The sequence below is a fragment of the Rhinoraja longicauda genome, chromosome 1 (genome assembly GCF_053455715.1).
Source record: "Rhinoraja longicauda isolate Sanriku21f chromosome 1, sRhiLon1.1, whole genome shotgun sequence".
Taxonomy (NCBI): Eukaryota; Metazoa; Chordata; class Chondrichthyes; order Rajiformes; family Arhynchobatidae; genus Rhinoraja; species Rhinoraja longicauda.
In genome coordinates this window covers 109,424,978-109,557,052 of record NC_135953.1, presented here as the reverse complement: position 1 = coordinate 109,557,052, position 132,075 = coordinate 109,424,978, and the positions used below count along the sequence as shown (strand labels likewise).

Genomic DNA, 132,075 nt, shown 5'->3' with positions numbered 1-132,075 from the left:
ACCCACTGAGTTACTCCAGCATTTTGTGTCTATCTTCTGTGTAAACCAGCATCTGCAGTTCTTTCCTACAGTAGCTTTCTTGCCTAGTTGCCATTGTTAGTAAGATAAAGCATGAGTTTCAGATCTAATGTATAAAGAAAAACCATGGGAAACTGACAAAACTCAGTTTTTCGGCCTCTTCACCTTATATTTTGGAATAAAACCTCTCGCCAATACACTTCTACTTAATTTTGTTTTAATGTAGTTTTAAGATTAGAGTGGGCTACTTGTTTGTGAGAATCTCATAAACCTCATACGTAATCGAGTAAAAGGGAGTCACCTTTTGAACCTTGTGACTTTGATCTGTTCAAGGTAGCTTCTTACAAAGACATTAGCCCGTATGTTCTACACTTGGCTACACCATCTGCACTGTATTTTGCTTCAGTCTGGTTTTGTGTGTAACCTCTGCATGCAACCTGTAACCTCACAGCAATGATATATACTGCCCTCCACCACTACTCTCTAGCAAGGAGATCATTAAGTGCAGAAGAGTTGGCTGGAAACACCACATCTAAAAATGATGATGTGCCAGCCTAGTAAAGCTGCTAGGCAGTACCACCTGCATGCAAACGAACAAATCCAGCATGAAATAGATGAAGCTAACATGATCTTACAACCAAACAGATCAGATTGAATCTTTGCAGTGCTACCACATACAGTTATGAATGGTAACAATTAAACTGTTAACAAGAGAAGGAGGCTCCAAGAACGTCCCCATTCTCAATAATAGCAAGTCCCAGTGTCAGAGTGCTAAAGAAAAGGTTGAAGCAACCACAATCACAACCACAACCTCATGCCAAATAAATTATCCATCTTGGCTATTTCCTTCTGGACCTTCAGGAGGGTGGTGAATCTGTAGAACTCATTGCCACAGAAGGCTGTGGAGGCCAATTCAATGGATATTTTTAAGGCAGAGATAGATTCTTAACTCAGCAGGACAGGCAGCATCTCTGGAGAGAAGGAATGGGTGACGTTTCGGGTCAAGACCCAGTTCAATTTCATTATTAATGCCTTAACCTATGACCCAACTCATTCCTGCATTCAGGCACGGGTTGCTAAATGGGAAGTAACGCTTGTGCACAAAAGTGCCACATACAAAAGAATATCCAATCACCTATATTTAACGGCATTACTATCACTCAGTCTCCTACTCTTGACCAGAAACTCAGTTGCACCTGCCACTCTTTAAACGTTGCCGTTAGTTATCGATGCTGGGTCATGCACCCAGTCATGCTTTTTCTCAAGCCAGCCATTCTTTCTCAGCCAAGTACAGGAAAACTCCAAGTAATTTGTCAAGCTCCTGATTGCTTTTCTCTCTAGGTGGGCCAGGTTTAAGATTTGCCGAGTAATTCAAGAAGATTTATCTGGACAAACTTGGGAACCATCCATCAGGAACTAACTCAATTTGTCTCACTACATGACAACAAATTGGAGGAAAAACACAAAATATCTGTCCCTGCAATCAACTGAAGAAGGGTCCCATCTCTAAACGTCACCTATCCATGTTTCCCAGGAATGCTGCCTGATCCACTGAGTTATTGAATTTTGTCTTGTTCCTCCAATTAAGCTTTTGGTGTTCTGTAGTGGGATAAAAATTGAGTTAATTCCTGATCGTTGAAACTTGGTTCACCTTCCCAATCTTTTTGAAATACTTGCGTCCCGGGTTATTCAGGTCCCGACCCGAAACATCACCTTTCCATGTTCCCCAGCTTTACTGCCTGACCCACTGAGTTACTCAGCATTTTATGTCTTCCCTGAATAAACCAGCATCTTGCAGTTCCTTGTTTCTACAAAAGATTAGTCTGCATCATTTATACCGTTCAACATAATTACCGATTAAGAACAAACACTAATATGGCATTCAACATTGATAGGAGGAGAATTGACTTTGTAAGGCGGTGTAATATGGATAAAGCACCTTGGCAGCCATCAGTTTTTATTTCCATTGACTTTAATGGAATTCAAGATCCATCCCAATAACTTCTATCAAACTGAGAGGCCAAATAGAAATAGTAAGTTGCTGCCATAGTTTGTTTGAACATATTGCCACTGCATGGCAGTAACGTATATTGCATTGATTTATAGCACTGCTGCCCTGCTACCATGGAGCTGGTAATTCATAAAACAGTACAGCAGAGAAGCAGGCCATTTGCCCCATCCTGCTCATACTGATTCTATCATGGAACTATCTAATCAATTCCAATCTCCATCTGGTTGCCAATGACCTTGTATTTTTATTTTGCTATCAAACATTTATTCAATTCTATTTTTAATTTACTGTTAAAATTAATAATGCTGTAATTTCAGGCAATATGCTATCAATCATGAAAAAATGGCTTACTAATTTTGACAATCATTCTAAAGTTGTCTCTTCCAGTTAATGATCCTTCTACTATTTAAACACCTTCACCTTAATTACTTTATTGAAACTTTTATTTGAATAATCTGCACCCAACCATTAATATTCCAAGGAGGACAACATTTTTACCAAAGGTTGACGGGTGTATGGAACGAGCTGCCAGAGGAGGTAGTTGAGGCAGGGACTATTGCAATGTTTAAGAAACAATTAGACAAGTACATGGATAGGATAGGTTTAGAAGGATATTGGTCAAATGCAGGCAGGTGGAACTAGTGTGGGTGGGACATGTTGGTCGATCTGGGTAGGTTGGGCTGAAGGGCCTGTTTCCATGTTGCATGACTCTATGAAGCTTTGACACAGCTTCTCCAGTCTCCTCCTATGGTTGAATTGCTTCATCCCTTTCCAAAGGTATTGTACCCACAATTGCACAGAATATCTCCATCTGAGATGTCATAACTTCCTTGTGTTTGTGCTCTATTGTTTACAACAATGCCTTTGATCCTATTTGCATATTTAACAGCATGCACAACTTGTCCTACTTTTTTTCATATGTGTACATATATCCCTAGATTTGATCGATTCTACACTGCCTTCAAAATTTAGTTCACATGGATAATCTTTATTCTTATTTCCAAGGTGTTTCATTGCACCTTTCAGTGCATTTTCTTTTTCATCAATTTGCCTTTGTTATCCCAAAGTCTCTTACTTTCCTTGCACTTCCTATTTAAATGTTGTATCATCAGCAAGCTTTAAAATTATCCAATGTACATCCAATGGCAGATCAAAAATATATTACAATGTACAATGCTCCCAATGCAGACAGTTGGAAAGTGAAATAAAAATCATATACTGCCTTTAATGTAATGAAACCTCCAAAGGTGCTTCCCTGCTTTATGGTTTACTCCAGTCTCTGAAGCAACCTTCATATTCTGAATTTTTAAATGCTGGAAACACTCAACAGGTCAGTCAGCATCTTTAGACTTTTCTCTGAAAGAAAGCCAGTTCACATTTTAGGTTCAACATCCTTCCTCAAAACTTTTCTTTCACAATGACTCTCTGCTTTTTAACTTAGAAATTTTGCATCCACTCATCCTGATCACCATTGGTTTTAGTTTTGCTACTTGGACAATTACAAAGCATATTGGCAAATATATTTTTAAAGTCCATATTTGCAGCATAATTTAATACTCTCATTAATTCTTTCCACTACTATGTCATAAAATTGTTACTGACTTTCAATTATTGACTGGAATTTCTCAATTCCAACTTGGATTATTGTCTCTAAACGTTTCCTTATGACCAACAATAAACTTCCGCTACCCATTTCAGTCTGACAGTGAAGAACTGGCTCAGCCCACAATGGTTTCAGCGGTAACTCTTCATTATACAGGATTTACGATAGATGCTGACTGCAGAGCTGTTTTATGTGATGTAATAAAATGCTTCATTCTACCTTCATGCTTATTCAGTGCAAAGGACTTGAATAGATGCAGTCTGCCATAGAATCATGGATTGCTGTAATAAAGATGAAGGCCATTCAACCCACTGTATCTGTGTTAGCTTTTAAGAGCTACTAGCTGGGTGTGGACCCATTGGGTCCAAATCTCTCCTGCGGGCCCGGCAACCCTCCCCCAACTGACGACACTCACCCACTCCATCCCCCCTCAACCCCCCCTAAAACTCCTCCGGGGCCAGGGGCGGGCGAGAGAGGAGGGGGAAAGGGGAGAGGGAGCCACTCACTCTCCGGGCCCAGTGCGCAGGAGAGCTCTCCTCCCCCCTCCCCTCATTGGCCACCACTTGCATCACACAGGCGGGTCCTGCCACCCCTCCGAGCAGCAAGCCTCCCCCAACTGCGCATGCGCGGATGCGGCGGCCATCTTACGTACATATTAGATCAACGGGCTCTAACTGCGCATGCACAGACCCATTGGGTTCCCATTGTGATGTCAAATACGGAGGTAGCCAATCAGGACGCACTGGACCCCACGTTGGGGGGGGGGGGGGGGAGGTGGTAGAGGCAATCAAATTTATTAGTTTAAAAAGTGTTTTTTTTAGTTTAAAAAGTGAAATTAAAAAAATTATAACAACCATTTGAACCGCAGGCCAATGGTGATTAAGGTGGGCTTAAAATGGTTGCGCTATCGTGTACCGTTTTGGCTGTACTTTGGGAACAAATATATATTGTACGATATATACGATATATATATATATCTTTAGTAAGATATATATATCTTACTAAATACTGGACTTAACAGTGCCCGGTGCAGCTCGGCTGCGGGGCTTAACATCGCCCGGTGCAGCTCGGCTGCGGGGCTTTTCATCGCTGGTGCGGCTCGGCTGCGGACTTGACATCGCCCGGTGCGGCTCGACCACGGGACTTAGCTGCGCAAGGCTTGGTCGCGGGACTTTCATCGCCCGGTTCGGCCGCGGGACGTTTCAGTGCCCGGTGCGGGGACTGTGCGGGTCGGTCGGGGACGAGCTGTCTGTCCGTGGGCGTGGGGAAGAGAGTGGAAGTTTTGTTGCCTCCATCACAGTGAGGGGGTGTTTGGAGTCACTGTGATGGACGTTTGTGTTGGGGTTATGTGTCTTGTGTTCTTTTTTTTTTCTATGACTGCTATGTAGTTTCGTTCGGTACTTCGGTACCGAACGACAAATAAAGCTCTGTTATACCTGTTATATATATATATATATATATATAGATAGATTCAATTATTCCAATTCACTTGTCATTCCTCCATAAATCTAAATGTTTCTGATTCATGTATCTATTGAATTCAGCTTCTGAGGTGCGAATGAATTGGTTTTCATCTCCTATTCTGGGTGTGCGCTTCAGATCATATGTTCTCAAAAATAAAATTGAGAAACTGCTTTTATACTCGAACTATTGGGTGATTTTTCAAAACAATAACTGGCTGCAATGCTTTTGATTTTTGGAAGAAACAGTCCTGGGGGGGAAACAAGCTGGAGACTGGGTCTTACAGTATGACATTGGAGATGATGGAGGCGGGCAAGAGGGAGGAGCAAAAATAGTCCAGCTTTTCTTACAGATTTATGTTGGCAAGGTTGCTTTTTGATTCATTTGCAGCTCATTTTGTAGCTTTCTCACCATGTTGGATGGCCATCGATTTTAGTCCCATTTCAGAAAAAGTTGTACTAACTGTTCATAATAAGGTTGAGGGAGGGCAGACAATCCAAACTACAGATGCTGAAAATCGAACACTAAAGCACAATACTTGCCGGGACGGATGAAGAAGGATCTCCGACGTGAAACGTTGGCACTGTTTCTCTTCGCACAGGGCACCCGTTGAGTATTTCCATCAGGTTCTGTTTTTGTTGAGGGTTTGCTGCACTGTCGGTGGTGCCATTTGTGTGTACGGTATTTATACAAGACATGAGATCACTCAAGTGGATACCAGACATTCCACAGCACCATTTCACAGAAGAACAGAGGATTTATCCTCCTGAAAAATAGTTATTCCTCAACGAACATTTTTTTAATTGATCCTTCTCACTTTGCTCTTTGTGGAAGCTTGCTGTCGGCATCTTCGTTCTCCTTTTTCCCCAATCACAACAGCAACTACACCTTAAAGGTACTTCATTGGCTGTGAAGTACCTTGGGATATCCTGTAAGAAATATGAAAAGAGACATTTAAATGCAGTTTTCTTTTCTTTACTCATAACTTTATCAAGGTATAAGGCCATCTTCTGAATGTTTTTGGATGTGAATAGATATCTAAGGAAATTGCACAGAGTGTTTCTAGTTTTAGTTTAGTTTCGTTTATTATTGTCACACGCACCGACATACAGTGAAAAGCTTTTTGTTGTGTAATACCCAATCAAAGAAAAGACTATACATGGTTACTATCAAGCCATCCACAGTGTGCAGGTAAATGATAAAGGGTACAACATTTAGTGCGAGATAAAGTCCGATAAAGTCTGATAAAAGATAGTTCAAAGGTCACCAATGAGGTAAATAGGTCAGGGCTGCACTCAAGCTCGCTCTGGACATCACTCAAGATGGTTCAGTTGCCTTATAACAGCCAGGAAGAAACCTTCTCTGAACCTGGAGGTGTGTGTTTTCCAACTTCTGTACCTCTCGCCCGATGGGGAGGAGAGAAGTGAGAGTGAGGCTAGTCCTTGATTATGCTGGTGGCCCCACCCAGGCAGCATGAATGTTTTATTTCCTTGGAGCAATTAGTCTATTTTTGGCCAAATCCCACAATGATTAGGGCGTTGAAATGTGATGAAGACTGATCATATTGCTCAGGAAAGTTGAAAGGCAATGATGTTCTACTACTGATGAAACAGAGGAAGTCACAATTAAGATAACCAAAAAGGTAACTATGTGGCCAAGGGCAAGGCCATGATCTGTTGGCCATAAACTAAAAAAATTCAACCATTGTTAGCTCCACAGACAGATCCTCTTGGACTTTTAACAGATGGTGTCTGCATATGGATTTGAAATCATTTGGAAAAAGATGTAGAATTGTTGGCAGTCATCAGTGCATCACCTGTCATTTTTACAACAACAGTAAACAGATGAATAATGCAACAAAGATCCACATTGGCAAGCGATATGAAATCTCATATTGTCTGTCCTAAGGTATGGAAATATTTTGACTTGTTAGAATCAAGCTTTTTTTCTTTCCAGTGAACGTACGGATGTAAATTAAATTTCACAGCTTTAGCTGGGACTCTATAGCCTTACAACATATGTTGTATGTGCTTCATTCACCATGTGCTTGGTTCACACAAACATTGACATGCAGAACCCACTGCCTTCAGAAGGCACGGGATTCACACCTTTGTGCATACTGAATAAGATGATCACTTCCCCATAGAAGTGGCAACATTAACATCCTTAGACAAAATGGTTCAATGCTTCTTTATTACCACATATGCACAGCACAGTGAAATTCTTTTGCACAACCAACAAATGAACAGTCGCCATATTTTGGCGCCATTTACAAAGAAAAAGTCCAAGTCTGGTCCACATGTTGGAAGTACTGGAGGTACTTCCAGGTATCCAGGTAAGACCAGGCTGCTACAGACCCGTGACCCGCATCCCTCTCCTCGCCCAACTGCCTCTGAGTCCCAGGGGATGCCTTCTGCAGCCGACCTGAAGGCGCTGGAGGCAATATCCCGATTCCCCTCCAACCGGCCCACTCTTCACATCCATCATTGCCACTGGCTCCCTTCTCGACTCTCCTCTTCTCCTGTAAAAGAGTAGGGAGCGATGAGAAATCCACCAGGATGCATGCTCCCAAACTGGACAACAAACAGTAATGAAGCAAAGGAGAGAATATCAGTGAGTTAAAACATGTGATGCTCACCTGTAGTGTACACTAACTAACAACACACAAGAAAAGAAAAAGATTTCATCTTTTCTCCGTCTTCTTCCTATAATTGCATATGACAAAAAACGTAATCATGGAATTGGAGCAATGCTTCTTGTACTGTGTTGCCAATCATATTTATAAACATATTGTTAATCACTGTTGAAATACATAGAATTATAGAATCGGACAGCACAGAAAAGGGCCTTTTAGTCCACTTTGTTCATGCTTATCTGTGTTAATCCCATTTGCCTGCGTTTGGCCCATATTAACATCTCTAAACATGTCTTATCCATGTGCCTTACAAAGTTTTTTTCTAATGCTGCTATAGTACCCCCCTTTCCCCTCTCAACTTGATTCAGATTCCTGATTCCTCTACACTGGGTAAAAGACTCTACATTCTGCTATCTATTGGCCTCATGGTTTTATACACCTCTGTAAAATCACCCCTCAGTCTCCTGCACTGAGGAATAAAGTCCTAGTCTGCCTAACCTTTTCCTATAGTTCATATTTAGTCTAATCACAGAGGAGATTACATCTTAATTTGTTACCAAATTGGCTCTATTTGGTCAACAATAAAACTAGTAGCGTGACTAATGGCAGTGCTAATGTTGACCTCTGGCTATCAGGTCCTGCTCTCATTTGGGAAGTAAGATATGGACTGTTATGTTGAAACTGAGACTGGGGAGGAAGTGGGTAATTTTCCTCACTGCTAACCTCATGACCTTCTGACTAACATTGGTTCACTCCTCAAATCAACAGATATAATGCAGTCATATCTTGCAACATTTTGAATTGCATCTGTTACTCATCTCACATTTAATTCCCACCACATGATTCAAGTCATAAAGACAAGAAATGTTTTTAGTTTTTATTTTTTGTTCATAAGTCATATGTTCCTCAGTCATAGGAACAGAATGAGGCCATTCAGCCCATTGAGTCTAATCTCCCACTCAATCATGGCTGATTTATCTTTCCATTTAACCCCATACTCCTGCCTACTCCCCATAACCTTTGACACCCGTACTAATCGTATCTGTCAATCTCTGCTTTAAAAATACCCAAAGATTTGGACTCAACAGCCATCTGCGGCAATGAATTCCACCGGTTCATTATCCTCTGGCTAAAGAAATTCCTCCTTATCTCCTTTCTAAAGGTACTTCCTTTTATTCTGAGGCTGTGCCCTCTGGTCTTAGACTCTTCCACTGGTGGAAACATCTACTCCACATCCACTCTATCCAGGCCTTTCATTATTCAGTAAGTTTCAATGAGGTCCCCCTCATTCTTCTAATCTCCAGTGAGTACAGGACCAGAGGCATCAAACACTCATCGTATGTTAACCCAATCATCCCCAGGATCATTCTCATAAACCTCCTTTGGACCCTCTCCAAAGACAGAACATCCCTCTTCAGATATGAGGCCCAAAACTGCTCACATACCTAAAATATGGTCTGACCAGTGCCTCAGAAAGCCTCAGTATTAGACCCCTGCTTTATATTCTAGTCTTCTCGAAATGAATGCTAACATTGCATTTGCCTTCCTTACTACCGATTCAACTTGCAAATTAACCTTTTGAGAATCCTGCACCAGCACTCCTATGCCCCTTTGCACCTCTGATTTCTGAATCCTCATCGTATTTAGAAAATAGTCTATGTCTTTATTTCCACTACAAAATTGCCTGGCCGCACAATGTGCTCTGCTATATTCCATCTGTCACTCCTTTGTCCACTCTCCCAAACTGTCCAAATCCTTCTGTAGACTCCCTCTTCCCTCTGCATTTCCTGTCCCTCCACCTATCTTCATATCATCCGCAAACATGGCCACAAAGCCATCAATTCCATCATCCAAATCATTAATGCACAACATGAAAAGTAGGGGATCCAAGATCGACCCATGCGGGATACCACTAGTCACTGGCAGTAACTAAAAAATTCCCTCTTTATTCCCACTCTTTGCCTCCTGCTATTTAGCCAATCCTCTATCCATGCTAGTATCTTCCCTCTAATACCATGGGCTCTCATCTTGTTTAGCAGCCTCACATGTGGCATTTTATCAAAGGCTTTCTGAAAATTCAAGTAAACATCTTCCACTGGCTCCTTTGTCTATCCTGCTATTTACTTGCTCAAAGAATTCCAACAGATTTGTCAAGCAAGATCTCCCCTTTACAAAACCATGTTGACTTTGGCCTATTTTATTATGTGCTTCTAACCACTCAGAAACCTCATAAAAATGGACTCTAAAATCTTACCAACCACTCAAGTCAGCCTATCCAGACTATACTTTCCTCTCTCTTGTCTCACTCCCTTCTTGAACAATGGAGTAACATTGCAATTTTCCAGTCCTCTGAGATCACTCCTGACTCTAATGCTGCCTGAGACCCCAATCTCTAATGCTGCCTCTTTCAGAGCTCTGAGGTGTAGTCCATCTGACTTATCCACCAGACCTTTCAGCATCCCAAGCATCGTCTCCTTAGTAATAGCAACACCAATAACCTCTGTCCCCACCCCACCCCGACTCTCTTGAATTTCTGGCACGTTGCTGGTGTCTTCCACTGAGAAGACTGATACAAAAAAATGTATTCAATTCATCTGCCATTTTTTTTATTCGAGTGGTACATAAAAATCCAGTATTGAATCACGGAAACATCATTGCATACAGATCTTCAGTGGGCAAAACGGCTATCGATTATTACTGGTTACATACTGCCAAATTTTCATCCAACTTGTCCCTTTGCCTTGAATCCCATGGACTTTTACTTTCCCAACCAACCTGCCACACCCATCAATCTGCTAATTCATCTTGCCAGGGGGAAAACAAAGCAGAAAGTACAGAGAAAGGAAGAAGCCAACCAGAAAACAAATGTTTATGAAGATGTGCAATACAAACAAGAAAGGACTACTGTAATCTGCAAATAACATAGGTTACGAGTATTCATCACGATTTAACGTATGCATCTTTATATGGTATTAATCACCCCTTTCTTCTCTACCTACAGTAGCCACAGTTTTTAACATTCCAATGAGCAAACCTTTGTGGAACAAGAACCTTCTGATCACATTTGTCGCCATTAATTCCGATCGGGGCATGTACTTTCTGGAGTCAATAACTAGCACCTTCATGTTGCTGACATTGAGGGAGAGGTTGTTGTTCTGACACCATGTTACCAAATTCTCTTCACCTTTCCTGAACACTATCACTTCATTGTTGGGCATATCCTGGAGAATTGAAACGGACACACAACAGCAAGCTTTTCTCTTTATCTCTCACCCTCCCGCAAGTCAAAGACAATCAGGCAAGTTTGGGGACAGAACCGGGATTGAAGAGTTTGCATGAGAAAGAGGCCTTGTGTGGGGGAAGGGTAAGATATTAATCAATTGGTTTAAAAATTGGGTCAAGAATTAGATGCAGGGGATCAATGGAGGGAATTGGTAAAATTGGCTTTTGGGCTATTTTCTTGATAGTCTCTGACTGCAGCTGGTGGCTTCTTTTTGTTAAGAGATACAGCAAGGAAACAGGCCCTCTGGTCCACTGTCCATGCCATCCTGTTCACACTGATGCCATGTTATCCCATTAATACATTGGACTATGCTAAGTATAAATGCAAATGCCGAGTATAATGGTACGGCAATGTACACTCACACCTTAATCTTCTACATCCTTATGTTATCCAAGGCAAAGCTCCTTTCAAAATATAAATGCACCCTGCACATTCTTTTCTTTTAACTTCATGAACACTAAACAGTCGAGTTTACACCAAAGAAAACTTTGCAGCAATGGAGCGCACAACAAACAAATCTCCAAAAATGGCCACGATTTGTCTTTCACCCCACGATTTCCCAGGGAATTAATTCTCCTTGTGATTGGCAATCCTCACCGACATTGCTGGCAAGTAATTAACATTAATTTATACTGTCACGTATGAGTGCCACCCCCAGGAGCTCTCGTTTATTAGATGAGGATTATGTACACAAGTGCCTCACAACCTTACCTCTGCCATACAGTGCCAGTGAACTTTCATTTGCTACCAATCATCCCTGGTGATCAATCGGTTGGACGTTCCTTTGTAAAGATGCAGCTGTTCACAACTCACACGAGGTTAAAGAGGATGGTCCTTTAACTAAGAATGCCATTTCAGATTATGTGTAGAAAATAGGGACAATCTTTAGCAACTGCAAGTGTATCAAATCATACAGTGCTTATTAACCCTAGACTTTTCTAAACTTGGAATTCAATGTGTTGTGAACTTGGACCAGTAATAAATATTCTTTTAAGCCACCTTGTTTGTCACTTACCCTTACAACAGTGACATTTATCTGACAATGGGGTAAATTGCCCAGTACATACTGTTCACAAAAGAGAAAGGGCCAATGAAGTCTGGCTTATGACCCCAGAATCAGTTCAGTTTCAATCATTGGCAATGCGACGGAAGGCGTCATCAAAAGTGCTATCAAGCAACATTTACTCACAAATAATCTCTTCACCAACGGTCTATTTATTGTCACATGTACAGACATACAGTGTGTCTCGTTCTGCATGGTATCCAGTTAAATCATACTATACACGACCAACAATAGATTCTCTTCTGGAACAGCACGCAGAGAGTTATCATGTTCTGGTGCTATCTTGCAACTATCAAGTCTTTGAAATGTGCAGTTTCTTCTATTCTCACTTTAAGACCGGGTATTCTGGAGGCACTGGATCGATGGGGCCGACCTGAACCAGCGCAGTCTTAATTTCCCCAACACTGGTGAGGTGCCTCCAGGTTTATTTCTGCATCGAGCGGTGGGCCCATGTCAATCCTTTGTTGCTGGATCCATTCTCCAATGTTGGTGAAATGGAGGTGAAAATACTCCAGTGGCTGGAGACACGCCTTGCCCAAAGCACAAGACCGCAAGAGATTCTGCTCGGCGGGGGCTTCAATGTCGGGAGCCACGACCGCCCCGACGTGCAGCGGCAGCGGCAGCGTCTTCACCCGCCCCGGTTCACGGGGCTTGGGTCGGCCCGCTGCGGACCTTTCACCGTCCGGCGCGGCCTGGAATGTGGCAACTTCAACAACCTGACCGCGGGAGAAGACGGCAGGGGAAGAGAAAAGACATTCTGGCCTTCCATAACAGTGAGGAGGTGACTGGAGGAGACTCACTGTGATGGATGTTTCTTTTTTTTTGTTTTGTGTTGGTTTATGATTGTGTGTGTAATTGCTTATTTTATTGCTCTTACTGTTGGACCATCGTCAAGGCACATATCAGAAGCATGACTCCATTTACTTGGATAACTGCACTTCCAACAGCAACAACAACTATCAAGAAGCTTAACACCATCCAAGGTAAAGCTCTCTGACTAAGCTCCCAATCAAGTACCCTAAGCATTCCTTCCTCCCATCACCGGTCCAATGGCTCCTGTGTAGAGTGTCTACAAAATGCGCTGCATTGACTCAACTTGGCTACTGCAATCGCTCGTCCTAAACACATAATTGCTACCACCTCAAAGAAAAAGGCAGTAGGAGCATGGGAACACCATCACTGACAGATACCCTCATCAAGTAGCACATCACCCTTGGAAACGCCATCCGTTATCATCACCGGGTCTCTATCCTGGATCTCCCTGCCCAAGGCACTGTCAGAGTGCCACTGCCAATGGGGTGACAGCAGTTCAGGAGGACAATTTACTCCCACTTTCTGAAGGGCAATTAAGGATGGTAATGAATTCTGGCCATCTATGATTTCCAGTTTGGTATAAATAAAAATAATAATATGTTTCCAATTGGAGACACAAGAAACTGCAGATGCTGGAATCTTGATCAAAACACAAAGAGCTGGAGGAATTCAGTGGACAAGGCAGCATTAGTGGAGGTAGACACAAAATGCTGGGGTAACTCAGCGGCACAGGCAGCATCTCTGGGGAGAAGGAATGGGTGACCTTTCGGGTTCAGACTGACGTTTCTGATTAATGTGCCTGCAGGTTGCAGGTTTGATGCTATCTTATTATAAGTTGTGTTTACCTATTATCTCCCTGACATTCATTGCTTCATTGCTAAATAATTGCAGTGCTTCACTAACCTGCCATGTCATCGTATGCAATTTGAGATCCTGGATGGCTTATTGAATTTTAATTTTCTAAAATAAGCCTTCAACTGAAGGATTGAGGCCTACTTTCATTTTTGTTGGAAGGGGTCCAATTTTATCTGATCCACATCCAGGAAATAGGTTCATTGGCAAGGAGAGCATTTTTTACCCATGCTTGAATGCCCTTGAGAAATTAATGGTAGCGAGCTGCCTTTTGTGAATGCTGCAGCCCTTTTGGTGAAAATACTCTCACAATCACGTTACTGAGGCAATTCCAGGATTGGAACGCAATAATGATGGAACGGTAATCTATTTTCAAGTCAGGATGTTATAGTATTCGGGGAGGTCCAAATTCAGTGTCTCGGTCAATGTTGCATGCTCCACCCTTATTATGTTTTAAAGTTACATTAATGATGCCACTGTTGGTTATTTTACAGGGCAGTTAAAGGTCAACTGCGTCGCTGTGAGTGTGGCCCCTCGTGAAGCAGATTGTTTCGCTCAACAATATTTCCCTCCATCCTCAATACCTGCCATTTCCTCCTTGCCTGGCCCCACCCCTCGATTTCCTCTCGATGTGATTAAATTAAAGGGGACTGGGGGCAACCTTTTCACACAGTTGGTTGGTGAGTACGTGGAACAAGTTACCAGACGGTGTGGTGGAGACGGGTGCAATTACCGTTAGAAGACATTTGCACAGGTACATGGATAGGAATGGTTTAGAGAAATAGGGCCCCAAACGCAGACAAATGGGACTAGCTCAGTTTGGTAACTTGGCCAGTGTGGATGAGTTGAGCCGAAGGGCCTGTTTCCATTCTGTATGACTCCATGATCCCATGGGTCCACATTGTACATTTCCAAGCTTCAGTTGTGTAATGGCACGACATTCAATAATGCACCAAAAGTGGCGGCGCTGCGTGTGTAAATATGCAGAAAGCATTTCACTGTGCAGCTGCATATGTGACAAATAAAGCAGCATTGGACCAGTTTGCACACAAGGTCCTTGAAGACCCTGGGTCACTATGGCCTTCCATTGGAACCCCAAGTCCTCCTCCCTCTTTCAGCAGAATATTGTGCTCTCCTCATCCCCGCAGTCAAATTATACTCCAACGGCAATGCCTGCTAATGCGCCCATGGTGAGGAATAACTGATCTACACATAGATCCAGTAGACGATCTTCAGCTCTTGCCGCACCACTTCCCACCTATCAGTCCAATTTTAAACAATGATGGAAAACTAAATAACACAGGTACAATCACAGAAACAGCCAGAAGAATCAACTGGCAGCCAGTCTGTATGCAACGGGTGATACAATGGTGGTGTGGAGCTTCTTCCGGCTGCTGAAAGCATGTTTGTTCGTGCGAGACTAATAGAGGGCATTATTGACTGATCTCATGGTCTGCACACTCCACATACACAGTAATGTATGCTGCACACAATCTAATGTCATCGCCAATATAATCTTTGGTGCAAAAGGATCTGTCATGGTGCAGATGCCATTTTAGCAGCCTTGGGGAAATCAATACATGGGAGGGCAGTTCTCAATTGAAAACACAACCATTTAATATTGGCATAAGAAAGCGCAAACATTACAAGAGCATAAATCCAGTGATTAGCAAGAATGATCATTTAACTAACCATGTGTGTAGCAATTGAGTTCAGTAATCTCAAAGAAACTTTATTGACTACAGCGTTGTTTTCTGCAGTCACGTCACCCAGTGATAGTTTAGATTACAGAAGGACTATGGGTAATTAGACAAGATCATTGCAAAATGCTTCTTCAGCAGTAACAACACTTTTATATACTTTTTGATTTATTACATCTGTCACTGGAACATCTGAAGCACAGCAGGCAAGTTCTGCCAAGGAATCCTAATTGATTTTTGTCCAGAAATTCCAGACAAGAATATATTGTTAGTAGATAAGCAATAATATTTCACAGAGTGCTGGAGTAACTCAATGGGTCAGGCAGCATCCACGAAGGGAATGGATGATGGATGTTTCAGGTTGGGACCCTTCTTCAAACTAAAGAAATGGGCTGACCCAAAATGTCACCTATCCACTCCCTCCTACAGATGCTGCCTTCTGACTGAGTTACTCCAGCACTTAGTGTTTTACTCAAGATTCCAGCACCTACAGTTCCACAAATATTATATTCATGCACAATAAATAGTTCAATCAGCTTGTAATCATTCTATTCAATTTCCTCCCTTTAATAGCTCTAGTCTGCAATACAAAGTTGGAATTTCTATGCTTGTTACAGAGTGAATCTTTTGACAACATCTTGTCTGCATAGAAATTATGCAGAAGGAAATCCCTGTTGTAAAAAATATTAAATTACTCCTTGGCCTGTTGGACAGACATCCTCTTGGTTAGTGTATCCCTTGATTGCATGTTTCGATGTTTGAATTGTCTACACACATCACCTGAACATAACAGTGGGAAGAACAGATGTGAAGTGTTATTTTTAACCTCATCTGGACGCCCCCTAGAGGGAAACACAAGTATGATTGTCAGCTGAGGATGGAGAATCTGAAACCTTGTAAGGACTGTGATGTTAAACCAGGATGATTCATATAGTGAGCATGGTTTGGTTGTTTTCTTTTAATCCATTAGATAACAAAAGTTTTTTTTTTACAACAGCTTAAGTATGATGAATGTGACTCTGCTGGAAAGAAATGTAAGAAAGGATTGCATTTAAACTGCAGTTTTAATTCAAGCACAAGTTTATTGTAATATGCACGAGTATGGTGTAGTGCAAGTACAATGAATAAACCTTAGTTATGTTTCTAATGCAGCTCATAAGCTGTAAAGCACTTTAAAATGGCTATAAGATCCCACTTATTGAAGGTGCACTGTAATGAAAGTCATGCTAGAAACGCAAGCTTTAATTCACAAAGGGACAGCAGGAGTAGGCCTCTCGGCCCCTCGAGCCAGCTTCAACACTTAATATGAAGATGGATGATTTAGATTTAGAGATACAGCGCAGAAACAGGCCCTTCGGCCAACCGGGTCCGCGCCGCCCAGCGATCCCCGCCTCAATAACACTATCCTACACACACTAGGGACAATTTAAAAAAAAACATTTGCCCAGCCAATTAACCTACAAACCTGTACGTCTTTGGAGTGTGGGAGGAAACCGAAGATCTCGGAGAAAACCCACGCAGGTCACGGGGAGAACGTACAAACTCCGTACAGACGGCGCCCGTAGTCAGGATCGAACCTGAGTCTCCGGCGCTGCATTCGCTGTAAGGCAGCAACTCTACCACTGCGCCACCGTGCCGCTCTCTTCTCTTCACCGATCCAGGCCTCTTCTCTTCTTCTGTGCCAGTTCCCCATAGCTCTCAGTTCCCTGCTTCAACATTTTATATACTTCCTTTTCAAATATCCCCAATTATCTAGACATTTCTAATTCTTTTGACACCCTTGCACCCTCACAGTTTTGCACAGAAAGGCTTTTCCTGACCTATTTCCCCACTATATCCTCTCTCCTTTGTCCATGGTCTCCGATTATTCCAGTTCAAACTTACCAATCCTATAAAACTGCTGTTGGCACAAATCCTCACCTCCGGTGTCCTGATGCCAAGCACCTGATTATCAGCCGCTCGCAGAGTTTGTTTCCTTCCTTCCTAATCCTTCAGGTCAACCAGCTCAGCAAACACAAGGTCCAACCTGGGAGATTCTATCAAACCAATAGCCCATTGCAGAGGTAAGTGTTAAATACTCAAAATTTCTTATTGAGAACTATATTCCGCATTCTGTATATTCCCCTTTGCTCTGTCTATTGTACTTTTTTTTTAGAGATACAGCGCAGAAACAGGCCATTCGGCCTACCAAGTCTGCACCTACCAGCGATCCCCACACATTAACACAATCCACACACACTAGGGGCAATTTACACTTATACCACGCCAATTTACCTACATACCTTTTACATCTTCGGAGTGTGGGAGGAAAGCGAAGATACACACATAGATACAGATACATAGACAATAGGTGCAGGAGTAGGCCATTCGGCCCTTTGAGCCAGCACCGCCATTCAATGTGATCAGGGCTGATCTCCACAATCAGTACCCCGTTGCTGCCTTCTCCCATATCCCTTGATTCCGCTAGGCCTAAGAGCTCTATCTTATTCTCTTTCGAATGCATCCAGTAAATCGGCCTCCACTGCCTTCTGAGGCAGAGAATTCCACAAATTCACAACTCTCTGGGTGAAAAAGCTTTTCCTCATCTCAGTTCTAAATGGCCTACCCCTTATTCTTAAACTGTGGCCCCTGGTTCTGGACTCCCCAAACATCGGGAACATGTTTCCTGCTTCCAGCGTGTCCAATCCCTTAATAATTGTACATGTTTCTATAAGACACCCTCTCATCCTTCTAAATTCCAGTGAATACAAGCCCAGTCGCTCCATTCTTTCATCATATGACAGTCCCGCCATCCCGGGAGATCTCGGAGGAAACCCAAGCAGGTCACGGGGGAACGTACAAATTCCGTACAGAGAGCACCCGTAGTCGGGATCGAACCGGGGTCTCCGGTGCTGCCAGAGCTGTAAGGCAGCAACTCTACCGCTGCGCCAATGTGGCACCGCCGAGTTTGGAGTTTGATGTGATTGTAATTATGTCTGATATTATCTGATCTTGTGTGGATAGCACGCAAAATAAAGCTGTTCACCGTTCCTAGGTAATAGGTGATAATAATAAACCTTGACCTAGTACGTATTAAGAGTAAAACTTTGTATCAAAAATTTTAAGGCATTTTCAAATAATTAAATCAAGGATTGTAATTAAGGATATCTTACGTAAAGAACAGAACACAAAAGATTGACAAAACTTGTATTAATGTAACAGATTTCAGCAATCATTCACCAGGTGACGTGATATCACAGATAATAGAACACCCACCTCCTCACCAGATGGTCATGTACTTGAGCCCTTGGGATGGTTGTCCATATTTATCAGTCAACTTACTAGATGGAGCATTCCACTGCAGCTGAAAACTACAAACTGAAGTGAAGGATAGGAAGTAACTACAGGCATTACCCAAATTTGCACTTGCAGAATTTACAAATCATTACCAAAAACGAGGTACAGAAGAAAATTCACTCTCACAGTATTTATGTGGAAATAAATAAATCAACTTAATTCAATTTAGGGGTGGCACAGTGGCACAACGGTAGAGCTGCTGCCTAACAGCACCAGAGACCCGGGTTCGATCCTGACTGTCTGTCCGGATTTTGTAAGTTCTCCCCGTGACCTGTGTGGGTTTTCTCCGGGAGCTCCAGTTTCCACCCACGCTCCAAAGATGTACAGGTTTGTAGGTTAATCGGCTTCGTTAAAATTGTAAATTGTCCCTAATGTGTGTAGGATAGTGTTAGTGTGTGGGGATCACTGGTCAGCGCGGACTCGGTGGGCTGAAGGGCTTGTTTCTGCACTGTATCTCGAAACAAAACAACTAAACACAACAATGTTTTTTCCAACTTGCATTTCCTGACATACAAGCAAATGACACCGATTCACTTTACAGTGAATCACGATACGTCCTGAGTTCTAGGAACACAATGCCCCTGTTAATATGGGGGTCGTCTGCAGTGTGATTGTTTAAAGCAAGCATGGTACTTATCATTCCTTCCTTTTGTGACACTGGGATCGATTGCAGGGATGTCAGTTGTACTGCTTGTAATCAGCTACCACTAGTGACAAAGCCTATATATTGCCAATGGAATCCTGCACGAGAGTATCATCCAAACTGATCGGTAAAATGGTTGCAGCAGGGCAGAAGAATGACAAACCTACCAATTTCAATATACTTTGAGTTAGATACGATGGTGGGAATGTCAACATCAATAGAGATACAAATTGACTGGGACTTATAATGGACACCTCACTTTGCCCATTTTACACAAAGTATCCTGTAATATTTCTGCTGTGGGCACAATGTGGGAACAAGTACAGAGTGAGATTGCACCCTCTGAATGCTGGCTGAATATTTACCAGAATGTTGCCTGTATTAGAGAGTATTAGGTATAAGGTGAGGTTAGATAAACTTGGATTATTTTCTCTGAAGCAATTGAGATTGAGGGGAGAGCTGATAGAAGTATATAAAATTATGAGAGGCATAAATAGGGTAGACAATCAGAACCCTTTATCCCAGGATGGAAATGTCAAAGACTGGAGGACATAGCTTTAAGGTGAGAGGGGCAAAGTTTAAAGGAGATGTGCGGAACAAGTTTTTTTTTACACAGAGAGTGGACGCGCTGTCAGGGGTGGAGATAGAAACTGGTACAATCGTGGTATTTAAGAGGCTTTTAGAAAGGCAGATGGACATGGGGGGATAGGGGGGATCGGGATCACATGCAGGCAGAGGAGATGAACTTGGCATCATTTCAGGAACATACACTGTGGGTCGAAGGGCCTGCTCCTGTGTTGTATTGATCTGTGTTCTAAGCACAGAAAGTACTTCATGCCCTCTGGTTAAGGCACTGTGAACTGTGTCTCCTTGTTTTTGGACAAGGACCAGGACTGGTACCTTGCTCTGCCAAGTCTGTCTGGAAGCTAGAGTAAAACAAAAACACAAAATGCTGGAGTAACTCAACGGGTCAGGCAGTATCTTTGGAGAACATGGGTAGGTGACGTTTCAAGTCGGGACAATTTCTTCAAAGTGTTCTGAGAGGATCAAGAAGAGTCCTGAGCCAAAACATCACTTATCCATTTCCCCCGGAGATGCTGCCTCACCCGCTAAGTTACTCCAGCAATTTGTGTAATTTCTTTGCAAAACCAGCATCTGTAGTTCCTTGTTTCTACATTTTGATTGGTAGTTAGAGTAACTCAGTGGGTCAGGCAGCATCTGTACATCCAGCATCCAATGTTTCACTTCTACAGATGCTGCCTGACCCACTGAGTCACTCCAGCACTTCATGTTCTGCTCATGATTCCAGCATCTGCAGTTCCTTGTGTCAAGTAGCTGGTGTGGAACAGACACCCTACACAAGTGTTCATTCAGACATCCAGAATTGGAGGGAAAGCAAGCCATCCTCAGACGCAAGGGAATGCCAATGAAGAAGACAAACTTTCTGAAACACTAGATGATAGACACAAAATGCTGGAGTAACTCAACGGGACAGGCAGCATCTCTGGAGAGAAGGAATGGATGGCATTTCAGGTCGAGACCCTCTTCAGACTGATGAATGAATGAATGAATGAATGAATGAATGAATGAATAAGTTTATTGGCCAAGTATGTGCATATACAAGGAATGTGCCTTGGTGCTCCGCTCACAAATGACAACACAAACATACAGTTAACAATTAAGTATAAAGCATAACCACATCAAAACAATAAGGATACAACATTACGGTCTAAACATGTGGGTGAAAATAAACCAGAGCAAAAAAGAGACTACAGACTTTGGTTATTGAGTAGAACTATCACTCGTGGGAAAAAAGCAGTTTTTATGTCTGGCTGTGGCTGCTTTGACAGTCCGGAGTCACCTTCCAGAGGGAAGTGCTTCGAAGTGTTTGTGGTCAGGGTGAGAGGGGTCAGAGATGATCTTGCCCGCTCGCTTCCTGGCCCTTGCAGTGTACAGTTCGTCAATGGGGGGAAGGTTGCAGCCAACAACCTTCTCAGCTGTGCGAACGATCCGATGCAACCTCCGGATGTTGTGCTTGGTGGCTGAGCCAAACCAGACCATGATGGAGAAGGTGAGGACGGACTCAATGATAGCAGTATAGAATTGGACCATCATTGCCTGTCGCAGATTGTGTTTCTTCAGTTGTCGCAGGAAGTACATCCTCTGTTGGGCCTTTTTGACTGTGGAGTCGATGGTGGCCCCCCATTTAAGGTCCCTGGAGATGATGGTTCCAAGGAACTTAAATGACTCCACTGATGTGACTATGGTGTTGTTGATGGTGGGTGGTGGGAGGGGAGGGGGATCTCTTCGAAAGTCTACTGATGTCTGAAACACAAGTTGTTGCTGTGCTGCCACTGCATTCTGTACCAATGCTAAAGTTGCCTTTATCTTAGTTTAGTTTAGTTTGGAAATGCAGCGTGTGAACAGGCCTTTCAACTCACCGAGTCTGTGCCGACCAACGATCACTCGTACACTAGTTGCATGTTGGAACCATTTTCACATCCTACACACTTGGGACAATTTACAGAAGCCAAATAACCTACAAACCTGCACGTCTTTGGGATGTGGGAGGAAACCGGAGCACCCGGAGAAAACCCACAGTCACAGCGAGAATGTGCAAACTCCGCAAAGACAGCACCCATAGTCAGGGTTCAACCCAGGTCTCTGGCACAGTGAGGCACAGAACTCAAGTGCTGCACCACATTATCCTGCTATGGATTCAAATTAATGTCTGTTCTTTCCTGCCTGACAAAGCCAGCAGCTCTCAGCTAGTTAATGACCAGGTGAACGTTGATAGACTTTGAAAAAATGAAGCCTATCCTTATCTCAACCATTCCTAATCCACAAATATACATCCTGTCCAGCATGAGCTGTTGGATATTTATTAGCAAAGGGAATGTTATTGATTCTCCCCTTCCGACACCGAGACATGGTAGCGCAGCGGTAGAGTTGCTGCTTTACAGCGAATGCAGCGCCGGAGACTCAGGTTCGATCCTGACTACGGGTGCTGCACTGTAAGGAGTTTGTACGTTCTCCCCGTGACCTGCGTGGGTTTTCTCCGAGATCTTCGGTTTCCTCCCACACTCCAAAGACGTACAGGTATGTAGGTTAATTGGCTGGGTAAATGTAAAAATTGCCCCTAGTGGGTGTAGGATAGTGTTAATGTACGGGGATCGCTGGGCAGCACGGACTTGGTGGGCCGAAAAGGCCTGTTTCCGGCTGTATATATATGATATGATAATTACTGCTCCAGGTTTGTATGGCTAACTAGTAATCTATACGATGAACTTACTTATAAACCAATGGCTTAGTCAAATGTTCTTACCTTTACGGTGAAGCTGTGAAATTAATGGCTGGAGGATTGGAAGATTGAACGCAGGCCAGAGCTAAATTTATACTGGCTTACTTCTAGCAAATGGGTCTTCTCCCTGACAGGAGCACAAATTCATCTCCATGAGTAATTTCATTTGGAATTTGTATGGCCTTGTTCTTCCATAATACCAATGCAACCAAGAATCACAGACACTGTGGTGTTCACACTGATGTGATCTTGTTATAAGAGGCGGGAGTGTTTTATCATCATATGTCCCATACAGAACAATTAAATTGGAAAGGTGGAGCCCACAATGGTCCATTGTTGGCTGTGGGGAAGACGACAACGAGTTAAACAGCCAGTGAAACTCAACAGGACGATAGTGAAACTAGCCTCGATTGACTGGGGTGACTGGGGTGAGGGAGGGACGGGGAGAGAGAGGGGATGCAAGGTTTGCATCCGTACCTCTGTCTCCGTTCTCCATCCCTCCTCCACCCGAGTCGGCATACTAATTTCAATGTCGTCCAGTTGAGTTTCTGTATAACTCGTTGCCACCTCCACCTTTCCTTGATCATTGTTGCTTTTTGCATATCTTTAACTTTTGTTCTATATCTCTTCATATCACTGTCTATGTCTCTCGGTTCCATTTCCTGACTCTCAGTATGAAGCAGGGTCTCGACCCGAACTGCCAACCATTCCTTTTCTTCAGAGGTGCTGCCTGACCCATTGAGTTATTTTTGTGTCTATCTTCAGTTTAAACCAGCATCTACAGTTCCTTCCTACACAGAACAATGAAATTCTTACTTGAAGCAGCACAACAGAAAATGTGAACATGGTACTCCGTTAACTATATAATAAATGAAAATAAAATTATATATATATATATATATATATACACACATACAAACAAACAATAATGGTGCAAGAAGAGAAAACCAATGTCCCCAATTCTATGTAGCACAGAACTTATTTAGAGGTTGTAGTGAGCCTGTAGTGATGAGGCTGTTCTGAACCTGGACATCACAGTTTAAGCCCCTATAATCTTCTTCCAGATGGTGGGAGTGAAGAGTATGTGGCCAGGGTGCTGTGGGTCTCCGATGATGCTGGCTGCCTTTTTGAGGCAGCGACTCCTGTAAATAAGAATGTCATATTTTTATTATAGGGTCCAAGGGGTTGAGCTGCCTGTTGTTGAAGGGAGCCAGATGAATCATTTATTGGACAGGCTGCTGATGCTTATTTTTTTTAATTTGGGAAGGGAGAGAGCAGAACAGTGGAGCAGAATATCTGGGAAGGTTTCCCCGATCACATTAACCCAACCAGCTGCACCTGCTTGGCTAAGGATTGGTGAGGTTCGGAGCAAGTCTGCCACCTTCTCACCTGAATCCTTTCAAACTTATGAGAGTAGCTTACGCAGCTGATATTTTGCTCGTTGCAATGGAAGGCACTTTAGCGGGGCTGTTGTTTTATATCTAGTACATGCACGGTGCAGCAAACGCATTTCACCGACACTCAGCAGAGGCACAGCAAGCTGGAACATAATGTTGGCGTCACACTGTGAATAATCACGAGAATCAGTCCTTGTTCAGGTCGATTCTGGCATTCATCAGTACACTCCTTGTGTGCGGTTGGGAAAAGGCTGCAACAGTGCCTCATCTGGATTTGAATTCCATTTCATCATGATAATGAGAAGGCTGAGAAACAAATTATCCATCAAAAGTGATTTATAATGAACCTAGTTCTTAAACCAAGCATTTGATCACCTGCATTTATATCTCGATGTTGCTAGGTATCGTATTAACTTTGAAAATACTCTCATAAATTGCTTTGGGATATTTTACTACATTAAAGGTAAAGTATACATGTTTAGTTTAGTTTAATTTAGTACTGTCACGTGTACCGAGGTACAGTGAAAAGCTTTTGTTTCTTTTGGTTACAATCAAGTCATCCACAGTTTACAGATAAAGTGCAAAATAAAATCAGATTAAGGCCGATTAAAGATAGTTCAAAGGTCTCCAGTGAGGTAGATGGGAGATCAAGACAGCACTCCAGGTGGTGAGAGGATGGTTCAGTTGCCTGATAACAGCTGGGTAGAAACTGTCCCTGAAGCTGCAGGTGTGCGTTTTCAAACTTCTGTACCTCTAGCCTGATGGAAAAGGGGAGAAGAGGGAGTGACAGAGGCGAGACTGGTCCTTGATTACACTGGCGGCCTTGCCAAGGCAGTGTGAAATGTCGATGGAGTCAATGGAAAGGAGGGTTGGTTTGCATGACCTGTTCCCAAACCATGCTGTGATGCATCGTGATAAAATGCTTTCTGCGGTGCATCTGTAGAAGTTGGTGAGGGTTGTTGGCGACATGGCGAACATCCTGAGCTTTCTAGGGAAGTAGAGGAGTCGGTGTACTTTCTTGGCCGTAATTTCAATATGGCTGCTCTAGGACAAATTGCTGGTGATAATTAAACTTGAAGCTTTCAATGCTTCTATACCAGGGTGTATGCACTGAAGAAGGGTCTCGACCTGAAACATCACCCTTTCCTTCTCAATAGACAATAGACAATAGGTGCAGGAGGAACCCATTCGGCCCTTTGAGCCAGCACCGCCATTCAATGTGATCATGGCTGATCATTCTCAATCAGTACCCCGTTCCTGCCTTCTCCCCATACCCCCTGACTCCGCTATCCTTAAGAGCTCTATCTAGCTCTCTCTTGAATGCATTCAGAGAATTGGCCTCCACTGCCTTCTGAGGCAGAGAATTCCACAGATTCACAACTCTCTGACTGAAAACGTTTTTCCTCATCTCCGTTCTAAATGGCCTAATCCTTATTCTTAAACTGTGGCCCCTTGTTCTGGACTCCCCCAACATTGGGAACATGTTTCCTGCCTCTAACATGTCCAACCCCTTAATAATCTTATACCTTTCGATAAGATCCCCTCTCATCCTTCTAAATTCCAGTGTATACAAGCCTAGTCGCTCCAGTCTTTCAACATACTGGAATGTCCCGCCATTTCAGGAATTAACCTAGTAAACCTATGCTGCACGCCCTCAATAGCAAGAATATCCTTCCTCAAATTTGGAGACCAAAACTGCACACAGTACTCCATGTGCGGTCTCACTAGGGCCCTGTACAACTGCAGAAGGACCTCTTTGCTCCTATACTCAACTCCTCTTGTTATGAAGGCCAACATTCCATTGGCTTTCTTCACTGCCTGCTGTACCTGCATGCTTCCTTTCAGTGACTGATGCACTACGACACCCAGATCTCGTTGTACGTCCCCTTTTCCTAACTTGACACCATTCAGATAATACTCTGCCTTCCTATTCTTACCACCAAAGTGGATAACCTCACACTTATCCACATTAAACTGCATCTGCCATGCATCCGCCCACTCACACAACCTGTCCAAGTCACCCTGCAACCTCATAGCATCTTCCTCACAGTTCACACTACCACCCAGCTTTGTATCATCTGCAAATTTGCTAATGGTACTTTTAAAACCGTTATCCAAGCCATTAATATATATTGTAAATAGCTGCGGTCCCAGCACCGAGCCTTGTGGTACCCCACAAGTTACTGCCTGCCATTCAGAAAGGGACCCATTTATCCCCACTCTTTGCTTTCTGTCTGTCAACCAATTTTCTATCCATGTCAGTACCCTACCTCCAATACCATGTGCTCTAATTTTGCCCACTAATCTCCTATGTGGGACCTTGTCGAAGGCTTTCTGAAAGTCGAGGTACACCACATCCACCGGCTCTCCCCTGCCAATTTCCCAGTTACATCCTCAAAGAATTCCAGAAGATTAGTCAAGCATGATTTCCCCTTCGTAAATCCATGCTGACTCGGAACGATCCTGTTACTACTATCCAAATGCTCTGCAATTTCGCCTTTTATAATTGACTCCAGCATCTTCCCCACCACTGATGTAAGACTAACTGGTCTATAATTTCCCATTTTCTCTCTCCCTCCTTTCTTTAAAAGTGGGACAACATTAGCTGCCCTCCAATCCACAGGAACATCTCCACAGATGCTGCCTGTCCCACTGAGTTACTCCAGCACTTTGTGTTTATTTCGGTGTAAACCAGTTCCTTCCTACTGACAAGTAAAGTGGAAGGCAACAGGAAGCTCACGGTCGCCCCCTGCAGACTGAACACAAGTACTTTGCAAGGCGATCACACAATCTGCAAATGGTTTTGCTATTTTAATTTTGCATGTAAGTGACAACGTGGCCCAGTTGGTGGCTCTCATCCGTGGGTCAGGAAGCAAAGGGCTCAGAACCCTTGGATGTGTTAATGAGTTAAATAACAAGTCTATTTTTCTATCCCTTTCCCCTACGGTTTTGAATTGGTGTCAGGAACCATAATGTGAGCTCTCCTAAGGAGGTTGCATGGTAAATTTGGAATTATAAAACATAAAGTGAATTTATTCAGGCCAGAAAGAAGCAAATCTGTCAGAAATAGGACACACCAAAGCCTGATGAGAAATGTCTGCCCCGCTTCATCCTGTCTGACCAACTCTCATATCCTCATCCGTCCCCCTCTGTAATTTTCCAGAAAAAAAGAACGATTGAACCTTTATTTGACTTTATCACATATCTTTTAAAATAAAATTAATGCAATGAAATGTTTTAGTGTGCAGTCAAACACAGCAGCTTCTCTGCACAGACCAAGATCTGACCCTCAGAGGTAACAATAATCAGCATTTCAATTACACTTCCATGCTGGTAGAAAGTGGAGGGGAAAAGAGCAATTCATCCATTTTGGGAAATGTTGAATGTTGTTTAAAATAGTAATAGATCTGCACTTAAAAAAATAATATCATGAGACCTTTATTGTCTGCCTGATCATCAGGACAGATGGATGAGTTCTTAATTTAACACGTAACCCAAGTGCAGTCTGACAAGGCAGCACACTCAGTGTGTTAAAGTCTATGTTAAGGCCTGATGTCCAACAGTGAGTTTGATCCTTCGATCTATTCACCTAGGGACGAGTGCAAATACCAAACATACCAAGCAGACAGAAGGAAGTAAATGCATGAAAAGGCTGGGTCAATTCCTTTTCAGTTTTCTTTCCCTTTTTTGGGAAAGCACCTCCGCAGTTTGTGAATACAAGGAAGTGCAGATGCTTGAATTTTGTGCAAAATACAAAATGCTGAAGGAACATACTAAGTCAGGCCATATCTATGGAGGGAAAGAACAAGGGGGTGTTTCAGGTCAGCTGCCTTCTTCAGACTCGTTGCAGTGGGAAGGGAGAAAGGGAGAGAGGGAGAGAAAGCTGGAAAAGAGGTGGGGGTGTGAGAAAGCCTGGCAAGTGCTCGGTGGATACAGATGTCGAAGGATTGATTCGCAGATGGATGAAGTGACAACGGCTGGAGGTGAAAAGGAGACAAAAGGGCGTCAGAGAACACCCTTCACAAAGGGTACATGGATCGGACAGATTTAGAGAGAGGGCAGCACGGTGGCGCAACGGTAGAGTTGCTGCTTTACAGCGAATGCAGCGCCGGAGACTCAGGTTCGATCCTGACTACGGAGTTTGTACGTTCTCCCCGTGACCTGCGTGGGTTTTCTCCGAGATCTTCGGTTTCCTCCCACACTCCAAAGACGTGCAGGTTTGTAGGTTAATTGACTGGGTAAATGTAAAAATTGTCCCTGGTGTGTGTAGGATAGTGTTGATGTGCGGGGATCGCTGGGCGGCGCGGACTTGGTGGGCCGAAAAGGCCTGTTTTGCGCGCTGTATCTGAAATATGAAATATGAAATATGGGCCAAATGCAGGCAGGTGGGACTAGTGTAGATGGGATATGTTGGGCTGAAGTGCCTGTTTCCACGCCCTATGACTCCATGACTCTTAGACTCGATGAGAAGTGAAGAGGAGTGAAATGTAAAGGCAGTGGGAGGGATATGTGTGGAACAGGGCAGCCATAAAATATTGAAAATTCTTATGTATTGAGAACTAAACTTGCTTGCATTTGCATTAATTTAGAGCTTTAGTTTTAGTTTTTAGTTTGAGATACAGCACACCAAATCCGCACCAACCATCAATCACCCATACATAGTTCTATCCTGCAGACAAGGGACAATTTACAGAAGCCAATTAACCTAGAAACCTGCACGTCTTTGGAATGTGGCAGGAAACCCTCATGGTCACAGGGAGAACGTACAAACTCTGTGCGGACAACACCCGTAGTCAGGATCGAACCTGGGTCACTGGCGCTGTAAGGCACTACTGTGCTTCTTAATGCAAATATGTACTGTCCAAAAAAATTTCTGATAACTGCAACTCATTCTAAAGAATGGTGATCATTATTTTACCCAAAATATGGAACAATACAAAAACATGGACAAATAAATGAGATGACATTTACTGCTGTTTCCCCAGGTTAACTGATCACTTAACAAAGCAGGCGAAAGGAACTAGCGTGTTAGTTATTATGATTTTTATATCTTAGACAGTAGGGTTAATATTAAACATTTGAATGCAAATAAGGACACCCAGATTACCAAAACTCTGATAAGGTAATGGAATGAAAACAGAATGATTGAATAACTTTCCATATTTGGCTATTTGTAGCTCCTGTTGCATAGTCAACACTGAATTCCTTCTGGCAAGCAATGGACCGCTAGGCTGATGTGGCAAACTCAGCAGAGTAACTGCTCCGTTATGATTGCCCTGTGATTTTATATAGCCGTCTGCATGTACTTGTGTTAGTTTCTACACTAGAAAACATGTTAAATGTGTTACTTCAACAAAACAATGCAATGTACACAAAAAGTCCTCCCAAATAACACAGTTGCAGTAACCTTCATGTCGAGTCTCAATTTCTACCAACAAGGAACATGCTTATTTAAAAGATCTGCGAGATATCAAGTCACCCGCAGAGTAACTCAGTGTGACATCCACTGGCACTTGTTGTGGTTTAAATGTTGAGCTTCTCGTGCTGGATGCACAGTGATCCTGAACAGCTAGTACTCAATGCTGGCTGACTGATACCGATCCAAGGAAAATTTTAACCCCAAAGTGAAAGATATTTAAATTAAATTCTCAAACCTTATCCCTTCTCTGAAGAAGGGTCTCAACCCAAAAGGTCACCTATTTCTTTTCTCCAGAGTCCAGAACCAGGGGCCAGTCTTAGAATAAAGGGGAGACCATTTAAAACTGAGGTGAGAAGGAACTTTTTCACCCAGAGAGTTGTGAATTTGTGGAATTCTCTGCCACAGAGGGCAGTGGAGGCCAAATCACTGGATGGATTTAAGAGAGAGTTAGATAGAGCTCTAGGGGCTAGTGGGAATCAAGGGGTATGGGGACAAGGCAGGCACGGGTTACTGATTGGGGACGATCAGCCATGATCACAATGAATGGTGGTGCTGGTTCGAAGGGCCGAAAGGTCTCCTCCTGCACCTATTTTCTATGTTTCTATGTTTCTAAACATGTTAAATAGACCCAAAGTGCTGGAGTAACTCAGCGGGGCAGCATTTCTGGAGAAAAGGAATGGGTGACTTTTTGGGTCGAGTTCAAACGTTGGTCTGAAGAAGGGTCTCGACCCAAAACGTCACCCATTCCTTCTCCCCAGAGATGCTGCCTGTCCCGCTGAGCTACTCTAGCATTTTGTGTCTATCTTCAGTGTAAAACAACATCTGCAGTACCTTCTAAAACTAAACATGTATATTGTACCTTTAACACAGTAAAATATCCCAAAGCAATTCATGGGAGCAGTTCTGTGAATTGCTTGCACATTGGAGACATCTACTATATTTGCACTGAACTAGCTTGCCCTCTGTTCAGATCTTGCCACTCCTCTTTCACACCACATGTACAGTGCAAAGTCAGTCCCTCCAACTCAAGACAGACTTGAGTAAACCAGTAAACTGCAAGGAGTCTACAACTGATGGCACAAACAAGAATAATAGCCACAACAACTCACTAATGGGTCCTCTTTAATGGAGTAAAGTATTTCAACACGCTTCCCTGGAGCATTATCTGGCCAAAAAAATGAAATATTTGTTATGCTTCATTCACAGAAAATAGCAGATAAAGACAAAGTTCTTAGCTTGGTTGTACTGGTTAACTCATTGAATTTTATATTAAGCAGCTACTTTTGTGTAATTGCAGAGACGCTGCTTGATTAGAGATGGCGAGTTTGCAGGCTATGCAAAGCAAGACGGTTTACTTTCCTTCTTTTGGTCTGGAGAAGGGTCCTGACCGAAACATCACCTATCCTGTCTCTCTGCCAGGTGCTACCCAACCCGCTGAGGCACTCCAAAACTTTGTGTCCATCTCGGACGGTTTACTACTTCAATAACTTTTCCTCTTTCCTCACTTGCACAGACCTGACCACATCCTGGATTTACTCCGTGCCGTCGCATGTTTGCAGGTGATTACTCCTTGTACGCCATGCCCAATGTGGATCCTATTCTTGCATTCAATGTCATAACATTTGGATGAGACGGCTAGGCCTTCCAGAAGATGCGGCAACATTTGTAATTAGCTTGCCAAGAATCAGTACCCAAATTCAGTGCAGAAACCCAGGAGTAACAGAGAGTTGGGGAGGGCATTCATAGTGTGCAGGTGAATTGGATTTGATGAATGGAAAGGATTTTCAAAGGAGAATTCCACTCAGGTCTGAATCTGCCCAAGAAATTGCAAATGTACACTTAAGGTACAAGCTTTGAAAGAGAGATCACTCAGTTCTGAGGCAAGAATGGGTTGACTGGGCTTGTATGATGAAAGAATGGGTCGACTGGGCTTGTATTCACTGCAATTTAGAAGGATGAGAGGGGACCAAATAGAAACATATAAAATTCTTAAGAGATTGGACAGGCTATATGCAGGAAAAATGCAAAGGTGTTGAGTAAACGCAGGCTCGGAGTTCGTTTCGCTCAACACCTTCGCTCAGTCCGCCTTAACCAACCTGATCTCCCGGCGGCTGAGCACTTCAACTCCCCCTCCCACTCTGACCTTTCTGTCATGGGCCTCCTCCAGTGTCATAGTGAGGCCCACCGCAAATTGGAGGAACAACATCTCATTGGAGGAACACCTCATACAGCCCAGCGGTATGAACATTGACTTCTCTAACTTTAGATAGCACCTCTGTCCTTCTCTTCCTCTCCCCCTTCCCAGTTCTCCCACTATCTTCCTGTCTCCACCTATATCCTTTCTTAGTCCCGCCCCTCCTGACATCAATCTGAAGGGTCTCGACCCGAAACGTCACATTCCTGCTCTCCAGAGATGCTGTCTGACCTGCTGAGTTACTCCAGCATTTTGTGATGCCTTTTCATTTTTACATATCTGAAGCTTTTAGTCAGTTTTTGTATTCCAGCAAGTTTTCTTTCATACTCTTTTCCCCCCCTCTTAATTAACCCCTTTGTCCTCCTGAGGACTTGTGGTGTATTTATCAGGTGTGACTTGATGGCATGGGACTTGTTCCCAAACACTTGCTGCTCTGGTTCTTCCCATTAATATAGGTCAATTGCTGGTGAGGGGTTCCAAAGTAACATAGGCAGGTGTTGGATTGGTGCGAAATTAAGCAGTTGTGTTATCAAGCTTCTTGTTAATGCTTTGGAGCCTAAAGTGGTGTGTCACTTGCAGCAAGATGCCCAGCCTCCAACCTGCTCCTGAAACCATTGTATTTACATCGGGTTAACTTATGGTGAAGATATCAGGCCCTTGGACAAATATCAAATAAATTGTAGGTCTCTGCCAACAAAAGTCTCTGCTTTTGTTGTCAGTCTGAAGAAGGTCCCTGACTTGCAAGGTCACCTATCCATGTTCTCTAGTTACTGCCTGACCCTGTTACTTCAGCACTTTGTGCCCTTTTTAAAAGTCCCTGCTCCCTTTTTTCAACCAGCTAATGACTCTAATCAAGGGAATCGTGTTCACGTCTGACTCTTGCACCAATTTTACCATTCCGAAAAGTAAAAACAAAATCAACTCCACTGTTACTGCAAAATCTTTTCTCGAACAGGAACAGGAACCACTATGCTATCAATTCACTGAATCTCCCTTTCTTATCTGTAGATGGCAGTGTTTAACTATATCGTGATCTTAATATGAACTTTGACCAGAATATACGTAATACAATATGTCAGTTCCATATCTCCCCGCTCAACATTTGGAATGGTGCTAATAGACCAAATATGTTTACAGAAGCCAGATTTTTAATTTAACAGGAAGGAAAATAAATTACTTGTGATGCAATGAGTAAATGACAAAATAATAGATTATTCTGATATTCATGACTCATAGGAAGAGATTTTGCTACATTGTACAAGTGTGATGATGCAAATCCTCATTTGGCAGTGTGCCATCCTGGAGCCAACAATCCTGGAGCAACCCAGCACATTCTTGCAAAGCAATGATTTGCTTAAAATTGGCAGGCCACAGGTGCTTGAACAAACTAGTTAATGGGACAGATGCAGCCACAATGGGGTTTCCAATATTCACGTTGGTGCGAAGGTAAAGAAAAAGGCATAGAAATAGAACAATAGTTTTCTGCTTTCTGCTTCAAAAATATTCTTTTGCATTGGCAAATCATTTACATAATTATCTGAACGGTCCATCGAGCTCATCCATTAGGTTTTGAATCCAATGCTAGGTCCGACTAGTTGTTGTAGGAAGGAACTGCAGATGCTGGTTTAAACCAAAGATAGACACAAAATGCTGGAGTAACTCAGCAGCCTCTCTGGATCCGAAACGTCACCCATTCCTTCTATCCACAGATGGTGCCTGTGCTGAGTTACTCCAGCATTTTGTGTCTATTTCGGTCAGACAATGGTAGGAACAGAGATGATTTTCCAGCGCATTCCTTAACGTTTCCCGACAAACCTAACCCCGTCACAGTTGACTGACAGTTCCAAAAGTGGAGCTCCAAATACATCTCTGGTCCCTGAATCTTTCAGCGTGCTTTAAATTCACGATTTTTATTTTGTCCCCAATGGCTGACATGTGATGGAATGGACACCAAGAAATAACCACATTGCAGGCTTCAGAATTTGTGGGTCCATGACAAGAATAGTATCAGGCTGCAATAGGTCATGTCTTCATATGTAGCATGATAACAGCACAGATAAAGAATCTCAATTGGTAAGTGGGGACAGGAAGGTTGTGATTAAAATCATCAAACCATTTCAACTCATCACACACAACACACAGGTTGACAGTGAAATAGATCAATGATTGAATAAAAATCATATTTGTGCTCGCTTGGTTAAAAACACCCAAGTTAAACTCCTGACAGGGTAGGTCACTTAATTAGTTTGGGGTCTCAGCGATTCCTAGGTACATTTAGCAGTCCTGCGACCAGAGGCATCTATTACGTTAAGGATATTTGCTGTTTACTTTTAACTTCTAGCTAAGTTATTTCAGTAACATTAGAACCTCACAAACCCCAGTAATTTTCTCTCCCATTTGCAAGAGTGTCCCTCTACCCCAGACTGGGAACCACAGTAATTAACTGCATTTTTCTTTGGTCTTCAGATTTATCTGAAGAAACTGATGGTATTATTGTGCTTGACCTTTTAATTAGCAGTAAAAGTTGGTTATTACGAAAGTACAAGAGATGGATATCAAAGACTTTATTGCACTTTTACCGTACCTTCTGAGAAGACACAGGAGGTTCCAGAAAGCACAGACATCCAGATCTAAGAATAGCTTCTTCCTCCTCTGCTGTCAGACTCTTGAGCCAATCGCCTTTCTCACAAGATCTCCCCAGAAGTGTGGCCACTTACTCTTTACCTCACTCGGTTTTCCAGTTATTGCTCATTTGTATTTTCTTTACACTTCAGATTGCACTGCAATCTTTGCACCATTTTACACCTGTGCATTTGTCGCTGTATTTATTGCTGCATCTATCATTGCCATATATTATTGCACCCTGGTTATATGATAATAAACTAATTTAATCTAAATAAAATTAAACCAATACATTTTTAAAAGGTGTGAAAGTTACTTGGGTAAAACACAATTTGTTTATTATCTTTGGTGATTGATTCTTTTCCCTGAACAATTGGGGGGTTTTCTGAGCAAAACTGTTCCAAAGGTCATAAACAGGAATGATCAAAGTGCACCGACCTGGTCAAGACTGTTCATAAATTATTTTATTTTAACAACTTTTGGACCAGTTTAAGATTATGCTTTTCTCTCAGGATAAACCAAAGACAATAAAATGTATTTGTCAGGAGAAAAGCAATATTGAAATATGGCAGGCTATATATGACAAAGGAGGAAAATTCTATTCTCTTCTGGAGGGCATTTGGCCTGGTTAGTATATACTGGTTCTCAGAGCATTACAATCAATCCCTTTCCTCTATTTCTTTCTTTGTAATGTATTCTTTCAAATAAGGGAAGAAGGGTCTCGACCCGAAACGTCAACCATTCCCCCTCTCCTAGATGCTGCCTGACTTGCTGAGTTACTCCAGCATTTTGTGATACCTTCGATTCTTTCAAATATATGCCCAACAATTCACGTCTCTCCCCTCCAGCCCTACCCCCAAAAACCACTCATCCTGCCCCTGATTATTCACTGACAGGAGGGGTATTTTTAAGAGGCAATTAGCAGGTTTTGGGGCGATGTGGGGAACAGCAGCTTCTCAGGCAAAAACAATTGCAACAGGGATAATGAAAATAAAGCATCGGACATTACTCCAGACTCTGTCCCCGATATCCAGCTAGAGATCCTTTATGACCCTGAAATTATTGACTCAGCATTCAATAACGTTTGACATATTACATTATTTTTTTCTTCTAATTTCAATCTAAACATCTAGCATTAAGGCAGTCCCTCTCATTATTTATGGAGGTGATGGAATTAAATGCCTTTCAATTGGCATTCTGTTTTCGCCAGGGAATCAGTTGCTGGAGAATCCCTGGAGATATTCCAAGCACAATAGCACTGATGTGCCAGATTACATGATGCTACACTGATAGCAAAACTAACATCTGTGAAAAATAGAAGCAACAATAACACAAGTGTACAGTCAAAACATGATCTGAAAGTGGCTATTCTGACCAATTGAACTTTTACTGAGGCCAAATGACAGCAAATTTAAGAAATGTTAAATGGGTTTCCAGATTCATACGAGTAGATAGCAGACCCATAGGGGACTGGCATGAGCCCTTGGAAATTAAGAACACCTCTACTTCCTTGTGTATCCCAGGCAGTTCAGCAGCACACAATCAAGGTGCAGCATCTAAGATAGAATGCCTAATAATTCCCAGGGCTACTTTCAAAAGAACAAGCTTTAGAAGTGGAGTGGGATCATGCCGAGGCAGGGGTTTGGGGCTGCAGGGAAGTGGCGTAGGAGGCTCTGAAGCAAAAAGGTGGTACCATTGCTTTTAAGCTTGAAAATCATCCTCTAATTTAGATCAGCCTTTAGAAGGATACGGTGACAGATAACATTGTATTAACTGTTATCATTCCCCCGACTGACTCCTGACTACATAAGCTCCTTGTTTTCCTGGCAGTAAAATGCCTACGTTGTGTTTATCAGAATGATGCAGCTGGTGCTCGGGGAGATTGGGAGCAGCAACATTGGAAAAGAAAGTTTAAAACAAGGTCATTGAATTCAACAAAGCTCTAAATTCATCTGGCATGGGAGGTAGTCTTTTACAGAACAGCTCCAATTGGGTGAGCTTCACCACATTTTGCCCCATATGTTTGCAACAGTCCAGAGCCGTGGATCATCAAGACTTTTTAAAAACACAGAAAATGTGCATGCCTTTAAAGCCATTTTTAATTTAAAAAGCTTTAAAATCAAAAGAAAATAAGGCAACAACCTGAGCTGTAATATCTAGCTGTATTGTTTCATTCCCAGATTTTTAACTATTTCAGAGGCATTGCCCACCACGTTTCCATCACTAAGAATTTCCAGTTGAATCAACATGATCAGATATTGGATGCAGTTGAAGCATTCATGCCAACCTAAAGCTAAACAAATCTGATTCCGTTTCACACACAGCAATCACATTGGAAAAATGTTACCATTCTTCCCTGAAATTCATGGCAAAAAATCTCTCCCTCTTCAGTCTGTTCACCATAGAATAATGCTCCATAATATTGTGGAAAATTATAACATAGCAGCTTCAGCCTTCAGCGGGTAGTGCAGGTATATTTGTTGAAGTCGTGCAAACAGATTTTGTTGCATCTTCCTAAGAGAAACTGGTAAACGAGTCCACAATTAACAGAGATGCATTTTACCCATCAGCTGATGCTCCTTTCAGTTCAATCCACAAGTTCTCGAGGTGCCCTCCAACTTTGTTTTGTTGGATGACAGATGCTTGAGGCAAAGGCTAGACAACAATGAAGCAGAAGATCTTAGCAAGGCTGTTCAGATGCGATGACTGTCAGATGCAAGTTCCCAACTCCCAGGCTTCAAAGTTATACACTGCAGTCATTGGTATCATCTTCATCCACTAAAATATATGATGTAGTATGTTCCTTTATAATAACTACAGGTGCCCATTGTTTGACATGGTGTGCCAAATGGCCTCTTCCCATGGGTAAAAATGTACTTTTAATGCATTTTATTCAGTGATATGGTGGCACTCTGTACTCCAATACTGAAATGGGCAAACTCTCTCTGAACCCACGACCGCCGCATCTCGTGCTGACCGCTGATATTTAGAAAAACACACCCAGCCTTGGCTTCAAGATCACTTTCAGCACTTGAATTTAAAGCTTTTGCTTAATGCACTTCCAGAACGCCTGTGAATTTCGTCTGGAAGAACTGCAAGATTTAAAAATCAAAGAAAACAAAACATTTCTCTATATCCATCTTTATTCAGATATTTTAGGAAAAAGTCTTATTTACATTCGAGGGGAAATCTAACACTCTGTATTTGGTACACATTCTTTTATAATCTCATGACCTTACTTATGCCCAGGACTGAAGTAAACTAAACATTAATAGGGTGTGTACCATTACTAAAATTGCAGTCGTGCTTTTTAAAACACTAGTTCAATGTTGAAATGGTGTCAATTATATGCCAGAGTGAACAGTTAAAATATGTGAAAATAACTTCCAGTGCCAACAAAATCCAGAAATAAAGTAATAAATCACATTGCAGTCACAATGAAGTGATCTGCCAAAACAGATAGTTGCACGTTTATATCTGTACAATTTGAAATAGCTAAATTGAGACTTATATACATATATTAATTGCATTGTTTGTTACCAAGTGCCTCAAACATTATCAAATTCATGAAAGAATTCTCAGCTCAACTATTACACCCCATAAAGAGGATATTTCACAATTAATTCTTTCAAAAATAACTGTGCATTCAATTATTGCAGCATTTAATTCTTCACACTACCAAAATAAATCTTAATCTGCATGATGAACCACATCTATAAAAAAAGCATTGTATGATGAGAATGCTGCACACAAAAAAATGAAGACGAAGTAGACTAACGAGTACCAGTTAAAGACATTTTACACAAGTGCAAATTTGTTACTCTGTAAACAGAGTGCCGCTATAATATTTACAACTCCTAGAGCAGTCAACAGCAAAGGACTGGATAGTTCACTTTTGCAAAAGTCATTGGGATGATGATCTTATGAAGTGGTCAACACTGGCCAGAGCTTTCCACAGCATAAATGCAGTTATTAATGCGACGTAACTGATAAATTTGCACAATAACAGAATAAAATACATTCTCAGCCATTGTAATCTTACATTTCTTTTGATTCATTGTATTTTAAAATGGCAAAATGTGGAATCTCTTTCTGTAATCAAATTATGTTTTTAAATATTGTAACAGTTATGAACATTCGACTCATCCCAAGTTGAAGGGTAATTGATCTTCATAGGGATGTTGTCTCCCTTACCCTTGATTTTTAGAGAAATTCCACACATCAATGCACTCAGGAGCACGCACAACAATCACACAAAATGGGACAAGCTAGAACACCACTGTTATCAAATTTGGTACTACGGTCAGTCCCTATTCCAAAGAAAAAATTCACATCACACACAAACATTTTCTGGTCCTGGAGATACTCCATCTCTGCTTATAAACCTCAGAACAACCAATCGTGAAATAAAGTTGGAACAATGTTTGAGGTTAAGTGGGAATGAATATATTGGAAGTGTATTACAAGTTGACCTGATATCCCTGAAATCAGCCTAATTTGACAGATTGGAATAAAATCCAAACTTACAATTTGAAGTTTCCAGTTCAAATATTTGGCGCTGGTTCTATCAATTGAGGATGTTACTCAGCAACTGTCCTGATAAACAAATTGCACATCACCGATTCAGTAACTTGCTGCAACATCAACAATGGTAACAAATTCCAGTATCAAAGATTCAGTAGAATCAAGGCTGAAATCAGAACTACCTTAGATTACTTTTTGTTGTCCCGTCAAAAGAAACTTATGTTTGTTGAACAGATTCCAGAATTGTGCATTCAAACAATGGCTTGCATAGAATCAGCTTTCTCTACAGGCTGGTGGTGGGGCTGCCACAGCTAGATATGGAAACCAAGTACATGAAGAAAAGCACTCCAAATAGACCCTGCTGAGATCCCAGAATGGAAAATGTGTATAGGACTGAATGGTAATGATGTGCAGTAATAAAAAAGCCACCCTGGGTTAAAGCTCAACATGAAAAGTGTGTACGTGTGTGCATGGCGCCAGGTTGATTGTAACCAAACTCCAAAATTCCCAAGTTTTATATCATATTCTTATTTTTCCAAAAGGGTGATACGAAAGTGCAAGTATCAGGTCACGAATCGTACGTGAGATCAAGCAGCTATGAAAAAGCAAGTTTACATTTTAACCGCTTTTTAAACTTCTGGTGGTGAATGAAGCTATTTAATTTCACAGAGAAAAATGCCCTGAGCTAAAGATTACCAAGAAATATATCACACATTTATAAGTACACAGACACCGAGTTCCCTCTTCTGCCTGCAAACAGCTATTCCTCCTTACTGTAAAGACAGTGTTTAACCCAACGACAAATGCCCACTTTTAATTGTCATCTTCACTAATCACAATACAGCAATGCCAGAGTTATGTGAAAATGTTATAATGAAGTAGAAATTGTATTACATTTTGTTGTCTATAAACTTATTTTGCTGCTAAGATCATATCGTTCTATTATTCTCGTATCTGCACAGGTAGCACCAAAATGACAGCAGCTCTACTTCAAATGCAAGCTTATGAGAACAAAAATAGTGGTATTATTCTAAACAGCTGGTGATGAATGGATGCAGCCATAGTGCGGTCACATTTATAAGTCAAGAACAACAGAGTTAGGTCAAATATAAGGAAGCATACGATTCTGCAATTATGTGCAAAATAAGATGTAAATTTGGTGTATGCAAAGGGAAAACTGCAAATGTGTTAAAGAAAACTAGCCTGAAGTTGGATGCATCAGTGATATTAAAGATTACTCAAATGTGTTGGAAACAAGGTTTATGGTTTAAGTTTAATGTTACCTAGATTTTTTTTAATAAGTGGTATAAAAAAAGGCAGCAAAGATGAAAGATAAGCTAGACTGCCACAGTTAGTGATCACTTCCATTGTTTGGACTTGGAAGATTTATTTATCACATTTGACAAATATGAGCATTTACTTAACAATATATTGTGATTTAGGTATAGTTGACGTGCAATAAATATTTTATTTAGAAATATTATTGGGATTAAAATAAAACAACTGCCTATGATACATAGGAGATGAGGCTGTGCAAAAATCTTAAGGCTGCATCCACAATTTCAATTATGTAAGAATATCCTTTTAAGGCTTACTCCAGTGTTAGTATCAAATAACACGATGTTGTAAATCGCAGTAAGAAACCCATCACTGTGAGTTACAAAGACTTATTTCCATTTTTTGAACCTAACACTCAATTTACCACAACATGGCTTCAAACATTCAAATATACAGGTCATCGCTTCATAGCAGGACTTCCTTTATCCAGCTCCCTTGTATCTTTTTGCAGTGCTGAAAGAATCTGAAAATGCATGAAAACATTTACTTGGACATGAAAAACAAAGCAATACATCACAATATTTATTAAGGTTAGATCTTGACACATAGGGCTGCAAAGGTAGGCATATCAATTGGATTTTTTCAAACTGCAACAAAGAGTAGCACAGTGGCGCAGTGCCAGAGACCCGGGTTTGATCCTGACTACTGGTTGGCACAGAGTTCGTATGTTCTCCACCCTGACCTGCGTGGGTTTTCTCTGGGATTTCCGGGTTCAATAGACAATAGACAATAGACAAATTGGCTTGGTAAACATAGGCTAATTGGCTTGGTAAAATTGTCCCTCGTATCTGTAGGATAGTATTAATGTGCGTTGTTTCTCTGAATTAAACTACATGGAAGCCTGCAATTATGAATAAGAATTTTACCAGAAGAATAGTTATTTCAGGCCAATTGACTGCAAAAGTAAAGTGACCAAATGTGATAAAACCATATTGTGCAATGATACAACTTGGAACAGTCGTACAAGACCAATTAATGTCACAGCACGAATCAGTACATTTCCACTGACTTAAGCTTTCTCAGGAGCTTGATTGTCATGAATGTTAAAGTCAATATACATTTTTACCATAGGTGCCAGTTAGGTGTGCTTTTCAGCATACTGATTTTCCCAGTTAAATCCTTGACAGCATGCTTAACTCCAAGTCAAAACACATAGATAACCCATTTAAAAAAAGTAACACAAATCTGTTCAGACAGGAAGTGATTTTGTTTCCTTTACTCCAGTATGTTTCAATCTCACAATCCAACAAGCATTTCCTATGTTTGACATTCCACCCAATGCGTTGATGAATTTATTGGGCCGGATAAATAGGAGGCCTTTCGCCCTCAAGGCTGTTCTGCCACTCGTTAACATCGAGACTCATCTTCTACCTCAGTGCCATCTTTCAGCTCGATACCCACATCCCCAGAAACCCCCAAAGATCAAAAAATCTATCAATCTATCAATGTGATTGGAATGAAAATAATGACCAAGCTGCTACTATATTTCAAGGAAGTCACACGGAGTTATCTCAAAAATCCTTATTCTAATATTATGTCCCCTGGTTCCAGAGACCCCTGCCATTCAAAATATATTTCCTGCATCAAACATGTCAAAATCTTTAAGAATGTTGAAGGTATCACAAAATGCTGGAGTAACTCAGCATGTCAGGCAGCATCTGGAGAGAGGGAATGGGTGACGTTTCGGGTCGAGACTCTTCTTCAGTCTGAAGAACGGTCTCGACCCGAAACGTCACCCATTCCCTCTCTCCTAGATGCTGCCTGACCTGCTGAGTTACTCCAGCATTTTGTGATACCTTAGATTTGTACCAGCTTCTGCAGTTATTTTCCTACATAAGAATGTTGAATGTTTTTTAGTTTTCTTAAACTCTAGAGAATACCGTACAAGTTTACTCAACGATTCTTCGTATGACCAACCCGACATTCCCTGAATGAGTCCAATGAATTTTTGTTGCACTCCTTCAGTAGAGAGTGCTCTTAGATGAAAGACCAAAACTGTACACAATGCTCCCGGTGCAGTCTCACCAAGGCCCAATGCAATTGCAGTAAGACTTCCTTCCTGAAGCATTCAAATCCTCTCATAATAAAAGGAAACAAATAATTTTCTGTCAATTGCTTGCATGTTGCCCTCCAGTGTCTTGTGTACAAGCATTCCAAGGTTCTTTGAACATCACCATAACAAAGGTTCTCAGACCTAAAAAATATTTTATGGTTTCAATGCTGGCTCGAATTTGAATGCTAGCTCAAAGGGACGAATGGCCTCCTCCTGCACCTATTTTCTAATCCTAAATGCCTGATGCATCAAGCCATGTTTGCATCCAATTCAAAACTCTGCAGCCTCTGACATCAATCCTGTCAATCCTCTCCAAAATTATGTTGCAGGGAGTTGATGCGTACAATGATGAATCAGTAATGTGCATCTTAAAAGTAAATGGTCAAGTAATTGCTTTACACTCCCCACTCTCATAAATAGGGGCAAGCTAGTACATTAGACTGCTCCACTTAAAATCATTGTCAATGTAGACTAAACCAACTCATTTTTTTGTATCATTCTAATCGGATAATTACATAAAGTGCATAGAAATATCGCTCAGTATAAGTGCTACATTAATACAAATTTAAGTCTGTTTTCTCCAGCCAGTAACGATTAATGTTTGTTTTAACAGTAGCAACAAATAGTCTGTAAATTCAGCACAAACTTATTTATGAAGTGGCTTTAAATTACAATTAAAACACAAAGTATATGCTATAACACCAGGGTAAGCACTCGAGAAAACCAAGCCCAAAGCTAAAGTACTATCTAACCTACATGTTAACACCATATTAATGGGTTCCCATTCCTTCCTTTCATTTGCCAGAGGCTATTTAACTCTAGGTTTCAGCCCACCGCTCTTCTCCCTGACCACCACCACGTACATCCCCCTCGACAACGCTTGTTCCCTCCTCATCAGTGACAGGGGTAATGATATCCTGCGAACTGTGGTTGTCTACAAGTTACTGGACTTCACTGGACTGACTTTAAGAAGAACTGCTCAATGCGATTTCCCTGCAGTCCCTATAATAACCCATTAACTTTCTCTCTCCACGGATTCTACCAGACAGCTAATTATTGCCAGCACGTTCTATTTTTAATTTAACTTTCCAGCAAATTCACAGCCACTTCTCTCTAAAGGAAATTATAACAGGACACTTGGGAAAATAATAGGATTGGGCAGAGTTTACAAATATTTGCGAATGTAAAAATTGAGCATCGGAAATCTGTTGGTATTTCTTGAGACTGCAAAAAGCAGAATAAAATAAAGATGAACTAGTTGATGTGATGTATTTTGATTTTCAGATGGCCTTTGATAAAGTGCATTTAAGAATGCCTATACAAACACTTAATAAATATAAAGGATCACTTTCATGTAGGGAGGTTGTGACTAATTGGATGCCAAATTCAGAGGGCTCTGGAGGTTTGATGTGTATGTTCCAGAGAGATCAATAGATTGAGATTATGGGAATACGAGTTTATTCTAGGAAAATGTCACTGAGGTACAAGCTCAGCCATCATCTTATTGAATAGTGGTATTGGCAGAAGAGGGCAAATGCACAATTCATATTTTCTTCAGATCAGTCTTAAGGGTCCCCACCCAAACCGTCATTTGTCCATTGCACCCCACATATGCGGCTTGGCCCGCAAAGATTTCAGTATCAGCAAGCTCTTGTCTCCTATTTCCTCATATTCTCTCCCAGGAATGCCCAGCTGGAAGTTATGGCCTTTCTCCAATTTGTTTGCTTTCACTGTTTTCCACTTGAATATCTAATTCCTTCCCTAGCTTCTCTTCATTTTTAAAGCTGCGCCTCTCCAACTATTTCCAGTGAAGATAAATGATTTGAAACAATAGTCATTTATCTCTTCACACATGCTTGACTCAGTATTTCAAGTATTTAAAAAAGTTCAGATCTGCAGCATCTGCAGTATTTTCTTCCCCTTCAACATTCAAATTAAACGCAATGAAAACAAATCATGGACAAAAGCAAAAACATTTAAAATTTGCAGTGTCATAAACACTGCTAAAGAAAAAAATCAATTGCTTATATTGTAATAATTAAATTTATATAACTTAAGGGTAAAAAAAATAATCACTTGGCATTAATACATTGCAATGTTCATCTTCCTTAAGATAATAGGGATTTACCTGAGCCCACTTTTTATTTCTACTCTGCATTTGAATGGCTGTTATGGTTCCAAATAGATCCTCGGCTAACATCTCTTCAGGGAGCTTGGTCAGGAACTGTGCCATGTGAATAAAGTCCATTTGGGTCAAAATATCCTCATAAAGCTTCAAGATTCCCAGAGCAGTTCTGAAAAGAAATTCTTCTCCATCACGACAGAATACATCCCAGACACGACAAGCAAGGTCCAGAGGAAATGATTTACTGTACAGTGTGAATATCCTGAAGAAAATAAGACAGTAATTTAATGGAAGAATTACATATTCATATAATTACATATTAACATGTATATGTATATAATGTAAATAATATGGAAACAAATTAATATAATTGCATATTCATATAATGACAATTCAAATCGTATGCCGTCAAGTCAACAAACTCAGCTAAACTAAAGAGCTAGGCATTCACTTCAGTTGTGGTATGGAGTCGGCATTAACGGTGAAGTGGAGATGGTTAAGAGCTTCAAGTTCCTAGATGTAAATATCACTAATAATATCTCCTGTTCCAACCAAATTGATACAATGGCTGTGAAAGCACACCAGCTAATCTGCATTGTAAAACTAATTAAAATTGGCATATCTCCAAAAAATTTTAACTATCTCTCAGTGTAACATAGAAAGCATCCTATTAGGATGCATCGCAGCTTGGAATGGAAACTGCTCTGCGCAAGAAATTGCACTTATGAATGTCGTCAGTCCACTTTGCAAACTGACCAATCTTCTCCTTTAAATGCCTGTTAATGTTAAATATATCTATAGCTGTGACAGTTTGCAAAACTTTCTGGTGTGCATGGCAGTAGGGCTTTGGTTGCCTTTCGAGGTTTCACTGCTGCTCAGGTCAAGCTTCTAGAACCAGAGACTTTGAGTCACAAGATATCCCCTCTGTGTCCCAACCAGACACACCTCAAATTGGGCAGACATGCATTCCAGCATCCCAAGATTTGGCCCGATGTATTACCTGCAAATTCTTGATCATTAAATCAATCCAGACACAGCTTTCCCTTTCTATGTGTCAAATTCATGCATGTCTAAACATAGTTATTGAACTGTTAAGTACAAGGAGTAGGACATCCATTTCCTTACAGATTCAACATGTGGAATCTTTGTATATTTTGAAGGGACATTAGAGTTAAGGTTGCAACTTTTATTTCTCTTTCAAATAGGAAAACCACTGAAGGGTATCAGTTTGCTCTTATGATTAGGGCGGAAAGTGGCAAATGTGTGATAGCAGAATTTAGCCCTGACTATTTTCACTCCGAAAAATTTGTGCATGCACAAAATAACCTATGCAAATTATCAATGACTGTACAATGCCATTAAACGAGTATGCATTTCTCAGAACTGGGTTAATGATTTTGTCAAGAAGGCACTGATTTTTTACAAAATATGTTCACAAAAGAAATCTTCATATGGTGAAATTTGAAATAATGTTAAAGATTCTTCTTCAAGTCAGTTTGTACCCACATAAAGTATCTTAGCAATTTTTCTTCGTTTTAATGGCATTAAATCTTTTGAATGTTTAACTAGTGTCAACATGAGAAGAGTCTAAAACATAAACTTGTAGTAGTTAATGCAAGCAACTCCACAATAGTTGGGAAGTTGAGAAGTTAACCAATGCCTTTCCAAGAGACTGGTGCACAATTTTTTTTTAAACAGCTCAATTGTCTGTTACTTATTACAGGGAGAATACAAAATTACACTCATGTGGAAGTTCAGTCTAATTTATGGAAGCTCTGCCTGTCCAACATCCATTGGTCACAGTGGAGGCACACTCTGCAGAAAACATTGGCCAAAACTCAAGAGATGCCAGGGAATGAGAATCGCCACATAAAATTAGCAAAGTCCCAATTTTATAAAATTTTTAAGCTAAAGTTTCACGAAGGGCATACTTTTCAGAAGCTTTAGATGCAATCAATCGGTGGAGTGCGTAATTTTCTGTTTCAGCAATAAGGAACCTTTTTATAAATTTTAAAACCAATTTAAAAAGTTGTTTTGAGAAAAACTATCAAGAATATAAGATGCAAATTAATATTATGAAAAAACACAGCCAAAGATACAAGAATCTTATGGGAAAAGGACAATGGCAAAGTGAAACAAATGGTCAGAAATGCAATACACAGGCCTAGAAGCAATTAAAATGGCCTATTAAGAAATAGTTAAGTGTTGTTACCAGTCAATTAAATAAATATCTGGGGTAAGGTTGTTTTTCTTGAAGTGTGTAAACAACCCTGGTAAATTTTCCTCAAAGAACACCTCAAAGGCTGCAAAATATTTCAATATCTACATGAAGGAATAACAAAGCATTGTTATTATATATGCAATTAATTCTTAACCCTATTAATGAGCAAAAAAGTTAAAAGAATACTAAGCCTGGTAATATTTAACTTCACAATTTCAGAGTAACTAGAATCTTTCACTGGTATTAGTTAAAGCAGTAAATTTTGCAATAATTTTTTTCACACAAAACATGTTGTCAGAGCAACTTTTCCATTGTATGCGAGGACCAGTTAAAAATTATGAACAGATTCTTATTTATACTTCAGCAAAACGTTTCTGTAAGCATTAAATCAATTTGGATTTTCTCAACCCGAAACTTCACCTATTCCTTTTCTCCAGAGATGCTGTCTGACCCACTGAGTTACTCCAGCTCTTTGTGTCTATCTTTGGATTTTCCGATTACTTTGATACGTAAGCATTATATAAATTGCAAGTATATAAATGTTATAATATTCTCGAGAAAGCTAAATCCTTTCTCAGTCTTCCATGAAACAAAAACAACTTGATTGTCTTTATAGTCTGGATTTTAAAATAAATTCTGTGGTATCTTTATAGACAATAATCAGCTCTTCTAGCCCCACTCCTGTTATCTTTCCCTTAGGTTGTAAACTGTGGAGTTAGACCACTCTTGATCCACACTGCTGCTTCTAAATGCCCTCCCAACAGCCATGCGGCCACACAAACATCCTGCAACTACAGGGTTTTAAAGTCATGTTGGCAACACGGTCGCCATCATTCCTCTTGCAGAAAAAAAACCTGATTCACTGTGGGCGTTAGAAAGAAAGGCCCCAGAGGCTGTCCTGATGTGTATTGATTATCCTTATGGTCCTATTGTCAGACAGTCTAACTGATTGAGATCAGAGATGTTTGAGATGAAATGAAAACCTAATAATTCAATATTCACAACTAAATTCACAAAATCAAGGATAGCAATGAATTCACGTTAACAATTTCTAAAAATGTGGATACAAGCTATGCATTCATTGTTTTACCTTTATAATAATTTCTATACCTTCTCCAATGTTAGCAATTTTATCAAATGAATTCAAAGGATCATTGGCTTGTCCCACTGAATTGATTCAAGAAATTTCACAATAATACGCTAATGTACTAACATACTCACAAGGCTGCGGTCCACACGAAAAAATGCCATTTGACATGGTTTGATTCAATAAATTAGCAAAGCCAATGAAGGCATTAACAGTATGCTGGTTTAGAATCCATTTCAGTACATACTAAATTAAGTGATCTTGAGCCATTGTATACCATATTGATTACAGACAGAAAAAAATTGAGGTTACAAAGTTAGAATTCAAGTTGAAAGCAGTCAAAATGAGAAAGATATTTTTCTGATTCTCCCATATCTCATTCGAAAAAAATGTTCATTGCTGTTCCTGTACAAGTTCTTCAGATGGTCTAGAGGTATATTGATCCATTGATTCTTTCCAAAGAAATATAACTCAAGATCTTATTCCAATATGGACTTCTCTGTGCTGTAACGCATGATTTAATACTAGATACTGATTTAAAAAAATTAAAACTAACTTTGACAATTGTTCTCAAATCAAATTATGCAGAACATTAATTCCAAACAAACCATCATCACAAAATCTTATCTGCTTGTATATCTGGCTCTCTGCTTTTTTGTTAATACTGGGGAAGAGAGAGAAAGCAGATCTAGGAATAAAACTCACCTTTTATAGTTCCATTTTCACTTTCACAATTTAAAATGACAAACGTCTCAAATTGTTCCACTGAATTGATTCAGGAACTTTCATAATAGTACGCTAATGTACTAATATACTCACAAGACTGTGGTCCACACGAAAAAATGCCATTTGACATGGTTTGTTCAATAAATTAGCAAAGGCAATGAAGGCATCTGCAATATCCAGGTTTAGAATCAGCACGGCAGCAATGAAAGACATTCCTTGCACCTTTTAAGGAAGAAAGTTTAGCTACCATTCAATATCTATAATTTAATCAACTGAATGTACAGCACAGTGGCACAGCTAATAAAGTCCCTGCCTCAAAGCACCTGGAGCCTGGGTTCAATTCTGACCTCGGGGACTGTGGGTGTGGAATTTAAACATTCTCCTTGCAATCTTGTACGTTTCTCTCCAGGTGCTCCTGGTTTCCTCACATTTCCCAAGGACATGCAATTTGGTAATTAATTAGCTACTGTAAATTATACCCAGCATGTAGGTGGGTGGTAGAATCTGGGTGAGAGTTGACAAGAATGTGGGGAGAATACAACAGTGGACCAAGAATTAGGTGGCGACAAAGAATTTCACGTTGACAGATAAAAATTTGAAGATAGAAAATGCTAGAATATTGGGGAGGAAATTTTATCACGCCGAAGCAAACTTTTTTTCTCTCTGCACTCTTTCCACCTGAACTAAACATCTCCAGCACTGCCTCAGATTAAAATAGTTGTCAACAAGAGAAACACACTTCATCCTTCCACTAGATAAGCGGGATAGATTTTTCTAAGCTCACCATTAAAAGAGTTAAACTTCAAAAATAAATACTTGGCACTGTAATTAATTTAATTTTGAAACGCCTTACATTTAATTTATGTCATGAAACTCTAAATGTTTATCGTGCCGTGGTTCACATAAAAAGAACAGATTTAACCATTTAACAGGGTGACTAAAATATTGCTGAGAGGTACGTTTTAAGCAGCATTCAAAAAGGTAAAAGAGGGCACTGCTTTGAGATACATATGCAGGCAACTTACGTATCCTACATCAGGTCTATAACAGGTGTATGCTCCTAGAATGCTGTGCAGTATATCATAATACGGACCTCCCTGTGGAAATAAATAGATAACAGTTCTGTCCAGTGTAATACAGAAACACTACAAAGATAATTCTAAATTAATTTATAACATGACTACCCTGAAGGCAAAAGCAGTACACCATTACACTGAAGCTGCAACAACATGTAGAAAAATGTACTGTTGATAAAAAAACATTGTTGCACAGCATCAGTGCACTGATGTTGTACTGTGAGAAAAGATAATAGTACTTTTTAATGATCTTGTAAAGAGCTGAACAATAGTGCACAAATCGTTGATGTTTCTCAATTTAATGCAGTAGAAGTGTATAGATATTGATTCCGTATATTTCAAGCTGTATAATAACCTACTTTTAATGCCAAGATATATATAATTTTGTAATGATGAAAAAGTGGCTTATTCAATCACATTCAATAACCTTAAAACAGATATATTTAGAGAATTGCATTAATGTAGTATTGTGGACATTTGTTTAAGCTTAGTTTATTGTTACTGTGAAAAGTTTTTGTTGCGTGCTAATCAGTTATTGGAAAGACAATACATGATTACAATCGAGCCATTCACAGTGCACAGATACCTAAAGGAATAATGTTTATTGCAAGATGAAGCCAGTAAAATCCAATCAAAGATAATCAGAGGGTCACCTATGAGGTAGATAGTAGTTCAGGACTGCTCTCTGGTTGTGGTGGGATGGTTCAGATGCCTGATAACAGCTGGGAAGAAACTGTCCCCGAATCTGGAGGTGTGCATTCTTACACCTATACCATTTGCCTGATGGGAGAGGGGAGAAGGGGGAGCAGCTGGGGTCTGACTCGTCCTTTATTATGCTGCTGGCCATGCCGAGGCAACATTTGTATCTTAATCTCAAAAAACTGATTTTGGAAATGACTAAGTTTTGAGATGCGCATTCATTAAAAAATGTTCAACTAGTTAAGATCTTGATCCATTTTAAGTACAAGTTAATAGTTTAGTCATGGTAGCGATTAGCTACAAAGATTTCCAGAGCAAGTAGTCATACACAATTGAATATATATTTATAAAATGTTAGTGCATGCATCCCAAGAGATTTTTAGCTTCTAGTGCAGGGAATAATTTCTGTTTCATGCTTACCTGCTGAAATATGCAAAAGTTTGGAAATGTACGAGAAATGTCCAATTTTATGAGCTCTAGACTGGCTTCCCTGTCTGCTGCAGATAATCCTGGATCTGGAAAGTATAAGATATACATTACTCAATATATTATAGTAAATGGTTACAGACACAAGAACAAAAGACGCTGAAATTTTGAGTAGAACACAAAGTGCTGGAGTAACTCAGCGAATCAGGGTGCACTCTGGAGAACATGGATCAGGGACGTTTTGGGTCAGGGGTCCTTCTTTAGACCCCAATAAATGTGTAGGAAGGAACAGCAGATGCTGGTTTAGAATGAAGATAAACACAAAATGCTGGAGTTACTTTGATTGAGTGATTTTTCAGGTTGAAACGCTTCTTCAGATGTTGCCTATCCCGCTGAGTTACTCCAGCATTTTGTATCTTTCCCAATAAATGGTTACTTTGCTTAATTTGTGTTGCTGGAAATGAGAACCTTAAATAAACAAATATCAAATCCTCAGCAATACCTGGAAGAATGCAATTTTCTTCATGCCATTCGATGACTTCATGGTATCAGCTCCACCAAAAGAAGAGTGATTTTCTACCACATTTCTCAAAAAGTAATAAAACACAGCTTGACAAAAACCAATTTGATTTTTGTTAACCTTGAGGGTTGCATTAGCTTATTTTTTTAAGTGAAGGAAGCACAGGGTTAGGTTTATAATCAAGCAATGATTGTGCCTGGACATCAAATCCAAGCAAATCTGCAGGCCATAAATCCGCACTCTTGGTCAGCCTACAAGAAGTATGGAAGCTGAAGCTACTTTTAATAAAGGTACTTGATAATCTCAAGAAAAATCTGGCTTAAAATCAGGACTTCTTACTCCCCTATCGAAAGGTTGAAATAATGGCAAGAATTTATATTAATAAGAAACCTCAATATAAGATCAATATTAACTTGCACGTGATTTTACTTACATCATTATAGACAATAGACAATAGGTGCAGGATTAGGCCATTCAGCCCTTCGAGCCAGCACCGCCATTCAATGCGATCATGGCTGATCACTCTCAATCAGTACCCCGTTCCTGCCTTCTCCCCATACCCCCTCACTCCGCTATCCTTAAGAGCTCTATCCAGCTCTCTCTTGAAAGCATCCAACGAACTGGCCTCCACTGCCTTCTGAGGCAGAGAATTCCACACCTTCACCACTCTCTGACTGAAAAAGTTCTTCCTCATCTCCGTTCTAAATGGCCTACCCCTTATTCTTAAACTGTGGCCCCTTGTTCTGGACTCCCCCAACATTGGGAACATGTTTCCTGCCTCTAATGTGTCCAATCCCCTAATTATCTTATACGTTTCAATAAGATCCCCCCTCATCCTTCTAAATCCCAGTGTATACAAGCCTAATTGCTCCAGCCTTTCAACATACGACAGTCCCGCCATTCCGGGAATCAACCTAGTGAACCTACGCTGCACGCCCTCAATAGCAAGAATATCCTTCCTCAAATTTGGAGACCAAAACTGCACACAGTACTCCAGGTGCGGTCTCACCAGGGCCCGGTACAACTGTAGAAGGACCTCTTTGCTCCTATACTCAACTCCTCTTGTTACGAAGGCCAACATTCCATTGGCTTTCTTCACTGCCTGCTGTACCTGCATGCTTCCTTTCAGTGACTGATGCACTAGGACACCCAGATCTCGTTGAACATCCCCTCTTCCTAACTTGACACCATTCAGATAATAATCTGCCTTTCTATTCTTACTTCCAAAGTGAATAACCTCACACTTATCTACATTAAACTGCATCTGCCATGTATCCGCCCACTCACACAACCTGTCCAAGTCACCCTGCAGCCTTATTGCATCTTCCTCACAATTCACACTACCCCCCAGCTTAGTATCATCTGCAAATTTGCTAATGGTACTTTTAATCCCTTCATCCAAGTCATTAATGTATATCGTAAATTATCAAGCACTGGTCACATGTTACTGAATGTATGTAAACTGTGTGATTAAGGATTTAAATCTATTATTTCTACCATTCCCTAAACATTATACATTAATAACTCCAGACAAACCCTCACAAAATTTGCAGATGTTTAATTGCAGTTAGAAAACGTTTTGAAGAAATATTGATATGGTTAAATGCAAAAGAAAACTCATTTAGTTCTAGTCAAACCTCTCCATTAGTACCAAGCTAACATTTCAAAATAAGTACCTTCATTGTCTATGTCCGAGTGTGCTGTACTAAGAGATCTGCATTTGTCTTTAGCTCGCGACAAGCAAATTTCATATAGTTCTGAAAAACAACATTTGAAAAGTAAATTTCTAATACATCAAAATAATTTAAGTAATAAAAAAAAAATTCAAAATGCATCAGTTTCTAGTGCAACAATTTTAGCCAAGTAAAATTAAGCATGTCACTTTCAATTATCTTACGAAGATTCATCTTATATTAAATTGATCCAAGTTTGTTCTTGCATAGGTTCTTATCTCACAAGTTCACCACCATTAGGAATAGATGTTTCTTGAATAGAAAGGCAAATTATATAAATTGACAGCACCAGAGGTATTTTTTGAGGAGAAACCAGGTGGTTAATAAAAGGTTCCAAACAGTACAAGTCAAATTTTCAGTAATATTTTTCACTATCTGGAAATTGTGTTGAGGATTTAACTGTAGACAAGGCAGTAAAGCCTAGATCTTAGCTTGAAAGTGTGATGGACAATGCAATTTGTATAATGTAGTTTCATAAGCAAGATAGAGAAATTTGATACATTTTGCAATAAAAGGCAGAGACAAATATCACAATTAGATTAAAAAGATATCACAAGGAAATCAGCTAATCCATCATAATTGGTTGGTTCGAGATATTTATGGTTTTAACCTGCCCAATTGCAGCATCGGAAAATTTCTCAACAGTACATTACAATTTTAAAATCCAAACAAGGAGATAAACATAACCTTGCAAACAAGATAGCCACAAAATAAGCAACAGAAAGATGACAGAAGTTTTGCAGCAATTAGGAGAACCGTATGGTATTTATAAAAAACACACTTGTACTGGACGCTTGGGATGGGAAAGAAATGAGGACAGTAAACGCCTGGATTTGACTACATTTACCCAAAATATTCAGTACAAAATTCACCTCCTTCCACTTATTTCCATTTAAAAATATATATATAACTTACCAGTTGCCAATTTCAAGCATGTCAAACAAATTTCCAACTTCTGAAAACCATGCAGAGAAATTCACTGACTTGTGCTTGCAACAAACTTTAGATTAATTATGCAGCAATACTTCTAATTTGTAACTTAAAACTGAGGTGAGAAAAAACTTTTTCACCCAGAAAGTTGTGAATTTGTGGAATTCTCTGCCACAGAGGGCAGTGGAAGCCAAATCACTGGATGGATTTAAGAGAGAGTTAGATAGAGCTCTAGGGGCTCGTGGAATCAAGGGATATGGGGAGAAGGCAGGCACGGGGTATTGATTGGGGACGATCAGCCATGATCACAACGAATGGTAGCGCGAAGGGCCGAATGGCCTCCTCCTGCACCCATTTTCTATGTTTCTATGTAAAATCATTGATGCTGGTTAGATACAGGAACTTACCATGAGTTATGTTTAAATCATTTCCTATTGCCAAGCTCCACACCTTCCCTCTTACACTTGGAGGAATTCCTTGCCACCAGAGGTCACGAACTTTACGAGAATTGCACCTTCACAGTTATAGACAATAAAGGTATGTAACTATAAATTCACATACAAGATGCATTAATTTTAAAAGCTCACTAGGAAAAAATTAATATTTTGAATAAAAATAAATGCATTTTGCCAAATGCTAATGCTTTTGGCAATCCAAAGAATTTGTATCGTTTCAGGAAAATCCAGAATGGCAGATCGAAGAATGCCATATGCAAGCGCAAAATCAAACTATCAAGGTAACCTTTACTTTAAATTCTATAAGTGGGAAACACACTTGTTAGCTCACTTTTCTGATTTTGACATAGGATCATGGACCTAAAAAGTCAAGATTGCTGTCAATTTTAATCATGAAGAATTCTACTCGTGAAGAAATTTGTGCTTTACATGATCTTCGCCGTTTACATTGGGTTGCACTTTCAATTCTTTCTACCCCTCGATGCCATGCTTAGAAATCAGTCTCCTCAAACTCGTTCTGTGATTTAGCCTGAACAGCCATTGACAAAACTCCACAGGTTCACCACCTACTAAGTGAAGACATTTCTCATCTCAGCCTAAATCTCTTGCCCTGCAAACCTTGGACAGTGACCCCTTGTCCCAGACACCCAGAGCCATGGTGGCTTTCAAATTTGTGGAGGATCACAAACAGCTCATTTTACTGGCTAACACTGAACCAAACACCACTAATTTTCCAGTCTCACACATGCAGAATGGTCAAAGGCAGCCATTAAGGTGCGCCTGACAACAGCTTAATTCATTCAGAGAGGGGGCAAAACTCATGATAAAGAAATGAACATCTAGCGGCTTGTGTATTGCTGATATCATCATTATCGCGTGATGGTAAATTGAAGAAAATTACACAGCCAATATGTATTACATCAGTCAAATACAATGAGCTTAGAAAATAAGAACAAAAAAGTGCCTTTATATGATAAGGTAGTATTGTTTTGTTTCTCTCACTCACATAGCCTCCCAGTTGGGTAGTACTTCATTGCTCCAAGTCATCACAGCATTACCAATGCTATCCTCCAGTTTACACCTGTCTTCCAATAGCTTCCTTCGTCGCTGGGCATCTTTTTGTTCTGTAAAGAAACGTACCCACCCAAGTTGAATATGAACTTGTGTGATTTTAAGTTGTGACTTTCTTAATGCTCAGATGAAGTAGTGCTCCATATTTTAAATACCCTGCATTTTGCCCTTCCCCGCCAATTCAAACCTCACCACAATAAGGTTTGATCCTGACCTCAGGTGCTGTTGGTGTGGAGTTTGCACATTCTCTGCGTGACTGCATACGTTTCTTCGGGATGCTTTGGTTTCACCCACATCCCAAAGACGTGCGGGCATGTAGGTTAATTGGCCTCTGTAACTTGCCCCCAGTGCGATGGGGGTGATGAGAAAGTGGGATAACATAGATCTAGCGTTAACGGGTGATCGATGGTCGGCATGGTCTTGGTGGGTCGAGGGGCCCGTTTCCAGGTTGTATCTCCAAACTAAACAAGACCCACAAAACTGTTTTTCATTCATAAATATTGTCTACCATATACAATACCATATGTCACAATTCCAAATAATAGAATAAGTGGTAACCTCGTTTTTTCACTTGAGCCACCATCTCCGCATACTGCTGCCTATGTTTCTGAGCTTCTTCAGCTGGTTTTGCTGGGAGATTTCTGAAAAGAAATTGGATTAGTTACTCAATCCTGTCAATTTTCTCATTTTGTGCCATTCAAAACTACTAAATAGTCCAACAGTGAATCTTTTCAGGTGCAAAAAACCTGTAAAATGGTACAACCAATTCAGCAAATGATGGCCATTTGAACATTCTGTCGCACACAAAATTGCACTTTAAATCCAATACTGCTGTATCATTCTCAAGAAGAATTTTATAGATTTTGCAGGAGTGAATGTGGTGATCACGAACGTTGTAACACAACTAAAATGAAATTAAAAATTAGCAGCTTAGGAAATTCAATGACTTGAAAGAGATGGAGTAGTCTCAACAATTATGAAATAATTTGGTGAGGTGAAGGGAGGAGGCAGGCTTCGAGTAATACCTAAAGGATAGTGATCACCAAATACAGCTGAACTAAAGGAGAGAAAAAGATTTGCCTTTATCAACCACGTAACCACCAAAAAGTACTGGAGCAACCCAACAGATCAGGCAGCACCCCTGGACAACATGGATAGGTGACCTTTTGGGACAGGATCCTTCTCCAGACTGATGAGTAACCCTGTTACTCCAGCACTACGAGTCTTTCTTTGTCAACCAGCAACTGTAATGTCCTGTTATTCTCAGCATTTCAAAGTTTTCTTTAAGCAGTTGATGAATTTGTGCAGTACTACAGTAATGCGATAAATATGACAATGCCAAAGCACAGCATACCTTCACAAACAGTGAAGTGATAGTCATCTACATTTTTTATGATGTTGAAGGAAATGTTGGTTAGGTAACCAGGACAATGTTCTTATTCTATTAAAATATCTCAGAATATTTGACGTCCACTTGGGACAGTTGATAGGACCTTAATCTCACATCGCATTTGAAACTTGGCACTCTAACATTCCTTGGACCTGTACAGCCAAGACTTTTAAATTGTGATCTCCTGCGTGAGACTTGAACAAGCAACCTTCTGAAGCAAGTGAGCCAGAGTTGATGAGTGTTAAATGAAGAATTCAATGCTCATTACCTCAAACAAGAGTAAAATATTGCAGATAGTGGAAATCAGATATAAATACACAAAATGCTGGATACACTCAGCTCAGGCTGTATCTGAAGTGAGATAAAATAGTTAATATTTGAGTTTGATGGTTTAAAAAAATAAAATCAGAACCAGGCCAGCAATTCCCATCTTGCACAGTGGACTGCTGCTCTTATCTTCAAGCTTCACAATCCATCTGGAGTCTTTTCCCCAACCTCTCACTCACTCTACATCTTACCAGAATTTCTGGCATGACACTGACTACACAACCCAATATTTCCATTCCACTTGCTCCAATTGATCTTCTAAACCTTCACCATCCTATTCACATTGGGGCATTGTTATTAAACCTGTAGACAAAGGTAGCATTATTGGTGAACCAACCTGTATTTGGTTAAGGTAATTGGCAGCTCTACACAATCGCCTCAGATCTCCACAGGAACCAAATACCACACCATTTTTCTCCAGTCACTTGCCACACCAATCTTTTCCCTTTGCAGCCTCAATCCTCTGCTTCCCAGCCGCATGGACCCCATTTCAACTCACTCCCCAAGAACCAGAAGCTGGATTTCCCAGGGAAATGTGACCTATACTAGTCCCACACAATTCATTTTACACTTAACATAACTATATTGTTTTTCCTTATACAATGTCTTTCCACCTACAACCAAGCAACTATACTGCTGCCTGCTGCTACTCAGGCCCCTAGCCCCAACCATCAGCACAATAAAAAAATCATCAAATTAGTGTTAGTTTTTCCTCTCCATAATATTCTATTCACCTGATGGATATTTCCAGCATGTTGTTTTATTCCAGCTTTCTTCCTCATTACATGCTCTGATATCAACCATTAGCAATCCTTCCTGAACCTTTGACCAGCCCATTTAATTGCTCTCGTAAGTCCCCAAAGAATTTTATGGCAATAATTACTTTTAAATTGCAAGCATCATTATCTTTACATGAATATAGACACAAGATCCATGTTCATAATGAAAAATAATGACATTTGGATGTTGGTTGAACAAGGCAACAAAGTTCATCTCAGACTTTATTTTACATCTCAAAATCAACTGAACATTCAAACCTCTTCAATTGTGAACTCAAATAGCAACCTAGAAATGGTGTTCAATTTATAAAGTAATCATTTAATCAGTGATCATCTGTTCCCCCATCCTTCAAATCTTCAAAACGTTTCTTTCCAGCAACCACTATGCCTGATACACTTTCGATCACCTGCATATCTTCCATATCCTTTTCAAATTTAGACAGAAGCCATTGTAGAATTAGTCTGAACACATTCCAATAGACTCAGACAATCTTTTAAAATCATTCAAAAAATTTCCTCTTTGATATCTGATGCCACTCAAGTAATTTAGCAAAAGCTTAGGAATATCCCATAGCTTTAACAACCAAAAGAAAAAACTACATTTCCATTTTAAGCCTGCTATTTATTGTTTTATCGATCATAATTGCATAGACTATTTACGAGCTTCATTGGAACAAGGAATTTCAAAGTACATGACAATAAACTCGTCTGTACCTGAATTTTAACTGCTCTTATTCTGTATGGATCAGTGCCTTCCAACCACAATTTACCCATCAAGTTACCTGGAATAAAGTGACGGGGAACTGGCCTGCATAATTATCACATGCATTTTCCTTACATCTACTGTTAACATTGAGCCCCAATGACATAGACTTCCATTGGAAACTAACAAAATTGAATGAATCGAAAGATACAGCATGGAAACAGGCCCTCCTGCCCACCGAGCCCATGCTGGCCATCGATCACCCATTCACAAAAATTCTATGTTATCCTGATCTTCAGAGTATTTTTGATGTGTTACAGAATCAGAGAACAGCTATAGCACAGGGGATAGCCATTTAGCCCATTGTGTCCAAGTCAGTTCGCTTTGAGAGCAACTCGGGACTTCCATCCAACCAGCTATTTGCTCTCAAAGAGAGGCAATCTATAACGTATGTTTTTCTTCACAAACTATTTATCCAATCCTTTAAGGCCACAATGGAACTTACTCCAACTACATCTGCCGATAGCATGTTCCAGATTCCAAGCGCACACACCATAGATACATAGACAATCGGTGCAGGAGTAGGTCATTCGGCCCTTCAAGCCAGCACCGCCATTCAATGTGATCATGGCTGATCATCCACAATCAGTACCACATTCCTGCCTTCTCCCCATATTTCTTGATTCCACGAGCCCAAAGAGCTCTATCTAACTCTCTTTTGAATGCATCCAGTGAATCGGCCTCTACTGCCTTCTGGGGCAGAGAATTCCACAAATTCAATGTGTGAAAATGTTTTTCCTCATCCCAGTTCTAAATGGCCTACCCCATATTTTTAAACTGTGGCCCCTGGTTCTGGACTCCCCCAACATTGAGAACACGTTTCCTGCATCTAACCTGTCCAATCCCTTAATAATTTTATATGTTTCCAAAAGATCCTATTGTCTATTGTCTATCCCCTCTCATTCTTCTAAATTCCAGTGAATAACAACGTAAAATAAAATCCTCACATCATTCTTTATGTACTTTATGCCCATCTTTTATTTATTTTACATCCATGACCTCAAGACCTTGACCCCTCCACAAACCACCTTCCCACTATTTATTCTAACGAGTCCTCATAATTTCCATTGGTTCTATCAAATCTCCCCTCAGCTTTCTTCACACTAGAGTCATGGCTTTACTAATCTATCCTTGTAAGTGTAGTCTCTTATGAATATACTCAAGGCAACCATGGGACCAATACATGTAAACCTACTTTTGTCCACCTCAACATCCACATACTGGCTTTATATAACCCAAGGTATTGTACTGTTAATGTATTGTAAGTTATTGTTTTGTAGGTTTGCCAATTCAGTCAATAATCACTGTTGAATATAACAAATTAGAGGTTCACTAATGTAGTTTTAGATTCAGACACATCCATTTTCTATGGCAGCAGAACAATGTAACTTAACCTCAAGGAACAACTTTCATCTTACGCCCAAGAAAAAAAAAGCAGATCACTCATGTCAAAGTTTTCCAACTACATTAAAAACAGATTGGTTTTATGCAAATAAAAGCATACACAAAATGCAATTCAGCACAAAATCAGAACATATGAATATTATTTAATTCTAATTATACTTGTCATTAATGCAGAGATGGGAGTTAACAGGAAAACGAAATACTTTATAATGTACAAACTTGCTTACAACAGAAAAGGTTATGGGGTTAAGAAATTAGTTGTTATGCACTTACGCTGGCCTGTCCTCAAGAATAAGTGCTGTTGTAGAGAAAGGTTCGAAGTCTAGGTTTTTCCTTACACATTGATTCGGAGAGGGGGACGTCTGAGCTCTCCCAGATCCTTCTTCATATTCCTGTAAGAATAGATAATTTATTTGCATTTCCAAGGTTACTGCTAAATAATTCTAAAGACAATGAAACACATACAAGCTCAAGTTTTGGCTTCTGCATCCTTACTACTGTCCCAGACTCTTACCGTTCGAAGCTCCTCCCCAAACTTACACATCTCTCTCCCTTCAAACATTCAAATCACCTTTAATCATTTTAGTTCATGTAACACGTGACAGGATGAAACTCCCCATTGGAGTGCTTTGGGAATCAAAAGTCACATGCCATTGGTTCCTATTAGACAAGGTACATTGAGCACACGAGAGCAATTGAAGGGGCAAAGTAAAACTCAAGATTTTACATTATTGGACCTTTGCTCAACCCTGGACTTTGTTCACTTCACACAATTGGCCGAGCTTCAGTTGCAAAGCACTTGGATGAGCACTTTAATCAGTAGAAACAGGAACCACAGATACTGCTTTACAAAAAGAGACACAATGTAACTCAGCGGGTCAGGCAGCATCCCTAGGATGCATGGATGATGGCTCAGGTCCGGATCCTTCCTCAAGCCGATTGTGGGCGGGGGGGAGAGGAGGAAGAAAACTGGAAGAAAGGAAGGGCAGGACAAAGCATGGAAGTTAATAGTCGAGAGAGGGTTATAATAGGCAGTTCATTGGACAAAGTCTAAGATAAAAGTCATGAGACAAAAGTTTGAAGATTTGTAAATTGTGAAGCAAGAGGAAGGAAGGGGAGTGGAGGGGAGAAATATGTGCGAGTCCAGGTGGAGGGAATGTTGTTAGGGGTTTCCTAAAATTGTAAAATTCAATGTTCATACCGTTGGGTGAAAAGCTACACAAGCACTTCAATCAGCAAGTTATAGTCGGCTACTGACCAAGTGCTGGTAAATGGGATTAGTTGATCGGTGCTTAATGGACACCATAGACATGCTGGGTGAAGGGCATTTTCTATGCTGGATAACTAATCAGTAATTTACACCCTTTGACATACTGGCCTTTCTGCATATCGCTATACTTACTGCATCAAATGTAGCTTGCTGTACAAGTTAACATTCAGTGATATCAAATTGTCCGAACAAGAAGTTTCTTCCTCTTATTTTTAATCCATAATCACTTTATCTATTTGTTCTAAATCTAAAATTAATTTAACTCTCTTTTACATCTTCATTCACTATAAACGTATGTTTCTCCCCAACAGAGCTCCAAATAACTTATTGAAGGAGTCATAGTCATAAAGCGTGGAAACGGACATGGATAAATACACAGGAATTTGGTAGCCGATGAGTAGCGGGCAAGACTTCAGAGTGCACTAGAATTAACAAATCTCCAGAAAGACAGATAACGATGACCACCAAGCTTGCTTCTGAAGCATATTAAAGGGTCTACCAAATATCTCAATGCTATCCCTGGATTCAAGAAAGACCAAATGGTTGGCAACAGCCTGACTTCTTACAAAACTTATGAACCATGTTTATCAGCAGTGCACCAACATATACGTTGTAAAGTCAAATTAGACGTTGCAATTTAACAAGCAACAGGAAACAAAATGCAGAAGCAGCAAAAGATGAAACTAAAGAATGAGGCAAGGTTTTTGTAAGAAAAGACAAGAGCAATAGAGTTAGCAGTCTGAATTTTCAAAGGTGATTAAACTTAATGAATACTTAGTTTAAAAGAGACCAGAATAGGGGCAGATTTCTTGTTGAGTTGGACATTTAAATTGTGTTATATATAGGCAAATCAGATTGATATTTTGTCAGTATTTGGAGAAAGAGATTCACTGGACAAGAATGCAGCATCTCCTTGACCGGATAACACAAAAATGGTAATGTTGCTTTAGTTAGAGTAATACACCACAGTAGACGTGCTGAAATGTATGGATTGAAATAACAGGTAATATAATAACAATGGGAGATATAATGTAAACAAATTGAGAGATTTATGGATAAGAGGAGTGGCTGGAAGACACGGGCTTTTGTCTAATGTTTTGGAGATATAGAGCGGAACTAAACATGACACAATACTTCACATGCTGTCTCAGGAAAGCAGCCAAAATAATCAAAGACATCCCACCCTGAACATTCCTTCTTCACCCTGAAGATACAGAAGCTTGAAAGCGTGTGCCACCAGGCTCAACAACCACTTCTTCCCCTGTTATCAGGATTACGAATAGTTCTTCCACAAGTTTGGGTACTATCTAATTCACCTCTACCCCACTGTGGACATTGGACTTTATCTATGGAACTGATGCACCACAAAGCTGCAAACTATATTTTGCACTCTATATCTGCCACTTTGCTCTGACTGTTGTACTTGAGTTTGACTTGCTAGATTTATGTTTGGTATATACACTGATCAGCCAAAACATTATGACCCGATGAGCCAAAACATTATGACCACCTGCCTAATATGCTGTTGGTCCTCCGTGTGCAGCCCCAAATGCAGCAGGGTGCGATGCACTGTGTATTGTGACACATTCCTCCCGTGACCACTATTAAAATTTTCTGTGACTTGTGCCACAGTAGACCTTCTGTCGGTTCGCACCAGACGGGATAGCCTTCGTTGCTCTCACGCATTGATGAGCCTTGGGCGTCCAACACCCTGTCGCCGGTTTGTGTTTTGTCCCTCCTCAGACCACTGTCGGTAAGTACTCACCACTGCTGACCGGGAGCACCCCACAAGCCTTGCTGTTTCAGAGATGCTCTGACCCAGTCGTCTGGCCATAACAATTTGGCCTTTGTCAAAGTCACTCAGGTCTTCACTCCTGCCCATTTCTCCTGCATCCACCACATCAACTTCAAGAACTGACTGTTCATTTGATGCCTAATATATCCCACCCCTTGACAGGTGCCATTGTAACAAGATAATCAATGTTATTCACTTTGCCTGTCAGTGGTCATAATGTTTTGGCTGATCGGTGTATGATCTGTTTGGATAGCATGCAAAATAAAGCTTTTCACTGCACCTTTTCACATGACACGTGGCAATAATAAACCTCAAAAAGTGCTCTCTTCTCCTGACTTCCACGGAGATGCTGTCTGATTGCCTACTGGTACTCAAGCACCTTGTATTTTTTAAATATAAATGTTAAAGGATCAGCAATTTAGATTCTGTAAATAGGCTTTAACACCATCCAATAGTTTGCATCCTGAGTAGCAGTTTAAACATGATGATTTTATTTCTGCTAATAAAATTACAAAAATTACTCCCCAAACAATGAATTTGACACAATAAAACTGACTCAAAGGCAGAGATTCTTCCGAGTTTTCTGGAGAATTTCCAAGAACTACTTGGTTTATAACTATGCCTACAAATTGTAGCTTTGGACCATATGGAATGCCTGTTGCAATTTTGAGGTAACAAGTTTAAATTGTATGAACTGTCAATGGTATTGAACACTTAACAATAGATGCTATCACATTATCAAGTTTTCTAAAGATTCTCAGGTTCACATTGAGAAGAATTATAAGTGAAGTTATTCAAATTTCGCCACCGCAAATATTCAAGATGCTTATAAAAAAGGCAAGGGTGTTTAATTGTTGCATGTACTGGGAATGGAATAATAAAATGTTTAGTTGTTGCAGCCATTTACAAGCACATTAACACAACACACTAAGTAAAAGGACACAAAGTATTGGAAGAACTCAATGGGTCAGGCAGCATCGCTGGAGCACATGGGTAGGTGACGTTTCGGGTCGGGACCGACGCAAAATGTCATCTATCCATGTTCTCCAGAGATGCTGCCTGAGATGCTGCCTGAACCGCTAAGTTACTCCAGCACTGTGTCCTTTTATGTAAACCAGGCTCTGCAGCTCCTTATTTCAACACAATAAACAATTATACAATAAATTATCAGATACACTGGGTAACTCGACCATAATACTGCAAGACAAAGTAGGTAGCACAACCTTTAAAGTCCATCACAGTTTGGTGCTGAGGCAAGGTTAATCAGGGAAGGTTCAAGAACCTGATGGCAGACGGGAAAAAGCTGTTCATGAACCTGGTGGTCACAGTTCTTAGGCTCCTATACCTTCTGATGGTGGCAGTGAGAGCTTAGGCAGGATGGTGTGGGTCTCTGATAATATAAGGCAGCACTTCCTGTAGATCCCTTTGAGGCTGGCAGGTCAGTATCTGTGATGCACCGGGCAATGACCTACCACTTCCTGCGTCCTCCATCATTCTTAATGCATACGGGCAAAGTAGTACTAATATTCCATTCCGCAGATATGCCAAGCACACAAGAGCCGAATGGCATCCTTTAATGTTCAGGCAGATTATGATTACACTGCCTTTCTTCACGAACATCTTGTGCTGAATTGTGCCCAGGAAAATAACTGGTTAAGAATTCTGCCAAGGGTGTCTATTTCCCACCTTTTCCAAAGCAATCCCACTATCAACCGTGCCCAATGCAAATGAATGCTCTGCTGATCTGGAGGAATGCAGCGATAACCACACTCAAGAAACTCAGCACCATCCAGGACACAGCAGGTAAATGGCACTTAAGGCTCCAGCCTCAAGTTATATTTCCTTCACCACCAGAATACAAACTATAATAATAATTTGACAAAGGTTCTCGACTTACACCTCAAGTCCACAACCTCTGCAGCCAAGATGGACAAGGAGAGCTGAATACCTGCAACAAGTTTCACACATTACTGATTTCACCATGCACCTGTTGGTTCATAATCACTGAATTAAAATCCTGAACCTCCCCCATCTACCTGAAGTTGGGAGCAAGTTGACCATAAAAGCTGTAATGATTCAATCACCTTGGTTTTTGATAACAGGTCTGTGTCCAAAACATTGATTATATACTGTAGATGGTTATGCATGCAACCTATACTGTAGCTACCTTATCACCACTAACCACGCCCCATCCTATTAGTACAACTGTAGTCTCCTCCCTTTGTTCCACCCTTTTAGGTCCCGGTACGTCTGAAGGCTGGATGCAGTCAGTGCTGGGACGTGTGTGCCATGTGCTATAATAAACTACCAGTAAAGGTTACAGGGTGTCAGAGAACACTCCTTTACATGGTGGCAGAAGTGGGATCCGAGCGTTTCCCGTTTACCGGTTTTCATTTATTTTGTTCCCGTTAGTGCCCAGTTTCGGGTTTCCCTCGATATGGCGTCCTCATGCCGAAAGCCATCTCCCCTTGTCTTCGATGCCGACATTGCGGAACGATGGTCGACTTTTGTGATGGACTACACTCACTACGTCAATATTGCGAACCGGAACGACCCAGCCGCGGTCAAAGCATCACTTTTGCTCAACCTGGCCGGTCCCGACGCAATGAAGAGAGCTCAAGCCTTTGTCTATGCACCAGCGGTCCTGGATGACAACGACCAGCCGGTCGAGCCAGCTGAATCGGCCGACGACCCGGTATGTCTTTTGCGCAAATTCGCGGAGCTATGCGACCTGCCCTCCAATCGTATACTGGAGCGGGCCAGGTTCTTCTCACGCAAGCAACAGCCGGATGAACCTGTTGAATGCTTCATTGCCGACCTGCAACACCTTGCCCAGCGGTGCCGATTCGAAACCATGCGCGACCAGCTCGTCAGAGACATTCTCGTTACCGGTATGGTCGATCAGAAGCTGCGTGCCGACCTGCTGCAACGGCCTGACCTAACCCTGACTCAAGCAATGCATGCGTGCCGCATTGCCGAAGTGGTCCACCATCCTCACGGACAGAGGGGGTCTGACAACCGAGCCGTAAATTTAACTGGAATTGCTGGACAACGACGGATGAGGGAGAACTTTCGCCCTCCACAGCGGCCCGTTCGCACACCCCGGGACCCAAGATCTAACAAGTGTCCTAACTGCAGCTACGTACACTCCTCAGAATCACAGTGCCCAGCCCTTGGGAAGACATGCAATTTCTGCGGGAGAAGAAACCATTTTGCAGCTGCCTGCCGATCCCGTGGGAAAGTTCCCTCAGCTCCCAGACAACTCCTAGACAATCTTTTGCAGGTTGATAGCGAGATGGACTCTGAGCCCAGCTTTTCCACGGGAGATGTAAGTATTTACACTCTCCTCCACAGCCGATCTCGCCTCCCCGATCCTTCTGTGAACATAACTGTCAACAATAAGTGTTTCTCTGCTAAACTTGACACGGGGGCGAAGGTGAACGTAATGTCAACAAAGCTGTTCCACCGGATAAGGAATAATGAGCTGCTGATTGCCGACCGCTCTGTTTTGCGTGCCTATGGGGGAGAGGAACTAACACCTGTGGGGAGGGCGACCTTCCACTGCGTGCTGCAGGAAGGTTCCCAGGACCTGTCTTTCTTCATTCTGGACAGTGACTGTGTGACGTTGCTTAGCAACCGGGCATGCCAGGATCTTGGGCTGGTGTCGTTTAACCATACGGTCCACAAGGTGCAACCTGTGATGGATCCACTATGTGAGTACCCAGACCTGTTTGACGACAAGCTGGGGAAGCTGCCGGTGGTGTACAAGATCGCGACAGACCCATCTGTGGAGCCCGTGATCCGTCCACCCCACAGGGTGTCTTTTGCCATGAAGGGCAAAGTGGAGAATATGCTCAAGGACATGGTCAACATGGGAGTGCTGGAGGCTGTCAGCGATCCAACCGTATGGGTCTCCACCATGGTCGCCACGTTGAAGAAAGGAAAAAATGAGATACGGGTGTGCATTAACCCCAAGGACTTAAATATGGCAATTAAACGGCCCCACTACCCCATGAGGACTGTCGAAGATGTTGCCGCCCAGGTGGGACAAGCTACTGTGTTCTCCGTCCTCGATGCAAGGAGCTCGTTTTGGCAGATACCCCTGGACAAACGCTCCACGGATCTGACCACGTTCAGCACGCCCTTCGGCAGGTTTAAGTTTTTACGGATGCCGTTCGGCATCAACTCTGCCAGCGAGGTATTTCAGCGTTCTATGGAACAACTATTTGCAGGTCTGCCCTGCGCGATTATTGTGGATGACATTCTGGTCTATGGGAGGGACGTGGCCGAACATGACCACAACCTCCGGCGGATTTTGGACCGTGCCCGGCAGATAAATTTGAAGCTCAATCGGTCAAAGTGCAAGTTCCGGGTGCCTGAGGTCACATACGTCGGACACATCTTCACAGCCCAAGGGTTAAAGCCAGACCCGCAAAAGACCAGCGCCATCTCTGAGCTGCCGGCCCCGACTGACGCTGTCAGTCTGCAGCGCTTCCTGGGCATGGTGAACTACCTGGGGAAGTTTATCCCCGACCTCAGCGAGTTGAGCGCACCCCTGAGACAACTCACAAAGAAGGACATTGCCTGGGCATGGTTTCCACACCACCAGCAGGCGTTCGACCTGCTGAAGACGAGGCTGGTCAGCACACCAACACTAAGGTTTTTTGATCTGCTGCTTCCAATCGTGGTCACCTGCGACGCCTCCCGATTTGGACTGGGTGCTGCCTGCCTGCAACTCCACGCTGACGACTCGCTGCAGCCTATCTCCTATGCCTCTAGGACAATGACGGCCACAGAGCAACGCTATGCTCAGATAGAGAAGGAGCTGCTGGCGGTGGTTTTCGCGTGTTCGAGGTTTAGAGACTTCTTATTCGGCACCAGGTTCACCATTGAAACGGATCACCAGCCACTGGTGACAATACTTAATAAACCGATACACTGCGCTCCTGCCAGACTACAGCGGATGATGCTGCAGCTACAGCGCTTTGACTTTAAGATCGTATATAAGAGGGGCACCGAGATGCATGTGGCTGATGCACTGTCCCGGGCCCCCCGGACCTCCTGCGACCAGCACCCCTTCGAGCAGTCGGACTTACAGGTACTGAACGTCAACTTCGTCCCTTCTCACCAGCTGAAATGCCTGGTTGAACACACCGCAAACGACCCCGACCTGCAGCAGCTTGCTGCTGTCATCAAGCGCGGGTGGCCCACCAAGCGGAATTCGTTGCCTGCCAGCGTCCACCCCTATTTTTTGGTCCGCGATGAGTTAGTCCTCCGGGATGGTATTATTATCAAAGGGCACAAAGTTGTCATCCCGGAATCACTGCGTGGCTTGTATTTTGATGCCGCCCACATGGGACATCCCGGTGCAGATGCCACCATCTCACATGCCCAGGACCAGTACTACTGGCCGGCCATGGCTAAATACATCCAAGCCCGAGTCGATTCCTGTCCGGACTGTCACTCGCTTGCCCCGCATCAGCAAAGACAGCCACTTTTGCAGCAGCCTGCACCTGAAATGCCCTGGACTTCTCTGGCTGCCGACATTTTCGACTGGCGTGGTAAGCAATACCTTGTGCTAGTAGACTCTTACTCGAATTGGTTCGAGGTGGACTTCCTCCCTGCCATCACCTCCGAGATGGTGATCAGCAAGCTTCGCCGCCACTTTGCCACGTTTGGTTCCCCTGTCCGGCTGCAGACAGACAACGGTCGCCAGTTCACCAGCGCTGAGTTTCGAGCGTTTGCCACAAAGTGGAACTTTAATCATTTCACTAGCAGCCCGGAGTACCCTCAAAGCAATGGTCTAGCGGAACGGGCGGTCCGGAGCGCTAAGCACCTGCTTGAACAAACCCGCCTCTCGAACGGGGATTTCTATCAGTGTCTCCTGAACCTTCGCAACATTTCTCGAGACATTTCCATGGGATCCCCTGCCCAGCGACTCATGTCCCGAGTTGTCCGCCCTCCGATGCCTATTGCCCAGCAGTCCCTGATGCCTAAAGTCCTGCAGCCTGCTGATGTCCAGAAACGTATTGCCCAAAAACACGAGATCCAGCGACGGTCGCATGATAAATCCTGCCGCCCTCTTTCTCCACTGATGCCGGGACAGGTCGTCCGTTTGCAGACGTCCACCGGCTATTCCCGACTTGCCACCGTCGTCGGGTTTGACACCGCGCCACGTTCCTACCTCGTGGATTTCGAAGGGACTGTCTACAGACGCAGCCGCCAGCACCTGTTGGCGGTTAACGAGCCCAAACCACCTCCTGCGGTTCCGTATACCCCTCCATCGCGTGTCGAGCCTTCCTCCACTAACGTACCCTCTGCTCCCTGCATGCCACGGTCGGTCCTTTTGCCTCGGGTAGCCCCCCCTGCTCCTCCCGGGCTTGCTCCCCAGGCTCTGTTGTCCCCTGCAAAATCTTCTCTCTCTCCAACTTCAACTCGTTCTACCCCTTCATTTTCGCCTGGCTCTCCTGTGTCTCTCCGTTCCCCCTGCAAGCTGGGTTCTCCACCCAGCTTCTCTCCTCCTGTTTCTGTTCTTGTCCCCCCTCCTACTCTTTCGGGCGGGGAGGGTGAAGGTGCTGTGCGCACTCGCTCGGGTCGGATTGTAAAACCTCCGGCTCGCTACGGAGAATATGTCTAGCTTTGCAGGTACTGTATAATAATCCTGCTACTGTAGTAACTTGTTTGAATTGTAAGGGGAAGGATGTAGATGGTTATGCATGCAACCTATACTGTAGCTACCTTATCACCACTAACCACGCCCCATCCTATTAGTACAACTGTAGTCTCCTCCCTTTGTTCCACCCTTTTAGGTCCCGGTACGTCTGAAGGCTGGATGCAGTCAGTGCTGGGACGTGTGTGCCATGTGCTATAATAAACTACCAGTAAAGGTTACAGTGTGTCAGAGAACACTCCTTTACATATACCATGGACATTTCTGAACTAAGAGATACTATCATTCTCTACTCTTTCTAAAGGCACCCTCCACTGCTTCCTTCCTTTCAATCAATTGCCTTGCTCTCTAAACATACTTAATCCAGTGCATTTAACCCGTCTAACATATATGATCTCATGAGATTTTTTCATGTTAGCATCCAGGCAATTCCATTGCGCTTGTTACTTCCATGAATGCTTTATCGAAACTGTATTTAGCCATTTGGAGATGGGGAATGAAGATTTATGTGACTGGTCTGTTGTACTACAACAGTCAGTTTTGCTCGGAAAGTAGAACTGATAGAAATAATAGAAACAATTCACATCAAAATGCCCTAATAAAAACAAGGTGGCTTCTTCATAAAGAATATAGTACGTGGAGATGCGTTACAAGTAAATGTTGTGCATAAAATATTTCTCAGCTTTCAGAGCAGTGCAGTTATTAGGCTTAATTGACAGAAGAGTTAACCAATTATTGCCTCGGGGAACAGAACTGTACACCATTCAGCCATCAACTGAGTAAAGAGAATTTCTAAGTTAGGTAGTAGGTTAAAAAACAGGACCTACAGGATCTGAGCATTACTACCCATGCCTCAATCTAGTGAGGCAAGTAATAGAAAGACTGCGGTGGTTAAGAGCTGGTGCATGAAGGAGGGCTTCATACTTTGGGATCATTGGGCCCTTTTCCAGGGCAGGTGGGACCTACACCAAAAGGAATAGGTTGCACTGAACTGGAGATTCGCTTCTGCTACTCAGGACGGCACTGGTCCCTTATAGGGAAACAAACTATGTCAGGCGAGTGGTATTTCAGTGGAAGAACATTTTGTGAAGTGATTGCAACTCCTTAAGTTTTAAGAAGGTTATGAATAACAATAAATCTGGACCTTTGGGGAAATTACCAAATTCGGGGAAGTCAAATTAAAACAATATTAGGCAGGAGGTAGAGAGAGAAAATAGGGAGCAGCAGTCAACTGACTTGTGGGAGCAGATTAAAGACCTGCTGATCAAAGTTTGATCAAAATTTAGGATCAATAAGGAAAGCAAGGGAAGGAACTTTTGGATGATAGTTTAGATATAAGTTTGGACAAGAACAAGGATGCAGATTTTAGATTTAGGAAGATGAAAAAGGACAGGGGCTTTGAGGAATATAAAGAAGCAGGAAATAATTGTAGCAGGGAAATCAGAGGACAATAGACAATAGACAATAGGTGCAGGAGTAGGCCATTCAGCCCTTCGAGCCAGCACTGTATATTCCAGTGTATACAAGGACCAGAAGGGGCCATAAATGTCAAGCAAATGATGGCAAGTTGAGATAATGAGGATCCCCCCAAGATTTTATACAAATATTAAAAACAAGGATCAGACTACTCAAAGATAAAAGCAGGAATTTATTCCTGGAGTGAAGGGATAGAGGCATGGTACTAAACCAATATTTCATATTGGTCTGCACCAAGGACATGGAAAATAATGCGACTTATGTGGGCATAGTGATATGCTAGGACATTTTGAGATCAAAGTGGTGGTGTTGGGTCTCTTGAATTGTATTAAGTAATAAATCACCAGGACCTGATAGGATCTAACCCAGATTCCTAAGGGAGGGGCAAAAGAGCAATTGCTTGAGGCATGACGAAGATCCCTGTATCCCCTCCAGCCACAGGCAAGGTCCCAGAGGACTAGAATCTAGCCAATGCTGTTCCTTTATTTAAAACAGGCAATAAGGATAATCCAGGAAAGTTACACGCCAGTGAGCCTCACGTTAATGGCTGGAAAGTTATTGGAGAGGATTCTTAAGAATATGTCTTGCATTTGAAAAAGAATGGGTTAATTTGAGACAATGAGCATTAGGGTAGGTCATGTCTTACAAACCTGACAGGTTTTTTTGAGGAGATGACAAAGATTATTCATGAATGGAGGGCAGTGGATGTTGTTTACATGGACTTCAGTAAAGCATTTGACAGCCAGGCTTTTTTTAACTGCACTCTAACTATAATGCTGTAAAGCTGTTACACAATATGCTGCCCTCTGGTAGTTTTTGTACTGAATGGCTTGATTGCACTCGTGTCTCGCATGATTTGACTGAATAGCATGTAAACAAATTTTTTCACAACATCTCGGAATGCATGCCAATAATAAATACAGACAACATAACAAGGATCCTCATCTAGGCAGATCCAGTAGTTTAAGATGTATGGGATCCATGGTGACTTGGTAGTTTGGATTTGGAACCAGTTTACTTAGAAGGCATAGCGTAATGGTTGAAGGGTGTCATTCTGACTAAAGGGCCTATCCCACTTAGGCGATTTTTTAGGCGACTAAAGGCGGACTCGGCTGTCGGCACATGGTTCCCGGGGTGTCGTCTGTATGGTCGTGAAGTCTCCAAATAGTCGTAGCGTCTTTCTGGTCGCCGCTGGATTTTCAGAATGCCTAAAAAAATTCGGCTACAGTGGGTTTGACGCCAATGAGCGTAGCTTGATGTATCCTGACGTAGGTTGTCGCCAGGTGGTGTAGGTTGTCTTCGGTGAATTCCATTGGCGACTACCTACGTCAACCGGCGACAGGTACCGGCGTCAAAACTGGAGGCGAAAATGGCGTGAATTGTCTTCAGTTGTCACCGACAGGTTTGTAGCTTGTCACGGGTGGACGTAGGTTGACTTCAGTTGTCGCCTGTGTAGTCGTAGGTGGATGTCCTACTCGCGATGATTGGGTCGCCTGTTGTCGATAGCTTGCCATCGACTAGGTGGTAGGTTGTTGTAACTTGTCGTAGACATTGTCGTGGGGGGGGGGGAGGGAGGGGTGTCCAGTCGCCGTTTTTTTGGCGACTTGCTACGACTATGACAGTCGCCGGCAGTCGTCTAATAAAAAAAAAATCGCCCAAGTGGGACAGGCCCTTAAAGGTCTCTGACCAGTGGCATTCTCAAGAATCAGTGCTGGAATCTCAGTTATTTGTGATATGTTGGCACGTGGAGTTTAATCTGGGCAAACACAAGGTGTTGCACTTTGGGAACTCAAATAGAGTCATATTTATCACGGAAACAGACCCTTCAGCCAACTTGTCCATGTCGACCAAGTTGGCATATGAAGTGAGTCCCAATTGCCTGCATTTGCTCATAGCTCCTTTCACCCTCCCATCCATATCTGTCTAAATGCAAGAAGAGTATACAGTTAATGGCACGACCCATAACAGCACAGTACAAAGTGATCTTGAGGTCAACATTCAAAGTGCCCTGAAAGTAGCAACATAGGTAGATCGAGTGGTAACGAGGGCATATGATATGCTTGCCTTCATCAGTCAGTGCATTGAGTTTTCAGAGCCAAAAAATTTAGTTTGGCTGCATTGGGAATATTGTGTGCAGCTCTGGTTGCCTCATTACAGGAAGGATGTAGAACATTTGGAGAGGGTGGAAAAGGGGTTTCCAGGATACTGCCTGGATTAGAGGTATTAGCTACAAAGAGAGCTAAGACAAACTCGGATTGTTTTTTTTAGAAACAGGGACCTGGTGCAAAACAGGGAGACCTGGTGCAAAATTATCAAAAGCATAGATCGAGAGTCAGAACTTTCTCTCTCCTCTCCTCCCTCCCCCCCCAACCCCCAGAGTGGAAGTGTCAAATACTAGAGGTCATAGCTTCAAGGTGAGAGGGGAAAATAAAAGGAGATGCAAGGGGAATGGTTAAGAGATATGCAGGAAAAGTTATTTTTTATTACAGAGTGTAGGATATGTCTGGAACATAATCCAAGGGGTGGTGGTAAAAGGCAATACTATAGCAGCATTTAAAAATCTTCTAGATAGGCACATGAATATGGAGGGGTTTGGATCACACACAAGTAGAAGGGATTAGTTTAATTTGGCATCATGTTTGGCACAGATGCCACAGGCCAAAGGTCCCGTGATGTAGGGTGCTCTGTTTGTGCACAAATTTATTTTACTCGGAAAATGACAATTTGGATTACGTTGGTAACTTTAGGTGGCAAGGAATGGATTATTCATCTTTCTGAGAATAGCCTAAAATTTACATCTTAAGATTTATCTTAATGTTTATTGATACATGTTTAACTGAAATAGCATGAAATCTTGTACTTTAGCAAGGTTTTGTTTTAAATGTGGCTGCAGGCTAAAGTTTAACACAAAAATAGCTTACAAACTTACAAGTAATACACAAATTCTTTGAATGGTGCTATATTGTCAGCATTCTGATCAGTTATCACATTTGCACTTAAGAGGACAATGCCAAACCAAAAGAATGCATAGGAGTACTTTAATCAGGCATGTGAGCGAGGTAAAAAAAAAAAGAGGGGGTCAGAAAATTGGAAAAATTACACACAAAATAACCCGTTTCAAGCCTCATTTAGTATATTTCAAAGTAAAAACAGACATTACAAAAAAATGTGAAAACGTCACTGTATACTCATGACATTAAAGTAAATTCGCACATTAATTGATAATCAGCCCAAAAGGGTAATTGGCTTTTCTGCTGTGTTTTATATTGTAACCCCTTCTTTCTTAATTTAGTTATATAATCTTGCACTTAAATTTAATATTTACCCATTACAGTTCCACCAGATTTTTTTGGCACTCTTGGTTCCAGATCTTTGCTGGTTTATCCAGCCGGCCAAGGAGGTCGGCTATGCGGATAGATTTGCTGGCTCCAGCTGGGCTGGAGTTCCAGAGCCCCGGCCGCAGGTTGTAAATTCAACCCACCGATCGACTGTGGGAGTCCCGATGAGGTTGCGATTGGCTGCCTTGCACATTTTTGGGGAGACTTCCAGGGTGCGGGGGATTTCTCGTGGAACCCCTTGCGAAACCCTAATGCTCATTACAAGTCTATATATAGTTTCTTTTCTTTTTTTTCCCAATCCGATTTCTCCGTTAGTAAATGCGATTTTGGCAAAATGAAAAACAGAAATCATGCAAAAAGTGCAGAAAATTGATTTTTAAAACACGGAAAAGCGGAAAATTCATATGCCTGCTTAATTTGGGAATACATATTCTGATAACACAGAATTAAAGAAAAATTGTTCCCAATCAAATTAGTTCAAATGCCCACAATTATCCCTTGTACCGATGGAATAATCCACCACTCTTAACTCGGGCACTGAAGCCAATTATGAGCTGTTCATTGCATACAAATTACCAAACACAGAAATCCAGGACCTTCTGCACCATTAACCTCATCACACAACCTTTACATACTCAGCCATTATGCAATCTTAATGGCTGCAGCTGTGTGCATCTGCCAATGCACCTGTAAAACTGCATAGAGAATCTACAGAATGTTCTTGAAAGCAAACATAAAAGTTCAATCTAATGCCCATTCTATAAACCAAGAGCAGTGTAGTAGGCAGATTTAATCTCCCAAATATATATCTGTACTAATCAAGATATTTTGTTCATATTTAATTAGTGGGCAATTAGAATGGAGACAGCACTAATAGCAACATGCCAATCAAATAACAATGTATTTAATCAAATTTGTTTAAAATGTTAAATCGAGCTAATATTTACGTCAGATCAGTTTTATCCCGTGTAATAAATCAAATAACAATCAATATTCCCTTTAGCTGTTTATTTTTAGTACTTTCTTATTACTTAACAGTTATAAATATGTACTGATAATTGCAAATAATTAAACAATGCACTCAGTCATCTGCCAGATAGAACTGCATGTGACATCTACTTCAGTCAACTCAAGGACCAGAGGGCATAGTTTAAAGGTGAGAGGGCTAAACGTTAAAGGAGGGGTGAAGGGAATTCCACCCCCTCCGCACCCCTCCAGAGTGGTGGGTAACTGGAATGCCCTTCTAGAGATGGTGGTGGAGGCATATACCATAGTTGGTATTTGAGGCTTTTAGATAAACATGGATATAGACAATAGACAATATGTGCAGGAGGAGGCCATTTGGCCCTTTGAGCCAGCACCGCCATTCAATGTGATCATGGCTGATCATTCTCAATCAGTACCCCGTTCCTGCCTTCTCCCCATACCCCTGACTCCGCTATCCTTAAGAGCTCTATCTAGCTCTCTCTTGAATACATTGAGAATTGGCCTCCACTGCCTTCTGAGAAATGGAGGGATATCGATCACGTGCCGGCAGGAGATTAGTTTAACTTGGCATCATGTTCACCACAGACAAAGTGGGCAGAAGGGCCTGGCACTATGTTGTACTGTTCTATATTCTAGATTCCATTCTACCATTTGTGGTTCCCAACTATATTTAATGCATAAACTGTCTTTTTTATTCATCTCCCTTTACTTTGTCACTCATAATATCACTCCATGTTGACGTAAACAATATCCCTTTACCTCCACCCTCAGATCATCCAGGAACCCATAAGGTCCTTCTTGGCAAGACAAAGATTTATATGTAATTCCTTTAACCTCATCTACTGCATTCGGTGTTCCTTATGTGGCCTCCTTTACATCGGCAAGACCAAGCGTAAACGAGGTGACCGTTTCACCAAACACAAGTGCTCAGTGCACCAATGCCTGCTGAATCTCCTTGGTTGCTAACCATTTTTGATTCTCTTCTCTGACCTCCGTCCCGGACATCCTCAATTGCCAGAGTGAGGTCAAACGCAAACTGGAGGAACACCTCATATTCCGCATGCGTAGCTTATAACCTAATAATATAAACATTGGATTTTCCAATTTTACGCAACTAACGTACAAACCCTCCCCCCCTCCCCCCTCCCCCCTTCCTGTGCCCCATCTGGATTTGCACCTATTTTACCCCTATCCCTGTCACCTCACACTGATATTCCTTCCTCTGGCTTCAAAATTCTCACTCGTCTATCCTTATCTCAGTCTTTGTCTTTTCATGTCTGGCCTTTATTCAATGATTTGCCTAACAAAAACCTCCTTCACCTGTATTGACCCATCATCTGCCAAGCTTTGTTCTCTCCACCGCGCCCCACCCCTCCACCTTCTACATAATCACTCGGAAGTGGATCCCTGATCCAAAATTTCACCTATCCATGTTTTCTAAAGATGCTACCTGACCCACTGAGTCACTCCAGCAATGTCTTTTTTTTTTGTAAACCAGCATCTGAGGTTCCTTGTGTCTCTCTAAACAATGTCAATGTTGTGATTTGTGAACAAAGATAGACTCAAATTGCAGGAGTAACTTAGTGGGCCAGGCAACATCCCTGGAGAAAAAGGACAGGGGATATTTTGGATCAGGACCCTTCTTCAGACTGACATTTGTGAACTACGCGACTTGGAGGCTGAAGCGAGTTGATATGAAAGTCTTTATTCATCAAGCGAAACATACATGCTGTTGGAGATCCTTTTAGTGGAATCTCCCAAACCCAAAGTGCATCAAGTTTTTATCTCTTGTCAAAGATAACAGCAGGTAATTCAATACAATTTCAATAGCTAGTGATACTGTTTATTTCGATAGTTTGAGTCTGACAAAAGGTTCCATTTACAATGTAGCTGACAAAACATCCTTGTTCCAACATCTTTGTTGGTTGAAAGTAATTCATATAGCTGATCAAAAAGCTCCAAAAACAGAGAACCCAGAATTAGGGTTGTGAATATCAACTCTCTTCAGTACAGAAATACAATTAATGATAGATAGATAAATATGAATATGACGATGCTTGATGTGCCACGTCACAAATGAGATTGGTCTGGAAGCTCTTTCATCTCTATTACAATGGTGTGAAATAACTTAAGTTGAAGATTTCTGGTTTGATCAAAGCCAATTAACATACCCCACTGTCTAACATTCAGCTCATGTATACGAGAACAGACAGCTTGTCTGTTTGCAAAGCTGTCCTTTTCATTTCCAACTGATTACTGTTGCCATGTATTTCAGAACAAATATTCTGAAAACTGTTTTTTTGTTAATGGCTGCTATGTTCATGTAATTTTAAAACTCCTAAATAACCCCCAGCAGACAACATGACGATTAAACCGACCAGATTTCTCCTCTAGACAGCAAATTTATTTTGCTCACTGAAGCATGGGAATAAAAATTCTGGAAAGATTTATATTTTTTCAAAATTGTTTTTAGCAATGTGGAAATTGTGTTTTTTTCAAAGTTGAAAATATGATGCAAAGTAAGATGATGAAGCAACATATCTACTCGAGTAATGTGAAGCTTTCAATACAAAGAAAATGCACAGTACCCTGCTGAGAACATTTGGAATTAAATGCAGAACTGCATTCTCTGCAAAATTTGATCATGATCTTTCAGCTTAACAACTTCCAAGCATTTGACCAGTTTCTTTAAGCAATATAAAGACTCCTTTCCTTTTAGAAGCCTAAAGAGCAAATCAGGGTACAGATTCTACAGAAATTAAGACTGAAAACAGAATACTAGTTACAGCATGATTCATCTTCACATTGTGTGCCAAGCAGAACAAAGGAAAGACTGCATCAATAAAATATACTGAGGTATCAAACATATTAGAAATATATACTTAATGCAAATCTGCATAAGATGAACAAATAGGCATTTTAATCTCACAGCTGTAAGGTGTGTTCTTACCATGAAAGCTGCCCTTATAACAATCCAACCGAGAACAAGAATGAAAAGCCTTCATATCTTAAAGCTCACGCTGCTGCCTCAACGATACTACAGCACTTGCTAAATTCATTTGTTATGACCTTCTCTCTCTCCTCAAGTCCTTACTACAGCATACAGAATATCACTGAGGTCTGCAGCTAACCACCGTCAGTAAAGAAAAGGGCTGCAGCCATATTAATCATCTGCAGAGTAGAAACATCCAATCATTTTCTCAGACTCCCCTATTATGCCTTAGCAGCAAATCACTGACAAGGATGGGCAGGGGCCGAGTTTCAAATTAAATTAGTCATGGCCTCCTAGGTTTATAAACAATTACTCAAGTTGGACTGCAGCACAGCAAAGGATGAAGCTAAAATCCCCACTCTTAAAGGATGAAACAGCTAAATAATCAGATTAAATAATCATTTTGGAATGATAAACTATAAAAAAAATTCTAGTCTCCCAAACTTTTTACAGAATAAAGTAAAATATAGAAGCATGATCAGTTTTTATACAGGTTGGTACAGGCAATGCTTAAATCATTAGTTGGGTCTCCAAATGTTAATATAATGACACGAGGTTAATACCAATGATTACTGCCAACTATAAGGGGTGATAAACTCAAGCGAGTTTAATCGGTGGGTTGCGAAAAAATGTTTTTTCACGGCAAATATTTCATTTGAGTTCTATACCAAACATAAGTACCTTTTAGCAAGAGCTCCATCTCAAAGCAATTTCTAAAAAAGTGTTATGAATGTAACAGGGATATAAAAATCTAAATAAGAAATTGCTTGGTCTACTGCTTTGATATTTAATTAGAATTACTTCTTACATTTTACTTGAACTACTTTGACATCCATTTCTGAAATGAAATAATTACATCAAAAATCACTTCTAAGATTAGTGACCCCTTCACCGAAAGTTTATCCCCCAATATTTTATCCATTCAATTAGAATCATATATCTGCATCACTAAGACCTCGATTACATTGCCCGATTTTACAATAACTTAACATCTGTGATCCGATTTTAATAGTTCTTGATTTGATTATTCCCATGCATTCCTGATGGTATGTACCAACTCCCACCATTTCAGCCCTCCAGCATTTTAAATTTCAACACTCCTCTAAACATAGCTTTGTGCACTTCCTCCAACAATGGTGGACTGATGATTCTCAACTGTGGAATGCCTTCCCAAAACTTCTGCTTTTAATTTTCTTTCCTGTTTCTACCCCTACCATCGGACCAAAAGGTTTGCTATCTTGTCATATGATTAAAAATTATTTCATGACACGAGGGTCATTTTATTGCAATACACATACATTAAAGCAGTACCCATTTTAAATCAACCCATTGACAACCCTAAGCTTTTTTTATAGCATCACTCAGCCAATATGTTTAAAGGTTTTTCTGTTTTACCCTATTATACCCTTAAATGCAAGCAGTAATCTAGTTGTGAACCTGCTTTTATATCCTTTCTGAGATTAGGCTATTAAAATGACCCTCAAACTCATTAGGCTTCTGTTCAATCTTCAATAGAAGACACACAACATCAGAATTGAATATAGATTTTAAATTAAATGCACGAGACAAACAAAATAGTTCATATCATTCCAAGAATCAAAAATGTTATTTAATATTAGAGGCAGTTCTGCTGTAACACGATAGTTGCTTTCCAAAGAAACCTCATTACAGAAAATTTTGTTAATGGGGAAAGGGGGGGTTAAGGACTATAGTTTCAGATTCACAGTAACAAAGCCGGCTCCCCTGACAACCCCCGCCCCACCACTAGGATTTTCAAAAGATAGAATTTCAATCGCAATAAGTCTATTTTCATTGCTGCAGGCGAAAGTACTGAAGGCTGCAAGTTACATTGCTTATAATATTCTTGCACTAATGTCAATAGAAGGCATTGCTTGTCAATTTCAATGATCATACACAATTGAAGGGCAGTTATGCTCTTAGGAAATAATGGTGTCCGATTACTGTCAAGTCAAGTCAATTTTATTTGTATAGCACATTTAAAAACAACCCACGTTGACCAAAGTGCTGTACATCTGATTAGGTACTAAGGAAAAAAAAAAGAAACATACAGTAACACGCAAACAGTTCACAGCGCCTCCTCAATGAGCCTCAAACGCTAGGGAGTAGAAATAGGTTTTGAGCCTGGACTTAAAGGAGTCGATGGAGGGGGCAGTTCTGATGGGGAGAGGGATGATGTTCCACAGTCTAGGAGCTGCAACCGCAAAAGCGCGGTCACCCCTGAGCTTAAGCCTAGACCGCGGGATAGTGAGTAGCCCCAAGTCGGCCGACCTGAGGGACCTGGAGTTAGAGAGGGGGGTTAGAAGATTTTTGATGTAGGGGGGGGAATGTCCATTTAGGGCTTTATACGTGAATAGGAGGAGCTTGAAGTTGATTCTGTACCGTACAGGGAGCCAGTGGAGAGAGGCCAGAATCGGGGTGATGTGGTACCTTTTACGGGTACCCGTCAGGAGTCTCGCTGCGGCGTTTTGAACCAGTTGCAGGCGAGACAGGGAAGATTGGCTGATCCCAGTGTATAGGGAGTTGCAGTAGTCTAGGCGGGAGGAAATGAAAGCGTGAATGATTTTTTCTGTGTCGTCGAATTGGAGGAAAGGTTTGATTTTAGCTATGGTTTGAAGTTGGAAGAAGCTGGCTTTTACCACAGCGTTGACTTGCTTATCAAATTTTAATGCAGTCAAATATCATGCCGAGGTTTTTGACATGCAGTTTGACTAGGCAGGATAGACTTCCAAGACTGCCTGTTATCGATTTGATGGAGTCGGGGGGGCCGAATAGGATGACCTCAGACTTGCTCTCATTTAATTGGAGGAAGTTCTGTGCCATCCAACATTTTATGTCCTCAAGGCAGTGTAAGAGGCTGTTTAAATTTGACTGGTTGTTGGGTTTCAGGGGGAGGTAAAGCTGAGTGTCATCGGCATTGCAGTGGAAAGAAATGCCGTGCCTTTGAATGATTTGGCCAAGGGGGAGCATGTATAGAGAGAAGAGAATGGGGCCTAGGATGGAGCCTTGTGGAACTCCGCAGGAGAGGCTAGCTGGAGCAGAGGAATAACTGCCTATGTTGATGGCGAAACTCCTATCTTTGAGGTATGAAGCGAACCAGCTCAGGGCAGTGCCATCAATGCCAACCGCGTACCGGAGACGGTCAATAAGGATGGTGTGGTCCACTGTATCGAACGCTGCGCTGAGGTCGAGAAGGAGCAGGATTGCACAGTCGCCGGTGTCGATGGCGAGAAGCAGGTCGTTGTGTACCTTCAACAAGGCAGACTCTGTGCTGTGGTGGGCTCTGAAACCTGACTGGAAACTTTCCAGGAAGGTGTATTGGTGCAGGTAGGGCACTAATTGGTTTAGAATTGCCTTTTCAAGGACTTTTGACAGGAATGGCAGTTTGGAAATGGGTCTGTAGTTGCTAGGCAAGGTGGGGTCTAGGCTAGGTTTTTTCAGTAGGGGCTGGACCACCGCGTGCTTGAAACTGGTTGGAACAGTGCCAGTGGCCAGAGAACTGTTGGGAGGTTAGGTTATAAACAGGTTTTTTTGCCCCCTTTACTGTTTAAATCGAAGACTGCTTTTTCCCTGCTTGACAATTGCCAAAGTAACCATTCAGTGGTTCTCATTCCAGATCAATATCCCATTATAACTCAGCGATAAGTTACGGAACACTATTTGCCTTGCGTAGGCTATGTTATGGAATTGTGTTATGAAAATGTGCATTAGAGCAGAACTACCTGTATTAAGTCTAGAGACTTAACCACAATGGATCTACATACCAATTTATTTGTTCACATTCTTTTTTGGAAAATTTAATGTCTCGCCCATCACCTACAGTGCAATCCTCTCCAATGTTGTTGACTAGATATCCACTTTAGGTATTCTTACATGATATTTTATAAAAATATGACGGTAAAGTCCATTACATTTTGAATGGAAGTCTAAAAATGTTTTCAACATAAATTAATCAATGAACTGTTAAGGACTCTTTGACAAAAGCCTCTATTTGATGGACTGGGCAAGAGATTGGGTGGTTCAAACAATTATTTAAGGCTGGATTTGGCATGATTTCTACAGAGCATGTGTGGAAACTAAAATGTCATGCTGAAGTTCTGCTGTGATAGGAAGGACTCCAAGATGTGCTTCTGAACAGCAGAAAGATCAAATAGATGACGAAGCAAAAGTTGAATATGTCCAAATGTATAGCACATTTGTTTTCAGTGTACCAAAATACAGTGGAGCAGCATGATGAACAAATTAAATTTGAACAATTAAGTGCTTTTAAACATTTAAACAAACGCATGTAACAAGCTCCACTGTAGGAAATAAAAGTTAATAGATGTCCTTTGTAGAAGATTATTGAAACATTTTCATAAACAGAACTTTAAAAGGAGATTTTCTTGCCTTACTTTCTAGTACTTACTCAAGCTCCACTTATTTTTAAAACAGACTCATTATTCAGAATGCTGAGACTTCCTTCTTATTTTCAAGAGGAATGGCAGACTCCTACAAGCAACTCCCATTTCAAAAGGGTGCGAGTTGAAAATTCAATGGTTTCTTCATCACGAGTATCAAGGTACAGTGAAATACTTTTTTGCGTAGATCAGCAAGACTATCACCATACATAAGCACAAAACCTCAGTTAGTACAGAATATGCAGAACTGCCCACTGAGTCGATATGCATGAGGCACCATTTTACAGTCTCACTGCAGCTGGAACTAAGGCCCTTTGCAGCTATTGCCTCCATTCCAGTCATCCCGCAAACTGTCGTCAATCTGGATGCATTCCGTTGCCCCTTTATCTGCATCCGCGGGGGAAAAAAGCAACTCAGCAGATAAAGCAAATTACACACTCCCACATTGGCTCCTTGCTCTGATGTAGCATGCTCCTTATTTTAAGCACTTTTTAAAAAACTGATGCTCACAATAGAGTCCAAGCAGAAAAGATTACAGTCCCAGGAGAAAAACTTCCAAGTGCCCAGTTCTACATCTGAAAATTAGTCACAAAAATGAAGTGCACTGGCTTTCCTAAACATGTGCAGAGGTGGAAACATTTAAAAAATCATGCCAAATTACTTGATTATATATCAATCACAGACATTTATGACCAAGGCATGACATAGTATACAAATGTGGGAATGTTTGCTCATATCAAATAAATTTGAAATGAAATGAAATCAATTTTTGCTCATATCAAATGAAAATAATACTTCACAGCAATTTCACTCTACTCCAGGGAATACAGTTTAGCTGTTTTTAGAATACGTCACTTTTACAATCTCTAATCAACATTTTTTTTTAAAGAATGGAAATTGAGACAACTCCAACTAACACACTTTCCCTTCCTCCTTCCTACCTCTGGTTCTCCTGCAGTGTGGAGTATACTTTCACCGATAAAATCTATAACGTCTATTGTGGAAAGTTGTATGTACCATCTAATATTACCTATATTGTCCTTTCATTGAGCATTTCAACCATTTATGCTACTTTTAATGGAATTGCGATTCAGATCACAAAGCTGATGTATCATGGAAAGTATTGAATGGAAACCAAATTCCAATAGGACACCTTTTAGTCATCATATAACTGATGAGCAATCTCAAGTTAATTTAAAACAAACCCATGATATTACAAAAAAGCAATGGAATGTTTTGGGAACCATTGCTGGAAAAGTCACTTGAATCTTCCAAGCCTGACATATTTAGTATATGCTTTTGTTTAAAACTGACTCCTTTAGAATAATTATTTTATTTTCAGAATTAGAGATTTTGCTGCCTAAAACTGAAACTCTCCCAAAATGATATATAACAGCCTATAATAAACAATCATAGTCAGCCCCGCCTGAAGCGTTTGAAGAGTAAAGTACAAAGGTGAAAAGTAGGAGGATTTTTGATAGTTGGAAATTCTACAAACAAGGGGCAGATGATATTCACCGTAGAGAAATTAATTATAGACAATAGATGCAGGAGAAGGCCATTCGGCCCTTCGAGCCAGCCATTCAATGTGATCATGGCTGATCATTCGCAATCAGTACCCCGTTCCTGCTTTCTCCCCCTACCCCCCCGACTCCGCTATCATTAAGAGCTCTATCCAGCTCTCTCTTGAAAGCATCCAGAGTTGTGTTGTGTTGCACTTCAGGCCACAAAATCCAGGAAGGAAGTATTTCTTATTAGGATCGCAGCATTTTCATTTCCTGTGCACAAAATAATGGTATAGGGAACATGAAATAAATGTGGGGACACTGACAATAAATCAAATCTTCCACAATATCAATCAGCAGTAAGAGGTGAAGCACATCAACATTTGGGAATAATCTGATGTGCTATTATTGGCTCAAAATTGAGTAGATGTTGTAATTTTATAATTATTACTGTCACACATAGAAAGCAGTGTTGGATTTCTGAATGTAAAATGAAAAAGTAATTGTGGTATGGATGCTGAATTGAGCAATTACGAAAAGATTGTTTGGGTTATGTTAAGCGAGAAAACAAATCAAATTGAACAACAGCATATAATCCTCCAACACTTTCGCCACCTCAAACGGGATCCCACTATTGGCCACATCTTCCCATCTCCACCCCTTTCTGCTTTCCGCAGAGACCGTTCCCTCCGCAACTCCCTGGTCAACTCGTTCCTTCCCACCCAAACCACCCCCTCCCCAGATACTTTCCCCTGCAACCGCAGGAGATGCAACACCTGTCCCTTTAACTTCCCCCTCGACTCCGTTCAAGGACCCCGATAGTCTTTTCAGGTGAGGCAGAGGTTCACTTGCATCTCCTCCAACCTCATCTCCTGTATCCGCTGTTCAAGGTGTCAACTTCTGTACATCGTCGAGACCAAGCACAGGCTCGGCGATCGTTTTGCTGAACACCTCCGCTCAGTCCGCCGTAACCTACCTGATCTCCCGGTTGGTCAGCACTTTAACTCCCCTTCCCATTCCCAATCTGACCTGGGCCTCCTCCATTGTCAGAGTGAGACCCAGCGCAAATTGGAGGAACAGCACCTCATATTTTGCTTGAGTAGTTTACACCCCAGCGGTATGAACATTGACTTCTCTATCTTCAAATAGCCCTTGCTTTCCTTCTCTCTCCATCCCCTCTCCCATCCCAATTCTCCCACCAGTCTTTCTGTCTCCAACTACATCTGTCCCACCCACTCCCCGACATCAGTCTGAAGAGTCTCGACCCGAAAAGTCACCCATTCCTTCTCTTCAGAGATGCTGCCAGTCCCGCTGAGTTACTCCAGCATTGTGTCTACCTTTGATTTAAACCAGCATCTGCAGTTCTTTCCTAAACAAATTGAATATAAAGATATGGTTGGGAGGGGTGTGAGTGGAGCATTCAAGATTCTGAAAGTATTAGATAATGTAGACAAACCACAAGCAATTCCTACAATTTGGCATTCCGATTACAGAAATTAGCCGCTACAGAATTCACAGATCATAAGAAAAACTTCAACATGGTTAGCATTGCTCGCCAAGGACTGCTGTATTTTCCGGTTGCTTCCCCTTCCCATACTGACCTTGCCATTTTGGGTCTCCTCCATTACCAGTGAGACTATTAATGAACTGGAGGAACAGCACCTCATATTCTGCTCGAGTACCTTACAACCCAATTATATGAACATTGAATTCTCCAATTTTAGGTAACACTCCTCCCTCCTTTCCTGTGCCCACTCTCACCCCACTGTGCACCCATTTCTCCTGCTATCCCACCACCTCCATCCCCATCCACATTTATCACTTCCTCTTGTTTTACATTTCACTCTTTTCTCCTTATGTCCATCCTTTTGTCGCATTGTCTCCGTCCATACCCGTTACATCATTAGCTTTTACCCATCCATCTGCCAAGCAAACCCTCCTCTCCTGTACCCACTAATCACTTGCCGGGCTTTGACTCCTCCCCACCTCTTTTCCAACTTTCTCTCCCCTACTACAACCAGTCTGAAGAATGGTCCTGACCGAAAATATCACCAACCCATGACCTCCAGAGATGCTGCCTTGCCCGTTGAGTTACTCCAGCACAGTGTCATATTAATTTTCTTGTCAAGCTACCAACTGTATCAGTGATACTAAGAGAATGCAAGCATTTTATCGTCTTCCATACCGGAATGCCTCAGGCTCAAGCATTTCAGCACTTAGTTACTGAGTTTAATATGGACGCTTCAATACAAAAAAATGTATTTAGAGTACAAATCTACGTGAATGGATTTAAAAAACTACACCATTCACAATGATGTGATTTGGATTTATCTGGGAAAAATCTTGCCAAAAATTAGTAGGGCTGCATAGATTTGGCTTTGTCCAACTACTCTTTAGCCCAAGTGTCCTTCACTGAAGTTTTAAAAACTGTAATAAACATTGAAATAACAATTAGTTTCAACTACAGACATTAACTATATAGCCTTTAACAGAACTCACAAAATAAAACCCTTCATGAAGTACTTTAAAATAATAAATGTCACCTTTAATCATATTTCAGAGTAGAAATAGAGTGCCACACTCAGTTGTTGACATTTACTCAAATATAAAATATCCTGAAAAACTTTACATCATTAAAAATGACAAACAATTATCACCAATAACAGGTCAACATATGTTTCAATGCAATTGCTTTTTAAAAGATTTTTTTTCAGTTTTATGTCTGTTTCGCTTCATCCAATTTATTTTTAAAACAGGGAAAACACTATGATTATAAGTATCACCAATACCTGCTGAATTCTCTCGGAATCTTTGAGAGTGCTTTCCTTGGCTGGCATCTTCCCAAACAATTTCCAGCCTGGAGTATTCTGTTCTAATGGGATGGAATCTTTTAGTTTCTTAGGAAACAAATTCCTGAAAAGTAGAAGCAGAAAGCTATTATCTGGAATTCATCCAATTTTAAATAGATGGCTAGCAAATGAACATTAGTACTCCAGAGAGGATTACAAAATCATTTTTTTCATTACAGCAATTTATCTGAAGTTCTGTATATTAAATAAGGTGCACCTGCTGCTTATAAACAGTGGCATATCTATTCAAAAAGCTATTGCCCAGGATTCACAATGCAATAAATTCAAGCAAGCTGCTGATGCAAACATTTAGAAATCAAAGTCATAAAAATGTACAGCAGTTCATAACATCATAAATGATAGGACCAGAATTAAGCCATTCGGCCCATCAAGTCTACCGCGCCATTCAATAATGGCTGATCTATCTCTCCCTCTAAACCTTATTCTCCTGCCTTCTCCCCATAACCCGACACATGTCCACCCCAGAGAGAAGTCAGATTAACATTCTAACATTAACATAGTGAAGACTTGTAAGATAAAGTGCTGGAAATAATCAACAGGTCAAGCAGCAACCACAGAGAAACAGAGTTAGCAGGTCAATGACTCTGAAACATTTCTCCATGGAGGCTGCCTGATCTGGTGAATATTTCCAGCATATTGTTTTATGATTTCCAATTACCAAAGATGATTAAATTAATCAAAAATAAATATTTATGAATCACACAGTATGATGAAAGATCACAATTGCTTAAATTCAAACTAATACTGCTGGCATTGGCCATTTTAGATTATTCAGATTATGGGTCTGTCCAGTTTGATTCTATCAACTATCCCTATTTTCTAGTCAGTACAAATTTGAGAAAAGATTCACAATCAGAAACGACAGGAGAATTTACAACAAAATAATCAATGCGTGTATTTGTGTATGCTTCATTGATCATTTAGTGGTCAGAAAAATGATATAAATTGCAATATATAGGATGCTTCAATTCATTACAAATCACTTCCCTTTTTAAAAGTTTAGGTCTTCTTTTGCTTAAGTTGCACCAACTTTCACCTGTTTATTTTAGAAGTTACCATTTCACCAGAAAATAGGAAGATACTGGGTTATACTCAATTTTACTTGCATTAAATATTGTGACTCAGAGAAATTTCCTGTGTTTTGTTAGAAATTTTTCTGAATACTATTTGATGACGATTAGCAGATGAAATTATTTAAAGTTGCCGATTATCATGGGGGGGAAAAACAAATCATTGGCAAATGATTTCACTCTTCTGCCAGAGTGTATTTTTTTCAATTGCCATATTATGTTAATAAGGGAACACTAAATAAATTCAAAATATATTGCTGAATTATACTATTGACCCAATGAATTTATTCAAAAGCACAAATCTGGCTTCTTTATTCTGTTATCTATAATTTATCTTTGTTACATTTATTGCCATGGTTGTAGTTAGTTTTGCTATAATGTGATAGTTGTGTTCCTATGAAAACTGTCACAGGAGAAAACCTTGTTATAAAGTGGAAAAGGAGTGTTTTTGGGGGGTTGGGGAGAAAGAGAAAAAGTTTCAGACTCACAATAACCAAGGATTTTCAAAAATAAGTCTTTGTAATAGGTGCAAACTTGTGAATGCAAGCTAAAAATAGTAAAGGATGCATGTCACACTGTTTAGAGCACCTTTGCACAGGTATCATAATAAGTTATTGCTTGTCAATTTCAATGCCCACTTGCAGTTAAAGTAACAGCTATATTTTTAAGCATGATGTCTGATTACTGCAAGAAAGTTACTTCGAACGTCTTTTTCCCCAAGATCGCTTTATTTTTGTTCATCAATTTCTAAAGTAACTTAAGTGGTTCTCTAGTTCCTGAACAAATCGCTACAGCCAATTTGGCCAGGTTAATACAGTGTTCACCAATTCATCAATCACGTTATATCTAATTCTCATCCTGGAAACACGCATTAGAGCCGAACTCCTTGTTCACATTTCCCTGAAAGCTGGTATATACAGTGGTGAAGAAGGCAAATTACATGCTTGCCTTCAAAGTATGGAGTACAAGAATTGTGACTTCATGCTACAGCTGTACAAAACATTGATTAGGCTAAACTTAAAAGTATGGCGTTATTTCTGTTTGTTACATTGCAGGAAAGATGTGATCAAGCTAGAAAGGATGTAGAAAAGATTCACGATGATGTTGCCTGGATTGGAAGATTTAAATTATCAGAAATTAGATTGGATAGGCTAGTTTATATTCTGGAGCAAAGGATATTGAGAGGTGACTTGACCAAAGTACATAAAATTATGAGAGGTATAGATGGTGTAGATGCCCGCGTCCAAAATTTCAAGATTTCAAGATCAATTTATTGTCACATGTACCAATTAAGGTAGTGAAATTTGAGTTACCATTCAGCCATACGAGGTAAAAAGCAACAAGACACACAGCCACATAAAATAAAGTTTAACATAAACATCCACCACAGCGGATTCCACATTCCTCACTGTGATAGAAGGCAATAAAGCTCAACCATCTTCCTCTTTATTCACTCGCAGTCGGGGCTGTTGAACCATCCGCAGTTGTCGCTGCCGACTGTCCAAGCCCTCGTGTCAGGATGATCGAAACTCCGGCGTCAGGACAGTTGAAAAACTCCCCGCAGCATGGAGCTCCCGAGTCGGCCTCTTCTTGCCAGAGACCGTGGGCTTCACGATGTTAAAGTTCACAGGCCCCGTGGTTGGAGCTCTCCACAGTCAATCCTCGGCAAAGGATCGCAGCTCCGCAATGTAAAGGTCCATGCTGCGCCCGTGGTTGAAGCGCCAGGCCGGTCTCCCGGAAAGGCCACCAACTCCTCGACGTTAAGCCGTAGTGGGGACAGACATACGATATGGAGGGGAAAAAACGGGGGGAAAAAACGCATCTCCGTCGAGATAAGATTGAAAAAATGTTTCCCCCCAACCCCCTCCCCACATAAAACAACCCAAGGAACACTAAAACATAATTTTAACACATACTTAAAATAACAAAAACAGCAGAAAGGACAGACTGTTGGCGAGGCAACCTGCGCTGGTTGCGTCACGTGGTGTTTAGCGAGGGGCTTAAAGGGGATTGGAGTATATTTTACCCCACCGCACAGAGTAGTTGGTATCTGGAATGAGCTGCCAAAGTTGGTGGCAAAGACAGGAACAGTAACAACATTGAAGAGACATCTTGATAGATACTTAAAGTAAAGTGGGATTAGTAAAGGTTGGCATGATGGTCATCATATATGTGGTGGGCTGAAGGGCCTGTTGCTCTGCTGAATAACCCTGTGACCATCAACCAATTTTACAGCATGCTGCGTCTGTTATCAAAGAAAGCCAATTTCAAGGCCCCTAGTGTGCAATGTTATCCAGTTAGCTAATTCTTACATACGGCACACCGGGAAACAAAAACAAAAACAAATTCTGAAAGTTACACAGCATGTCAAAATAGGATTGGAAAACGTGATTAAGATACAGGCTAAAACATCAATACTTTCAACTATGATATCTTACTCTAAAGTAAATGACAAACAATGCAAAATATGCAAATAGAATCTTAGTGAGATTTTTTTGCTGAAAAAACATGACAACTTATCATGTCACGACGATCGACTTAGATTGCTTGCAATGAAACAAGATTTGCACCATATTTGAAAGTAGAACAAATGCATAAATAGGTTAAATACACGTCAATGCAGGCAATTTCCCTTTGCAATTTGGAGTGAGATACAAACCCCTGGGGGTGAAGAGCTGAGAAGCTTTGGAATTTTTGTATCATGTGGTACGTTAGTGCGGCAATCAGTACTGCTGCCTATTACCTCCAGGGAGTTGGGTTTGATCCTGACCTTGGATGCTACTTGTGCGGAGTTCACACGCAGTAACTAGGCCCCAAAGACAAGCTGGTAAGTTACCGTAAATTACCCAGTAGTGTTGAGTAATGGGAAAAAGAAAGAATCAAAGAGGAGTTAATGGACATTTAAACGAGTTGCAGGGATATGGAAAGCATTTTATCGGGATGCACCACCACATAGTTTGGGAACAGCTCCATCCAAGGCCACACAAAATTAGAGAATTGTGGTCACCGCCTAGACTATCACACAAACCAACTCCATTGACTCCATTTACACCACGCTGCCTCAACAAGGCCACCAGCATAATCAAGGACAAGTCTCACCCCAGTCACTCGCTCTTCTCCCCTCTCCCACCAAATCAAGAGGCACAGAAGTGTGAAAACGCACACCTCCAGATTCATGGAGTTTCTTCCGAGCTGTTGTCAGACAACTGAACCATCCTATCAACAACTAGAGAGCAGTCCTGAGCTACAATCTACTTCATTGGACTGAACTTTATACTGTACTGGACTTTATCTTGCACGAAACATTATTCCCTTTATCATGTATCTATACACTGGACGGCTCGATTGTGATCATGTATAGTTTTTCCGCTGACTGGCTAACATGCAAAGGTTTTTACTGTACCTCGGTGCACATGACAATAAACTAAACCAAGAGATAAATAAGGGGCGTGAGTCAGGAAAAATCTAAGGGAATTGGTGACTTGTAAGCTTGCTTAGACCAGATGGGCCAGCTTCTTAAAGTGTCATTTGATAACGTGAACTTTAATAATTTTGACTTCATTACTGTGCGAGAACTGTGTTTTGGCAAGACACTTGGGGGAATGCCCATGTGCTTCTCTGAACAGAGACAAGGGATCTAATTCTCACTCAACAGCATTTCTAACTTCAATTTAGGAGCTCGCACAAAAGATTCTCACATATCGCTGCAGGCAAAATTTGTCTCCTCATACCACATTTGGTTGTAATAAAAGACCACAATGTAGTTTGTACAAGAATGGCTACAAGTGAAATTAACATTTTAATCAAATAAAAGCATCTCTGCCATATTTTCTAATTTTCTGTTGCATCACAAGTGAATCACTAATAAGCGCAATAAAATTAAGGAACATTTTCAAACCCGCAATGTTTGTGTGCAAATTAAAAAGTACACTTATTATTCTTTCAACTATATTTAAACAGGAGGAATAATAAATATACTTTAAGAACAGGCACAATCTCACAAGACAAAACAATGCTTGTGGAACAATGCAATAACTGATTTACATTCAAGGGGGCAGATCATAGCATCAGTCAATGAATATAACCTTGTAAAAACTTGAGGGAAGTACAGCATAAAAGATGTCTCACACTGCGCGTGCGTGTGTGTGTGTTTGTGCACTTGAGTATGTGTATATTTACACACTGAACTTCTTTTTCCTTCTCTCGTTTATTGTATTACTTACAGTGTACTATGTTTACACATTCTGTTGTGCTGCAGCAAGTAAGAATTTCATTGTTCTATCTGGGACATATGACAATAAAACACTCTTGATTAATGAAAACAGCATCCAGGTATGTACAACGTAACTAGGCATAAGTTAGCATTTTCATTTATAAACTTCCCAATTCTTATTTCAATTCTGCCAGACAGAAAAAGACTTCTATGCCCAATTAAAGAACTCGAATATGCCTTTAAAGCTAAATAAATAACCTCAATTTAATTCTAAAACTTCCTTAACTCAACACATCTCAGGATCTTCCCGCCAATGGAATGGGAAATAGAAGAAAATTGGTTTGGAGCTCAGTTACAGTATACATAAAAACATGTTCAATTATTAGTCCTTGGCCAACAACAATCCTACTGCGATCCCATCAAATTTAATGGGGAAATATGCATCATGTATTCACAAAAATATTACTGCTAACAACACATTATATATCGACAGGAACTCCTTACCTGTCTATCTGTAAGAATAGAAGAGCAGTAGCCATAATTTCAAATAATCAGTCGCGAGTGGAATATCAAAGGCAACAATTGCTCCATGTTGGATTCACTTCTGTAGTTTCTGTCACCTTTATTCTCGTCACAAGCATTCACAAGTGCACTGTTGGACTTAAAATATTAATCTCGGTCACGCCCTGCCAGCAATCCAATACAGTACTAACACAGAAGACAATTGAGAATGCATACCTCAAGGAGGGGACTGGTTGCAATTAGACCTACCCACTGAAAGTCATTTTAAAATAAAAGCAATTCACAGGTATCAGACTGCAAGCAGGGGTTCTACAATTACCATAAATCCTTCACTATCAATCTCAATTAATGGAAGAATGGAGGCTTTCAAGAATGCGTTTCAATACTCTAAATAGGGAAGTTGTGATTTCTATGGCCCAAAAAGCAAAAGTTCTCAATAACAGAAATAAAAGCTGAGCAGAGTAACAGCTGCCAAAACAACCCCCCTACACTTGCAGTGAATAAGGAAGTCGCATAAAAAAATTAACTTCCTGAAAACTCTTTATCTCAACAGCACAGTTATACAAATACCACATGTTGTCGACTCTAAAAAGGCAACAAGACACGTTATTTTATGTACTAGAATGAACAGTGGTCCATTCATGAAGGCAAAGTTTCTGACTACACTCCCAAAGCAGTACTAAAAATGTCTCAACAACCAACTGTTTGGCTTGGATCATTGTCACGTGCACCGTGATACAGAGAGAAACTTTGTTTTGCATGGTATCCGGGCAAATCATTTTATTCACGACGAGTGCATTAGGTAATGCAAACAAGAAATGTAAACAGTGCAGAATAGTGTTATAGCTACAGCGAGAGTTCAGATAAGAAAGAAATAAGAAATGCAAAAGTGGATTTGTTATATACTGCAATTCGTTTCGTTTCTGATACCAGTGCTGCAGTATATTAACATTAACCCTCTTTATACATTACAAGTGCAACTACAAAAAATAATTTGAAAAGTAACATAGCAACATAGAAAACAGGTGCAGGAGTAGGCCATTCGGCCCTTCAAGCCAGCACCTCCATTCAATGCGATCATGGCTGATCATCCACAATCAGTACCCCGTTCCTGCCTTCTCCCCATAACCCTTGATTCCGCTAGCCCCAAGAGCTCTATCCAACTCTCTTTTGAATGCATTCCAGTGAATCGGCTTCCACTGCCTTCTGAGGCAGAGAATTCCATAAATTCACAACTCTCTGGGTGAGAAGGTTTTTCCTCATCTCAGTCCTAAATGGCCTACCCCTTACTCTTGAACTGTGGCCCCGGCTCTGGACTCCCCCAACATCGGGAACATATTTCCTGCATCTAGCTTGCCCAATCCCGTAATAATTTTATTTGTTTCTATAATATCCCCTCTCATCCTTCTAAATTCCAGTGACTATAAACCCAGTCGTTCCATTCTTTCATCATATGTCAGTCCTGCCAACCTGGGAATTAACCTCCTGAACCTACGCTGCATTCCCTCAATTGCAAGAATGTCCTTCTTCAAATTAGGAGCCCAAAATTGCACACCATACTCCAGATATGGTCTCATCAGGGCCCTGTACAACTGCAAAGGACCTCGTTGCTCCTATACTCAAATCCTCTCGTTATGAAAGCCAACATTCCATTAGCTTTCTTCACTGCCTGCTGTACCTACATGCTTACTTTCAGTGACTGATGTACAAGGACTCCCAGGTCTTGTTGCACCTCCCCTTTTCCTAATCTGACACCATTCAGACAATAATCTGCCTTCTTGTTCTTGCCACCAAAGTGGATAACCTCACATTTATCCACATTATACTGCATCTCCAATGCATCTGCCCACTCACCCAACCTATCCCGTCACCCTGCATCCTCATGGCATCCTCTTCACCATTCACACTGCCACACAGCTTTGTGTCATCTGCATATTTGCTAATGTTACTTTTAATTCCTTCATCTAAATCGTTTATATTGTAAATAGCAGCGGTCCCAGCACCGAGCCTTGCGGCACCCCACTAGTCATTGCCTGCCATTCTGAGATTTTTTTATTTCAATTTTTATTTGAACAATTCAGAGAGATATTTAAAATTATTTTGGATTGTTCGACAACAAGCATGTTCCATTTGCACCGACATTAGGCTAATTTTGTCAGTCAGAAAATAAAGATATACATAATTTGACATGGTAAACAAACCTTAATAGTATTGTAATGAGTGGCATCAAAAGCACTCAAGATTGATCGGAACAACTATTAAAAGTGGAAAGGGGAAACTAGTTCTGCCATTCATAGGTATGAACGCATATACAAATGTTGGACTTTTGAATTTAATATAATGGGATTATATATAATTAGAATTAGAATTAATTATAATATAATAATATAATATATATAATATAATATAATATAATATAATATAATATAATATAATATAATATATAAAATATAATGGGAACAAGGAGCTTGTTGGTAAATAGAGATGTCCATGATTCCAGTGATGACTTATAAGCAATGAAACATGTTCAGAGTTTTAGAATATCAAGCCATGATCACAAGATTCAAAAGCAGAAAGATCAGTCACACGATAAAGAAAGAAGTCAATTGGCACCTTGAACCTACTCTGTAAAAATTGAGATTACCACCCAAATTTAAATTCCCACATAGGTCAAGAAGGGAATTTGAATTATCTTATCTGAATTGACCGTCAAGGTATTATGTTACTAGTCTAGTAAATTACCCCCATAAATAACATTATGGTACCATCACTGTAAACATAGGGCAAGAAAAACTTTATAAAGACTGGACTCTTTAGAATTCTATGTTTAGTGATTGAAGAAAACCTGAAGCAATCTAATTGTGCTGACTATTATTAACTGAAGGAAAAACAACAGGGGAACAAAGTCCACAAATGGGATTAGATCTATTAATTCAGTTTATGACAAATCCCGACTGACTATGCTATGCTTCCATAATAAAATCTGCATCTTTAAAAGCTTCAACCAAAAGCATTAAGTGACCCCAAGCTTTAGTTTGAGAGCACCAGAATTACTTGCTGTTCCTTTAAAACAGCGATGTTTATCGCATAAGAATAACATTGCCTTATACTATACTGTTTTACTAATAGAGTGAGGATATATGAGAGCCAATATATAAGAGTCCACATATGGGACAGCAGATGCAGTAGATGAGGTTGTAGGAGGTGCATGTAAATCTCTGCCTAACCTGAAAAGACTGTTGGGGTCCTTGGAAGGAGTCGAGGGAGGAGGTATAGGGACAGGTGTTGCCTCTCCTGCAGTTGCAGGGGAAAATACCTGAGGAAGGGGTGGTTTGGGATTAGTTAGCCAGGGGGTTACGGAGGAAATGGTCTCTGCAGCAAGCAGAAAGGGCGGAGATGGGAAGATGTGGCTAGTGATGGGATCCCGTTGGAGATGGCAAAAACAGGAGGATTATGTGCTGTATGTGACAGCTGATGGGGTGAAAGGAGAGAACTAGGGGGGAATGGGAGCAAGAGATTGTTCAATGTATTCTACAAAGAGGCAGGCATAGCTGGGGCCCATACAAATGCCCATGGCTACACCTTAGATTTGGAGGAAGGAGTCGTCGAAGGAGAAGTTGTTGAGAAGATTATGGGAAATTAAGTAAAAATTACTTCATATAGCATGTTAACTGACCCTTTGAAAAATTGCAAACAGTCCTCAGAATCCCCAGGACAGGCTCTACTCCAGAAAGGAATAGCCCATGTCTTCAGGTGTTTAAAAGGTGTTGAATAGGGAAGATGGGATGTGTGGGGGAGAAGGAATGGGGGATAGGTATTTTACTGTGTATTACAAGGAGTTTTCATTTTAAATGATTGAAATTAGTTTGATATCATCTGTTCAAATATTCACAAAACTTAAAACTTATTTAATCTCAAGTCAAATAAAAACTCCCTCAGAGAGCTTAGAAGTCCCAGTAACATCGCCCGCCCCGAATCGCGGGGCTTGGGTCGGCCCACTGCAGACCTTTCACCGTCCGGCGCGGCCTGTAATAGGCCGCGGGATTTTCCCCGCCCGGCGGGGGCTTCAATGACCATGGCAACTTCAACAGCCTGACCGCGGGAGAAGATGGCAGGGAAGAGAAAAGACATTCTGGCCTTCCATCACAGTGAGGAGGTGACTGGAGGAGACTCACTGCGATGGATGTTTCTTTTTTTGCTTTGTGTTGATTTGTGATTGTGTGTGTTATTGCTTATTTTTATTGTTCTTATTGTTGGACTATGGGTAACGGAATTTTGTCCAAAAGACTTGTTTTTTTGGATGACAATAAAGGCTATTCTGATTCTGAACATTAAATACCTCATTCGTCATTAATAAATGATATATGTCAACTTGTTTTAGATGAAAGAGATTAATTGATCCCAACGCCAAGAAATTAGAATGTCAGTTTTTAAAGTTTCAATATTCTTTAAATATACACTATGCTGTACTCAAAGTTACATAGAAACATAGAAAATAGGTGCAGGAGGAGGCCATTTGGCCCTTCGAGCCAGCACTGCCATTCATTGTGATCATGGCTGATCAAGTTGGGATGTCCTCAATTTTATCTACTATTGAAAAAACTAACAATAACAGTTACATTTGAAAGCCTTCCATGATGCACTAGACCACGAGTACAGACTTTGCTCATCTTGTATAAACAAACATTCCCAGAGCTATCAGGAGAAAATAAATGTCATATAGAAAACCAAAACTTTTAAATTTAAGGGAGTTGATTTCCAATGGTAGTGCACAAAACTCATTATTCAGCAAGTGTTTGTACACATTTGTGGTTAAAAGAGAAAGTGCTAAAAGAAAACCCAAGAGAATGAGGTATAATTAAACCACAGCCCGTCCATCCAAACTGAACCCATCAACACCTCGTTGCACATCTGCTTCGTGTTGAATGTGTATTTGATAAAACAGATTTGGATCTGATCAGGCAATGCTCAGTATTTAATCATGGTTACAGTGGTTCGTCTGGTATTACAATAGATGCCTTCCGATCTTGATAAATAATTGATTTTTTAAACCTGAAACAGATCAAGTGTATGGAATTGCTATTTTTACTGCAATGGTCAGGTATTGCATGGAAAATAATTTAAAGTACTAGAATGAGAGTTTAGTTTCCATTGGCTGTGGCCAAGTCACACGTTAATTTTGCATCCCATCAGGCCTCTAAAGTGAACAGTCAGTGAGGCACCTTGAGGTACTTCTGCACCCTCTGGTGGCAGTTTTAATATTTCTTGGTTAAAATGCTTGGCCAACATTTTCCTTTCACGTATTTGAAGGATATCATTCTAATGGCAGATTGCTAAATTATAGTTTATAATTTTAGGTCCAGGTTCATTATTGTCATGTGTAATAATGTACAGTGGAAAACCTTATTCCACATGCTATCCAATTAGATCAGGTAACACTTAAAGGGCCCCTATTCTCTCCTTACTCTTTTCCTTAATATTCGTAGAATCTCTTTGGTTTCTCCTTTACCTTATCTGCCAAAGCTATCATCCCCTTTTGCCCTCCTGGTGTCCCTCTTAAGTGTATTACTCGCCCAAGATGTCAGTTAAAGAGTAGCTAGGGTATTTAACTAAATTGCTTAGCTAATCAGAGAGTAAGACAGAACAGAAATGGGTCATTCAGTCCATCATGTCCATGCCTTCCGTTTTATTCACACAAATCCATAACCCTCATTGATATTCTTCTTTGCCTTGTTTTTAAGTGCTTGTTTAAATGTCACTGAAATGTTATACTCATCTGTGATACCAGCACCGAGTTTATCAGGCAGCAAGTTCTTAAAAATCAACCACTCGGGTAAAACTCTTTCACCTTACTGCCATGTTCTCTTGTTTTAGATGGCCCTGCCTTTGGTTAAAAAACCTCTATTTATGTACCTCTATCAGGTTAACCCCAAGTCTCCATGCTCCTGGAAAAATCACTCAGTCTATCCAATCTCCCCATAACTAAAGTCCTTCAATCCACAAAAGCTCAAGCAAAAGCACAAAACACATCCTTCCTATTGTCTGTGTGACTCCAAACTACAGACAATACTTCAAGTGTAGTAACCAGTGTCAAGTTTATCATATGCACAAGTACTGTGAGGTGAAGCTCCAGCATAACATCTTAATCTTTACATTCTCTACCCTAACCTACAAAGGCAAGCATGCCATATGTCTTCTTCACCACCTGTGTTGCCACTTTCAGGTACTCTGAGCTGAACCCCAGACTCTTTAAATCAACATTTCTCTGTACTTTATTATATACTGTAAAGGTCCTTCCCCTACTTTACTTGCCAAAATGCATCGCCTCCCATTTGTGAGGACTATATTCAATCCGCCACAGCTCTGCTTTCCATCTAACTTGTATCCCTGCTTTCTGCAACGCCACCAACGTTTGTGTCATATTTCCAACATTCACATCCAAGTCTATATCATAAACAAGTTCCAGCACCAATCTCTGTGGTATGCCACTAGTCAGTCATACAGCACAGAAACATAACGTTTAGCCCAACTCCTCCATGCCAACCAAGGCACCCCAACATGCTAGTCCCACCTGCCCTCTTTTGGCCCATATCCCTCTAAACCTTTCCTAACATGAAACTATCCAAATGTTGTTTAAATGTTGCGATAATACCTGCTTCATCTACCCCCTCTGGCAGCATGTTCCAAATACCTACAATCTCTGAAAAGGTTGCCCCTCAGGTTCCTATTAAATCTTTCTCATACTTTAAACCTGTGTCCTCTCTTTCTGATATCCCGACTCTGGATAAAAGACTCACCCCATCTATTCCCCTTATGATTTTACACAGCTCTAAAATCTCCCAGCCTCCTGCACTCCAAGGAATAAAGACCTAGCGTACTCGTCCTCTCCCAGGAGCTCAGGCCATCTAGTCCTGGCGACATTCTTGTCTGCACTCTTTCCAGATTAACACCATTCTTCCTATAGCAGGATGGCCAAAACTGAACACAATACTCTGCATGTGACCTCACTAACATGTTGTACAACTGTAACATAACATCTCAACGTCTATACTCAATAACCTGATTGACGAAGGCCAAAGTATCAAAAGCCTTCTTGACCATCCTATCTACCTGCCATGCCACTTTCAAGGAACTATGTACCAGCACTCCACTGCTGTACAATGCGCCACAGGGCCCTGCCATTCACCTTGAAAGCCCTGCCCTGGTTTGACTTCCTCTCACTTTTTTGCATTAATCTCCATCAGCCATTCCTCACCCCATTTGCTCAGCTGGATGAAGATCATGCCTTAATTATTGAAAATTGTCTTCACCATCTACGATACCACTCACTTTAGCATCATCTGCAAACTTACTAATCATGCATTGTACATTCTCATCCATTGGTCCATTGGTCCATTGGTCACAGACTTGCAACCAGAAAAGTATTCATCCTCACCCTTGCCACACAATACAAGCCAATTTTGGATCCAATTAGTCAGCTCATTTTCGATTGCATGCAGCTTACTTTGTGAGATATTATTAATTGCCCTACCAACATCCATATATAGCTTTACTGTCTACTATTCTGCATTCAACCTTCTAAGTTACTGCCTTTAAAAAAGTATTTTCCCCACACAAAGCCATACTGACTATCCCTGATCAGCCCCTAGGTTTCCATATGTACACTAATCCCATCCTTGGGATTTTCTCCATTAATTTCCCCATCACTGAGCCAGGGCTCACTGACCTGTCGTCATCAGGCTTCTCCCTTCTGCCCTAATTAAATAAAGTTATGACATTAACTATTTGGCATGTCATTTGATTTTTGAAAACCATCAGATTTGCCTCCATCTTGATGATTTGACCAAAACAATCTGGGAACTGCATTCACCTAAGCAACAGGTTATTAGTAATATTCTGAAAATTAAGCATTAAGTGAAAACCAACACAGACAACCTCACTAATTCCATTATATCCTTAAATACGTGCCAACAATTTAATCTGCTGTGTATACATATCTTCTAATATAAATCTCTGGCTCTTCACATAACAAAAACTCTTTCCACTACTTTCAATTTTTAACAACTTTCATTTCTATAACTTTCAATGCAACTATATTTGCATTGTTATATTTAGAGGAAAAAGTGCTTTATCTCAGCACAAAGCAAGCATGTGTTCTGCCCATGTTCTGTGAAATAGAGAACTGTGACTCAAAGGTAACAAAACAAGACAGTTCAACAAATGGACAGAGCTTTTCGCAGCAGAGATACATGTCAGCGCAATTAATTAAAAGGAGTTAGGTAAAATGTTTAGCGTTATGAACTGAAAAATACTGGAATTTGAGACCGAAATATAGTAAACCTACAGTCCAAGAGTAATACAATGATCTTATTGAATGTCGCTCGAGGCCACTTGGCCTGCCTTTACTATTTCTTAGATTCTTAATGGTAATACAAAGAAATGCCTTATCAGTTTACACTGTACACATGCTACAAATGTTAAAAATATGCCACTATAAAAGCCACTCGGCTGTCGACATATAGCAGGATATTCAACGCTGCCAGTTACTGCACTATCAACCTACCCATTATCAACACACAAATGGAAAGAGTCATTAACACAAACAAGCAGCGTGTATTTAACAATAACCTTGTCAAATGCTCACGTTGGGTGCCAACAGTACAATTCCACTATCGTCATCGTTACAGCCTCCTTCCAAACATGAACATAGGAAATGTATACTCTCGGTGAAGTGAAAGTGATTAATCTCAAGACAAAAAGGCAGTCCTTGAGATTATGGAGCATTTGGCAGAATACAGAACCAAGGAACCAGAGCATGACTGATGTGCGTAATACCAGGGGAAAATAACTCTCAAATTACATTTATTTAAAATTGCTCGCGATCAATCATTTGAAATGCTGAGACCCTGGTGAAGGTGATCATCAGAGCACGTCAGCCCCGCAATCTTCAGCAGCAATGACCTTCATTTCAACACAAGGTCATACACAAAGCTATTTGTTGATGAATGGAGCCAAATAATTAAACCAATATCAACTTGGAACAGCACAGGAACTTCAGCCCATATCTGTACCAAATTAAACTAATTCCTTCTGCCCATGTGATCCGTATCCCTCCATTCCCTGCATATTCATCTCTGGAGAAAAGGAACAGGCGATGTTTCAGGTCGACACCCTTCTTCAGAGATGCTGCCTGACCCACTCAGTTACTCCAGCATTTTGGGTCTATCTTTGGTATAAACCATCATCTGCAGTTGCTTGTTACACATCCTGCATATTCATGTTGCCTATCTAAAAGCCTCTTAAACCACAATCATATCTACTTCCTCCACCACCACCCTTGACAGCTTGGTCTAGGCACCTACAAATGCGGCAGTGTCACAGCAGTAAAGTTTCTGCCTAATGGCGCCAGAGACACGGGTTCAATCCTGATGACAGGTAGTGTCTGTACAGAGTTTGTATGTTCTCCCTGGTCCATGCATCTCCTTTAAACTTTACCCCTTGCACTTTAAAGCTATGCCATCTAGTATTCGACATTTCCACCCTGGAAAAAAAGGGTTTGAACATCTACCCTATCTATAACCCTCATAATTTTAAACACGTATCGACTCTCCACTTAGCCTCTGACTCCCCAGACAAAAACAAACCAAATATGTCCAAACTCTCCTTCCAGCTAGTGCCCTCTAATCCAGGCAGGATTCTGACAAGCCTTTTCTGCATCCTCACTAAAGCTGCCACATCCTTCCTGTATTGGGGTGACCAGAAATATACACAATACTGCAAAAGCAGCCCAACGAAAGTTTTATAAAGCTGCAGGGAAACAATCTTAAGCATCTCAGCAGACTTAAAATATCATAATTATATTAAATCTCGAAGTAGAGGACTATTCACTAAAATGCTGAAGCAGCCAAATCAAAAATGTGAATTACATTAAGTCACCCTCAACTCTCCAGCATCTACAAGGCATTTGAAATGCAATGACACAGATGCTGTTCTTTTGTAGAAACATGGGAAAATAAAAGGATTTGGCCCGATGAACACATTCTACCATTCAATATGATCATGGCTGACCCCTTTCTAACACAATATTCCCCAATCTCTTCCCATATTTCTTGATACATTGTGTCCAAAAGTCTATTTCGCAAAATATATTGAGCAAGTTTGCTCCACCGTGTTTCACTCTGAGAAAAATGATTTCTCATCTATCTCTTGCATTTTCATCCCACTATTGATGAATGGCTAACCTATCTGTGGTTCTGAGATTTCAATCTCCTTACTTTTTAAATGGAGAATTACATTTGCTGCCCTCCAGTCTGCAGGAACAATTTCATAACCCACTTCATGACCCACCATTTCAATGGCCATCTCTTTCAGTGCTCTGGTTGCAGATTACTAACCCCTGAGCATTTATCAACTTTCAGTCCTATTCATTTTCCAAGCCCACTTTTAAAAAATGAAAACAAATTTAATTGAACCTTGTATCAGATTCTTGGTACACTTCCATTGTTATTTACATCGTATTTGTCTGCATGCTCTGTTATAATTTCCCCAATTTTGATTGTGAAGGACTTAAATGGATCTTATTAATTTTAGATATTTGTAGAAATGTTTAGTCTGCTTATGTTCCTTGCAATCTTATTCTGATAATCTATTTTCAAATTACAGCAATCTCTTGGTCTTTTTGCAGAATTCTAATTGCTCAGAATCCTCTGGCTGGCAACTACATCTGGCGGCACTGCATGACCTTACCTTCCACTTTGAATACTATGCCCAATTTATTTTATTACCCATTCTTCAGTTGCTTTTCCTTTTGTGTTTTTGTGCTAGAAAGGAACATAACTACTGCAACCCTATGTTCATTCCTTAAATGTTAGCCATTGCCTCTGCCATTGTGCCTTTCAATGAAGCTCCCCAATCTCTACTAGCCAATCTACTCCTCGCTTCCTCGGCTTTCCATTTAGATTTAGAACATAAGCTGCAGTTTGAATTCCACCACTTTCTATCTTAATGATCTATCACGATTATAAATCTTTCACATATTACTTTGTACAGAAAGATCATAAAATCAGTACACACCACTGAAAGAGGCCAATTAGTTCCTTGTGTCCATGTCAGCTCATACATTAACACTTCATTATTGTACCAAAAATATTTCCCTCAACATTATAATTACTAAAGATAGAAAAAATGCTGCAGTTACTCAGCAGGTCAGGAAGCATCTCTGGAGAAAGTTTCAGGTCGGAACCCTTCCTCAGCCTCAATATAGAGGAGTGAGGATGGGTGACGAACTGGAAGTCCAGGACAAATCAGGGCCAGCAAAAGATCACCTCAAGCAGCATGGTTCCAAATGTTGACTTGGATCTGTGTGATCCCAAGAGGAATATGTTGTTGTGAACTGTGGAACTGGTTAACTGACAGTGGAAGGAGGGAGGGGGGGGGGGGGGGGGGGGGGGGGAGGAGGGTGCATGTTGATGTTACTTTAAATGAGAGAATTCAACATTCACGCCACAGGGTTGTCAGCTACCCAAGCAAAATATGAGGTGCTGTCCCTCCAATTTGCATATGGCCTCACTCTGGCAATGGAGGTGGCCCAGGACTGAAAGAACAGTATGGGAATGGGAAAGGGAGTTAAAATAGTTAGCAATAGAGATCCAGTAGGCCCTGACAAACCGAGCGGAAGTGTTCAGTGACATGGTCGCCGAGTCTATGCTTAGTCTCCCCTACATCGGGAGCACTGGTTAATTTTCATCCGGTTAATATTAATTACTAACCCGATATGTACAGTACTTATCATTGCTTATCATTGCCACTCGTTGCTATTTCTTACGTCAAACAAAATTGACATTAACTCCATGTCACTGAACACTTCCAGTCAAAATAATTTCTTATCACTGCTCTGGTATCCTTATCAATAGCAATACAGACAAACCTTTTGTTTCTGCCTGTTCTTCCTAAAAATCCCCAGCTTTGGACACCCTGCAGCTTTATTTCCACAATCAAAATTAGATCAGTGCCATTTATTTTAATTGTACCATTACTTTGCTAATTGCAAATGTTGCAATCATTTAAATATTGCACCTTTAGATTTACCACTTTAACATTTTATTGAATTGAATCCAACGCTCAATACAGAACACCTTTCTCATGGTTATTGACACAAGATAACAAGAAAAATATTCATATGAACACAACACCTTCGCCCCTGCTCAAACTGTAAGAATAATGTTTTAAAAGACAAATAGTGCATTATACCTGGTAAAAAAACTGGCAAGGGTACCAAATTTTTTGTATTTGGTCTCGTGTTCTGAAGATCCATCTGCTCGCATGGAAGTGTCTCTGGAAGAATTTAGACTGATGTCTGTGAACTGTGCCTCATCAGTTTCCAGAGTTACAATTGCACTGGAATCACTGGTCACCAGACTATCTAAAATATCCTCATTACTAACAGACAGAGTTGTGGATAGTTCCGTACTCAGGCTTGAAATACTGCTTACAGATATCTCATCAGCTTTGTTTACTCCTCTGGCAGATGGACTGTACAGCTTCACATTATCATAACCAGAGCGAGGGAACGTTGAGGATTTTTGTAATGCATTGTCGGTCTCCAGTCGTATAGCCGGTGAGCACACACCAGGTGGGAGACTACCTGAACCTTGTCCGTGTTTGTCGTGTGAATATCCAGCGCACCGGGATGAGTCAATATTGTTTGTTTTGACGTTTAACACACCACATTGGATGGGTTCTGGATTTCCAACTTCTAGCGTGGGAATACCAGAGTCTTCTGAATTAAGGCTATTACTGTCTTCATATCTGGAACAGTGCAAATTGTGCTTGTACGTTGGAACGGACAAAGACCACATTGTTTTCACTTCACAGTTTTGAAAATTTACAACTTCACAACTGTCAACACACTGTCCAACAGGAGTCATAAAGTTGGTCCATACACTGTCCTCCAATATCTTAGGCGTGCTGCTTTGTGTACCTAAAAAAAAAGAAAACATAACACTGAATGTTGGATTTTGAACAAAAATCAGAGAACTAAAAACTATGATACAATGTTAACAAACACTTGCATTGTAGAAATATATTTTCATACCAAACTGATAAAGCATGACCATTGCACAAAAACCATTAAGTCAAGGTGCTAATCTAAAAAAATAATTGTCATTCCAAATAATTTAAACAAAATGAAAGTGACATTTTTTTTTGCTTCCAATGACAATATTAAGCACAAAAGCTTGAAAAAGTTATTACGATTAATGCATTAAAGAAAAAGCACAAGTGGAGTGTATTAACCCAGACTATTGAGACAACATTAGCAGGCATTGTCAAAATAAGACCATGTGTAGCAAGTTGAAAAAGTCCCAACGTAGTTGTCTTGGTACGAAAATCATACATTTTCAGGGAAGGATCAGTGCAGTGCAAAAACAAATGAAATCAATTCAAAATGTCATCTTCCCAGATTACTACCAATATTTCTTACATAAATTGTAACAACTTTGCGATTAACATGCAAACAAAGAACCCCAAAAGCTACTGTAAGTTGCTTGTGATATTTTTCATTAACAAAAGCTCCCTGTGGAGTACAATGATAGAGCATTGGTGTGGCAGATCCACAGCCGTTAAACTGGGAATTTCGTTCACAGTGCTGAACCTAACACAGCAATTGCTTTCCCATTCCTACAGATCCAGAGATGGCTGCAAGGAACAAAAGCAAGTTTCAGTTCATTTATACTAATAAAATTGTTTTAGCTTATTGAAATGTTTAAATGCATGTTTATAAGTTTTTAAGTCAAGGGGTATGGGGAGAAGGCAGGAACAGGGTACTGATTGAGGATGATCAGCCATGATCACATTGAATGGTGGTGCTGGCTCAAAGGGCCGAATGGCCTACTCTGCACCTGTTGTCTATGCGTCGATGTGCATTTTATTGTTTTAATGCCAAAGTTAATTTTCAGGTGGTTTAGTTTTGATGTACCACTGGAGGATATTGATATCTACAAAATGTTACCATTGCAGAGCGGCACATTTCAGGATCAACCCTCAAGAAATCCACTGAACTTAATAATGGGGATTGTGTATAGGCAAGTGGTAAACAGTAGTGGATCGCAACTTGTAGGCAATTCTTGGCAGATCAATTGGAACCACATTTTGCACTTGGCCAAACCACAGCCAATGAGAAATGCTGAATATGGATTGTTGGAAGAAAGATGTGCAAGGAACTGCAGATTTTGGTTTAAACCGACGATAGACACAAAAAGCTGGAGTAACTCAGCGGGACAGGCAGTATCTCTGGGGAGAAGGAATGGGTGACGCTCCAGGTCGAGACCCTTAATCAGTAGAAAGATGTTCTATTTGTTCATCTTGACAATGATAATGTACTAAAAGCATCCTTATGCAAAGAATTCATCTTAAATATTGATTCCAAATATAAATAACCAGTTTATGAGAAGCATGACGAGCCATTTGATTTTTTTTACTCTAAAAAGTCACTAATCGTTTTCATTACTCCAAACTCCCTCTTTGGCTGTACAATACTCTTAGATCTTGATTGCAAAGTACTTTGTCTATTTCTGTATCAATGAGGAACTTGACCCCATGACTGTTATTTCCTTCCTTCCTGTTGAATTCGTACAAGAGTCTAATGACCTGCTGTTGACATTGAATGGCATTAATATCCTGGGGGATTACCACTGACCAGAACTAAAGAAAACAAGCCACCAAAATACAGTGGTTACAAGAGCAGGCCAAAGGATGCATATCTTTGCCAAGTGACTTATCTCCTAACACCCCAAAGTCTTTCAACAAGGCACATCAGCAGCATGGTGTTATTCTCTCCACTTATCTTGGATGAGTGCAGCTCCAACATTATTCAAAAAGTTTAATATTCTCCAGAGCAAAACCCTCCCTTCAATCCCCATTAATCACCCTAAACACCATTCCTTCCACCTTCAGCGCATTGTGACTGCAGTACATACCATTTACAAAATGCATTGCAGTCATGAGTCAAAGTTACTTGGACCACATCTTCCCAAATTCTGATCATGATCAAGAGCAGCAGATGCAGGGGAAGACCACCACCTGCAGGTTCCCCTTAAAGTCACACACTCTCCTGACTTGGAAATATGTCACCAATCCTTAATCGCTTCTGGACCCTAAGCAGGAAACAACTTCTCCCAACACGAGTAGGTGGGAACTGCAGATGCTGGTGTAAACCGAAGATAGACACAAAAAAACAGAACAAGCAGCATCTCTGGAGAGAAAGAATGGGTGATGTTTCAGGTCTTGAGCCTTGAAGACATGCTAAAGACATATATACTAAATCCTATTACTTCTTTATTCTATCCATTGCAAGCTGACAATATCAACTATAACCTTAATGAAGACCCTACTAGTTAACTGTCATTAGTTTGAAAAGTAATTGGTCACTGCCGTGCTCTGCTTTATATATCAGTCAAGCTTCTATCTGCAAACCCACTCAGGCACAATTTTGCTAATTTGGTTTTGACTCTTTGAAATGCCTAATTTAACCAAGGAATTCTGAACATTCAAAGGTTCTAAAAGGAAACATTTCAATGATTAGACTATGAAAAGCTATGTTAATAAGAAATGCTGATTCACTATGGCCTAAGGGATATCCCAAAGTACATTCATACTACCAGCTTACTGTTAATACATAGAGATTATAATTCTCCACCAACACAACAGGGAAATCCTAAAGTAAAGACCTACAAAGACAAACAAAGCAAGACTCTCTCTTCAGAGATTATTTATCAAATATATTTAAGGTTTCAAAATACTAGACTGTAAATTATGTGCAAAGATAGCAAGGTAACAAATGTTAGTTGAGTGAAAAAATTAATAGGTCAAAAATAAAAAGAATGTTTCATGGGAATAAAAATCCAGTGTCATTGCTTCATCACTTTCAAATACCACATTAGAGAAACTCATTACTTTGCCATGATAAAGTAATGTTCACCACTATCCTCTCAATTTCTATATAATTCACACAGTTTAATCAATACATAACAAAGCAGTATGAGAGTTTATATGTATTTTGGTTGAATTTAGTTAGATTCAACATCCTGGGATTATCTTCCTCCAGAAACCTAAATGAACCACCCAGATAATTTAGAGTCTCTGTCAAATGACTCACCTCTTAACACTCAAAACCTTTCTACCATCTAAAAAGTACAATTAAAAAGCGAGGGAATATTGACTGTTGCCTGGATTAATATAGCTGCAATAACACACATTTCATTTCTTCTATATCTCTCTACATCACTGTCAAAATCTCTCGTTTCCTTTTCCCCACACTGGTCTGAAGAAGGGTCTCGACCCAAAAGGTCACCCATTCCTTCTCTCCAGAGATGCTGCCTGGATGAGTTACTCCAGCATTTTGTGTCTATTTTCGGTTTAAACCAGCATCTGCAGTTCCTTCCACACATACACATAACACACAAGAAACTAGGAAGAAGGTAGTTTGCTTGACTGGCACTCTATCCAGCACCCTAACGCCAAGAATGCATCATCTACAAAATGCACTTAAGTACATGCTAGGCTACTCCAACGGCATCCCCAAAACCCGTGGCCTGTGTCAACCAAGGACAACAAGCACATGGGAACACCATAGCATGCAAAAGGCAAAGTACTGGAAGAAAGTACACAAAGTGCTGGAGTAACTCAGCAGATCAGACAGTTTTTTCTAAAGACCATGAATAGGTTACTTTCAGGCTAGGACTTTTCTTCAGACTGATTGTAAGGGGGATGGTTGGGCAGAAGGTTGGGAGAGAAGATAGGGCAGGGGAGCTTTTTGATAGACAGATGGTTGGACAAACTCCAGACATGCAAAGGCAGAAGTTGTGAGACAAATGGATTGAAGAGTTATGAACTGTGAAGCCCAAGGAGGGCATGTGGGCAAAGGTTGAGGGAAGAAACAGGGGGTGTGTGTCCTGGTGGATATGTGGGGGGAAGGGGAGGTTGTTAGAGGTTACTTAATATTGTTGAATTCAAGGTTCATACCATTGAGTCGAGTTGTAAACTGCCCAAGTGGAATATGAGGTGTTGTTCCTCCAGTTTGAGTGTAGCCTCACTCTTGCAATGGGGGAGGCCCCGAATGGAAAGGGTTGTATGGGAAGGGGATATAAAAAGGTTAGCAACCAGGAGATCCAATAGGCGTTGGCAGACAAAGCACAAGAGTTCTGTAACTTCAAATGCAGTAGATCAGGTTAGATGAGGTGCACGTAAACCTCTGTCTCAACTGAAGGACTGCTGGGATCCTTGAATGGTGGCGAGGGAGGAGGTATAGGGACAGGTGTTACAGCTATCAGCAAGACAAAGGAGATTGTGATCAACTTCAGGAAGTGAAGCAGTACCCATACCACAGCATACATTAGCAGCACCGAAGTAGAGATAGTTGAAAGCTTCAAGATCCTAGGAGTAAATATTACCCGCAACTTGTCCTGGACCAGCCATATCGATGCCTCACTTCCTCAGAAGTCTTAGGAAATTTGGCATGTCCCCGACAACTCTCACAAACTTCAACAGATGCTCCGTCTGAAGCATTTCATTGGGTTGCATTGCAACAGGGCTGGGGAATAACTCCATCCAAGACCACAAGAAATTGCAGAGAACTGTGGACGCAGCCCAGGCCATCACGCAAACCAATCTCCTTTTCCATGGACTCCATTTATTCCTCACACTGCCTCAACAATGTCAGCAGCATAATCAAGGACGCGTCTCACCCCGGACACTCCCTCTTCTCCTCTCTTCTCGAAGAGGTATAGAAGTGTGAAAACGCATGCCTCCAGATTTAGCGAGTTCCTTCCCAGCCATTATCAGGCAATTGAACCATCTTACCAACAACTACAAAGCAGTCCTGTAATACCATCTACCTCACTGGAGGCCTTGCACTATTTTTAAAATCAGATTTTACTGGACTTTATCTTGCACTAAATGTTATTCCCTTTATCCTGTATTTGTACACTGTGGATGACTTGATTATAATCATGTATAGTCTTTCTGCTCACTAGATGTGACACAACAAAAATGCTTTTCATTGTACCTTGGTACACATGACAATGAACTAAACAATAATTTAAACAGGCTTTTTATTATATTCTGACTCACTGAAGAACGAAGAAGCACAACATTCCAAACATACCTTCCACCACGACAAACGACCAATTTTAATCAAATCAGCTCCAACCCTTATTTTATCTACTTACCACTTACATAACTGTAAGAGGTAGATTATGGGCCGTTTACAGCCACCTGGGAAGGCAGACTGGGAGGAAAGGGGGATGGACGCCGAGATGTCAAAACAGCAGAAGGGGGTGTCATCGGAGATTGAGAAGGGAGGTGACCATGGAAGACTGAACTTGTTGCTGGTGGAGAGGGACTGGAATGGAGAGATGGGGTCCGGAGTGGGCAATGAAGGGGCGGAACGGGAGATCCGGTGGGAGCAATGAAGATGTAATCCGGAGGAGGCAACAGAGGTGGAAGAGAGGAGGCAGAGGGAGTTATAGAGGCGGAAAGAGATAATCCGAATGGGAAGCGGGGGTCCGGAGGCAAAAAAGGTGGAAGCAAAGGGACGAAAAGCCAGTGAAGGGGAGGGAATGTGGAGGAACGGCGGGGCGGCGCGACCAGAAGGCGTGAACGGGGAGGGCTGGGCCGGAGACGGCGAGGCAAGGCGAGGGGCGGCGGTGGAGGGCGAGGGGCGGCGGTGGAGGGCGAGGGGCGGCGGTGGAGGGCGAGGGGCGGCGGTGGAGGGCGAGGGGCGGCGGTGGAGGGCGAGGGGCGGCGGTGGAGGGCGCTCCCAGGGCCGGGCCGGGGCTCTGCTCTGGACTCACCTTCAAGAGCCTCGGCGAGGAACCGGGGCCTGCGGGAGGGGGTCGGTCCGGGTCCGGGGTCGGGGTCGGGGGAGTCGCTTTGGTCGTCATGAGGTGGGTCTGCGTCGGGCGCCGCTCGGGCTCGGTCTCGGCCGGGTCCTGCTGGGTCGCGGGAGGGGCCTTCCATGGGCCCCGGTGCGGTGCTGCGGTGCTGCTGATGCACGGGGGTGGCTCGGCTCGGCTCGGCTCCCGGTGCGGTGCTGCGGGCTGGCTGCGCTCAGCTGGGGGCCGCGGTGCCGATGTGGACGCGGGCGCGGACGTGTCGCTGCTTCTCTCTCCACCGCCGCCTCCTCTTTCTCCCCGCCGCCGCCATGTTGAAGCCTTGTTGACGTCACGTGGACAGCGCGATCAATCGAGCGTCGGGATCATCGATCCCCTCAGACCGGAGCAATCGATAGATCGGCGCAAGGTGTGGGAAGGAACGGCAGCCCAGCCCAGCCCAGACAGACCTGTCCGTCACAGGCTGCCGGAGTCACTCAGCGGCACAGGCAGGCAGCGTCCCTGCAGAGAAGCAATGGGTGACGTATGCAGACAGGTCATCACACACTTTGGCGTAACTTTGTTGATTACTGCAGGAAGCAAACCGTGGGTTGTTTTTAAATTATTGCATCGTATGGGAGGCGCATTCCCAATCTCGTTGTACCCCTGTACAATGACAATAAAGATATATTGTATTGTATGTGCTATACAAATAAACTTGACTTGACAATGAAAGTGTTGTTGCAACAGTCAGAGGGAGCAACAGTTTCTGTAGACAACCCCAAAACAAGGCTGGAAAAACTCAGCGGGTCAGGCAGCACTGATCTGTCAGGGGGCTCTGATCTGTTCTCAACCTTTCCATATCCCTAGTTACCCTCTCCCTGACTCTCGGTCTGAAGAAGGGTCTCGACACGAAACGTCACCAATTCCTTCTCTGCAGAGATGCTGCCTGTTCCGCGGAGTTACTCCAGCATTTTGCGTCTATCTTCGGTGTAAACCAGCATCTGCAGTTCCTTCCCACAAAAGAGCATTTTATTGTCATATATCCCAGAACGGAACAATGAAATTCTTAATTGCATCAGCACAAGTATCTGTAAACAAGAAAGTGCAGATGCTGGTTCACATAAAAAGATAGAAAGCGCTGGAGTAACCCGAGAGATGCTGCCTGATCACGTACATGAATACGACAAGTTTGGATGGACGTGGACCAAGCGCAGGCAGGTGGGACTAGTGTAGCTGGGACATGTTGGCCGATGTGGGCAAGTTGGGCCGAAGGGCCTGTTTCCACACTGTATCACTCTATGACCCGCTAAATTACTCTAGCATTTTGTGTCTATTATCAGCTCGGAGTTTAGTTGGGAGTTGTAGTGTTCAATAGTCTGATGGTTGTTGGAAAGAAGCTGTTCCTGATACTGGATGTTACAGTTTTCAGCTCCCAGGACAATGCTAAATGCAATGATTTCAGACACAGGTAGTTCTGGCGTAACACGAGAGTTGTGTTGCCAAGGAAACTAGTGTGATAGAAAATTGCATGATAAAAGCAACTATGTCTAACCATGCACCCTACATCATCAATCGTGTTGTATGTAAACATGGATATAACATGGAAACAGGTAGCAGAATTAACTATAACCAACCTGTCAAATCAAGAGTGTTTAATTACAGACACAAGCATCTGCAGACAATGGTTTACAGAAAAAGTCAAAGTGCTGGAGTAACTCAGCAGATCAGACAGCATCTCTGGAGAACATGGATAACTGGCATTTTAGGTCGGGACCTTCAGAGTGTTTAATTGTCATATGTAACGACAATGGAATAATGTAATTCTTACTTTGTACTTGCAGCAGGCTAACAGGCCTGCAAACACAATGCACAAAGATAGCAAATAATAAACAAAAGTCAATAAATTAATAACCCCAATATTCATGCAAGAATCCCAAAGTCTTTAGTGCAACCAAAGACAGTACATAGTTCATAGTTTAGTTTAACGTTGTGTTGTGTTCAATAGCCCAATGATAGTTGGGAAGAAGCTATTCTTGAACCTGGTGTTAACAGTTTTCAGACCCCCATGCCTTTTTCCCGATAATAGAAATGAATTGAAAGCATGGCCAGAGTGGTGCTGGTCTTTGATGATGTCGTCCAGTCTGTTACACCTATCCAGTTTTGTGTCAGAGGTAGCCTTTAACATCAACTCAGATTTTTGCTCACAACAGTTGTTCACCTGCTGGATATTTCCAATATTCTCTCTAATTTCAAAATTTTCAGTAACACACAGTAACAGAGCTGGTAGACCTGATGTGAATTTGATCCTGACCTCGGATGCTACCTGTTTGGAGTTTGCACATTCTCCCTGGGACCATGTTGGTTTCCTCCGGATGCTCTGGTTTCCCACATCCCAAAGACATGCAGCTTTGTAGGTTAATTCTCACATCTTTCCATGGCGAATGCTCTTGAAGGATTGACTCACTTCTGAGCTGCATAAAAATAAGTTCCCAATAGTTCCAAATTGAATCAGAAAATGCTGAGAAAAACAATCAAACGAACAAACAAAAAAACTGCTATATTGGAACACCATAGGAATGGAGAACAGGTGCTAGAAAGTTTTTAAGTTTTTAAATTTCCTCACCCAGATTCTACATCATTGCAAAAATGTAATTCTCTTGAAAATGTCTTTCTGCTTGAAACTTTATTGAAATTGAAGTGAACACAAGTGTAATAATAGAAATTATGTTTGACCACCTGATTTAAAAATGATTTAAAATTATCATTCTGAAACATTAAAACATGTACCAAGTAATTGAAACAGATATCAGGCGTGCAGGTACAGCAGGCAGTGAAGAAAGCTAATGGAATGTTGGCCTTCATAACAAGAGGATTTCAGTATAGAAGTAAAGAGGTTCTTCTGCAGTTGTATAGGGCTCTGGTAAGACCACATCTGGAGTATTGTGTACAGTTTTGGTCTCCTAATTTGAGGAAGAACATCCTTGTAATTGAGGCAGTGCAGTGTAGGTTCACGAGATTGATCCCTGGGATGGTGGGACTGACATATGAGGAAAGATTGAATAGGCTAGGCTTGTATTCACTGGAGTTTAGAAGGATGAGAGGGGATCTTATAGAAACATATAAAATTATAAAAGGATTGGACAAGCTAGATGGAGAAAAAATATTCCCAATGTTGGGTGAGTCCAGAACCAGGGGCCACAGTTATAGAATAAAGGGGAGGCCATTTAAAACTGAGGTGAGAAAAAACTTTTTCACCCATAGAGTTGTGAATTTGTGGAATTCTCTGCCACAGAGGGCAGTGGAAGCCAAATCACTGGATGGATTTAAGAGAGAGTTAGATAGAGCTCCAGGGGCTAGTGGAATAAAGGGATATGGGGAGAAGGCAGGCACGGGATATTGATCGGGGAAGATCAGCCATGATCACAATGAATGGCGGTGCTGGCTCGAAGGGCTGAACGGCCTCCTCCTGCACCTATTTTCTATGTTTCTAGCAAGGTAGTGAACTAAACATTATATGTTCAGGCAAGCAGGGGAGGGCCAGTGTAGAACACTTAAGAGGTCATAGGGCAAGCTGCAATTACAATTATTTATGACTGGAGAGTTTTAACTGAAAAGAACTCTCGGCAATAATTGCAATACAGTTCATGGAAAGAGGTACTTTGTTAGTCAACCAAATTTGTGCCTCATTAGATCACAGTCAGATTAATGCTCCAATACACTTTTGACAAGGTCGTCTCATGGCAGAAACAAGGAACTGCTGATTTACCAAGGGAAGATACTAAATACTAGAGTAACTCACGAGTAACTCAGAGGGTCGGGCAGCAACATGGATAGGTGATGTTTCGAGACATTAGTGACTCGAAATGTCACCTGTCCATGTTCTCCAGGGATGCTGCCTGACCCACTGAGTTACTCTTACATTTTGTGTCAAGTCGTAGCATAAAGGGGTAGAGAGAGCAAGAAAGATCTTATTGCAACAGAGGTGATAACTAAATTATAATTTTTCAACATTTGAGTAAAGGTTTCCACCACAGAATAGTGGAATATCCTCAGGTGCTTGGTGATAGAGTTAGACAACTTAATCAGGTTTCATGAATTCATGATGCAGTGCTTCCAGTTGATCTGGTGCAACAGATGCCTTGCAGTGACGCCAGTGGTTTAAGCATAGAACATGACAGGTGGATCCAGATGAGCTGAGGGGTGGGGAATAATGGGCTGATGGAAATAGTTGGGAAAGTGGGGCGCGGGAGGGTGTGGAAACAGCGAATAGAGGGAGAGGAAACCTAGATCCACGTTGTGTGTATGGGAGAACACTGGGAATGTGGGTTACCTAAAATTGGAAATTTCAATGATCGATAATATTGGGTTGGAAGCGAAACCAAACAGAATCTGAGCTGTTGTTCTTCCAATTTGCATTTGGCCTCTCCACAGCAATGGAGAAGTGTAGGAGTTGGAAGGAGAGTAAACATCATACGTATGTGGTCATTGCAAGTCCTCTGCAAAACAGCCGTCTAATCTATGCTTGGATTCTGCGGTGTAAGGAATGCCCCAAAAGCAGGTGAGCAGGATGGAAGAGGTGCAGATGAAGTCTGCCACTGTTGGAATGGACTGTTTAGATCCCTGGATGATAGTGATGGAGAGTAAACATGGTAATCCCAAAGAGAGGGAATTGGTCTCCACCAATTCTTTCGGATATTGTGCTTCGTACTCTCAAAAAGTACAGGGGTGATGGGGTAAACCTTGACAACATGAAAGGAAATGGTGGGCAGGCCTGATCACCCTGTATGGACTAGGTTACATCATTTGTTTGATCACTAGAATTAGTTGTTTTCCAACTCGAGTTAGAAGTAATTACCGGGAAGTTGAAGTTACAGGGACTGTTAGAATTAAAAATTGTGTGTAAAATGGCCCGTATATCAAAAAGATTGTAAGTGCATGGTATTTTTTGTATGTTCATATTATTTCATATCATATAATCCTTAAGTAGTTTCTTGTAATATTTACATATTAAATTTTGTCGAGTTTTATATGCTATCAGTTGCAGTGGTGATTAGTTTTAACATCTTTACATCTCTGGATCATACTGCTATGTGAATTTGAGCTAGTTTTACACCAGGCTAAACGAGAACACACTAGAAACTGCAGATGCTGGAATCTTGAGCGAAACACAAAATACTGGAGGAATTCAGTGGGCCAAGCAGCATCTCTGGAAGAATAGGCAGGCGATGTCATGGGTTGGAATCCTTCCTCAGGCTGAATAGATGTTGCCTGTCCATTCCCTCCACAGATGCTGCCTGACCTGCTGAGTTACTCCAGCATTTTGTGTCTATCTTTGGTTTGCCATTACTGTTTGTTGTAAAGAAAACATCACTCTCCAAGATGCTATGCTGTGGGATCCATGGTAAATCCCATTGTATAAACTGGATACATCTTGCTTTTTTAAAAGGTTCCAATTATAGAATAAATTTGTTTACATTGGCTTGGTATTTCTTTGAACTGGGCTGACGAAAGGATGTTCTAATTGAAGTGATTAAGATGATCAAACAGACTGATTGATGGATGCTCTTTGCTCTGGCCTTTGGCTCAGGTAAACTTAAATTTGAGGGTGCCTTCTTCACACAAAGGACCATGGAAATCTTAAACTCCCTTTCTTCAAAAGTTATTGAAGCTAGTTCATTTGAAATTTGGCAAAAAGTCACAATGCAAATTTTCTGAGGAAAGAATATTAAATGGTAAGTAACAAAGGCAGGTACATGGAGTTAAGTTACAAATGAGCCACAATAAAATTAAACGGCAGAACAAGTTTGAAGTGCTGAATTGTCTCAACCCATGCAGCAACTTCTAAGAATTTCCCATTGTAATGCTGCAGTAATCAGTGTCAGGATATTGATTTCCCTAGGGGATAGATGAACAATTGAATATAGGCCAGAAAACAACTAAAAATGCTTCAGTCTCAGGACTACACGAGGAACACTGGAAAAGATCAGCAGGCTTCAAGGTTTTATACAAAATAGGATGGAGAGGTAAATGTAAGAAGTATGATTTATACCCCTAAAATCAAACAAAATACAAGCAATCTGGCTGGTGCTTTACTTTTTATGTAAGGTTTTGATTTACGTTCTTTTCTTCACAGTTTAGAGTTAATATTAATGCAAGGTTTGTTGATTTTTTGTTGTTGCAGATTTATTGCATTATGTGTGAATTAAAAATGAGCACATAAGGGTGTTCATTTTTAGCTCATCACGTTGCAAAAGAAACTAACAAAGAGATCGTGATGCCCCTGAGCTTCTTGCCCTTGAAGTATAGAATGTGAAGTCAATGTGCACATACTGTATGTGCAAAGGAAGCAAAATATCAATCAAATAAAGACTTGCATTATTTTAAAGTTGCATGTTGAGCTCAGAAATTTGAGAAAGTACTTCAAATGAATCATGTCAGTGTTAAAATGTTCCAATTATTTATTTGGTGATTTTTTTTTTGACGTGTTTGATATGAATAATTAAACAATCTCTCTTGATACAAAATTTGGCTGGTTTAACATTTAACATTTTTAAATTTTAATTTCCAGATTTGATGCCAATTATTTTCCAATTTTATGGCCCAACCCCCTTCTCTCCATAACTCCCTTTTCTACTTATCCATGCAGGAAGGCGCAAAGACCAATTTGTCAAAGTTGAATGATTGCCCAGCTGAACTCAGATAGTGCTGACTGAACTCTGTACTACTCCCATGTTTCACATTAATGGTCAATGCCAAAATGTCTGCTGTGAATATAAATTAGAGATGCACAGTAAACTCTTGCAGAAGCATTTATTCAGGAGGTTTAGAATATGTGTACACCTTCACAAGCCTGCCATAGGGACACCTTTGTCTAATTGTGCCTATGTTTATGTCAGAAATCAAAATAGTTATTTAAGGAATTCTAAAATGTTCTGAGACACAATGGTTTTCAACTTGAACGTCTCCAGCAATGGTAACTCTAAAATCTGCAGTTATTTTCTCACACTACCTGTTGCTCCACTGCGATTCCTCCTCAAGGTATGTCCACTTTGAAGAAATTCTCCTCCTCTCTTCGACGAGAGTTTAGCAACATGCTCTCTCGCTGCTCCCCCTCTGTGCTTCTGTCCCTCCCTTCCCCTCCTCCTTCCCAGTTCTCTCTCTATCTTCCTGTCTCCACCTATATCCTTCCTTTGTCCCGCTCCCCTGACATCAGTCTGAAGAAGGGTCTCGGCCCGAAACGTCACCCATTCCTTCTCTCCCGAGATGCTGCCTGACCTGCTGAGTTTCTCCAGCATTTTGTGAATAAATACCTTCGATTTGTACCAGCATCTGCAGTTATTTTCTTATACTACCATCATTCTAAATATCTGGTGAGGACTAAGAGGAAATGCTATTATCTCTGAGCATATTCAGTATATGCTCTCGTTTTGTTACTTCCAAATAAGGAAATAATTATTTATTTGATATTCTTTTTATTAACGACATTGGGCATCCAATTGCAACTCTTGTTCATATTTCTTCGAATGGATAAATTTGAATTTCGTTGGAAAAGGGTAATAATTTGGATACAGACAGTTTATGTACATATTCCCCTGGCAAGGAGCTGTGAATTATTGTGGCTTTTCTGCAGCAAGGGTTTCTTAAAACTTAACATTTAGGTCACTGGTTACAATAGGCTCACAGCAACTATTCAACAACACGTTACAATATTTGAGGATTGTGAGACTTATGATTCATCAACATTTAACGTTTCCAAAAATTTTAAGGATTATCTACTAATCTGCATAGATTTAGAAAGGAAGCAAAGCAGATACTTCACAAACCAAATAGCGCAGTGTGGAAACAGGCCCTTTGGCCCACCGAGTCCGCACTGACCAGCGATAACAGGTGTCAAGGTTATGGGGAGAAGGCAGGAGTATGGGATTAGGAGGGAGAGATAGATAAGCCATGATTGAATGGCGGAGTAGACTTGATGGGTCGAATGGCCTAATTCTGCTCTTATCACTTATGACCTTATGATCCCCGCTCATTAACACCATCCTACACTTGGGACAATTTTTAGACTTATTCCATGCCAATTAACCAACAAACCTGTACGTCTTTGGAGTGTGGGAGGTACCCGAAGATCTCGGAAAAAACTCATGCGGTCATGAGGAGAACGTACAAACTCTGTACAGACAGGCACCCGTAGCCAGGATCAAACCTGGGTCTCTGGCACTGCAATTGCTGTAAGGCAGCAACTCTCCCACTGCTCCACCGTGCCACCCCGTACTATTGGAAGTTCATTGTCTTGTCCTAATGGCAACACCTCGTTTTCTATTTGGTGCACCAACATCTCAATTGTGTCTTTGTAAACATGTTTATGATTTTGCTCTATCATGTGCATAAAGGAAATATTTCTCCAGAGATTATAATAATAAAAGGGTGTAAATACTGTAGGTTTGGATATTCATATTGTTAACTGCATATGAAGGAGATACTAGCCCGGAAACTGGTCTGTGTAACATCTTGTCTTATTCCTTCAAACTGATCTAATTTTGAGTTTACCCGAAGATTTTGTTGGAAATAATTTTCAGGGAAAATCCTGCCATATAAAAAAATGTTTTGGGCCCCACCATGCACTATTCATGTCAGTCATGCATCTAATGACATTATTGTTTGTGTTATGTACAATACCACCCTGGAAATAAATATATTATTCCATACTTTGGTCCATATTTTGGAACAATTGCAACACACTCTTTTGTTGCTTCATTTTGCTACATGAACGGACATTCATGATACAACGCAAGCCTGATTTTTGGAAGTGACAGCAAGTTGCTCACAAGCCTTTTGAAGTTAATGGTCTGGGCTACCAGTAACAGGGAGGACATTTCCAGCAGTCATCAACTGGTGTCTTTGTGGTGACAACGCCAGCAGCTCTCCATGAGAGTCATAAACAGGTAGCACGGAAAAGGGTTTTTCAGCCCAACTTGCCTATGCCAAACAAGATGCCACATCTGTGTTAGTCCCATCTGCCTGCATTTAGCCTATATTCATACCTTTCCTATATAAATGTCTTCGAAATGTTGTTATAATATCTGCCTCAACAACCTGCACTGGCGGCTCCATGTTGTATGAAAAAGTTGCCCCTCAGGCTCCGACTACATTTTCCCCTCTCACCTTAAACTTATGTTCTGTTTCCTCATTTCCTACTCTGGATTTACACACTGGTCATAAACCCTATCTATCCCCCTCATGATTTTATACATCTCTATAAAATCATTCCTCTGTCTCCTGCGCTCCAATAAATAAAGTTCTCGGCTGCCCAACCTCTCTAAAGCTCAGGCCCTCGAGTCCTGGCAAATCCTCGTAATTATGGGCAGAAGTGGACATCCCCAACAGTTGCATTATACAGGGACAATGTGCTCTACCAGCAGTTCCCTGGTACACACAATGATGCAAACTTCGATATGTGGGGATATGGTTCACATACAGACAGAAGTAATTAGTTTAACTTGGCATCTTGCTTGGCTGGGTCATTGTGTGTTGAAAAGCCAGTTCCTGGCCGTGACAAATGTGTATGTGACAAATAAATGGCTATTGACTATTGATACTGTTATATTTTACTGCTGGAAGGTTATAAGTTTGATGAAAAACTCCTTCAGGTCTACCTCAAACTTGGCACATCTCAAGGTCTAAGAAAATATGTAGATATTCTTAAGCCTACAGCAGCTGCTGGAGAAAGGAAACAGTTTAATATAGTTTAATAACAGTTTAACAGTCTGAAGAAGGGTCCTGACCCAAAATGTCACCTATTGAAGTTCTCCATAGATGCTGCCTGACTCGCTGAGTCACTCCAGTTTACATCCTTTTATGTAAACCAGCATCTGCAGTTCCTTGTTTCTACAGTTTAATGTACATCAGTCATAGCACAGCAAGGGTCTTGAAGTTATGAAATGACTGTCAATTTTTACTCATAGAATGCGTGTGAAAGAAAAACTTATGTCATGCTGAAAAATATTATATTTTTAATAATAAGATTGACATGGTTTTGCTGTGATGTGTTATATTGTACTATCTACTTTTTATAAGTTTTACAAATAAAGAATATTTTTGAAAAAAAAATGACGAGGGTAATAATTAAATGTTGGCTTTGACAGCAGCATTCCCATCTCATGAACAAATATTCTTGTCTTCAGCATCCCATCTCCTTCCTACTTTACTTCATCGCAACTCATTCAGAACCGCATGACAGAATCCTTCTGTTTTTAAAGCAATCAGCAAACTTTTTAAGAACAAAGTTTCTAATGGATTTTTGAAAGTTAAGTTTCCTAAAAGTCTTTTCTGAATGTCAGTGAAAGACCTGTGATGCATACATAGCTGACCATTTTTGAGATACCATTTTTTTCTTACTTCTTTGTTGCTCCCCCTTTGTGCACCAGGGGCATTGCAAATAATAAGATTAGATGTTATAAGATTAAATTGCAACTGAGTCTTATCTACTCCACACATTAAAAGGCTCTAACTAGGCACATTTAAAAACCATTATTTAGAAAGTGTAAAGTAACAGGAAATGAGAAGATTATTTTTTATGGCAGAATCTTACACAATGTTGCAAATGTGGCACAACACTGTTCAGACTTTTGCAACTTGGAACATAACCACACATAATTGTAGGGCAGCATTGTGTTGATTTTAACAACGTGCAATATTCATCCTGTGAAATGTTAGAATTTGCTGGGTCCTGAGTGCCATTTGAAATTCTGTCCTCCAAACTGAAACTGCATCTAGACAAAATAAAAGCAGTTGAGGGCAAAATTGGTGTTGGTGCCAGATACCTTTCAGACTCAGTTAATGCCCTTATGACTGCAAACTAGTTGTAGAGTCAAAGTCAGCAAAGCAGTTAGCATATGTGCAGTGAGTAGAACAGCTGTTTGAACATCATGTGAATCACCACAGACAAAGCTAACCTGTCACCAGAGCTTGAGAGCTCAATATCTAGTGGATGGACGTAAAATGCTGGAATAACTCAGTAGGACAGGCAGCATCTCTGGAGAGAAGGAATGGGTGACGTTTTGGGTCGAGACCCTTCAGTCTATCTTTGGTGTAAATCAGCATCTGCCATTCCTTCCTACCTCAATATCTAGTGGTCTTTGTTAACTTCAAATAGCTGAACGTACATACAGCGGCAGAACGATCACTTGTCAACACTATTAAAAGGGATCAACCTTTATTTGCAGATTAATTGCTGGTTATTGTTTCAGATGGTTGTGACAATTCTGCAAGCATGTGGCTTTTTTCCAATTGTTTTTGAAGTTTTGAAGATCTACAGGGAGTGTTGTGTCAGGTGCCAGAGGACTTTTCACTGACTTCAAAGCAGTTGTCCCATACGTGAGTGCTTGTATGCCAGTGATGGAAATGGGGGGGGGGGGGGGGGGGGTACGCAGGGGGCTGGCGTTCCCCTAGTTTTCAATTTCCAGCTCGGGTTCAATGAGTACTGCAGAAAGATTCGAGTCGTTTATCACTTTATTCAACTCAGACGAAAACGATTTGTTAACTGCCACTGTTAGCACTTGTTAACAGCCAGTAGTTAACAGGTAGTAGTTATACAATGTGTCATCAATACATCGATCCACATTCCTCAGTAAATGTAATTGTGTTTTGACCATGTATTAATGACACCGCGTTCCTTTGAATAAAATTCAAGGGAGAATTTCTTAAACTCACTGTCAGGGCTACTGGACCCCGAGCACGGGCTCAGGTAAAGTCACGTTATTTTATTATTCCACGTTATTTTATTTGCCGCTGTGCCTCTCTGCCGCTGTGCTTTAGTTGTTTCAGTTAAATTAGAATGGATGGGGAGAAAATTAAATAAGTTGTACCAATAGTTTTTTCCAGCCTAAATCGTGAGTGGTGAATATTTTATTGTGGGTGGTTTTATTTAGCAAAACAATAGTGCAAGCGGAAATATTTTATTATATATCGCTATCAAATTTTATTATATATCACTATCAAATATCTATAAATTTCAGATTTGTGTACCCCTGTGAAAATGAGCAGAGATACTTTGAAAGACAGTGTCTTCAGATCGATGAAGAAATAAATGATAATAGACAATAGACAATAGGTGCAGGAGTAGGTCATTCGGCCCTTCGAGCCAGCACCACCATTCAATGTGATCATGGCTGATCATTCTCAATCAGTACCCCGTTCCTGCCTTCTCCCCATACCCCTTGACTCCGCATAATGAAAACACTCAGCCAGAAAAGAAGGCAAAATTACTAGAAAATGATAATGTAACTGATGCAGCTGTTTCGCCTGATGCTGCATGTGAAGACATTTCAAAAGATATTGAAAAATGTGATGTTCCAGACTGTTGGACACAAGATATGTACTTAAACAAAAAGAAAGAATATCCCTGGCTAATTGTTAAAAACGGAAAACTAGCATGTAGTGTGTGCAGCAAGTGTCATCTTGGACTTGAACGAACACAAGGAATTCATTTGCCTCGTGAGTGGTGCAGTGTTAATGTAGTAGGAGTGAGTGATGACAAAGCAAAACAGTTGATGAGTTTAAGAAAAAAGATTTTTAAGCACAAAAACAGTGAAGCTCATATCAGATGCCAAAAAATCAATGAAATAGCTGAAAAAAAAGCAATCGAAAATGTAGTGTATATGTCACTGACGAAGCAAAAACAGGTAGAGTTTTTAGAACTGTATATAATATTGTACACAAAGGTGGGCCCTACACAGATATGTCTTATGATATTGAACTGCAAGAAAGAAACGGCATCGACTTAGTTCTACACTCTCGTAGGTCATGTGCAGATGTTTCTCACCACATAGGGAACCAGATGCGAAAGACAGTGGTGGAAAATATAATTTCAAAACAATCTAAAATGTCTATTGTAGCGACCATAGAGTGGTCCTGGTCGTCGAACCCTCTGATTGGCCGGAAAGGTCACGTGTGGGCACGACCGTAGGGATTGGTCCAGAGAGCGACATCGCTGATTGGACAGCGATGTCATGTGCGCTTTTGGCGCCCGAAAAGAGTAGTTCAGAGAAGTCTTCGAAGAAGACAGTGAGTTTTTGATGGTTGTCCGTTACCTTGTTGTTTAACCTTTGTATTCGAATATTGCTTTCGCAATAAACTTCTTCTACAACGAACAAGTTTCCGGACTCGCCATACTATTATGATTGATGAATCTTCTACTATTAATGGGAAAACTGTTCTAGTAGTCTGTTTGAGAGCAGCAGTTGGTGAATCTTCCCAACCTATATCATTCTATTTTGACTTGGTACAAATGCAAAATCTATATATGATGGGCTTCTAAGTTGCTTACAAAGAAGTGGTTTTTCAACACAGTACCTAAAAGAAAATGTGATATCACTTGTAACTGATGGAGCATCAGTAATGTTAGGACGAAATGCAGGGGTTACAAAACTATTTCTTGATGATTTCCCTAACGCAACTGTTTGGCACTGTGCCAGTCACAGGCTTGAACTCAGTGTAGGTGATGCAATAAATGAAGTTGCAGGTTTGAATCATTTTCAGATATTTTGTGATAAATTGTATTCCTTATATCATAGGTCTCCTAACAATCAGGATGAGTTAACTGCATGTGCTGAGGCTCTTCACTGTCAACTGTTGAAAATTGGTTGTGTTTTCAGTGTGAGATGGGTAGCTTCGTCTTACCGAACTGCAAAGGCAATGTGGCAGTCTAATAAAGCTATTTGGAAGCATTTTGGAAAAGCACGCTGTGATGCTTCAAGATCTAGTGCAAAGTACGAGGGGCTGAAAAAAGTATTAGAGTCATCAGCTTTCGTAATTTGGGCTTGTTGATGGACAGTTTGCTAGAGTTGTCTGAACTGTCACTTGAACTGCAGAACCGAAATTGTACACTTAGTAAAGCACATGAGGAAATTAAACAAACTATCAAGATTCTTGAATGTCAAATAGAGAAGCCAGGAAAATGTTACACTCAAGTGGAGAAAGCAACAAGCCAGATAATATTTAATGGAATACATTTGAGAGCTGGTAAAGTACCTACTATACAGAGACAACAGTTTTTGGTCAATAATATGAAATCCAGGCTGCTTGAATCTACAACAGCTTCCAATGATAAATGTAAAAAGTTAATTAACAAGTCAAAATATTTAGATATTAACAATATTCCAGAAGATTCACTTTTTACCTTTGAGGATAATGATGTAGAAGAAAAGCCAGAACAATTTGGCTTAAATGGTCGGCTTTGTGTCAGAGCCATCAGAGAATTCAAGGAATCTAATGAGAAGATAGTTTCTGCAGATTTTCAGCAGCTGGTAACGGCTGTAAATACAATTCCGGTATCAACAGCAGAATGTGAAAGAAGCTTCAGTGGCATGAATTTCTGCATGTCACCACGACGTGCAAGACTTCAAACTGATCATCTCTCAAATTTTCTATTTATTAAGTTGGTGGGACCTCCTCTGTCAAAATTCAACCCCGAAGAATATGTGAGGACATGGCTTCTTAGTGGAAGAAGGCGTGCTGAAGAAACGGCATGCAGAAAGAAAGAGGTGGTGACAGAAAAAAATGGAGATTATATACCATTATGGAACATTTTGTAATGTAAACAGAGAGAGATGCCAGAAAGCAGCTATGACATATAATACACAATCAACTATATTATAAATACACAATAAACAAGTTATGCATTCTTGTACTCTTACATGGGTATGACCGCACATTAAACTCACCCCACCCCATTCCTTCCCAACCTCACGGACCTTAGAGTACCCCTAGTTCCTAAAACCCATTTCCATCACTGTTGTACGCATTGCGTTTGGAACACATAACGGCTGGAAGAATGAATAAAAGTCATGCAAGGAAAAGGCGGACTGAAGAGACTTTGGGAGGATGCTGCATAGAGCTAAAGTGGTCACTGAAATCTATCTCCCACTGCAAGGACAGAGCAGAGCAAAGACCCATCATTATAGGTTGTTAAGAAGATCATGGCAAAAAGTTTGTTCTCCTGGACCACCTATATTGAAGCAATGATCAAGAAAGCACACCAATGCCTCTACTTCCTAAGAATCCAACAACCCTCACCAACTTCTGCAAATGCGCCTTAGAAAGCATTTTATCGGGATGCATCACAGCTTGGTTTTGGAACAGCTCCATCCAAGACTGCAAGAAATTACAGCGAATTGTGGACGCAGCGCAGAACATCACAAACCAACCTCCCTTCCATTGATTCCATTTATACCTCACACTGCCTCGGCAAGGCCAGCAGCATAATCAAGGGCAGTCGCACCCTGGCCATTCCCTCTTCTCCCCTCTCCCATCATGTGTAAGATTTGAGAAGTTTTCCCTCATTCTGCAAGCAACACCAAACCAAAGAGCTGCAGTTTGGACATTTTAAACGGGAGACTGGGGCTGATAGCGGAGAAAGGCTGCGGTCAGTTTACCAGGGGATGTCACAATCCGTGGGTCCTAAGATGGCCGCAGGACCTCGTGACCAGCCACAAAAAGCAAAAACCTTACAGCCCAGTCTCTAGGTTTCTGCAAAGCCACGGCCAGAACAATGGATGGATATTGGCCATGCAGAAACCTGCGAAACCAGGTCGAAGTCCAGACACTGGGGCACTGACATCAGCATACTCACAATGCCCCAAGCCAACCTACACAGTTAATCTCGTTAAGGGGGCACAATAGCCCATAGAAACCTACCTGGTAGGTGATGGGAAAACAGTTAAACCCATCACCTCGCAACGAAATACCAATTAACACCGTCTGGCCATCCCCGGTACCCCCCGGACATAAGCGCAGATCAAAGGGAAAACTCAATACATATCTTTTAAACAAAGACATCCCGAGATCTGGCGGGAGATAGGATGGGTCAGAATAGTATAACTGGCCACGACTTTTGGGTTTTAAACTCAAGAAGAAATAATGCAAGAAGAAACCTGCAACTCACGCAAGAAGGAAGTCAAACGGATGCAGAAGAAAAGACAGGCAAGAAGAACGGATGCAAGAGAGAGGAACAGGCACGCAACTCGAGAATACTGCAAAACGAACAGCCAGTAACCCCAGTAATAGCCCCATGGTGAGCATGTACCCCGATCTTGCATATCCTGGACATAGTTTAGTGTAGAGGGGAGGGTGGTTTGAATAAACGTGGGTGTGTAAAGGAATATGTGTTGGTCAATTTTGCGATGTGTCGTACGTTCCCCATCTTACAATCGTATATATGTCTTGTAGAACTGTGCGTTTTAGAATTCAGAGTAAAAGGGTATTCGTGTATATGTCTTGTAGAACTGTGCGTTTTATGATTCATAGTCAAAAGTATTCATGTGATTCGGTATGTGTCTTATAGATATGTCTTATAGAACTGTATAAGTATTTCATGGACAATAGTCCCAAGCGCTAAATAAAAGCCTTTTTCATTTAAATCCTGGTTTTCAAATCTGGTCTGGTTGAATTCTTCTGCACTATAAACGCTCCTGCATCTAAGTCCAGTGTCTAGAACCGTAGGGGGTGAGTGGGTCGAACCACTCACGGGGAACCAGTGTGCGCGGCCTGGTCAAGGGATCAGAGCAAGGCACGGGGACCTTAGGTCGGGCGAAAGCTCGGCGCAGAAACCCCTTACACATGCAAAAGGTATAGACGTGAAAACAAACATCCTCCAGATTTAGGGGCAATTTCTTTCCATCTGTTATCAGGCAACTGAACCATCCAACCGCAACCAGAGAACCTGAACTACTACCTACCTCAGACTATCTTTGATCGGACTAGCTTTACCTTGCGCTAAATGTTATTCCTTTATGTATCTGTATACTGTGAATGGATCGATTGTAATCATGTATTGTCTTTCTGCGAGCTGGTTAGCATGCAACTAAAGCTTTTCACTGTACCTGTGACAATAAACTAAACTAAGTTATTGGAGAGAGGTGAAGATATTAATTGAGATGTAGGGCACAGAACAAGACCATTAAGACAAACGAATCCATTTGCGCTACCTGTCACTTTTCCCCACTAACATCCAGCAGCATAACCCTCCATTTCTTTATCCATCATACACTTGACATGCCTCACCTTACGTGTATCCATAATTTTTGCCTCAGTAAGTTCTTGGAGCAGCGAGTTCCACAATCTCACCACTCACTGGACCCATTTGGGTTTCTTGTAAGTTTTCAATTTAGACGATTCAGCAAACCAAAGCCGTTATATAAAGAAAAAGTATTTTTTTAATGATCATGAACACACCTTTTAATGTGAAGAGCTGTATGGTTTATCTGCAGCTAGGGGGGCAGGGGATAAAACAAATTGACTTTGATTCAGCAACAGACTGAGCATTAATGCTTCCAAAGGCTTCTGGGGGCAAATCGAGATTTGGTGGAGACTGGGTTACTACTTTGAGGATCTGTAGGTCCCGAAGCCAGCCTGACCACAAGGATTCAGTGAATGAAACAGATAGTTACACTTCAATAAATTCATGTCCTGCTGCCTCTGCACGCATAGCTCCACCTCCATTTCCATCAGTGCACGTTTTAAAAGTATATTAAAAATCTTGTGGTTCCTTGTGGTATGTTGGGATATGAAGCTTGGTGAATTTTTTTTATGGCCACAACTGTCTGTGCAGCCTTACCCCTTTGATAGTTTACCTTAAATTATATACATTTTTGTTTTGGGCTTTAGTGTGATGTGTTTACAATCTTGTAGGGATGGATAAATGAGCGTAGGTGCAACATTTTGTGTATGCCTCAACATCCGTTTCATTTCCAGTATTTTGGTTAATGTTTTTTTAAAGAATTAAGATACACCACTAAGGAACACAGAAACAAATAACATAGTGTGCAGAATATATTTCTCAGCATTGTAGCGCACCAGTTCCGGACAGATGGATAATAAGAATCTCTTCTCTATGGTGGGAATGTCCAAGAAGACAGAGGTTTAAGATGTGCAGTTATAAATTCAAACGGGATCTGAGGGGGATTTTTATTCATACAGATAGGGATTGTAATCTGGAAATGCATTACTTTATGGAGGTGGTAAGGTAGTCTCACAACATCAATGAAGCATCTGTACAAACCATGACAAACCATGGAATCTGCATGACGTAGAAAGCTGTGGACTTGATACTGATAAAAAAAGATCAGTATAGATGACAGTAAATGGTTGACATGAATGAAGTGGGCCAATAGACCTGTTTCTACAAGATAATGACTATTATAAGTTTTTGTTAATGCCTAAAATAGCCTCAGTCTGAAGTTCAAACGTTACCACAGGTAAATAATTTGTATTTTTTTTATTTGATCTTGAAAAGGACCTTACTAAAATTTTATTTTTAGAATATGGATATCTATAACTGCGACCCAGATTAGCAGGCAGTGATGCAATGACAATCTTTTACCACTTGATGTTGCTAACAAGCAAAATAATGTCCATACTTATTGCAGGTGGCATAGTAAGTACAGTAAATTCCATGGAAATCAGTTGTTCAAAAAAATTGATGGCAATATGAGACCCGCAGGACAGACAAGCGATTCATGCCCTGATTATTTCCCAAATCACTTCTTAAACATTTTCCCATCATTTGCTTTGAGCGCCACAAATTGTACCCAGCCATTTCTACCTTGCACAGTTTTCATACATATTCATCCCTATGAACTGCAGTCACCTGATGTTCTAAAACCACAGCTAAAGCCATGTTAACACAATCCATCTCTCCTTTCAAGACCGTTCAGTGGTCGTTACAAACATGCTTTTGAACAAAGGCGTAATGACAAATACACATCTGTGACACATATGTTTTAATTAATTCCAACCATTTTCAATTTGTGACTGTTTCAAAAATATAAATAATGTGAAAAATACAGTGAGAAAGCTTTTCATTCAGGGTCATACACTATTTGGTACAGTGCATTTTGTAATTGTGTGTTACATTGCCGTTAGAATCACAGAATTCTTATTGCAAGGCCATCAATACCTCAAAACAAGTGCAACTTTCTACAATAGTCATTCACATTTCCCCAGTCCTGCCATTTTATGGCCTTAGATTCTCGAGTTCCCTTTTGAAAAGGGACACTAAATTGTTCCCTTTCAAAAGTGATGACTGAAGCTGCCTCCGCCACTCCTTCAGGTAGTCAATTCCTGTCATCACGAATACTCGCTGCAGAGTAAAGTTAGTGTCACGTCACCCCAGATTTTAAAATCTTTGTTCTTTGTTTTTCAATGTTTCTGTCAATGGATATACTCTCTTCTTTCATTCCGTTAGGACCCTTTGAGATTTTGAAAATGTCATATTCTGACATGCAACATTATATTGGATTAATCAGCTATAGGACCTGTAAATTATGGCCCCAGAAACTGATAATAAAAACAGCTTGAGACAAAGTTGGCCTTCTACAGAAGAGAGTTAATTTTGATTTTGTGCACCAGGGTTTTGGCATCGAAGATAAGAAAAACTTAATTGCTGGTAAAGTTTAAAAATGGAGGTCATTGTTGTGGGCGTTTATTGCCCACAACGTATACTCTGCTGTTGAAACAGGATCATTGTGTAACAACTGGTGATAACAATGTTAAAACAGGATCACAGCAGTGCAGAGAGAAAAAAAAACATTATATTAACTTCATCCCAATGTGTGTTTGTATAAACAAAGTCAGCTTTTCTTTTCTAGCCACGGTCTATTTGAAAACTCAATTTCCTATGTAGATTGATTCCTCACAACTTTTAGAGAGGATTTTTTTGGCCATTTAGATTTATCTTGAGCCAAGAACAATAGATGAGAATCCCTTTTTGATAAAATTAAAATATAGGGAAGAATGTTTCACACGTTCATTCATGAAGTAAGATTGTTCAAAATTCATTTTAAGGATCTGGACATCTCCGGCAAGACCAGCATTCATCACCCATCCCTGATTGCATCCCGTACTGCCTCTGGTGAACGCACTCTCAAAGTGTTCCAGAATTTAGATCCAGCAATCATGAGTGATTGCTGATATATTTCTCAAGTTAGTATGACAAGGAGGGGAACCTGCAAATGGTTGCATTCCCATGTATCTGCTGCTTTTATCTTGGTGATAGAAGATGGGGGCTTGGAACGTGCTATTGAGGGT

At 41.0% G+C, this 132,075-nt stretch overlaps 1 protein-coding gene across 2 annotated transcripts; it reads right to left on the bottom strand.

The window, feature by feature from the left end:
• Window positions 1-36,575: 36,575 nt before the first annotated feature.
• Window positions 36,576-112,456, bottom strand: LOC144596308 (TBC1 domain family member 14-like). Of its 2 annotated transcripts, XM_078404557.1 has the most exons (14): window positions 111,973-112,456; window positions 105,374-106,103; window positions 87,239-87,362; window positions 60,272-60,390; window positions 55,894-55,976; window positions 55,271-55,388; window positions 54,217-54,323; window positions 52,823-52,903; window positions 50,621-50,715; window positions 49,451-49,522; window positions 48,519-48,647; window positions 46,604-46,713; window positions 44,395-44,653; window positions 36,576-40,676 (listed from the first exon to the last, which is right to left on the bottom strand). In XM_078404557.1, exons 1-14 carry the CDS (start codon window positions 112,136-112,138, stop codon window positions 40,611-40,613), a joined length of 2,259 nt encoding a protein of 752 aa, XP_078260683.1. In that variant the 5' UTR covers window positions 112,139-112,456; the 3' UTR covers window positions 36,576-40,610. The 2 variants fall into 2 exon arrangements, with proteins under 2 accessions (XP_078260683.1, XP_078260689.1); XM_078404563.1 differs by lacking the exons at window positions 87,239-87,362; window positions 105,374-106,103; window positions 111,973-112,456 and adding an exon at window positions 78,485-78,668.
• Between the last annotated feature and the right edge of the window lie 19,619 nt (window positions 112,457-132,075).

Bases quoted from the DNA above. Each gene is read 5' to 3' on its own strand.
- LOC144596308 (XM_078404557.1), bottom strand. From the start codon at position 112,138: ATGGAAGGCCCCTCCCGCGACCCAGCAGGACCCGGCCGAGACCGAGCC. The intron at 87,363-105,373 runs GTATAATGCACT...TCTACTTTTCAG, and splicing joins CTTGCCAGTTTTTTTACCAG to GAATTTGTTTCCTAAGAAAC. The intron at 50,716-52,822 runs GTACTTATTTTG...TATACTTTCCAG, and splicing joins CTCGGACATAGACAATGAAG to ATCCAGGATTATCTGCAGCA.